Source organism: Hemicordylus capensis, chromosome 5 (assembly GCF_027244095.1).
Source record: "Hemicordylus capensis ecotype Gifberg chromosome 5, rHemCap1.1.pri, whole genome shotgun sequence".
NCBI lineage: Eukaryota > Metazoa > Chordata > Lepidosauria > Squamata > Cordylidae > Hemicordylus > Hemicordylus capensis.
In genome coordinates this window covers 35,309,542-35,453,720 of record NC_069661.1, presented here as the reverse complement: position 1 = coordinate 35,453,720, position 144,179 = coordinate 35,309,542, and the positions used below count along the sequence as shown (strand labels likewise).

Here is a 144,179-nt window from a genome sequence, read left to right as displayed (position 1 = left end):
ATTAAAATGCATATGCATTTGCTCCAATTCCTGCTTCTAAACGACTGTCTCAAAACATGCATTTTCAAATTGTTTAAACTTTTAAAATAATTGTTTTAATTATTATTTGATAGATTGACTATTTTTATTGGTTTTTAAATGGCTAGTGTTATTGGGCTTGCACAGGAACAAGCATTTGAACATACTCTTTAAATCATCATTGGGCTGTACTACAGACAGCTGTGATGAATCCACATAATGAGAAGAGGTTTCCATCTTGTCCAAAAAAGGCCCTCCAACATGGCTGCAAATCCACAGAACTAATTCAACTCCTTATTCTTGCAAGAGTGATGGAGAAGAGGCAGCATCAGGCTACATGAGGTGACAGGTTTGCAGAGAACAATAAAACCAAATTAATCAGAAAATAAAATGTGCCTGCTTATATGGGAGTTGCATGGAAGCAAATAGAGGGTTTTTTCCAGTTTGTTTGTTTGTTTGTTTGTTTGTTTGTCTGTCTGTCTGCTGGAAAAATAAAATAGGCAATATAGTTTCCTAAACCACAAGGGTTGTGGTAATATTTGTTTTGTTTTGTTTTGCCATAGGCTCACTCATCTCTCTGTTTTGTTCTTCAACCAAACAGGCTGGACATATCTTCCTTCATCTCTCTGGGTGGTAAATTCTTGTATAGTTCATGGAAAACCAGAAGGACACCACGGAGGGCCTTGATTTCTACTGGTTGGAAGCGGCAGTCAATCTCCACACCGTGGTTCCCTAGCCCTCAAATTTGAAGGAGATATAAGAAAGGCTGTAGTTTTCAATGATTACGTTTGGTATTGTGGTTAACACATATCAGCACTTGGCCTGGAAAGCAGTCAGGTTGGTGACTTGATCTACAGCATGAGACTTGTCCACTTTCTGAGATTTCTAATTGAACCCAGCTTTGTGGCTGGACACTTTTCATCAAATGTGTTGGCCACCTGTGCATGAGGCAAAAGAAATCCAAAGCATCCCAAAATTTATCCCTCACAACAGAATTGTTTGTCAGACACCATGCATGTCTGGGGAGAAAATGAGTTTGACGGCACACAGCTAGATTCCATGGTATTCTTTCAGCCGAACATCACAGAGAAATAATACCACAAGAATACATAATGTATAAAACATGAAAAGGAGCAGAAGGAATAAACATGTCTTAAAATGCACTTAATCAAGCCATCCAGTTACTAAAACCAGTAATTATTCTGGATTCTAAAAACTCTCCTTCAGAGAGAAGAGAGAAATGAAAACATTATAATGTTCAGAGCATGTAGAATCGCAACACTTGGAGAATACAGTTCAGAGGCCTGAGGATAGGTTCTTATTTATTCCATCTTATTTATTTATGTTTTATTGTTCCATCTTATTTATTTATTATTTCTCTATGTAAACCACTTAGGAAGTTGAAAAGCAGCATATAAATATTTGTTGTCATTGTCATTATTTATTTACTATATGAATATTCCACCATTACTCCAAGATACTCAAGGTGGAATATACGGGAATCATCCCATTTTATCTTTACAACAATCATATAGGTAGATTAGGCCAAGAGAGAGAAAGAGACTTGTCCATGGTACCCAGTGAGTACCCCCTGGGAGCCTCTCAATTACCCCTAGGTGTGGTAGTACTCCCGGTTGGGAATCTCTGCCCTAGATCAACAGCTTCTGTTAAAAAATGAAATATCTTTAGTGTGCTACAGGGACTCTGCAGCAAACTAGTCCCAGTTCTGATCACATCTAGATGCTGCAGAAACATGTATGGTGTGCATAGCTGCACAAAAAAGCGAATTGTGTCATACCCTACAGGTCAAGCTGACAATTCCAAAAGTCTCTAGCCAACAAAACCTATGGAAAAACCCTTTTAAAATTCCAGATATGGCAATCCATTAAATCAGGTGTATATAAAAATCAAATCGAATAAATAATAAATAATATATAATAATATAATATAAGTCTTCTTCTATGGCAGAAGAAGACCAGAATAATCCCAGTAGTAATTGGTGCCCTGCGTGCAATTCCAAAACACCTTGAAGAGCACCTCAGCACCATAGGGGCCACCATCAGCCAATTACAAAAATCACCATCAGCCAATTACAAAAAGCAACTTTACTGGGAACAGCCTATATTCTGCGACGATATCTATAACAACTGACAATAACATTCAGCCATCCCAGGTCCTTGGGAAGGACTCAATGTCTGGATAAAACAAACCAGTCAATAACACCTGTCTGACTGTGTAAACAAGAAAAAATAATAATAATATAAGCAAGAAGTCACCTTAAGAGGCACAGTGAGGAAATGCTTGACTAACAAGCAGAAGGTTGTCAGTTCGAATCACCGCTGGTATGTTTCCCAGACTATGGGAAACATCTATATTGGGCAGCAGCAATATAGGAAGATGCTGAAAGGCATCATCTCATACTGTGTGGGAGGAGGCAATGGTAAACCTCTCCTGTATTCTACCAAAGAAAACCACAGGGCTCTGTGGGCTCCAGGAGTCGAAATTGACTTGATGGCACATTTTACCTTTATATAAGCAAGAGCCATTGGTTTAGAATCCAGAGACAAGCACTTCTAGCACTTTCCCACCTGTCAACATTTTCAGTATCATTCTATTAGTGACCAACCCAAATGAAAGGAAAGATGGTGTTGGGAACTTTTACTGCCTCTACTAGGTACCTGTTGAATCCTCAAATAAAGTCACTTAACTGTGAAGTCATTCACATAACCAAAAAGTATCTTCATTCACATAATAAAAATGCATGTTCTACCCAGGTTTGGGAGCTGTGTGTGCTCCCAATTTTTGGTTGTGTAGAAGCAAGGTAAGAGGAAAACCTGAGTAGAAGTGATTGCGTGGAGGCAAGGTAGGAAGAAAATCTAGGTAGCTTTTCCTCCTACCTTGCCTCCACACAATCACTTCTACCCAGGTTTTCCTCTTACCTTGCTTCCACACAACCAAATATTGGGAGTACACACCGCTCCCAAATCTGGGTAGAACATGCATTTTTATTATGTGAATGACCTCTATACTGTATGCGTGGGTCATTGTAGTTGCTTAGATATTTCTGTTCAGACTACCAAATTTTTGGATTGCATGCTGAAATTCAGTGTAGGTTCTGGATACTTTGCCTACATTGCTGGAATTACTACAGTCTAGGAGATTCCAGAGTTTTGTTGATGACATAGTTGTCACCACATGTACACAGAAGCCTTCTGCACAGACATGCCACAGTCCTGTTATTGTGCCACTTTACTGTCTCATTCATGGTAGAGACTACTGTGATGGTTATGCTTCCAGAACCTGTGGGACCCCACAGGCCAATGGCCAAGGGGTTGAGCAGTAGTCCTAGGAACATAGGAACATAGGAAGCTGCCATATACTGAGTCAGACCATTGATCTATCTAGCTCAGTATTGTCTTCACAGACTGGCAGCGGCTTCTCCAAGCTTGCAGGCAGGAATCTCTTTCAGCCCTATCTTGGAGAAGCCAGGGAGGGAACTTGGAGCCTAGATGCTCTTCCAAGAGCAGCTCCACCCCCTGAGGGGAATATCTTACAGTGCTCACACTTCTAGTCTCCCTTTCAAATGCAACCTGCTTAGCTAAGGGGACAAGTTATGCTTGCTACCACAAGACCAGCTCTCCTCTCCTAAGGAGAGCTAAGTCCCTCAGTACTACCTTCTGGATCCTCCCCCTGAGAAGGGACCGAAGCTAAAGCAGTGCCTCCAAACTCTATATTCAAGAGGAGGTCCAGAAGGATACCATGGTTGATGATACTGAATGCTGCTGAGAGGTCCAGCAGAACAAACAGGAATGCACTCCCCCTGTCAAGCTCCCGCAGTAAGCCATCCACTAGAGTGACCAAAGCAGTTTCAGTCCCATATCCAGAGCAGAAGTCAGATTGAAAGGGGTCTAGATAATTTGTATCATCCAAGACCATCTGCAGCTGGGATGCCACCACACGCTCTGTCACCTTGCCCCAAAAGGGGAGGTTAGAAACAGGTCTATAATTGTCCAGGTTGGAGGGATCAAGGGAGGGCTTTTTAAATAGTGGTCTCACCACCACCTCCTTGGTAGTATCTTGCCCTCCCTTAATGAAGCATTGATTATAGCCTCCAACCATCTTTTTGTACCCTCCCTGGCAGATTTTATTAGCCATGAAGGGCAAGGGCCAAGAGTGCACGATGTTGCCTATACACTGCCCAGGATCTTGTCCACATGCTCAGGCTGCATTAACTGAAAAGAATTCAACATAATAGAACTAGATGGTACCCAAGGCACATCTGCTGGAACTGCCAAAACCCTGGAGTCCAAATCAGCACGGATGCGAGCAACTTTATCTGCAAAGTGACATGCAAACTGATCACAGCAGGCTGTAGATGGTCCCTCCCCTATTACCTGGGGGATGTGTGTAGTAATGCCTTTTTGCTACATGGAACAGCTCTACTGGTCTGCACTGAGCAGATACAATGGAGAAGGAGAAAAGGCATTTCTTTGCCGCCACCCCCCCCAATCTCAGAGTAGTCTTAAAATGGACTCTAGCCCATGTTCGGTCAGATTCATCCCGTGTCATTCCAGCAGTCATCTGAGTTGTTTAATTGCCCGAAGCTCTGAGGAAAACCAAGGAGCAGAACAGGCTCTACTAAGCTGGAGAGGGCATTTAGGAACTGCTGTGTCAATAGCCCAGGCTGTCTCCACATTCCAGAGATTCAACAGGGCCTCGACCGAGTTGCCAGTTCTGGACACTGGAAACTCCCCAAGGGCTATCTGGAAACTGAGTGGATCCATAAGCCTCTGGGAGTGGGCCATTCCAATTGGTCCACCACCGCTGCAGAGGGTATTGGACGCAGTCAAACTAAATCTCCCGCCAGACAATGATCTGTCCATGACAAGGGAGTTATCTCAAACCCTCCCCAGCTCCAGATCATTTATTCACTGGTCAGCAAAAACCAGATCCAGATTATGTTCTGCCACATGGGTAGGGCCCAATACCAACTGAGATAGGCCCATAGTTGCCATAGAGGCCATGAAATCCTGAGCCGCTCCTACAAGGGGGTCTTCAGCATGGATGATGAAGTCCCCCAAGACAATAAGCTTGGGGGATCCCAAAGCCACCTCCAAGATCGCCCCTGCCAGATCAGGAAGGGAGAATGAAGTGCAGTGGGTTGGTCAGTACACCAAAAGAATCCCCAGCCTATTTCAGGGGCTCACCCTCAAGGACAAACACTCAAAATTCTGAGATTGCCTAACTGGGCACATGGAAAGGGGAAAGGTCTCATGACTGCAATGCCCCCTCCCTGAACCTCAAGGCAGGGCTGCTGCAGGATCAGAAAACCTGGAGAACAAGGCTGAGAGAGACCAACCCTACCCAGCTCATCCAACCAGGGGTCCATCACACATACCAGGTCAGCACACATACCAGGTCTCATCCACAATTAAATCATGGATGAGAGATGTTTTATTGTTTACTGACCTGGCATTTAATAGTAGCACCCTAATCATAGAGGGAGTGTTTCCAGAGCTCCCTGGGGCTGCAGGGTTGGGAGAAGAGTCAGAAAAAGGGACAGGCCTCAATTGCCTGGACTGTTTCCCCCTGTAACAGCCTGCCCAACTCCCACCGCTATATCTCCCTCTGCCCGCTACCTATGAAATCACTGCCCACAGACCATCCATACTCTTCTGTTCTCCCAGACCCATCTCCTCAGCCCAATTGCCCCCAGCTCCTCTGTTTCATTCACACCAGGCCCACAATTTCCTCAGTCATGCAGAAGAGCTCTGTGTTGCTAACTTTTTGTTGAATGCAAAAGATGTTCCATTTGTTTTCCCTCTGCTTCTGAGGCCCCAGTCTGCTCACCTCTAGTCTGAGAGTTGAAAGGACAACAGCCCTTGTGCTCCCACCCTTCGATTCCTGCCAAGAGGCTTGCATCCCTGGCACAGTCTGTTCTGATATAGCAGTCACCTGGAGTGGGTGGAGCAGAGGCAAACAGTCCAGCCCTTTGTTTTAGTTAATTACAACTAAGCACCACTGAAACCTATGAGACATGCTAGTTCTGAATCCCATCTTGAATCTTGAATCCCATTATCTTGAATCCTATCTTGAATCCCATTAATTTCAATGGGACTTAGTCATGACAAACTTAGTCTGGATGTTGACCACTGGATTCTGGTGAGCCCATCTGTCTGTTCCAGAGCAGTTCCCAAGAGGCCGAACCACACTGCTAAATTATTATTTTTATTTCAGATCCAGCAGAATCACTATTCTTGGACTGAATTGTTTTCCATAATTAAGTCACTTGAACTAATAATGTATAATTGGAGGCAGCGCTGTGGCCTTGACGAGTATTTGGAAAACGGCTAGCAATGAGCAGCACATGCCATCCTTAAAGGTTTATAAATATTACCAAGATAATTTGCCTAAACATTCGTGTAAGAAGTCTTTAATATCATCAGCCTCTGTTTAAAATATGCCAATCACTCTTTAAAAGAGCAGAAACAATACCATTTGAGAAAACAGAAATAACAAGGAGCAAATGGGCTGAAGTAAACTTTTCCACACACAAAAAACAGTTATTCTGAAAATTAATTTCACTGTCTATTTGACTAATGAACACAAATGATTAACACATTCAAAGAAACAAAGGATGGTTTCCATAAATATATAAAAAGGAAAAGACTTAATGAAGCTTAAGAATGATTGATTGTTTAACCATAGGAAGATGCCATATGGTCAGACCATTGGTCTATCTAGCTCATTATTATCTACCCAGACTGGCAGCGGCTTCGACAAGGTTGCAGGCAGGAATCTCTCTCAGCCCTATCTTGGAGAAGCCAGGGAGGGAACTTGGAACCTTCTGCTCTTCCCAGAGCGGCTCCATCCCCTGAGGGGAATATCTTACAGTGCTCACATGTGGTCTCCCATTCAAATGCAACCAGGGTGGACCCTGCTTGGCTAAGGGGACAAGTCATGCTTGCTACCACAAGACCAGCTCTCCTCTCCTGAAGTACTACTACTTTCTATTATTACATTTCATTTTTACATGTAAACTCTCAGAAAGAGTACAGAGGTAGCTAACACTTGTAAATATAAGACAAAGAGGATGTTCTCACAAGCAGCAAAGACCAGGCTAAGGAAGCCTGGAGGCAAGTGGCTTCCGGCGGTACCTTGGGAGCAAACCTAGGGAGCCTGTCTGGTAAACGAGGTTAAGGGAGTGAGTGCTCCCTTCACCATGTCTCCCTGATCGTGTGATAGTGCCAGCTGCTTACAGCCAGCGCTGAAGAACAGATGAGCACCCGCCTGTCACTGGGGTGATCCCCACTCGCACAGTGCATTGTGGGATTTCTGAGGGTTGGGATGACACATCCCGGCCCCTGTACCTCCATGTTCCCTGGTCCTCCTCAGAGATTGTCTACGGGGAAGGTGGGCTTCTGCAGCCTTCCCTGCTACCTCCCCACCACCCCACCTGCCCAGTCATGAGAACGACCTCAAAGCTTATTAGATTTCCATATCTAGTTACCACTTCAAGACACTTATAGTGCAAAAGAAAATTAATATATGTGTCTGTTCTTTGTTACAGTTCCCTCTTTCTATGTTTTAACTTATGCAATTGAAAAAGGTCTGGAGAGAAGTACATGGATAGATATAAACTGGTTAGCTGTTAATAGCACTGAGGAGAAGCTAATTATCTCCTTTCATGTTCTTTTTTGGGAGTGTCAAAACTATTTTTCGGCCATTTTTTAGCACTTATAAGCACAATTTCTGGTTTGAGGGGGGGGGGCGGCTATTCTTCTAGGCACCATTTTCTTTGTTCTTCTTTATCCTTGCAGTCATTTGCCCACACTGCCACTTAACCCTACTGGCTGTGAGGCCCAACACGATTTGGTCAATGGTATCATAATACTATGTTTGGTATGATAGTGTCAAGGACATGCACATCCTAAATCACATGGCCACTGGGATACAATGGCAGTGAGGGCAAATGAGGCTGATAAATTTTAAAGACCAAGCAAAGGAGAGAAAATATGTAGTTAAAAAGTGGCAGCTGCTGGAAGAAAAGACCAAGTGGCATTTAAATAATTCACTTGTTTGGTGAGTAAATTAAATAGGTTGGGGGAGTAGTGGGCTTGGCAAGGTCAAATCAAGCCAAATTTGACCCAGTTTGATCTGCACTGGATGAGAGTTGAGGTCAGGGCAAATCAGGTTATATCAAGCCAAACTGACCTGCTTTAATTCGACCCCAATTTGGGGTCATCAGTTCATCACTCAGTCAGAGAAAGAAGAAATACATTTAAATTCTGATGAAGATGTGTAAAGTATTTGAATTAAATGGGGATGGTAATTCCTTGGTAATTACTTTCAGAGCTGAGTTTTTAACATAAGTAGTAGTTTAACATAACCAAACACTGTGGCTAGAAATGACTGGAAATAAAATAATTCAAATAGGTCAAAGGAAGAATGGATTTGCAGTTAAAAGTGGTAGTTTTAATTAAGAACATAAGAACAGCCCTGGCTGGATCAGGCCCAAGGCCCATCTAGTCCAGCATCCTGTTTCGCACAGTGGCCTACCAGATGCCGCTGGAAGCCACAGTCAGGAGTTGAGGGCGTGCCCTTTCTCCTGCCATTACTCCCCTGCAACTGGTACTCAGAGGCATCCTGCCTTTGAGGCTGGAGGTGGCCCACAGCCCTCCGACTAGTAGCCATTGATAGACCTCTCCTCCATGAAGTCATCCAAACCCCTCTTAAAGCCATCCAGGTTGTTGGCTGTCACCACATCCTGTGGCAGAGAGTTCCACAAGTGGATCACACGTTGTGTGAAAAAATACTTCCGTTTTTTGGTCCTAGACCTCCTGGCAATCAATTTCATGGAGTGACCCCTGGTTCTAGTGTTGTGGGAGAGGGAAAAGAATTTCTCTCTCTCCACTTTCTCCACACCATGCATGATTTTATAGACCTCTATCATGTCACGCGCAGTCGTCCTTTTTCTAAACTAAAAAGCCCCAGGTGTTGTAGTCTTGCCTCATAAGAAAGGTGCTCTAGGCCCCTGATCATCTTGGTTGCCCTCTTCTGTACCTTCTCCAGTTCAACAATGTCCTTTTTAAGATGTGGTGACCAGAGTTGTACGCAGTACTCCAAGTGTGGTCGCACCATAGTTTTGTATAAGGGCATTATAATGGTAGCCGTTTTATTTTCAATCCCCTTTCTAATGATCCCTAGCATGGAATTTGCCTTTTTCACAGCTGCCGCACATTGAGTCGACACTTTCAACGAGCTGTCCACCACAACCCCAGGATCCCTCTCCTGGTCCATCACGGACAGCTCGGATCCCATCAGCATATATTTGATTTGGGGTTTTTCGTCCCAATGTGCATCACTTTAATTAACTGAGGAAGGTCCAAATCCATCGATAATTCATTGGAATGGATAATTCATTGGACTGATACTGAAGCTTCACAACAGATGCTTTGGCTTCATGAGCCAAGTAGTATTCAAAGATTTTTCCAGTGCCTCTAAGCTATAACCCATGTGAAACACAATTTTTATGTAAATAATTTCCCATCAGCAAAGGGGGAAAATAACTGGAAGTACTGTGTGTAACAAACTTGATCTCTAGTGACAGAAATGACCTCTCATGTTTGACATGCTGCAGAGATCTTTGAAAAGATTAGACTCAACCTCGACCTCACAGCCAATGTACCTGGATAGTTTCATGGAGTGTTATGGTGGAAACAGTGAGTATCACTGACCATATGATTGTGGCATGCAATCCTAACTTGACTGCATGCAGCCAAGTGTAAATGAAACCAAAGAAAATATATTGTGTTCCTTTCCATCATTTAAACATCCATTTCCTGCCAAGTTGTGAGTAAGATGGGCATTGTCATTGCTCTGGGGAAGAGTTCTGCTGTCGCTCTCTGCTGCTCAGACATGTCAACAATCAAGAGTTACTAGAAAGGATTCCAGTCCATTAGCACTTAATTTAAGGTTAACAACTCCAGTTTCTGTGAGGTCATCCCTCACTTTTGCTTATTCTGAGAAAGCCAGATGGATTCCACAGAAACCAACATTTGATGACACTTCCACAACCTGTACAAGCTCAGCTCTGGCTCTGGATGAAATGCCACCTGTGCTAATTCCCCTGCCTTTCCTAATCAGTTCACATGCATAGAACAGTGGGCAGCATCCAGACTAACACTATCCTCAAGTTAGAACTTTTGTGCATGCAACAATTTTTGTAGATCTCCCCTTTTCTTGGCTGCCCCAGATGTCCCCTGAAAATATTATCTTGAGGGCTGAGGGATCCTCAGAGGTAGGGGTACACCAGGGGTAGCAAATAAACACATTGCACACAGATGGATCAATCTGCTGAACAACTTGTTAAGTTTCTACTTTCTGATGAGGATGTTTCAAATTTTAACTCCACAGCTAAATTTTGTTAGATTGCTTTTAAGATGTATAATGAGAATTCATAGAGTTTCTTATAAATTTGTTTTGCTTTTTGTGTGTTTGGTCTAGGACCGTAAATAAAACTTGACTTGATATGACTTGCACATGCATACAAATATATTGTGCCTGAATTGTTTACAAAAGACCTTCTGTGATACTTCCTCTAATTGTCTGAGAGGCAGTGTGATGTAGTGGATAGCAGAACTGGATTTGGTTTGGTAAGGAGGGCGATACCCCCTCCCCCCACCCCAAGCTATGAAACTCACGAGGCGACTCTGGGGCAGTCAGTGGACCGGGTCTCACGATCAGTGAGATCTGGTTTTTCCGAGTGCGCAGGGAGAGCAGGCTAAGCCCGCTCTCCCCGCACACGAGCAGGGAGGGAGCCCTGGGCAGCTGGATCAGCCGCCCACACAATTGCCAGCTCTGTGACGGAGCCGGTGGGGGCTGGGGAGCACCACCTGGAAGCTCCAGTATGCCCTGTGTGAGTGCGCAGGGCATACTGGGGAGACCCCTGGAGCCGGGATGCGGTTTTTCACCTCCCCTCTGGGGGTCTACTTGCGAGTAGCCATGGTGCAGAGCCGTGCCTACTCACAATCAGATAGCCTGGGTTTGTGGAGCGCTCATTCCAAAAACCCAGGCTAAGGGGAGGGGTACTTGAGCAGGTTACCCGCTCTAGAACTACCGGGCTTGCAGCCGAGCCCGGTGGTTATCATGATCAGCAAAAATCGGGCTAGCGGAGGCTAGCCCGATTTTTGCTGATTGTGAGAATAGCCCCTCTGTCTCTCAGCCTTTCACAGGATTGTTGAGAGGGTTCCATGGGATAAGCCATATACTTGGACTCTTTTGAAGTAGAAGAGGTACAGAGGGGAACATCAGTACTTCTGTTTGTCTAGCAAAACCATTCTGCTTTTGTTGAAGGTGCATTCCAATCCATAGATGGCAGCGGAGTCCCGTACTAAACTTGCAGTTTTGCAAGCACAAAAGGTGAAGGAAGAGGAGCAAATGGTGGAGGAGGAAGAGAAAGACAGGAAGGAGAGAACAAGAAAGACAAAGATGTGGTTAAAAAAACAGATGAAGAGGAGTGCTGGTTACAGAACCTAATGGTCAAAGTTGGGCAGTGGGGCAGACATATCTCTAGCAAAGGAAGCAGATGGATGGGGATAGGTAAGGAGGGAGCCCTGAAGTAGACTGAAAGTTCATTGGTTGTCTGAGCAGCACTGTAGTGGCAGTTCCAGAGGTAGGGATAGACGCTCTTTCCCAGTTCCACCCCAAGGTGCCATTTTTGGGCAAATGCAAGAAGAGTTCTCTGTAGCAGTATTTCTCCTTCCCCTGGTCACGATGAGCACATTTTGGGCTCCAAGGCAATAGGGGGAAGCGGCTACTCTTCCATCACAGGCTGTGTGACAGAGGGTACGAGAAAGCTCCGGGGGTGTTGTACAGTCAAACACATATAGTTGGGGATCAAGGCCTCTCTTCTGTTTCTTCCCACCCACCCCCTCACACTCAGAGTGGAGCAGGAACAGGTGGCAGTGGCAGCCCAGCAGCAAGATGCAATTTGTTGGAGTGCTCTATGCTTGTTTGTTTGGCCTCTTGCTCCTGGATTGGTTTCAAGAGTTTCTGGGACATAAATGCAAATTCAAGGGATCTCCGGGACAATCTGGAAGGGCTGACAGTCTTACACACAATAAGGGCTGGCAATCAATTGCAGGGTTTTTTTTAGTCAGTTAATGGTCTAGTTTTTGAATTCATTTTATTATTGATCAAATAAATTGGCATTTGTTAGCATATTATTAAAAAAATGGCATCCTTGCTTTTCATAGCAAACATAATAATACAAAACAAGTCATACTAGAGTTCATTTCAATTTCTGACAGAATTCCTGTGGTTTGAATTAGGTATTAGCCATTATTCTGCAATGCAGTACACACACAAAATAATATTTTCATTCTTGTGCCGTTAACCGTTTGTTGCTAATTGCTGTCAATGGTCTGGCTGAGATATCATGCAGAACCTCAATTAAAGCCTGGCTCTGTGTGATGTCACTGGATCTGAAGAGCATGCTCACCTCGCCCATGTTCATGCAAGGGTTTACTTACAATCTAGGATAAAGCACACTAAGATTGGTCATGACATCCAAACCAACCAATCTTGGTTTATTCCAACCCCCTTACTTGAAATAAACTGTGATCTGAAACCAAGGTTTGAAATGAACTACATATTGCAGTTTATTTCAAGAAAGTAGATTAGAATAAACCAAGAACAGTTGAGTCAGCCATCATGATTGATCCTGGTTTATTCTAACCTAAATTGGAAGTAGATACTTGCATGGACATGGGAGGAGAAAGTGCTCAATCCTGAGGTTCAGGGACATCGTGCAGAGCCAGGCTTTAACTGAGGTTCTGTGTAACATCTGAACCAGCCCAGGATGTAGGCAGTTTTGAAGTGTTTTTCCAGAAGTATGGATAGGAATGGCCCAGATTGTAGCAACAAAGAAGTTGGAAGAAATAGTGTAGGCTAGTATTTTTGTATTCATATTTAAATGAAGAGAGGTCCCAGATCCTGAAACGTATGCAGTTCAATAAAAACTGTATTAAAATTGTATTGTCAAATAAGACTGGGGAAAGGCTTAAATAGAGTAAATATAGTTAAGTCGGGTCCAGAAATATGTACAGATAGCAAAGCTGGGAATATTTGCATAAGCACACAGATCTACTTGCCTGCAGTGTTTCAGTGCTGGTCACCTGGGGATGGCTAGCTGCCAAGTCATTTCCAACAACTCCCCTATGAGGATAGAGGTGAACTTTCTCCGGTTCTGCAGAACCTTTCAACCCCTGAGGTTAAGCATATGATTGCAGCTGCAGCCAAGCGAGATATGTGTGTGTTTGGGGTGTGTGTGTTGGTGGCTAGGATGCATATGTGCTGCATGAGATTTTCATTTGCTTTCCATTTGCTTTGTCATATTGGTGTCCATCAAAAAGTGTGGGATGGGGAGAAAGACCCCTTGCATCATAGAATATTCAGCCTGAAAAGGACCTGAAGATAACTGCTCTTAATTCCTATACTGAAGAAAAATGAACCCACATTATCTTGATTTATACTTTGTCAAAAGCGGGTTTGGGCAGGGGGGAGGAAGGTGCACCAAGCCATATGTGTACCTTCTTCAAATGAGTAGGCCATCTCAATAATGCACATTTGCCTGATACCACCCAGAGCAAGCAAAAATACTGGATGGTTCCCTAGGCCATTTCTTGCTACGAAGGGAGAGCAAATGAATAGGCTATATGACCCAATACAGAGGAAATAAACCCCGCCGCCACCACACCCACACACCCCAATCATCACATAGGAGAAAGCTTGCATTTCAGACGCAAATCTGGATGGCCTGAGCACACAAGCAACATTGCACCATCAACCCTTGTTCACCCACCCCCGGGAAGAAATATTTTAAATTATCCAGCACCTTTCCACTTTGTCTGATATCCCATTCTTGAAATAAATGTGTTTTTCTGGAAACTTGCATGCTGTTTCAGTCAGTGTTCAGGCATTCTAAAACAATTTCTCTCAAGCTGTAGACCACCTGGCACCATCCAAACATCTCCAACTAGAGATGCAACCAGAAAGGAATGTACTGTAACCTTCTGTCTGGGTGAAGATTTTGGGGAGGATGTCTTCCTCTGAGCTTGTCTTCACCTCCCCCTGCTTTATGCCCTCATACCTTTCCCACATGCTCACGATAATATCCAAAATTGTATTCAAATTGACATTCATATCTTTTCTAAATTCTCCTGTGTTCATGTTGGCTGAGGCTGCCATTGCTTCGATCTCAGTATCATGGCGTTGGTAATGTATTGTGTAGGAAAATGCACATGCAGTTGGGAAGGAGAAAGAAAACAGGGAAACTGGAAAAGCAGTGCTGGGAATCTCCACCAGTAGCAGGAGCATGAGACTGGTAGATATTAGCCTATGGGATAGCAAGCCCAGGGAGGTAGAATGGACGAACACTGCTCTAATCTGAGTAATACTGTTCTAAAGCCAAATTTGAGCAACACTGTTCTAAAACCAATTTTTGTGGGAATGCTTTTCAGCATGATGAGTTATCCATCTACCCTCAGTTTCTTCCACTTGATGAGTGAGAGCACTGCTCTTCATCCTGGGCTGGTTCAGATGTCATGTAGAACCATGGTTAAAACTTGGTTTCACACAGTGTCCCTTAATCTTGGGAGTTTGAGCTGAGCTGGGGACTCTGCTGAAGGAAGGCTCCAGGACCTCCACTGACCTTGGACAGCTCCAACAGTCAGGACTCAAAGCCACGGTTAGCACTGAGCAGGAAAGCAGGAACTGGATACAGTATGGCAAAATTAACACAATGTTGCTCCAGGTGATTCTTAGAGCAAACATCTGGCTTTTAAGGCTGCTGCCCAACCAGAGTGACTTGGCCCTACCCCTTCACTTGGGAAGGATTTGTTTCTGAAGGAGGCCTTGCCTGGTTTTTTGAGTGCTGGCTCCAGCAGTGCTGGGCGGGCCTCTGCTAATACTGGTAAGTCTTCAGGGAACTGAGGGTAGATGGATAACTCATCATGCTGAAAAGCATTCCCACAAAAATTGGTTTTAGAACAGTGTTGCTTCAGGGAACTTCTCCGAGTCAGAGGAGGAAAGCAGGGCTGTATCCTCAGGTGCTGGTAGAGGTGCTGGTTTGCGTTCCCCTGCTTCTCCTGGTATGAAGGGTCCCAGTGACACTAGCTCGCCTAAGTCAGTGTAAGTTCTTCCCACCCTAACCCTGTACAGTTGTAATGAGTGCCACAGGCACTCATGCTACCAAGGGTGTCTGGATGCCACATTACCTGGTTGCTTGGGTGGCCCTGTAGAGTCTGGAGAAGGGCGTGGCATCCCTCCTGTGGGGCTCTCGTTCCCTTCAGGGGGCAGTAGGGATGAGAAGGGTCCAGGCTGGTCGGATCCCAGTGGGGTTGAGAGGGCAAGGCAGGGAGAGCTGCAGGAAACAGCTCCAGGGAGACATCTAGGTTGGGTGTGACAGGAAACAGGAAGCAAGTTCAGGAAGGGGGTGGGGCTGGAAGTCAACTTTAAGCCCTGTCAGATGTGCACTGAGGCCTTTAAGACAAGGCAGCTGATGGGGAGGAGTATGGGAGCCAGAAGTTCTCCAGGAGAGGGAATTGGCTGAATGCAACAAGCCAGGAGGAGGACTCAGGTGACAAACTAACCTCCTCTCCTGGCTGTTCCTGAGGCTGACCTTTTTTTGGTGCTGATGCAGTCATTCTGGAATCCAAGAAGGGCTAGGAGCCCACCCTGTCTCCTGGGTGACAAAGGGCAAAAGTGACAAAGGGCAAAAGTCCCACCGCCCTACTTTCACTCACTCCTGCTGGACAAATATGCTTAACGCGCTGTTTGCCCGAAGGGGTAGGCACTGTAAGTTTGATCCAGATTGCAGCTCGCGGAATCCCATTAAACACACTTACAGCACCATCCCCTTCAGGCAAATGGCACCGTAAGTGATGCTGGTTGAACGCGAGGGGGTGAGTGACAGTGACAGGGAAGGGCCTTCTTCCATGCTTTTGCCCTCGTAAGCCTAAGCACCCGTGGCGCTCATAAAATCTGTACAGGGCTCCTGTCTCATCCCTTGAACTGTCCACCTCATCCCCAAAGTGGGCAAGTCCTGAATCCAGGGTTGTGACAGTGAGCCTCCAAATAATTCAGCTTCCCATCTAGGCTAGAAGGGACCAGGCAAGAGAGTTTAATACTTTCTGTCATGGATGAGTAGCTCAGACTGGGGAGCCAAGCAGTGTCTCTTCTAACAGGATTCCCTGATGCTGTTGACTACAACTCCCATAATCCCCAAGCAAAGGCTATTGCAGCTGGGGATGCTGGGAGTTGAAGTCAACATCTGGGAATCCCTGTTAGAGGGAACCCTGGAGCCAAGCTATGAGAATTCTTACATAGGGCCAGCAAAGATTTTATCCCAAGTCACCTAACTTTGGTGGGGAGTGGGGGATAGTTGGGTTGCAATTCCCCTTCCTGCCACTATCAGAGTCATTATGAAGCAGCAAGGCTCAGGTCAGCCAGTCCTTGTCCCTGTAAGTAGTACAGATGTCAAGGCACCTGGGCCATGCTGTCAGGTCCCACAATGTGAGTCTGCTGTCTCAAGCTAAGACTGTCAGTCAAGAGCATTTCTACAGTAGGAAGCCAATGGTTAGGAAATGCAATCTTAAGCTGTCCCCCCACCCCCGCCAAAACAAAAACAAACAAACAAAACTTTGGAGGAACAAAAATCCATCATGTATAATAAACATAAATTAATGTCTCTGGAATCCACATTGAAATTTATCCATGAGGAAGGAAGAGTAAGCTTTAAAAGTAGTAAATACATACAAAACAAGGATCAAACCATATGTTTCATTGAAATCAATGGAGCTTAAAAGTGCCCTACTGACTGGTTCAAGGCTCAGATGTTTGATCTTTCATTCATTTCACCCCATGCATTTCCATGTACTAACGATTTCAAAATATGAGTTATTCAGATTCACAGAAAACATTTTCAACCATAAATAACTAAATCAATTATTTGAGTTAATATTTGAGTCAATTATTGTTATAATTATAACAATTATTGAGAATAATAACTAATTTAAACGCCGCCTAGAGATATGCATATCAGGTGATATAAAATATGATTGACAAATAAATAAATAAATAAATAAATAAATAATTTTGCTTTGCTAACTTTTAAAAATTGATTACACATATGACTAGTGCATAATTGCTTTGGGCAGAACAACCAGATGGACAATGTCCAGGAAGCACTAAGACATCCTCTATAATATCAAAAGTTATCATTATACTTTCATCAGGTGTCCCAGCTCATTCAAGGCTAGTCAAAAGACATTTAAAAAGAGAATCTCATACACATCCAATTATTCCTGACAAAATGCTTAATAATGTTGTACGGGCCTCATTATCTTTGATTTGCTTCATGGAATCATAGACCTTTCAGGAGAGTAATATATAGTTTAATATTGAAGAATGCTGTATACTGGATTTCATTATATCTCTGAATCCCACCATTCTAACTAAGTACACACACACACACACACACAACCTGATCACTGTTTCCCCACCCCCAGGAAAAGTCTCTTAAATAAGGCACTGTATGGATCAGAAAAAAGGCAGGAAAAGAGATGCCTAATCTTTTCCTTGATGTTGCTTCTACACACCAAATTGTCTCTCCCAAACAACACAGCACATGCTTGAGAGGCCAAATATGTTTGGAATCTCATGGGAGAGAAGAATGGCTGTGAGGGATAATTTGAAGTTGAGAGGAGATGGACAAGAAAACACAGCACATGCTTGAGAGTTGGAATGGTGGGAGACCCATTCCAACTGCTTAAGGGACAACAAAGAATCCTCCAGTCCAATTCTGCAGGTAGGAACAGCACACAACTTTCCCTTTAGGGTTACAAAAAGAAATGAGGACCCAGCCACTGGCATGTCTTGCCTTCTGCATTGGTGACCAATGCTTGAGAAAATGAAAAGGACTTCTAGGAAGATTTCAACACAGAGAAGTATTTCAAGTGTAGTGGTTAGAGTGTTGGACTATGACTGGGAAAACCCAAGTTTAAATCCCCATTCAACCATGAAACTCACGGGATGACTCTGGGTCAGCCATGTATCTCTCAGCATAATCTACCTCACAGAGTTGTTGTGAGGATAAAAATAACCATGTACATTGCTCTGAGCTCCTCAGAGGAGTGGGACATAAATGTGATAGATAGACAGATAGATAGATAGACAGATAGATAGATAGAGTGAGAGGAAGCTCCCATATACTGAGTCAGACCACTGGTCCATCTTGCTCAGTATTGTCTACACAGACTGGCAGTGGCTTCTCCAAGGTCAGCCCTATCTTGGAGATGCCAGGGAGGCAACTTGGAGCCTTCTGCTCTTCCCAAAGCAGCTCCATCCCCTAAGGGAAATATCTTACAGTGCCCACACATCAAGTCTCCCATTCATATGCAACCAGGGCAGATCCTGCTTAGCTATGGGGACAAGTCATGCTTGCTACCACAAGACCAGCTCCCCTTTCTAAAGATAGGTAGGTAGGTAGGTAGGTAGCATTCAGAAGGCCTCATTGGGTTTTCACCACAAATATTCTTGGGAATAAATATAGGAGCCATAGAAATTGGAGAACAGGGTGGAGATAAAACATACCAAGAGAATGCAGACTCTCAATAAACACATACTGGCCCCAATAAGCCTAAAGTTAGTCATAACTAATTGAAAGCAATGGGATTTGGCCTGCCTGAAGTTAGCCATGGGTTCCATGGAAAGTAGAGTGGAAGTAACAGTTAACATGAATACAAGGGGGAATTTGCAGAGGGGAAGAAGTATGTGGGAAGGTTGTGTGCAATTATCTTTTGCAAATCCCTCCCCCAGACACCTTCCCCCACAACCATGCCTTTTCCTGTTCCCAGAGCCCACCTGGTGAAAACTTGTTCAGAGCCAAGTTCATGGGTTCATTTTCAGTGGAGAATCAGTGGGTGAGAGAGAATGATTCCACACAACCTCCAAGCCTGCTGTTTCTCCCATGCAAATGCACTCCTCATCCTCCATTATGGGCTCTAGATCCCAGATCTGACAGTGCACTCCCTTAGTTCTGTTTATACCCCTACAGGAGTGTTTGGCATGGTTGACATGTGTCTGCAAGGAAATAGACCAGGAATAAGGCAGAGTTTTAGCACTGGAGTCTGGAATAGCCTAGGAAGCCCTAAACAGGGGAAAGCATGGCAAATGCATTTTACCCCCAGGAAAGTCTGATACAGGCTCTCTTGTCTATTAAAATTAGACTGGTTCATTCCCAACAGCCTGGGACTTCCCCACAGATGCAGTCTCCGTCACTCAGATCCTTCCAGAACACATCAGCATCATTCCCAACATTCCTGTTCTCAAACTTCTAAATGGCCCAGTTCCTTTTTGAATCCAGCCTGGTGCCTTTGGGGTATACATACTGCTGGAGACTTCCTCTAGGAGGTTCCAGGCATTTAAGTTAAGTTCATCTCCTAATTAGCTTTTTCTGTACCTTGTAGATTTTTGTTGTTATTATGCTTATTGGTCACCCGCTCGACTGCCTTGGCATTAAGAGTATGAGCAAATGACATGGTGGGGAAAACCTATATTTCCCCTTGTAATTTCTAGTTCTGTAACAGGTGCTTACCAAAGTTAGGGCAGCCCCGGCAAGCTGTCTCATGCAGCAATGCTCTGCCAGGAATCCCCTGCAGGGCAGTGGCATGGTCCTGGCCACTGTGCATGTGCGGGCACACAGAGGCCAGGGCCATGCCACCACCCCACATGGGATCCCTGGGGGAGTGCTGCTGCTTGAGGCAGGTGCTGCCCTAATGTTGGTAAGCACCTGTTAGTTTATTTTTAAAGGCGCCTCACTGGCCGCTACCACCTTGACCCAAAGCCCTTTCGCCGAATCATTTGGGGGGGTCATTGGGGGAGGGAGGAAATGGATCCTACCCTTGCAGACAAGCAAAACTTTCATTTTTTATTCTGCAAGCCCAGCACCCAGACAATTACAGCAGGCGTGGCAGTGATGTAGTTGCAAATTCAGAAGTGCAGGCACTCTCCATGTCAGCCCCCATGGCCATGCCCAACCCAACAGCCAGAGAAGCTGAGAAGTACTGGAGTTCCATCCTCTGCACTGCCCCACTCCACTACACCCCTGAGCCATGGACTCCATGGAATAAACTAGAAGCCGGGTACTCCAAGGATGGACTCAGGCCTTCCAGCATACTTTGGGCTGTGAGGAGAAGGGGAAACCTTATTATCTCTTTAGGCATCCTCTGATTGGCCACAAGGGCCCAGGAGGCAGACCCAGCCCTATTCAATGCAGTCTAAGAAACAGAGCATAGAGTGTGCTATGCAGAGCAGCACATTCAGATACAATGTAGCTGCAACTCTCTATCACAATGATGGCCACACACTACCAGAGACTACTTGAAATGGCAAATGCTCACACAGGACCAATCCTCTGAGTTAGGATGGCACCTATTTTTTGTCGTACCTCATTTAAGAGAAGGGTGCAGAATCAGGATTTCCCTGGTTTTCAGGATCTGGGCTGAAGAGATTCTAGTGGGTTTTTACTGCCTCCTACCTTATTTCATAACTATGTGAAACAGCCTAATAGCTATTCAGTAACCTGAAGCTCAGCCTATTGCATATCCAGTCTCTGCTCCACATCCTGAAATGGTCACAAAGATAAGATCCATGTATGATGTTACAATTGTGTTTGCTTTATTTCCTTTCAAGAAACATGAGCTACATTTCCTAACAAAATGTAGATGTTGAACTGCCAGTCCAGTTCTGATCCCAGGAGGCCCCTGGGCATTTGGGCTTAGACGTTAGTAGGAGTGGGGCCCTTTTGTAATCCAAAAATATATGGAGCTCCTTGATTATTATAGCAGAAAGAGTGATTTTATCCAGAGCGGAAGCTACGCTCTAGGAGGCCCTTCCATTTCTTTAATCTGATGTCAAGTTGGGTACTGCGTGGCTGCCAAAGAGAGGCAAGATACCATATTATCCAGCTTCAGTAAAGACATTAAGAGGCCATTTAAATCCTCACAGCAGAAATGATTTGTGAGTTTGCAGAAACATATATGTAAAGGAAATGGAATAGCTTAACAGCAGCTGTCCGGACAGCTCTGTCTGCTTCGTTTTTCAAATCCAAAGCAACAAATAATCAACTCTTCCTGCTTCTGATATTTTTCTTACTGCTCTGAAGGTGAAATACTAGATCTGCTCAGAGGCAAATAAGAAAAATGATGCACATTTATACTAAGAATTGTAACACACTTGATTGCAAAACCTCTTGCAGGTATACATGCTGGAAGCACAAAATGTAACTCCACTAGCAAAATCCCCAAACTTCACTGTTGTATCATTCCTCTTTAGATCCTCAACAAATCTCTGATTTGAACCATTATCCAGATAGACATCAGGGGTGAAGCTATAATTCAGCAAGGAGGAGGGGGGCAAATGTCCCTGGGCTCCTGAGGGAGGGGGTGACAGCTGGCTCTTTGCTCTTCACTTTTGAGGTTCTTTGAATATATGAGGTAATTGTAGTAGGTATATATGTTGAAATGTTTTTAAGGCAGGGGAATGCATGTGTGTGTGTTCGTATGCGCATGCGCTCACCGTGGGGGCTGTGTGGTGTTATTTGCATTGGAGTAAAAGAAAAGGCATGCCAAGAATGTTTTGTTTTTCAGCTTACCTTTACATTTTTCTGCAGCAAAGATGGGTGGTGGGAGAAGTTGGGGGGTCTGGGGCAGGGGACATCTTTGTTTCTTGTCTCAGGACCCACTCCTACATTGCTATGCCCCTGATAGACACAACTCTTTATCAATATCTTCTGCACTGGAAATGTAGACAGGCACCGTTCTTTCTCCTTAAGGCAGTGGCCCAGAAAAGTAAAATGTGGAATAACCCTTTAACAATGAAATACAAGTTGTTCTAGTAAGAACTAATCTGCTTACTTTCCTTTCACTATCCCTACAACTGGACTAAATTTGGTCTAAATTGGTTAGGCTGTTCACAAGGTAGCCCACTTGCACCTCAAATGTTCATGCATCTGCCATCTTGAATCGGAGTGGATGACATCATCACCAACTATGCCATTGAGGTGTCCCTACAGCTGTAGCAAATTTGGTTCAAATTGGTTAGGCGGTCCACAAGTTAGCCCACTTGCACCTCAAAAGTTTATGTGTCCACCATCTTAAATTGAGGTGGATGAGATCATCATAAACTGAACCACTGACTGGTGAGACCCCACAGTGGGGTCAAGTGGCTTGGCATTGGGCATGCCCCCTGTGTCTGACATTGATGCAGGGGGCGTGGCCACTACTGGGGTCCTTTTGGACTCTCTCCTGATCCTCAGTCAGCTTGAAATGCTTGAGGATTGAAATGCTGACTGGCTGCAGGTTTGTTCCCTTTGCCTCACTGGGAGCGAGGCAGGGGCGAAAGCCCTGAGCCAGCCACTTTTAAATGCTTGCAACAGCGTGGGCAGTGCAGAAACTGCCCATGGGACACGTTGTGGCATGTGGACATTTCTTGCTATTTTTCATTTAAAATAAACAAGTAAATCAATGTAGTAGTAGTAGTAGTAGTAATAAATAATAGCAGCTCTAGGTTGCTCTCTTCCAGTTCCTTTCTGTCTGTCTTACTAGTTGATAGATCTGCACTGCTCTTTCCATGCGGTTCCTTTAAAGTTGTTGTACACCGCCCAAAGCCTCTAGATGTAATAAATAAATAAATAAGCAAGCAAGCCCTACGTACACAGGGTATCTGTTGGACAGCATTCTCCCATAAGAAGCTTCCAGGGCCCTCTACATCTCAGAACCTGCTTGCGGCCTCATCATTGACTGACTGGTAGGGACTAGAGACAAGGTCCTTTCGGTTGTGGCCCCTCAGCTTTGGTATGCCCTCCCAGATGAGCTTCGCCATGCTCCCTCTCCTCTGGGTTCTTAAGCAACAACTGAAAACCCATATTTTAAGATAGACCTTTTAGTGTTTACTCTTTGTCTGCTCCAATAAGTTTTTCATCTGTAAATCTGATTTTAAATGGGGGTCTAGTTTTTAACTGAATTTTATTAATTCTGTATTGTTTTATCTGTTTTATTGTCTTTGCGTGCTGCCTTGAGCAATATCATAGTGGAGGGGTAGGATATAAATAGAAGGAAGTAAGGAAGGAAATTAGTTAGTTAGTTCTTGGTGTATGTTTCTGTCTCTTTCCATCAAACTAGATGGTTTCTTAGTGGCCTTGGGGAGTTGGGAGAGGCAAGAACCACCACAGTTGGAACAACTGAGAGCTGGATGATCACTGGGCTGTTCTGTCTTTCTCTGTCCAAACTGTTGGGATTTCCAGAAATCTTGGATCAAATTCTCCTAAGTTTATAATAGGCATCGTTTTCCTTGGCTATTTAATTTGAAAGATCTGGTGGATACATGTCATTCCTCTTGTTTGAACAGCTGCGACCTTGTTAATGCACAATACCTGTCACTGATTACTATTTTCAACATGGAGCGGGGCTTGTTCCTGGGACTTGTTCCTGGGAGAGGAGAACTGGTCTTGTGGTAGCAAGCATGACTTGTCCCCATAGCTAAGCAGGGCCTGCCCTGGTTGCATCTGAATGGGAGACTTGATGTGTGAGCACTGCAAGATATTCCCCTCAGGGGATAGAGCCGCTCTGGGAAGAGCAGAAGGTTTCAAGTTCCCTCCCTGGCTTCTCTAAGATAGGGCTGAGATAGATTCCTGCCTGCAAGCTTGGAGAAGCCGCTGCCGGTCTGTGAAGACAATACTGAGCTAGATCGACCAATGGTCTGACTCAGTATATGGCAGTTTCCTATGTTCCTATGTTCCCTATGTTCCTATGACTGGAACCTCTCCCATGCTGGGGAATGGTGGGAATGGTATTAGAATATAAAGTATAAGTGTGTGTGTGTGTGTGTGTGTGTGTGTGTGTGTGTGTGTGTGAGAGAGAGAGAGAGAGAGAGAGAGAGAGAGAGAGAGAGAGAGAGAGAGAGAGAGAGAGGTCATTGTGGAAAAGTAGGAAACTCACTACATATCCATTGTGAAAGCATCCTCAGTGGTAAACTAGGAACCCATTTTGATATTCAGTTCATATTGTGGGATATGAGACACTACATGTTGAGTTAGACAATTAATAGCAGTAAAACTGTGATCAATTTATATATTAATGGCCATGATAGTATTTGGTTATAGTTCCCTTGCAAGTATGGTTGTCACTTCTATAACTATTAACATGCCATAGTAACAAAAATTAGGGGGGATCAATAGAAATAATATGTACTAGCAATCAAAACCAGAACCAAAGAAAATATAAAAGTAACAAAACTAAAATGATCAGAAATCTAAAACTAAATCAATCAGCAGAACAAAGAAAGAGGAGAAAAGTCCTTGTTAAAGTATTAAAGAAAGGGAAAATGAGGAAGCTTGTAATAAATAGAGTGATTGACTAGAGGTCACAGCAAAGGCTCCTATGCCTAATAAGATGACTGTGCCTTAGAACAGTTAGTCACAGAACCAACTAGAGAGATGGTGACTTTGCATTTGATCCTGTGTGGTGCTCAGGACTTGGTGTGAGATGTCAGAGTTGCAGAACCATTGGGTAGCAGTGGCCATAGTGTGATCCAATTCAGCTTATATGCAAGTGGAGAATTGTCAAGGAAGTACAACACAGATGGGTTGGACTTTAGAAGAGGAAACTTCTCAAAAATGAGGGGACTGGTAAGAAAGAAGTTGAAAGAGAAAGTCAGGAGGGTTAAATCACTCCAGAAAGCATGGAACTTATTTAAAATCACAGTACTAGAAGCACAGTTGGAATGTATACTAAGAAGGAGGAAAGGTACCATCAAGTTCAGGAGGATGCCAGCGTGGCTAACAAGTAGAGTCAGGGAAGCTATAAGAGGGAAGAAGACTTCCTTCAGAAAATGGAAGTCCTGCCCAAATGAAGAGAACAGGAAGGAACATAAACCTGGCAAAAGAAATGCAAGGACACAATAAGGGATGCAAAGAGAGAGTTTGAGGAGCTTATAGCTAGAAGTGTCAAGGGGAATAACAAAAACTTCTTTCAGAAGTAGAAAACCTGCCAGGGAGGTGGTTGGACCCTTAGATGATGAGGGTGTGAAAGGGATTATTAAGGAAGATAAGGAGATTGCAGAGAAGCTGAATGAGTTATTTGCATCTGTCTTCACGGCAGAGGATAATGACCATATACCCTCTCCAGAATTGAGTTTTTCAGGTTTAGCGGCTGAGGAACTGGATGAATTTGAGGTGACAAGGGAAGACGTTCTAAACTGTTTTAAAAAGCTAAAAATTAACAAATCACCAGGGCCAGATGGCATCCACCCACGTGTTCTGAAGGAACTCAAATGTGAAATTGCCAATCTCCTAGCAAAAATATATAACTTGTCCGTACAAACAGGCTCTGTACCAGAGGACTGGAAAGTAGTCAATGTGACTCCAATTTTCAAGGAGGGATCCAGGGGGGATCCGGGAAATTACAGGCCAGTCAGCTTAACTTTGGTGCCGGGTAAATTGATTGAAAGCATACTTAAGGACAATATTGTTAAGCATACAGAAGAACAGGCCTTGTTGAAGAAGAACCAGCATGGCTTCTGCAAGGGAAAGTCTTGCCTCACTAACCTTTTGGAGTTCTTTGAGAGTGTCAACAGGCATGTGAATAAAGATGATCCAGTTGACATAGTATACTTGGACTTCCAAAAAGCATTCGACAAAGTTCCCCACCAAAGGCTCATGAGTAAACTTAGCAGTCATGGGATAAGGGCACAGGTTCACGTGTGGATCAGTAACTGGTTGAAGGACAGGTAACAGAGGGTAGGAATAAATTGACAGTTTTCACAATGGAAGGAGATAGGAAGTGGGGTCCCCCAGAGATCAGTACTGGGAACAGTGCTCTTTAACTTGTTCATAAATGATCTAGAAGTTGGGGTGACCAGTGAAGTGGCCAAATTTGCAGATGATACTAAACTATTTAAGGCAATGAAATCCACAACGGATTGTGAGGAACTCCAAAAAGATCTCTCTGAACTGGGGGAGTGGGTGACAAAATGGCAAATATGGTTCAATGTAAGCAAGTGTAAACTGATTGGGGCAAAAAAACACCAACTTCACATATACGCTGATGAGACCTGAGCTGTCGGTGACTGACCAGGAGAGAGATCTTGGGGTCGTGGTGGACAGCTCATTGAGAGTGTCGTCTAAGTGCACGGCAGCTGTGAAAAAAGCTAATTCCATGCTAGGAATCATTAGGAGGGGATTGAAAATAAAAATGCTAATATTATAATGCCCTTATACAAATCTATGGTTCAGTTACATCTGGAGTACTGCGTACAGCTTTGGTCACCGTATCTTAAGAAGGATATTGTAGAACTGGGAAAGGTGCAGAAGAGGGCAACCAAAATGATCAGGGGCCTGAAGCACCTTTCTTATGAGGCAAGGCTACAACACCTGGGACTCTTTACCTTGGAAAAGAGGTGACTAAGGGGAGACATGATCAAAGTGTATACAATTATGCATGCAGTGGAGAGGTTAGACAGAGAGAAATTTTTCTGACACTCTGTCTCACAACACTAGAACCAGGGGGTCACCCCATGAAACTGACGGTTGGGAAATTTAGGACCAACAAGCAGAAGTACTTTTTCACACAGTGCATAATTAATCTACGAAATTCTTGCCATGGGATATGGTGATGGCCACCAGCTTCGATGGCTTTAAAAGTGGCTTAGACAGATTCATGGAGGGCAGGTCTATCAGTGGCTACTAGTCTGATGGCTGTGGGCCACCTCCAGCCTCAGAGGCACAATGCCTCTCAATAACAGTTGCAGGGGAGCAACAGCAGGAGAGAGGGCATGCTCATACCTCTTGCCTGTGGGCTCCCCAGAGGCATCTGGTGGGCCACTGTGTGAAGCAGGAAACTGGACTAGATGGGCCTTGTGCCTGATCCAGCAGAGCTGTTCTTATGTTCTTATGTAAGATAATTCCTTTATCAATGCCTTTTGTTGGGTCAGATTGTAGCCCAGTGGGAAAGTATGTGCATTGAATGCAGGAGGTCCCAGTTTCAGTCCCTAGGGTCTTCAAGTATGGCTGGGGAAGACCACTGTCTGAAACTCTGGAGAGCCGCTGTCAGACAGTGTAGACAATTCTGTGCTAGGTTGACCAATGGTCTGACACAATAGAAGGCACCTTCAGATGTTCAAGAAAGAATTTTGAGGGCTGTTTGATATTGCATTTGCTGGAGCCTGTAAAAATGGTGGACCTTTTCTATGGGTCTTGAACAATGGGAAGAAGGTTCTGCCATGCTACGTTGAGAGATGCTCAGTGCCACAACAGCACTTTCTTCATGTTGTATAGTTGAGACAATGCTTAAAATTTCATTGGATTACTGAAATCAACAAGCCCTACCCCTCAACAATTTTAACCAAATCATGACATCCTGTAATCTTTTAAAAACAGCAGCCAAAGTGTCTATCATAAAAGGTAGGGAACTGGGATCCCACTCCACTCCTGATTCCCCCACCAACAATAATTCAAGCACTGAATTTGGGTCATTCCCAGAGGCGTAACTATAGGGGGGGCAGGGGGGGGGCACGTGCCCCGGGCGCCATCTTTTCAGGTCACATGGGGGGCGCCGCCATGACCAATTTTAAAAAAAAATTTAATACAAATTTCTCCTGCTCAGTGCAGCAGCGCTGCAGCAGTCAAGGGAGCGCGTCGGAGCCCCCTCCCCCACGAGCGGTCCCTTCCACGCCGCCCGCGCCCCCCCCATTGCTTTGCTGGCGGCCAGTCAGTGGCCTGGCTTGGCGGCGGCGGGCGCCGCGGCGGGCGCCTCTCATGCTGCTCACTGCGCCTGCCCGCCCGCGCCCCCCCATTGCTTTGCTTGCGGCCAGTCAGTGGCCTGGCTTGGCGGCGGGCGCCTTTCATGCTGCTCACTGCGCCTGCCCTTGGCTGAGGCTCGCTCGCTCCGTTGCTCGCTTAGTCTGGAACAGCCAGAAAGAGGCCCTCTAGTGGCTTGCCAGCCAGAGGGTCTCTAGTCAGTGACGCACGCATGCGCGACTCGGCCGGCGTGCCGAGTCGCGCTGCGCATGCGTGCGGTGCGTCCGTCCTCTGTTTGCCTGCACGTGGTGGCGTGGTCGCCGTTGCGGAGGTTGCTGGGGCTGGGGCTGGGGCTGGTGGCTGGGGCTGGGGCTGCACTGCAGCAGGCGCAGGCAGGATGACGAGGACACACACGGACACCCGCACGGAAGAAAGGATTCGGCGGTGGGTGGGTGGAAGCAGCAGACCAAGTGTCAGGGTGAGAAATTGAATGAGTTGCAAAAACTACAGAAGCCACATTGGGAGGGGGGGACATATTAAAGAATCAGGCTTTTATTTAGCTGCCCAACTATGGTTCTCATGTGCCTAACAGGTATTAATGTTTGCATTATACGCTCCTTTCTCCGCCCCAAAAGAAAGAAAAACAATCATAAAGATTCTTTGGCACTCAATCTTAAATGCATGCATGTATATGGAACTGAGAGTCAATTCCCACAGCCTGGGTAGTACAGCAGTGTGAGTTGACTCAAGCAGTGTAACAAAGCTGACTGTGCATTGTTACAAGGTGTTTCAAGAGAGTTTTACCATGAGTTCTGCTTGCTGGCATGCTCGTTTTTGCACTGTGAAAGCTTGCCTTGTGATCTCAGTTTACGCTGAAGTGCTCCTATAACAGCTCCATCTCAGAAAAACCTGCAGTGCTAGCTTTAACAAGTGCCTGTGGTATCCTGCTAAAGACACAAAGTTTGGCAAGAAAAATGGGGGAGGGGGTTATATGCCAGGACCTTTGGAGATTGTCTCTTGCTTGTGAGGAAAAACCAAAGTATAATGTGGTGTGTATCATCAATCATTGCATCATAATTCTGTTGTTTGAGATACAAGCCAACTCCACAGGGTTGTTGCTTGTGAGGAAAAACCTAAGTATAATAGCAATAGCAATAGCACTTACATTTATATACTGCTGTATAGCCGAAGCTCTCTAAGAGGTTTACAATGATTAGCATATTGCCCCCAACATTCTGGGTACTCATTTTACCGACCTCGGAAGGATGGAAGGCTGAGTCAACCTTGATGTAGTGTGTATCATCATTGCATCATAATTCTGTTGTTTGAGATTCAAGCCAACTTCACAGGGTTGTTGTGAGGAAAAAACACATGTGTGTCAGTCAGATGTATGCTGGGGGGGCGGCGGCGGGGGAGGCACGGCGGGGGCGCAATTTCAGTGCTTGCCCCGGGCACCGTTTTCCCTAGTTATGCCTCTGGTCATTCCACTAGAAAAGCCTACAGCCAAAGAATTGGTTGGCTGGTCAAAATCAAAGCTTCAAGTACCCCATTCCCACCACACTGCCACTCAGTCTCCACTGTCCTTGTAGGATAGCCTGGTCACAATGTTGAAGTGATGGTGGTGGAAGCCAGATCTGGCAGGATTCATGCTGCTTTAAAAGATGCAAGAAACTTACCAGTGTCTAAATCCAGCAAACATAGTTCATCTTGGCTCCCTAGTCTACAATCCTCAAGTCTTTTTCTCACTTGAAATTCTGTCATCTGCCCTTCCTTCAGGCTCCTGAATAAGCCCATTCACATGACCGGGCAGGTGGTCGGCAAGCAGGTGGCTGGGGTCGGGGGAAGGCAGAGCCCAACTTACCCCCACCCCCTACAAAGAAAGAAATGCGCCAGGGAGTGCAACTCATGGTCCCAGATGATCCACACTGCTCCAAGCAGCATGGAACTCGGCATTGTCCTGGCCACCTGATATCCCAGAATGCAGTGCACTATGAATGTGATGCATTGGGGGATACCCTCTAGGCACCCATCTCTGTGTGTGCTTGGGCTGCAAGAACTATCCCAGCACTGGGATCCCAGCACCCAGCACTCATGCCCTTAACCTTGACTGAAGGCCAGCCTTAAAAGTGGGGTTAAGCAGATGGGCAGCGCTGGGAACTGTGCAGATCCTGGTGCTGTAAACAAGCAACCTAACACAGGCTGGGCTGTCCTAGCTTGAGGTAGGCTGCTCATGAGAACAGCCTTTATATCTATCCTGTTTATTGATATCTTTTCCTTTTCACAGAGGCTGAAATGTTAAAATATATTTACTGTTCCTTGAACATTGGTATGTTCCCTGAACAGTTGTAATGTTTGTGAACATTCTATGCCATCACACCAGCTCAGCCAGTGTTGGAAGCCACACTGCTATGAGTCAATAGAGGCTTCACCTCAGTGCATTGATGCAGAACTCATTGTAAAGGCATGGCAAATTGAGCATACTGTTTTAACGTCAGGAAACAGGTTTCAACATCAGACTTCCAGGGGCTGATTAGACACAGCAAGAGAGCTTAGAAATGGGGAAGATTTTTAAACATTGTGAAAACTACCTTGATAGTGCCCTTTTAAGTTTGATGAAGTCCTGCAGCATAACATGGAAATATTTATATACTGAGGAATTAGGCAATGTCCTCTTTTTTTCCTTTCTCTCCTTGTCCTTTTGAATTTCTAATTGTTTTTGAATTCGTGACACAGTTAATTAGATACTAAAAAAATACAAAAGGAATTCTTACTGGCATTTGGCAATCTGTATATTGTGTGTACATGGGTCATGTTTTGTTAACAATCTACAAAGCCCTGTTCTCAATTTTCTTCATTCTTTCATGCAATAATAGTTTTGGTTAGGCCTCCAGATACATGGCAAATTGGATAAAGTTGAGGCTTTGACTCTTAATGGCTTTTCGTGTGTGTGTGTGTGTGTGTGTGTGTGTGTGTGTATAGATAGATAGATAGATAGATAGATAGATAGATAGATAGATAGGGGCTGAATTTGGATTGGGGCCATGACCTGGCCCCTGCAAAAAAAAAAAAAACAACAACTACAGGAGATATGGAACTGATGTTTTGATGCCACCTCTGTATATTTTGTGATATCTAGATCTGCCCTCAGAGATTCTTGAGTGATGTGCTATTGAATAAGGTCTGTGCATGTGAAAGTTAGTCCCTTAAAAATATGAGGGAGGTGTATAATTCAAAGTAGAGAAGTGTCTTATCTTAAAGTAAAACATACACATATTAAGTCGATGTGTGCATAAAATATTAGCAGCCCATGGAATGATTTAAGCAAAGCGATACCATGACATTGGAACAGGAGAGAAAAATAAGGCTAATGGGGTCATGCTGAAATAGTTGGAGGAGGTTTGTGGCAACATAAAAATAAAAAGGGTCACTGTAGTATACTCATGCAGTATAGAAAAGGGGAAAGGGGGGAAAGCATTGGAGTTTGATCAAGAAGACCTAGGTTCAAATCTCAGCTCTGTGATGGTTAGTTGGATGATTTTCGGCCAGTCACTACTATATAGCATATTGTCCCAAATATGATGCACAGAAATGAAACAATTTCCACCTAAGTACTTTAATATATCCCCACTCAAAGTTGTTGTTAAGATAGAATAAGATGGTTCCATGTACATCACTCTGAGATCCTTGAATCAGAATGTTGACAATTGCTAGTCTTTAGTATTGTTTAACTATTTAGTAGACTTTGCTGAGTATTGAATCTGTATGATATCATGTAGAACAGGGAGGGCAGACTTAAGGCTACCAGGAGCTAGTGGGGTTTCCCCCCCAGAGCCTTGGAAGCTGCCAGCACAAAATAGCAGCTTGGACAGGCAGAGTCTGTCACAAAATGTCAGCATGGGAAGATGGAGCCATTTGCAAGATATGTTTAAAAATGTTTTATATTTTATATTTTTAAATTCTGTACACCGCCTGGAGATTTTGATATTGGGCGGTATCTAAATGCAATCAATCAATCAATCAAGATAGAAGCTCATACAAAAATTCACATTGACAGAATAAGGGTTTCTAACATCAAGCCCCTTGCATTCCAGGGGAATTTTGCTGAAGGACAAGAGAGAAGCAAGAGAGGTTGCTTTGTGGGGGAGGTAACTAGAGATCACTTAATGAGAGGGAAAGTAAACGCTTTCCCTGATCATTCCAAGAGAAACAGATTTTAAATGGTGCAGCCATGGCCTCACCCAGCTAGCCAATCAGATCCGAATTTGTTATAAGGGAAGGGAGGAAGAAGCAAATCCAAATGAATGGAAAGCTACTTCAGATAAGCACGGGAACTACCTGTAGCTTCCAAGCTACCTGATGCCTACCCCTGATGTTGAGGATGCTTTCTGTCCTAGTGATAAGGTAGAGAAAGGAACTGGGCTGTTAAATGGGCCATGAAACGCTTGAGTTTCCCCTGTTTGTTGCAAACCTATGTCTACCTCAAGAAGTTTACCATCTGAGAATAATAAAAACAAGATCAATTTTTATATCAAAACAGCCTGGGATCTGCCAAATCCTTAATTATGACTGTTCCCCCCCACCAGCTTACCATGAAGATGAAGCCAAGGCCCCCTTTCTGACCACCATGAGAGGAGTTCACATTCTTGAGAGAATGGCTTGCACAAGTAATGCCATAGACTTCAAAGCAAGAATGCCTGTGGGAAAGAGTATGTGGGACCTTTGCTCGTCAAGCAGCGCCTGCCTGCTCAAACCTCTCAAGCATTGCTAGAAGAACAATGGCCTATTGTGTTTGGAAGGATCATTTGACTTTCTCCTTGGCTAGATATTAAATGAGGAAGACAGGCACCTTTTTAGAAGTCAAAAATAATGCAAGCCTTAGAGCAAGGACAGGCTGAGAAAGTCCACATCAGCTGAAGTCACTTAAAACCCTAATCCTGCTCTGTCCAAGTGGATGACTTCCAGAACTCCACTGATTTCCAGCTTCAGTCCATGAGTGGGTAGAACTAGCACAGCTCGAGCAGAACCAGAAAAGCTGATGATGCAGAACTTAGGCTAGGGTTCCTCCAGTAAACACTGAGGTCGTTCACACAAATTTTTTTAAAGTGTTCTACCCAGGTTTGGGAGCTGTGTTTACTCCCAATTTTTGATTGTGTGGAAGCAAGGTAGGAAGAAAATCTACCCAGGTTTTCCTCCTACCTTGTTTCCACACAAACACTTCTACTCAGTTTTTCCTCTTACCTTGCTTCCACACAACTGAAAATTAGGAGCACACACAGCTCCCAGTGCCAGGTAGAACACAGTTTTTGATTGTGTGAATGACCTCATTATCTACTTTCTCTATACATTCTTCCTTCTCTCCATTGAGTATTTGTTTTAACCTTGCAATTGCACCCTTGTCACTATATACACAAGATTGATTTCTCTTTCTCTCTTTTTTTCAGTCTTAAAAATAATAATTAGGAACTAGGTTAGGAGGCCATCATCAAGTCCTACTTTTTCTCCCTTCAGCAACTCTGCTCCTTCCATTAACTGTGCCCTATGTAGTTCTGGGCTATCAGAAAGAGGAAGGATGGTGCCCAAGGAAAATTGACTAATCATTTCCTAATAATTATTAGGAAACTCAATTATTATCAAACACAGAATTTTCTTCAATTGAGGTTTTGAAGATGAGGCGGGAAAGACACCTGCCAGTGATACTTAATGAGACTGTTCTCACGCACAGCCTAATCCAGTCTAGCGAAGCCCAGCCTGGGTGAGGCTGAGCATGAGAACTGCTGGGATCAGACCCAATCCCAGCATGTGCGCCTTTTAGCTGAGTTTAAGGCAGTGAGTGCTCCCTTAGCCAAGGCTTCCTGCTCAGGTGCAAACTCAGACTGCTTCCAGCCCAGCCGCACACAGAGATGGGAACCTAGAACGCCTATCTCCTGGGGTAATCCCCCAATGTACTGTGCTTAGCGTGCAGTGCATTATGGGATACCCAGAGGCTGGGATGCGTTGTCTCAGCTCTCCGACAATGGATTGTGTGGGAGCACAGACGGCAGAGGGAGATGTTAATGTTCCCACCAACATTTTGCCAATCATCTGGGGGGAAGGTGAGTGAAGCCAAGCCTTCTGCTCGCCCAGTTGTGTGAACAACCTCAGTGTATAAAGAGATCCCTCCTGAGGAAAAGATCAAAGAGGAAACAAAGCAGCCGGTCTCCTGCTCTCACCCAATTACAGGTAAAATAGGAGAAGGAGGAGAGGTGGTGGTGTGAGACTGATGGAATGTTAGAGTTCTGCAGCAAGAGGATTCAACACTACAGTTGTGTAAGATTTTAGCTTTATATGGCCCCTTCCAACAGTGCTATGTCATATCATGTTGTGTCTTATCAAAAACCGACATTTCCAGGCACGCACAGGCTTACTAATCAGCTTGCATCTTAGTTCCATCCAGAGTAGATTCTGATGACTGAACTGTACCTCAAAATCTCTTTGAATTGCCTGGATGCAACAATTGTTTTGATTTTGTTGCACTGGCTAGAAGTTCTTAAGAGAAGAGAGGTACCAATTTGGTTGTGTTTTGGAATTGGCCAAGAATTCTGGCTGAAGAGAAGCAAAACAGACACTTCTCAATGGTTCCCTCGCAAAATTAGACTGACTTCTTTGATGTATCTGTAGTTAATTATTTTTTAAATAGTTGCCAGCCTGTACCTGCAGAACATTAACATCAGGCCTGCTTAAATGATGCCCAGACTAGGTGATATGTTCAGCAACGATGCTTGCAAGTGGATGAAAAAGAATGTATGAAGACTTTTCTCAATGATGTTTTAATCACTGACAACCAGAAAGAGTAAAGCATTTTACCTTTTTCAGAACAACGAAGAATTGAAACCAAAGGTTTAATGCACGAACCACAATTCCAAATCCACTCAGTGTTCTGGCTCAGATTAAAAGGTGCACTTCTGCATGTGGAAGGCATCTTCTGCTGTTTTTACATTCTGCTGTAAAGCACTGCATGAGAAAAGTGAAACTAAATTCAAGGATGTTCTCCCAGTGGTGCAAGGGCTTGTGTGACTCTTGTACAAGCATAAACATGAGAACACCTAAAGAAATTATTGGTTACTAGCTGATCTGGCGCAGAACATCTATGCCCTTAGTTCTCCCTGTCTCTCCCCCCGCAACATCATTTCATCTTCAGCCCCAGTCTGTTCTCCATCCCCCTTCAGCACCAGTTCATTCTCTCCCTCTCCTTTCAGCCCCAGTCCTCCTCCCCTCCCTTCAACCCCAGTCCGTAATCCCTCTTCCCTCCCTTCAGGCTGGCCTGGCCTGCCTCTTTCTCTCCTTGCATGCTGGCTGGCCTGGCCACCATCCATCCATCCCCACCGCTATCCAGCAGCTGCTCACAAACTCTCACGAGAGCTGCCACGCATGGGATTAGGGACAGGTACATTTAAGAGAAATATAGATATAGATAACACTGTGTAAACTTTTGTGCAAATGTACAGAATGTCACCATTAGCGACTCTCTTCCCATTCATACTTCATTGAATGGCTGGTGTCCAGACTAACAATTGCTTGTACAAACATGTTGCACAGAGATGTTGTATTAGTGAGCTCCACTACATCCGGAGTTTGAATTCCAGGCCAGTGTTGTGCTAGCACCAATATCCTTATGCTTGCACAAGATAGTATACAACCTATGGTGTCCTTTCTGCTGGGAAAACTCTTCCTCAGTCCATAGGAACATTGGAAACTGCCTTATACCAAGTCAGAACATTGGTCCATCTAGCTTATTATTGTCTACACAGACTGGCAGCGGCTTCTCCAAGGTTACAGGTAGGAGGAATCTCTCTCAGTCATATCTGTAGATGCCAGGTGGGAAACGTGGAACCTTCTGCATGTAAGAATGCAGATGTTCTTCCCAGAGTGGCCCCCTCCCCTAAGGGGAATATCTTACAGTGCTCACATGTAGAGCTCTTGTGTAGTCCATTCAAATGCAAACCAGGGTGGACCCTTGTTAGCAAAGAGGACAATTCATGCTTGTTAGCACAAGACTAGCTCTCCTCCATAGTCCATAGATGCTGCTGGAAACGTTTGTGTAAAAGCACAATTCACAATTGCACAAGAATGCAACTTTGAGTTTTTGTACAGCTGTTCAATCATCTTGCAGGTGCACAGCTTTGTTGTGCAAGCACAGTGTTAGGATGGATTTCCACCAATAATTACATTTATTTGATAACATTTGAGAACTGGTGTACTGCAGGAGCTAAGGATGTGAAACTAGAAATCCTGTGATTGTTTCAGCGGACTAGTTAGGTTCATGTTCAAATGAACATTAAGAAAAATGCATTATACACACACACACACACAATGTTACTTACTTACAAGGATTATTTATATTACAATTTTTATTGTGATTATTGATATACTGCTTTTCAACAAAGAGTCCTCAAAGTGGTTTACATAGAAAAAGAACAATAATACGAAGACGGTCCCTGGTCACTGCATAGGGCTCACATAATAAAAATTAGACACCAGAAACAGCCACCAGATGTATGCTGTGCTGGAGCTGAGGGTCCTGTTGCTTTCCCCCTGCTAATTATAAGAGAATCACCACTTTAAGAACATAGCATAAGAACAGCCCTGATGGACCTGTCTAGTAAGATATTCCCCTCAGGGGACGGAGCTGCTCTGGGAAGAGCAGAAGGTTCCAAGTTCCCTCCCTGGCTTCTCCAAAATAGGGCTGAGAGAGATTCCTGCCTGCAACCTTGGAAAAGCCACTGCCAGTCTGTGAAGACAATACTGAGCTAGATAGACCAATGGTCTGACTCAATATATAGCAGCTTCCTATGTTTCTACTCCAGCATCCTGTTGCAGATGCCTCTGAGAAGCCCACAGGCAAGAGGTGAGGGCATGACCTCTCTCTTGCTGTTGCTCCCCTGCATTTGGTATTTAGAGGCATCTTGACTGTGAAGCTGGAGGTGGCCTATAGCCACCAGACTAGTAGCCATTGATAGGCCTCTCCATGAATTTGACTAAGCCCCTTTTAAAGCCATCCAAGCTAGTGGCCATCCCCACATTCTATAGCAGAGAATTCCATAGATTAATTATGCATGGAAAAACTACATTCTTTTGTCATTCCTAAATTTCCTGGCCTTCAGTTTCATGGGATGACCCCTGTTTACAGTGTTGTGAGATAGGGAGAAAATTATCTCTGTTCACCACGACTCCAAAATATCTCTCCAGGTCAGTCACTGACAGCTCAGACCCCCATCAGAATATATGTGAAGTTGGGGTTTTCTGACCCAATATGCATCACTTTACACTTGTTTACATTGAACCGCATTTGCCATTTGGTCACCCACTCACCCAGTTTGGAGATAACCTTTTGGAGCTCCTCACAATCTGTTTTGGATTCCACTATGCTAAATAATTTAGTGTCTTGTGCAAATCTGGTCACTTTGCTGCTTACCCTAACTTCTAGATCATTCATAAATAAGTTAAGGAGCAATGGTCCCCGTACTGATCCCTGAGGGACCTCACTTCTAACTTACTTCCATTGTGAAAACTGTCCATTTATTCCTACTCTCTGTTTTCTGTCCAGCCACTTACCAATCCACACATGAACCTGCTCCCTTATCCCATTACTGTTAAGTTTACTCAAGAGCCTTTGGTGGAGAACTCTGTCAAAAGCTTTTTAGAATTCCAAGTAAACTATGTCAACCAGATCACTTTTATCCACATGCCTGTTGACATTCTCAAATAACTCCAAAAGGTTAAATGTCCAAAAGGCTTTAACCTAACCACATCATAAACACTATCAGTACTCTGAAAGATCCTCAGCTCTTCCTTAGTAGCATGTTGAGTACCATCCCACCTGAGGGGACCATCATCTGGCACTACATTGACAATCATTTTATCTTGTCTATCCATGTGGTTTTCCTGGTAGAATACAGGAGTGGTTTGCCATTGCCTTCTCCTGTACAATATGAAATTATGTCTTTGTCATTGTCACTAAAGTGACCATCTGCCTCCAGTAACTTCCTGTATTGCTGCTGCCCAATATAAGTGTCTGCTTGCTTTACCTGGGCAGCTGGGATGACTTTCACCCCTTGGGTGAGAATTGGTTGTTACAAGTGTCTGTCTATTTCCACCTGCAAAATGTTGGTGGGTGTGGGCTTGGCTTATCTGTTCTGGTAATCTGGAGCAATGTGGAACATTAGGAAGCTGCCATATACCGAGCAATGCCATTGGTTCATCTAGCTCAGTATTGTCTGCATAGACTGACAGCAGCTTCTCCAAGGTTACAGACAAGAGTCCCTCTGATCCCTATCTTGGAGATGCTAGGGAGGGAACCTGGAACTTTCTGCATGCAAACATGCAGGTGCTCTTCCCAGAGCTGCCCCATCCCCTAAGGGGAATATCTTACAGTGGTCACATGTAGTCTCTCACTCAAATGCAAACCAGGGTGGACCCTGATAAGCAAAGGGGACAATTCATACTTGCTGCCACAAGACCAACTCTGTGCACTGCATGCACTTTGTCACTTGCTTTCCATTTGTGATATACTTTTGATCATAACTGTACATCATATCTCCCTGGTTACTTGACCACACCCCTTACACATTCTCAGGTGTCCCTGTTTCATCACTGAAATGTTGGAGGATATGTGGTAGTACTCTCATCACCTCATGGTACAGGAGTGTAGCAAGGTTGTAGTCAGAGGCGTAACTAGGGAAAACGGCGCCCGGGGCAAGCACTGAAATGGCGCCCCCCGCGCCCCCCCACCCCCCCCAACATACTACATTATACTTAGGTTTTTCCTCACAAGCGCCCGCCGCCAAGCAAAGCAATGGGGGGGGGCGTGGGTGGAGCGGAAGGGACCGCTCATGGGGGAGGGGGCACTGATGCGCTCCCTTGACTGCTGCAGCGCTTCTGCACTGAGCAGGAAACATTTGTATTAACAAAAAATTAAAAAAAATTAAAAAAAAAAATTTTTGTCATGGCGGCGCGCCCCACGTGACCAGAAAAGATGGAGCCCGGGGCACATGCCCCCCCTGCCCCCCCTATAGTTACGCCTCTGGTTGTAGTGGGCCCAGAGACAAGATTTTAAAATGCGCCCCCCTCACTGAAGCTCAGCTCATAAAGTAAAGAAATCTTAAATGAGGCTGAATAGTGGTAACAAAAAGCATAGTAATATATATAACACCTATGTGCCACAATAGAACATCATCCGAAATTATTTTTTAAAGGGTTTTGTAAATTGTGGACGATGCAAGTCATTTAATGGTACTAGAGAAAGACATGCTGTTCTGGTAGCTCCAGGTCTTAACACTCACACCAATTTCGGAGGATGAATACAGCTGAAGGAAGCCCAGGTGGGTGCACGGCTGGGGGAGTCAGTCATGTGACCTGCCTCTGGGGGCCCCCCAAGGTAGTGGGCCCCCAGACAACTGTCTCCCCCCCTTGCCCTTTTAAAGTTACGCCCCTTTCATGGTAAGATTGGTTTTATTGCTACTTGTAGTGATAGTCAGGCTTGAGGGAGGACTACCTCAACTAGAGTAACTGCTGGGAGGGTGGGCTTCTCCAAATAAGGAAGAAAGCCAGGGAGAATCAGATCCCTATCACCCAATCCAGAGTGAGGGGCAGGGTTTGATGGACAATACCCTATAGAGGAGTAGGGGAGGGGTGTATCATAATTTGGTTCTTCCCTTGGAAGTCTCTGAAGGAGGTCTGATCAGCTGCTACTGTAGGGAAAGAGGAGACTAACAGCCTTTGACTGGGAATCAACTGGAAGGCTTACCTGAAAGTAAGTAAGAAGGATAGGGACCAGTTTATCTAGATGCATCAGAGAATTTATACTTAAGTGCTTGGATCTGACTTCATGGTTCTTGTAATTCCTGGGGAAGGATTTTACTTGAATGGAAGCAGCAATTGTTGATGCCTCTATAGTTTTCCTCATCATCAAATTATTAATAAATCCTTGTTGTTATAGCGGGTCACTCCTTATTGGGTCCTGCCCTAGTCACACGCTCTTGAAGGACTAAGACTGCTCAAGCTTTTTCTTGTAGGGAGGGGTTTTCCACTTTACTCTCCCGGATAATTCCCTTGGAAGGGTGAATCTGCTCATATTAAAAAGCCTACCTGGGACTCCTCACAGCTAGAGGAGAGATTTTGCATTCCCACCCCCCACCCCACACATACACTGTTGATCATTACACTGCTGGTTTTAAAATATGATGTTGCAGTTTGATGTTTAGGTTCAGTATGGTTGAGAACTCAAAGGAAGGCAGGTGTAGTGAAATGTGACCCAGAACCGGAATAAATTAGGTGAATTCAGATTCCTTATGCCATGAAAAGCATGGTTTTGGTACCAGTATGGTTTACTAAAATACTGTTCTGAATTCCTAGAGGAATAGAGGAGTTACTTCTTAACTTACTTGAGTCTCACTGAACGTTAAGGCATTCGAGTGGAGAGGATTTCAGCCACCCAAAGCACAGCAAAAGTTTGCTTTCTCTGCATGTTTTGTCTACATATATTACAAAGAGCTGAGCAAACTAATGGAGTGAAACAGAAAGGCAATCCCAGGTGGCCAGGGTTAGAGAGGAGAGAAACTGGATAGTGTCTGTGAAAATTACTATGGTGAAATTAAGATGTATACACTAATGGAATATTATGGATGAAGTAAAGAACCCAGGCTATTAACTAGCCAATCATCCAGCAGCATCTGAAAATGTGCTGCCTGCAGAATCCCAAAGAATGGCCTTTTCACCCAGTCTGTGACACCACAGCAGTTTATTTAGGCAATGTTGAGATACCTCAGGGAAAGAAATGCATCCTGCAAACCTAAAAAAGTGGCTCAGGGTCATGAAAAAATGCAGAAAATTGTTCCTGATGTATATAGCACACTAAATAATAAAGGCATTAAAATTTTATGACACTCTCAGGATGAAGGGAAGTCTGTTTTGATAGCAGAATTAATTCTCTGCAGTTATAAAACAACAAGATTTACACAAAATTAGGGAGTGTGGTGAACCAGTGATGTATGCCAGAAATGTCACATCCTAGTGCACTATTAATTAATATATTATTAAAATGTCCTAAGACTCAGAACATTGTGGGCAGAAGTATTAATGGCCATAGACGATATTCTTGGACAGGAGACCTATGTGACTTCAGAAATTATGTATTCTAATCTTCAAATGAGACTACCACATGTAAACAATAAAAATGAAAAATAAGATGTCACTTTGCATTAGCCTGGCAAGGCAAGTGCATGCATTGCTGATATGGGGAGGGGGCTGAGGTGGGGGGCCGAGAGATTTAGCTCCTATTACACATGGTTGGGTTTTTTACATTTATATCCTGCTCTTCCTTCAAGGAGCCCAGAGCAGTGTACTACATACTTAAGTTTCTCCTCACAACAACAACCCTGTGAAGTAGGTTAGAGTGAGAGAGAAGTGACTGGCCCAGAGTCACCCAGCAGGTATCATGGCTGAATGGGGATCTGAACTCGAGTCTCCCCACTCCTAGTCCAGCACTCTAACCACTACACCACGCTGGCTCTCTACCATTATACCGCTGATACCGTTACAGGTATCAGAGAAGTGACAGAGAGCAGCTCAGGGAGATACACTATTCTTGTACCAGGTTGTAAAGTTGTTTCAGATAAAAAAACAAAGATGGTGTTTACCGCAGACTTTAGTCTGTCCGGCTGCCTGTTCCTGACAAGCTTTTTCTTGAAGGCCAAGCAGACTCCTCTTGGTCAGTCAGTTTCTAAGGCAGCAGAGTAATTTTCCAGATTTCAGCTGCTCTGTCATTTATATTGAGATGATCCATGCAGCTGTCTCAGATGGGAGCAAAAGAGGAACATCTGCTGGTGCTTGTTCAGGCCAGAGCGATTTTATTGGACACGGTGAACCACAAAAGCATAGGGCCTTGAGGAAATCAACCACACTCTAACCAATAACTGTGCCCATAACAGCACTGAGGAAAAGAGAAAGCCTCTTAATACGAACATAGGAAACTGCTTCCTACTGAGTCACACCAGTGGTCCCGCTAGCTCAGGATTGTCTACACTGACTGACAGCAGCTCTTCAGAGTTTCTGATAAGGGTCTTTCTCAGCCCTGCCTGGAAAAGACCCTTATAGGATCTTTGTAGGAGTAAAATACCCTGCAAAGTGGCAGCTCAAAGGGCCAGGCAGAACCACAGTTAAATTTGGTCCTGTGACATGTCATGTTCCGTAACCTGAGGAATATGCACTCCCCAGCCTGTGTGTAATAAAAATTCTTTTCCCATTGTGGCTAGAAACAAACCATAGCATAGTGGTTAGAGTGTTGGATTAGGACCAGGATGAACCACATTCAGATCCCCATTCAACCATGAAACTCACTGTGCAACTCTGGGCCAGTCATTTGACACTCTCAGCCTAACCTAATATGGTTGTTGTGAGGATAAAAATAACCATGTGCACTGCTCTGAGCTCCTTGGAGGAAGAGCGGGATATAAATGTAATAAATAAATAAATAAATAAACATCGGATTCAACCAATCCTGTTTTTTTCCTAGCCAACATGCTTGTAATAAACCAGGAGCTGAGCCCACGGTTTGAAAATATACAGTTGAGTAACCTTTCCACCTGCTCTGTGTGTGTGTGTGTGTGTGTGTGTGTGATGAACCCTCTTCAGGTAAAGTGTGTTGTCAAGTCGATTTCGACTCCTGGCACCCACAGAGCCCTGTGGTTTTCTTTGGTAGAATACAGGAGGGGGTTACCATTGCCTCCTCCCACGCAGTCTGAGATGATGCCTTTCAGCATCTTCCTATATCGCTGCTGCCCGATACAATACCAGCGGGGATTCAAACCGGCAACCTTCTGCTTGTTAGTCAAGCATTTCCCCAGTGCGCCACTTAAGGTGTGCAGACAATCCCTCTTCAGACAATCCCCAAAAGGTATGCGGTATTTGAATATAGCATCCCAAGGATGCATGGGCAATCCCTTACCCCACCGCACTCTCCACACTTACAGCATTTGTCTGAAGAGGCAAGCACCATAACCATGATGGTGCTTGCTTTAGTGACTGGAAGACTGGGGTGCCCCAAGGTCTAGTGTTCTGCAATCAAATGCTGAAGCCGTTTCCAGACTATTTCATTCTGGTCAATTTGTTATAAGCTGCCTTATAAAATATTAGCAATTTCATTGGCTCGGATGCACAAAATCATATTAAAATTGTTCAGTAATCTATTATCGCAAAACTGGTATCCATAAATCAATCAATCTATCTATCTATCTGGAGCCCCTGGTGGCGTAGTGGTAAAACTGCCGCCCTGTAACCAGAAGGTTACAAGTTCGATCCTGACAAGGGGCTCAAGGTTGACTCAGCCTTCCATCCTTCAGAGGTCGGTAAAATGAGTACCCAGAATGTTGGGGGCAATATGCTAAATCATTGTAAACCGCTTAGAGAGCTTCGGCTATAGAGTGGTATATAAATGTAAGTGCTATTGCTATTGCTATTGCTATCTATCTATCTATCTATCTATCTATTGTTTAATTTCTATACCACCTTTCATAAAAACTCATCCCAAGGCAGTTGACATAAGTTAAAGTATAATAACATCCATAAAAGTCATATTAAAACATAAGGAAAATGTTGGGATTTTGCCATGGACATTGATTATCTCAGTTCTTTGTGTGGGTCATGCTTGTTTATATTTGAATGTGTCTGTGTACAGGCTTTGGGGTGGAGTCACTGTGTTTGTTTATCTCCTCCTCACTTGCTGTCCTAAATTCAGTCTGAGGGGGTCTCCTCCTCTCTGCATAAGTGTCTGTTTATTTCCTTAGCCTATAGTTAATGAGTTATAAATATCAAATTCTTGTTTCTCACTTAAAGTTGGCTTCCTGTTCAGTTACTTATAAAGGGTAAGTAATTTCTCTGCAACAAAAACACAAGAAAGCAGCAGCCAGAATGAATGAATGAATGAATGAAATCAAGACAGAGCAGCAAGAGAAGTGTGTGTGTGTGTGTAGGGGGGTGGTATTAACAATTTTTATAGCTGGTTGATTAAAAAAAAATCCAAAGAGATCAGAGAATGTATACCCACAGCAAGAGCATTCCAAAGCCTGGGGGCAGCAACAAAGAAGTCGAGCCTCACTCAGCGGTGACACACAGAACCAACCTCCCTCCAATGACCTTGTTGAGTGGGTGCAGTAACCTTCAGAAGCAAGTGATCCTTCAAATATTGTTACCAGCTACGCTTATTCTGGCCAGGTCCCAGGAGCCTCCCTGTTTTCAGTTGCCTCTCCAAGCTTGGAGATTGCACTTTGGATATGCTCAGGAGCTTCACAGTAACATGATCTCTCAGTTTATGTTGAACAGTATACTCAACACATGTCCAGCAGTACACTTCATATCGGTGCCCTGCATTTCAAGGTGCCTGTACCCAGGTTCACTTTTTAAATGGACATATGTACACACATTCATACAAAAACCTGTAAATGTAAGCAGATGCTCTACAATGAGTTATGGCCCTATCTCATAAAGGGAGTATCTTGCTGCCTGCACAGAGCCACCTATCCAAATGCAAACCCAGGTGAGCCCTGCTTAGCAAAAAGGACAGGCAATTCATTCCTGCCTTGCTACCACAAGACCAGCTCTCCACCCAAAAGGCAAGGTCAGAAGTGGTTTTCCAACACAAAAGCTGGAGGAACTGAAAGTTCATACTACTCCCCAGCCAGCTGTGCAAATTGACCTGCTCTGAAGAAGTTAAAAGATTTGGAGTGAGGAGACTTTTGCCTGTCCAGTTTAACCAAAGAACAAGCATCTGCAGCCTTCAGAGATTTGTGTAGGTCAGAAGGGCCATGGATGCAATTTTTCAGGAGAAGCCTAAAGCATCGATTGCTGTTTTTAGCACTGTTGAGTCCACTGAATTGCTCAACCTTTCACCTGTACACCTGTTAGCACATTTTAAGGAAGTGCTAATGTTACCTAGCATATATCCAACGAACCAATGCATCACCTAAGTGCATCCTGGCAAGAATAAATTAAGTGAGTTAGAACAAATGAGCTGTTGCACTTCATGATACTGGAAAGTAACCAAATAATTAATAGTGCCTGAAAAATTATCCTCATCTGATATTTCTATGCTTGTGAGGAATCCATCCCAGCTGCAATGGGATGAAGAGATCACATCTGTGCAAGCTTTAAATGTACATGCTTCATCTCCTTGACTTCAGTCATCTTCAAGTCAAGTAAGCCAATTGCTGAGATTTCCTCCACCAGCTGAAGCCAGATCCCCAGGGACTCACCCTGATATGATGTCTTGAGGCATGCTCCTTTGTTGACTCCCAGAGAACCAAGGACAACAACCTGGCTGGACCAGAAGTGATGTCAGAGCCACAACACGCACCTAGCACAGTGCTGGGCAGTCCAAGCTGCTCAGCATGCTACAGGAGGAACTGATAGGGATGTCCAAACAGGTTCAAGTTCAAACTGGTTTAAATTTGTAACAGTTTGACTTGAAGGTTTGAACTCGGACCAAATGGGGTATTGCATTGGCAATGCTGGTCTGAGTTCAAACCAATTGAGCCTGGTTTGGTTTGAAGGCTCAAGCCTCCATTTTAGGTGCTATCCTCCATTTTGTGTCACTTGTGTTGCTTGAATTCATTTGCTGAGCTCATGCTTCCCTGATTGGCTGGATGAGTCTGGCTCTCTGATAGGCTCTGCAGTGATGCCACTCCTTGAGAACTGGCACCCTATTGGCCAGAACTGGCACCCTATTGGCTCAAAAAGGAGGGAGTTTCAAGTTCTATTTAAAGGCAAGCCTTGCTGCAGGCTTTGGCTTGCTGAGTGCTGGCTACTGCTTCTGCTGGTGAGAGTCTGCCTGCACAGATTTATGCTGTATTTCCTCCAGTCTCCATCTGTCTGTTTTTGTACTCACCCCACACGCTCTGCTTTAAATCATTTTTTTCTGATGTGACTGTGTGTGTGTTTCTACTGCTGTTTTTCTTTTTCAGAGTGAGTGACTGTCTGTATCTCTCTTCTCTCTCCTGTTCTGGGCTGGGCAGGCCCTGAGGCCTCTCTGACCCATTTTCCTAACCCCCAGTACCCCATTGTCCCCCCTGAGTTCCTTAGCTCAGCAGGTGCCAGTTGCTTTGTTTTACTGGGGAGAGGGTTGGGGGTGGGGGGAGTCTTGTTTTCTCTGGAGCAGAGAAAATCTGCTTATCTTTTTCAACCCTTTTCTTGCTGTGCTTAGCACACTGCCAGCTCCAAAGTCCAGACTAGAGAGTTCTCCAGCAGTGCCTCTCTTCTGTCCTGTGTCCACCTCTTTTCCTCCTTTCTTTCCCCCCTCACCTGTTCCCTACAGCTCATTTTTCCCCCACCAGCTTTTAATTTTATTTTTATAACTTGCTTAGGTGGGTAGCTGGAAGACTGCCCCTCTACCCTCCCCCCTGCCCCAGCTGTGCCCACCTGCTGCCAGCCTACCACTAGTCAGGAAAGCTTTTCCTTTTTTCCTGACTGGTCTGGGGGGCAGAAGATTATCTGGACAATGAGGGGGTAATTGGTTTCTTTTTGGTGCCCCTCTTTGTCCCCTTGAGTTTTCCTCAAATAGGGCCTCCTTTCTTAGTTGGGTTTGGGGAGGCATGTTTTCTTTGTTTTTTTCTTTACAGGTAGTCTCTTGTTTTCACAGGTTTCCCTTCTTTGGTTGTCCTGCATTGTATGGTATTGGTATGGGTGGAGTGGGTGGGTAGGTTCTTTAAAACTAGGGTGGGTTTTTTTTTTTTTTTTTTTTTTTTTTGCATAGCTGTTTTTTTTTTTTTTTTACATTCTGCCCCCCACTTCCATTTTTAATATATTTTTCTTATTTTTTTAAAAAGCGCCCAGGGTTTGGGAACGTCTGAGCACTGTGTGGCAAGCAGAGCTTGCAGCAGGGTGGCAGGCAGAGGTGGGAGAGGTCCCCAAGCTGGTGCACACTGGGAAGGCCGGGGGGGGGGCAGAGAAGTCTGCATGGAGTCCCACAGCCCCTCATAGCCAAACTCTTTGTCCCAGGTGAGGTGGTGGCTCAAAGGCTCTCCTTCCTGTAGGAGCCTACTGTCACTGAGCCAGTGGGCCCATTGGATGCACTGCCAGTGCTGCTGGCACCCTGACATGCACCACAGTCTGCCGGTGAGGGGGGCCCTCCTGACAGGAAAGCTGCTTCCATGGTGGAGGTGGAGGACAGGGGCTTGATGGCTGGCAGTACAGCCAGGTTTTCCCTTCCTCTTGCAGCGCATCCAACACTCCTCTTGCCACTCAGTGGGGCCCCCCCTGATGATGCCCAGGTCATGGCAGAGTCCAGTTCTGGGTCCTCCCAATCTGGCTTCGAGGAGGAAGGGAGTGGAGCAGAGATGGAGGTGTCCCCTCTAACAAAGCCGGGCCCCTCTTCTACCATGCAGGGTGGAAGCGGGGTGGGTGATGGCAGCGGGTCTGCTTTCACCCAAAAGGCCCAAGATGGCATCCAGAACATCAAAGGCCACCCAGAACAGCGATGTTTGGCAGCATTTTGAGATCCCTCAAGATGCCCTGACTGCTGCTCGCTGTGTCCCCTGCAGGGCACAGGTCAATCAGGGCAAGCATGCTAAGCATTGGGGACGACACATGCACCAACATCACCCGAATCACCTTGACTCCACTGGTAGCCCTACTAAGCATAGTGTGCCCATGACTAGCGCTGACAAGGGCCGTGCAAAGGCTTCCATGAAGCAAGGCACGCTACCGGTCAAGTGGCGGACACAGTTGTTGGGCAAGAAGCATCCCGGTCATGTGGACCCTCATCTCCTCACCTGCCTCATAGAGGAGATGATGGCCACTGATGACCAATCTTTTCAGTTGGTCAAGAATGCTGGATACTCCGCCGGACACTCCAGATGCTAACATCCATCTGCACCATCCCCTCAAGGATCACGTTCAGCCAGAACATAGTCCCCTAAACATGCATGCATGTTGATGAGGACTATGTGGTCTGGTGCAACCACGCATCTGGGGCCTGTGTGACCTCCAGCAAAGATGTGGTGGACCTGCCACTCTGAGGCTCTTTCCCCACAGGCAAAACACATGCATGAAGAGAAGAGCAGAAAACCAAGGTGTGTTACTTTAAGTTCCCCTTCAATGTGGTGTGTTTTTGCCTAGCCCTCTTTCTTTGCAGTTTGTGTGCTGGGTTGGTTTTTACTGCTTTGTGCTGTCTTGTTTGTTTGTGGCTGATGTAGTCTCTTGTTTTGATTTTCTTGGTTTCACAGTTGTGCAGGCACAGCAGCAGGTCTGTCTCTGTGGTTATTTTTTGGATTGGAGCTCGGTGTATTTTTAGTTGCATCAGTTCCTGTTGGATTGTGGCCTGCTAGGGACACAAAAACCAGGGGTGCCAACTACCACCCAAACCCCAAAGCAATCAGGCACTCCTGTGATTTTTAATGATTTTTGAAAAAGATGTTTCCATTTTTTACATTTCTCCCATAGGGAACAATGGGCATTTGAGGCAACCCAGCTGTCCCTCCCCCCCGGGAGGTGTCTGGGCAACACAGAGTGGGTCTGGGGGCACAGCAGCTTTTGCCACAGCTCCCCCGGGAGCCCTAAGAATCCACTCAGACTGTGAAAGAGGCAAGAAGCTAAAATATTTCTGGGGTGGGGAGGAAACCATAAATCCCACCGGCTTCGGGCTCCAAGGAGAGTTGTGGTGCAACCTGCTGTGCTGCCAAACCCACTTTGGGGTGCCCAGACACCTCCCAAGGGGGGATGGGGCTGCCTCAAATCCCCATTATTCCCTATGGGAGAAATGCAAAAATTGGAAAAAATCTTCCCCCCCAAAAATAATTAAAAATCACAGGTGTGTCTGATTGCTTTGGGGTTTGGGTGTTAGTTGGCATCTCTGGGTACCTACCACCCAACCTGGCTTTGTACCCATAGGTGCTCTGCATAGGGAATAATGGGCCGGGTTGAGTCCCCATTATACCCTATGTAGAACCTTTTAGAACCATTTCAAATTAGGTTCAAATTCGAACCAAACTGTGTGTGGTGGGGGAGGGTGTTTCCGAGCAAAACCACCCTCCCTGGTTAGAACTGGGTTTGAATTTGAACCAAACAGGTGAAGCTGGTTTTGTGCACCTGGGCGAGGTTTCCTGGGAGAGAGCAAAGGGGAAACTTTCACAGGGATGCAGGGATGGGGGAGGGATATTTAAGCAGAGAAGGGGAGAGGCTGAGGAGAAAAAAGGGCAAGGAATGATTGGCTCCTAGACCAGAGAAGCATACCTGTTTGGAAGAGGAGGACTAAGGTGATGGAAATCCCCTTTCTTCCATGAGTGAGGCTTCAGGGGAACGTAGGAAGACCAAAGAGAGGGTCCCTCAATTGCCACTGGAACTACCCTTTCCAACACCAATGATATCAATAAGAGTTCAATGGAATATTTGTTTGAACTCTCAAACCAAAATATTGATAAGGTGGTAGAAGCTCCTTATGCAAGCTTTGCATGCAGATGCTCCCAGGTTCAATCTCTATATCTCCAGGTGAAAAGGCTCTTGCCTGAAACCTTGAAGAGCTGCTGCCAGTCAGTGCAGACAATACTGAGCTAGATAGACCAGTTTCCTATCTTCCTGATTATTTGAACAGCCCAAGCCCAGAAATAAAGTTCTCGTTGAGTCCATGAGCTATATAGGCTATGATACTGTGTTCCTGGTCAAAGCAAATCACAGCCCACTGCATATGTTTGTCATTACGATTTATTATTTCTCTGTGTAAACTGCCCTGAGCCATTTTTGGAAAGGTGGTATAGAAATTGAATGAATAAATAATAAAATAAATGTACGCAGGACATGGCCGTCTCAGGGGCTGCCCCTAGGCTGTGAAATGCCCTTCCTGGTTTTAACCAGGTTTAAAATGGGACTATTTGCATTTGTGTTTGTTTTCTAACTTATTGAGCCCTTTCTCTCATGGTCCCGTGAACGGGCTTGAGGGTGGGCAGCAGGGAAGGCTGAAGCAGCTTACCTTCCCCACAGATGATGCAGAACATAGGAAGCTGCCATATACTGAGTCAGACCATTAGTCTATCTAGCTCAGTATTGTCTACACAGATTGGCAGTGGCTTCTCCAAGCTTGCAGGCAGGAATCTCTCTCAGCCCTATCTTGGAGAAGCCAGAGAGGGAACTTAAAACCTTCTGCTCTTCCCAGAGCAGCTCCATCCCTTGAGGGGAATATCTTACAGTGCTCAAACGTTTTGTCTCCCATTCATATGCAACCAGAGTGGTCCTTGCTTAACTAAGGGGACAAGTCATGCTTGCTACCACAAGACCAGCTCTCCTCTCCAGAACAGTTGCTTGGTACGTGGACTGCATGCCCAGACAAGCTGCTGTTGTTCCAGGCAGCATGGAGGTTTAGGGGCCAGGATACGCGTGCACAGTAAATTGTGGGGATAGCCAGTGGCAGCCAGGAGCCTGCTCCTGTGTCAAGCATCCAGCACTGACATACAAGCAGTTAGCACTTCCACCCTTAACCTCGGCTAACTGGCGGGATTCTTAGGTGGGTTTGCCACCGAGCCACACAGCTCCCAGTGGTTCTCATGTGCAGCCAAGCCCAGGCTTAGCTGCCTTAGCCTGGTCTTGGCTGCTCATGAGAACAGCCTCATCATAAAGCTCATCTCTACAAAACCACACTTCTCCAAATCTCAGTAGTAAAAATCAGAGTGCTCTGGGGTGGCAGAGTGGAATTGATGGTCTAGAAAATTCCCCACCCCACGAAGGATAGAGTTGGAAATCTGCTCCACAATCAAAGAAAAGTAAACTCATAATAACACTGTCCTTGTTGCCAGTTCTCCAACAGCCTGATCCTGCCCATTTTTTGTTGTTGAAGCTCTAGGTGACTTTCTGCAAGTCTGTGAAGTCTTGAACACAATGGGTCTTACTAAGAAATAGACATGCACAGGATCTGGTGGTTACAGACCTTTTTAGGTAGGTAGGGATTCCTTAAGACCCATTGTGTCCAGGGGTACTTACCCCCAGATAAAAGCCATTGGCTGACATAAGGAAACCTACTGAGAGTAGTCCTATTGAAATTAAAGGGACAAGTTAGACAACATATTGAAATCAGTAGTCCCATTGGGATGACTGAATAATTTACAAAATACAAGGTGTTGGTTTATATAACCTATAAAGTCCTAAACAGCTTAGGCCCTGGGTATGTCTTCTTCGCCATGAGCCCCACCACCCATTGAGATCATCTGGAGAGGTTCACCTGCAGTTGCCACTGGTGGATACACAAGGATGGACCTTCTCTTTTGGCACCCCAAGACTCTGGAATGCACTCTCCGAGAGCCTCCCCATCTCTGACAACATTTTAAAAGTCTCTGAAGACTTATTTTCACACCCAAGCTTTTTAACTGGACTGTGATTTTAATTTCTTTCTTTCTTTTTCAGTCTGCTTGATGTTGTTGTAAACCACCCAGAAATGGAAGTTTGGGGTGATCTACACATTTGATTGATTGTTAGATTCCCTCATTATGTCAGCCATTGTGTTCAATAGAAACTTCAAACTGTACTGAGTTGACTAGAAGAGACTTAAAATTAAGTTCAAAGTCATTCTATCAAAGGGCATTAATCAAAGAACATTCTATGACCACTCTAGAGCAGAGTTCTTCATTGTAAGGCCCAGGGGCCAGTGACAGCCCCCATCAACCCTATGTATGACTTCCTGACTAATTGTTCATTAGGCCTGTCCGAAGCTTTGGCCAAAGCTGAATACCCTGCACAATCCCCCTGGCACCTTGTGGAGACAATTATTCTCATCACACGGTGCTGTATCCTGCCCAGCTCTGGGGGACAGCTCCTTTAAGGGAAACTGAGCTCCTGAAGAATTTTGGAAGGTGTGCATGATGTGCTGGAAATTGTAGCCCTTCCAAACACTTTCTACATTTCAGGTCCCTAATACCAACCACTATACCACACTTACCGTGAAGCCAGAAGGGCAGACCCATCATGACCTAAATACAACTCTACTCATATTTTTAAATGAATACTAAATCCTGGTCAGAAGGCTAAGATTGAATTACGTAGGGAAAGTGAATGTGAAGAGACAGCCCCAACGCAGCATCCCTCTGGTGGCTGTTTCTCATGTCTACTTTGTGTTTCTTTTTAGACTGTGAGCCCTTTGGAGACAGGGTGTAATCGTCTTACTCTTTTACTCTGTAAACCAAGTTGTAAGAACTCTTCTGTTGAAAAGCACTATATAAATAATAATGCAAAATGTAGGTATAAATGTCAGTGAGTATTGTGGATTGAAACAGTACATAAACTGGGCAACTATGGATGACATGTTTCACTCTTTATTTTTGTGCCCATCTACAGCATTGTTGGATAAAGAATAAAGTATCCCCCCCACAACCGGTGCTTTCAAATGCTGTACTTCAGAGTTGAGCTTTTCACACCCTGTTCTCAAGAGGTGGCAAGATTACTGGAATAACCATTGGCTTTTTCATTAGGCTGGATCCATTTTCCTCCTTTGCATGGAGAATGAGGAATCTGGAACCTAAGACTCCATCCACCTTTTATCTGGGCTCATTTGACACATTCCAATTTTCTTGGAAGCACACTGAATATCATCCCAGCATTTTGGGCTTGTTTTGCAATCATCTGGAATTTGAATGCAGTATTCATGGGCACCGTTACTAGGATTTCCAGGCATCCAGTAGCTGAAAAGAAGAAGTAACATTCATCAGTCCAGACTGAAGGAAATTTGCTTCAGTTCTGTGCACTGCCGAGTGCACAGTACACTTATAGCGTTACATCAATATTTGCTTCCCTTTCTCTCTTAGCATTGCCATCCATTCAGAATGTTGATGGATGTGTTCATATTTGAGGATCTCTGTCTACAAGAAGTAGGAAGCATATTTTATGGGTAGCATTTCTCCACCTTTTCTGTTGCTATGAGTTATTCTGGAGTATCAAGAATTAGTGCGCCCAAGAGTTGTCCATTTCAGGACATTTCAACCCTGCCTTCAATTTCAGGAATGTGCATTTCAGGTATTTCTGGAAATGCAAAAAAAATAAAAATCTTTCTTTTCCACATCATCAGTAGGGATGTGAGAATCAATTCAGGTACAAAATGAATTGTACCTGAGTCTGGCTGATTTGGGTAATTTGTAGACAGAACAAATCACCCTTGTGCTCAGTTGCCCAGATTCGGGTACAAAACAAATCACCCCAGATTCGAACCCAAAAAATTCAGAGATTTGGACCTCCATTTTGTGACCAAGGTGGGTTGGGTGGTAGTGCCTTATGGGCGGAAGCCACCACCCAAATTTCAAAGACATTGGGGCAAAGGGATGATTTTTAATTTTTTTTCCTGAAGTATGAGCATCTTTAAGCTTTCCCCCCACAGGGAATAATGGGGAATTTCAGCAGCCCCATAACTCCACTTGGGGGGCAACAGGGTGGCCCAGAGTGAATTGTGGTGTAGTGCACATAGGATGCCAACCACCTCCAGAACAACAAGCCCATGGGGCACTGGGGTTTTGTTGTTTTCAATGTCTGAGAGTAGATACTATGAGAATATCTTCTGAGTGTTCTTCTGAGATTAGATACTCTGGTAGGAAATGAGAGAAACCACTCTCATATGGTTCAGCCATATGCCTCAATGAAGCCCATGAACAGGGCTTGAAAGCAGCTATTACTTCTACTGTTTCCCCCCCCACTACCTCACATCCCAGACCTCCTCTGACTGTGGAGGCTAGTAGAAATGGGTAACATTTTCCTCCAGGAATTTGCCTCATCACTTTTTGAACCCTTCTAAACTATTGTGGAAAAGTTCTTAGCAGTGGTGTAGCCACATGGAGGGCTACCCTGGAGTGAGATTTGGGGGCAGCCCCTGTTGCTGTTACTCACACACTGTCTGGCCATCCATCTTGCCTCCATCTTGCAATGCAGCCGGCCAAGGGAGGCAAGGGTAGTGTGTGGGCACCTCAATGCTCGGCAGCAGCCGCAAAAGCAAGTGGGCCCCATGCCCATCATGGTGGTTGCGGCAGAAGGACATGGTAGATGATGGCAGTGGCAGGAAGGTGTGGCAGGCACTGCAGTCTCTGGGAATTGGTGGCCTGTGTACCATCACACCTCTGCCTGAACTCCCTATCCCTACATGCCTAGTTCTTACATCTGTCGTGAATTTAGAGACAATCAATTTCCTTGGTGACTAAGGAGTGAGTGTGTCTGTGTGTGTGTGTGTGTGTGTGTGTGTGTGTGTGTGTGTGTGAGAGAGAGAGAGAGAGAATTTTTCAGTCTCCCCTCTTTGCATCTTACTTTTATAAACCTTGCTCATGTCCCAATTTAGCTGTCTTTTTTCTAAACAAAATAGAATCAATGCTTTAATGTTTCCTCATAAGGAAGTTGCTCCACAAGGCACAAAGTTTACCCCCCCCCAAAAAAAACACCATGGTGGTGCCAAAAATAGTTGGGGGGTCATTTCTGCCAGACTCTTTGGAAACAGGATGCTGGACTAGGTAGGCCTTTAGCCTGATGCAGCAGCTGTTCTTATGTTCTTTCCATGAATTAAAATGCTATGGAACTATGTGTCTGCTTCAGAGGCCTGAGTTTCCACTCCTCCATCCATTTTGAACTGGAAGTTCTCAAGTGAAGTGATAACTTTCAGTTCAGTTTTATTACGAACATGAACAGCTCTCAGTAAAGGATCAAAATATATTTCTAAGAAAATTTCTGCAGCACAAGCCATAAGAAATGTCCAAAGACTCACTGTCCACTAGTGTTTCCACCATTATCAGACCACAGAAAGGGATCATCAGTCTTTTGCTTTTCCGCTGGAACCCAGATACCTTTACCTAACCTTGCAGCTTGCTTCTGTACAAAATCCTGCAAAATACACAAAAAGAAGGTATCTCCTGAGAATAAGGAGTTAGATTCTCCTCTAAAAGCCTTTCCCTCTGGACAAAAGAGCTTGGAACATGGTCTGTGTCATCAGCATCCAAGAACTGGAAGACTCTGCAGAGCGACAAGGCAACAGTTTCTGCAAATAGCATCTTCACCATTAATGTTGTGCCGTTGAGTCGGTGTCAATTCCTGGCAACCACAGAGCCCTGTGGTTGTCTTTGGTAGAATACAGGAGGGGTCTACCATTGCCATCCCCCACGCAGTATGGGATGTCACCTTTCAGCACCTTCCTATATTACTGTTGCCCAATATAGGTGTTTTCCATAGTTCCACCCCAACCTTGAGTCCCCAGATATTGTTGGGCTACAACTGCCACCATCCCCAGCCACAGTGCTCAAAGTCCAAGGGAGTGAAGGTGGGAAACAGATGCCTCCTTAAAAAAAATGTATTCAGTTCTCACCAAAAATTGTTTACAAGTCATCTGGAATTTTTTGTTCTGCTGAAATCTGCTCATATGCAGCTGAAATAAAGGCCTGGAATTCTTACTTAGCAATGCCCTTGTGGTAGTTTTGGTTAATTCATTCCTCGATCCAGGCTAGGTTTTGAATGGGGCTTTAGTTACTTGTATTCCAGTCCTGGAGTAGAGGCAGGGCTAACAAACAGCCAGCAGCAAGAGCACTGAAAAGTAATCTGCACTTGACTCTCTGTACTTAATGGACTGGGTCTCATGATCTGTGAAACCCGGTTTGGGGAAGGGAGCGGGAAGGGAGCCCTGGGCAGCCGGATCGGCCGCCCACACGATTGCGGGCTCCGAGACGGAGCTGGTGGGGGCTGGGGAGCTCGGGGGCCACACGGCCCCCGGAAGACCCAGTATGCCCTGCGTGAGCGCGAGTAGATAGCCCGAGTTTGCGGAGTGCTCACTCCGCAAACCCGGGCTAAGGGGTGGGCTACAGGAGTGGGTTAGCTGCTCGAGAACCACCGGGCTCAGCTGTGAGCCCGGTGGTTCTGACAATCCTCAAAAATTGGTTTAGGCTTTCCTAGCCTGATTTTTGTGATCGTCAGAATAGCCCCAATATCTATTTCATTAAACCATTAATATTCCTGATTCCACTCCACTGCCTTGTCCTTGCATACCACAACACTTTTCCTTGGATTCTTAAGGTTAATGTTGACATAAAGTCGGTGTTGATTCCTGGTGACCACAGAGCCCTGTGGTTTTCTTTGGTAGAATATAGGAGGGGTTTACCATTGCCATTTCCTGTGCCGTATAAGATGATGCCTTTCAGCACTTTCCTATATCGCTGCTGCCCAATATAAGAGTTTCCCATATTCTGGGAAACACACCAGTGGGGATTCGAACCAACAGCCTCCTGCTCTCTAGGCAGGTTACTTCACTGCTGTGCCATTAGGTGGCTCCCTTGGATTCTACAGCCCCACCCAAACTGGCAGCAGCCATGTTGGCTTGGTTGTGACATCCTGTGTTAATACGGAGGGAGGGTAATTGCGATAGACAGAACACCAGTCTTTTATTTTAAGACTAAGCCCAATCTATGTCAGACTTGGTGCAAGCCCAGTCCAATAGTAAATGTAAAGAGAAGGATCTGGCTATCATGAGTATACTTCAGACCCTTCCTTTTGTGGGGAGGAATGAATGTTGACATCTCAAATAGGGACCTACAAATTAATAAACTCATAGCAAGTGTTGAGATCCAGTTGGGTATCAGATCCAATCCATACTCAAGCCTCCCAGGCATGTGGGTATATGTCGCCCCCAAGTTTTTCTTTTGGCGTTACTAGTACTGAACCTATATTGTGTGTTCAGCCTCTATGCTCCTTTTCTTTTCCATAAATGGAAAGAACTGGTCTAAGCCTATATAGACCTAAAGAGTGATTACATCATTACAACAGCATTTTGTGGGGTCACCCTGACCCCTAGCACTGTAAGTGCATATCAGTACTTTCAGTTTGCTATGTAATTCAATAGGGGATGGCAATACCCCAATATCTGTATTAGTATAAACTACAATGTTATACAGTAGAAGGAGGTGTTGGTGGATAAAACATCACATGGCACTTATGATTAAGATTGAGCCTGACCTGGAACATGGAGTTGCAAAACACTGAAAACAAAGTTTTATGGGCTTCCCCCCTTATCAAATGGGGCAATCCAACCTGGCTCCTTTTGGAAAGTTAATCCCTCCCACAGTGAAATTTTCTTTACCGATGACAAGGATACTCAAGGCTCAGACAAGCTTCTATTTAAGAGAGGAGTCACTCATGCAACAGAAAACACAGACATTTTAAATCAAGGTTCCCATCTTAACTTCCCCATTGTGAGGTTAATCTCATGACCAGCAAAAATTGGGCTAGGAGAGCCTAGCCCAATTTTTGCTGGTTGTGTAAACCACCGGGCTTGCAGGTAAGCCAGTGGTTTGCAAGCGGGTAACCCATAGAATTGCCCCTGCCCTTAAACCGGGTTTGCGGAGCGAGCATTCCGCAAACTCTGTTTTAAAAACCGTGTGTTGCCACGGCACGGCTCCGTGGCATGGCAACTCACAAGTAGACTCCCCAACTGGGAGGCTAAAAAGCAGCCTCCTGGCTCGGGGAGTCTCTCCAACAAGCTCTGCGCGCTAGCGCAGGGCATGCTGGAACTCCGGGGGCCGCATGGCCCCTGAATTCCCAAGCCCCCACTGGCTCCGTGACGGAGCTGGCAGTCATGTGGGCAGCCGCTGCGGCTGCCCAGGGAGGGCTTACTGGTAATCTGTGGGGAGAGCGGGCTTAGCTTTGGCTAAGCCAAATCCAATTTGGCTCTTCTCACTGGATTGTGAGAAGAGCCTCAGAGCTAAAGCATTTGCTTACAACTTACAAATAGCAACTCTATCCACTCACACTTTCGCTTGGTCTTTCAGCCCCAACCCTCTTCCTCTGCAAGTTGGGTGCTCAGGACACTACGAGAGCAGTGGCATCCCAGCTGTCTACTGACCCCTTGCTTTTTCTAAAGGCTTCCACTTGAGTAAGACAGAATGCCATATGTTAGTTTCAAGGTTTCAGAAATGGCAAGCAAGCAGTAGCCTGCGAAAGCTGTGAGGGGTGTGTGCTCTTGCTTTGTGAGGACAGGTGCTATTTTGGGGCCACAAGCACTCCCTCTCTCAGTGCCTGCATGGCTATTCTTACCTGGTCTATCTGCCCATATTCTAACAGATATTACAGAATAAGAACAGTTTCCAGTACTCCCCCCCCCCCCGGAACAGAACACAGACTGTAAAGCTGTCACTGGGACTTGCTAATACTTAAGGAAGAGAGGAGTATCTCCAAGTGAAATGATGTGTGGGCTGCAACCAATTATTGGGAGCACCTAAAGACTCTGGCTATACAATTCCTCCTCCTTCTCCTGCTGTGAAGGGCTATTTATTTCATTATTCTACTTACCTGCAGTTCTTGAGAATTCTGCCGAAACTCAATATACTGAAGTTTCTTCCCTTGACACTCAGCTTTGTACTCAGAAAAAGTCACCTCCTTGGTAAAGTAAAAGAGGGTCTTATTAAAAATCTTCCACCCGTCCTGTATCTTCTGGACGATGTCATCTTTCAGACAAGCCAAGAATGTGTGAGGAACAGAAAGAGTGAATAAAAGGGTGGGGGGGTTGTAGGAACCAGCTTGTACAACAACTGTGCAGATCTTCTTTAAAAGAAATATAAAATTAAAATGACTTGCATATTGGTATTTCATTATACTCTAGTACAGGTGTGTACAACTCAAATGCCTCACTGGGCTGGAACCAACCATGTCTTGGTGTACAGGGGCCAAGATCAATTTTCAGCACAATTATTACACTAAAATAAATTAAATTAAAATATTAATGAATGTGAGGAGGGTTGGAGTCAGGGAAAAGATGAGGGCAAAGAGGAATGATGTCAATGGGCTCCAGCCCTGGGGAAGATCTGCTCTTAAGCCGCCAACTTGATTCAGCTGCTGTTGGCGGTCAGGAGGATAGACCAAGGACTCTTCATAGCTCTTGCTGGTGGTCAACAAGATATTCCAACTGTGGGCCAGCAAAAAAGGCCCCATGGGCCTGATCTGGCCCCTGGGCCTTATGTTGTGCAGGCCTGCTCTAGTATAACTTAATAAGCTAACAATAGCTTTCAGGGAGAAAGCAAACTGTGGCCATTATTCAACCCTCCAAAATCTTTGTTCCAATAATGAACAGATTTAGCCCATTTTAATGGAAATGTTTTCATTCCTCTGCTGTCTTTCCCTGTATCTACTTTAACAGTTTGGAGTGAGTTCCATATCCTACTTTCTCATAAATGTAGAAGGCAAGAAGAATTATGATAGGGTCATATGGAAAGTTCTATGCTATAATATTTGGAATTATCCATACAAATTGTAGCTAGTAGCTGTTTATCACACTGCAGTTGGGGAAAAGAATGGCTGACATCCTGGCTAACAAGGTGCCCATGCTTTGAGTAGCTTCACACTGCTCTGTTGCATTCCTAATTATCACACACACCCCACGTACAAGCATCCAGGATGGTATTGCTGTGGGCATGCCACCTTTTGCTGCACGTACATACTTTAGTCAGAAGGCCAGACAGTGAATTTTGACTTTAAAGTAACCTTTAAATTGTGGGGAGGGGGTGTGGTGGCTAAGGTGTCCCACCCTCACATGTCATTATGCAACAGTGAGTTGGTTTGGCAGGAAGCAAAAAGTTTGCACATATCAGTCTCATTGCACATTAACTCTGACAGTTGGGCAGTATTGACAGATCTGGCCCAGGGAATTTACTCTTGAAATTTATTGACTTTTTATAGGGTGAGATTAGGTTTTTAAAACATAAAGTGAAGCGGGGTGAGGGGGAGCATCTGGAAAAGAGAGGTTAGAGGAGGTGTGACTAAACTAAGTGCATACATTTTGTACAACAATTTTGCTCTTTGCAAGCAACGATGCTGCTTTCATTCATTCTCCTGAACTGGCAAAATGAATTAGCTGCCTGGAAGAGCTGAAACATGAGAAAGCTGCCTGGAGTCTTACTGGTTTTCTCCAATGCTGCGTCTTGAGCTTCAGTTAGAGTGGCCAGATACAGAACAGCAGGACTCCTGTACCTTTATAAACTGTGGGACTTTCCACAGGTACAGTTTCAGGGTGGGTTCTCTGCATTCACTCAGGTACTTTTGCATCATGGTCTCTGAGCAACTTACCAAAGGAGGCGTGCACTTTTTCAATTCGTTCTTCTAAGTTTGTCACAGACAGTGCCAACTCATCCGCTGCAGTGAGTATTTCAACATCTAAAATATGTGTAACAATCCAAGTCAGGGGAATCTCAAAGGGGCATCTACATCTCTCAAAAACACGATTACCCAATGTTCTGTCACATTCTAGCATGGACAAAAAGCATGGGGCTAAGCTCATAGGAACAGACATGATTCCCAGTAGCTCTGAGCTCCTGTGGAAAGGGCAGCCTTAGTATCCACTCCAGTATTTAGTGCTTCCCTTTGCTTTCTACTTCAGAATATCATGGCATTACAAGCAAAGACTGTCCTTCACCACCAATATGAGGTGCCTTGGCCCAAATGTTTAGGGTGTAGGATATGTCTCTGGGCACAAACTGCACAGAGATGCACTGCACACCCCAAAAGAGACTTGCAATATCATGTATGAGTCCACACACAGAGACACTTTGGCCGAATTTGGATGTATCATGAAACTGGAGTTAAATGGGGCAGAGGTTGGAACTCCTACGTCCAAATTTGTGCAACTGTGGCTTCAAGTCAAAAGCAACCTGAGGTTTGTCTTGCCAAACTCCAATTTGAACCTTTGGTTTGCAGTAAGGTTCACTGCCGAGACCTGATGTTGGGTTGCTGAAGCATTATGTACGAACTTGGACACCACCACAACTGCAGTTTCATGCTGGTTTTGTGACTGCAATCATAGAGAGGGCAGCCCAGACCCACTCAGGGATGTGATAGCTCTATGCATGCCACGCCTCTTGATGGCCACCCCCACTATCCTCCATTCTCTTCCCCATTCTGCCTGGCAACAGTGATGTGTGCAGAGTATTTGAAGAGAATCTACCATTTCAGCTATTCCCAGCTTTCTGTAGCTGTCAGAGGGGACCAGAGACGGGGATGATGAACAGTGGGGAGACAGTCCCACCCGCGGCTGCACATGTCTCACCATTCCTGCGAAGCTGGTCTCCATCCTTGCAGAAACACAGGTGCACACAACACAGTGCTGCTCTGCGGCCCTGAACCCCAGCAGGGCCCCCTCTAATCAACCATGGTGCTCCAAAAATTTCCATTGTACTTTTGTCCCTAACATAACCATGTCCTTGCAGGGCAACCTGTGCCAATTTCCTGCTTACACCCTGCATAGGTGGCTTGGCATAGGAAAGGTGTTGCTTACTGCACAGGTGTGGACCAACAGCAGTCACCATTGCCAGCGTCCTGGGCAGATGGAAGGTGGTGAGTGAGGGGTGTAAATGCACCCACAGCAAGGGCTCTCTTCTCCAGAAGCAGAACAAAAGACTTTGCTGCTGTTAAAAACCAGGAGCACAGGGGTTTTCTGCTGTCAAAGTGCAACCTGGCCAAAGTAAACCAGTTGAATCCCCATGGACTGCTGCCATGGGGGGTGCACAGTTGCATTCCAATATACTGCCCCTCCCGTGGGTTCACTCTACACTGCAGTGTATTTGGGCACTGATGTAAAGACTGTTATGGGGGAGGAGGCCCCCTTCACCCAGCTGCCACACCACCCATTGTCCTCCCCTAACCCTCACAATTGTTAAGAAGGTTGCTTATTAACTTAGAACCAGCGGGGATGCTTGGGTGAGGGGCCTGGTGCACAAGAGGAACCTTGTCCTATTCCAAGAATAGGGCACAGATGTTGAACCAGGGGCCCTCCAAGACCACCCTTAGCCATGTTCGTGCCCCCATCTTCTCCCTGCCTATGAGCATTCAATTAAACTTTCATCAATGCCCACCACAGTTGTCCTTGGTGGTATCTACTTCCCTACACCTAGCCCTTTGTTTTGTGTGCTCTTCTGAGCTATTGGGGAATGTCTGCAGTACTTACGCTTGATGGGGCCTTGGAAGCATGTGGGCTATGTCCCTGCACCTGGCCCGAAGCCACTATGGGGTAACTAGTTGCCTGGCTACACCCACACATGTCCAGTCCTGCATGAGCATGCACACGACAGACAGCCCCTGACTGCCAGTTGTGTCACCACAGGAGTTTGGTGGCCCATGACCTCTGGTTTCACGTGGACGCCTAGCTGCTACGAACAGCCATGAAGTCCCAACAATCTTCTGCTGCCACAACATCAATTGGTGGCACTGACAATGCCAGTGCCATGGAGAGCAGTCAAGCTGGGGATAACTCCAGAAAGGTCCGAGCAAAGCTCTGGATGGATGCAAAGACATTTTGTAGAACTGTGGAAAATGGAGGGGGTGCAGGGCCAACTCCAGAGCTAGTTCTGCAACAAGGCCAACTATGACCGGATCTCCAACCAGATGGCTCTCTGTGGGTACCAGCACACTGCCAACCAGTGCAAAGAGAGGCTGCAGCACCTCAAGAAAATATTCAAATAGGTGACCATGTGTAACAAGCTCTCCAGAGCGGAGTGCAGGACAATGGCCCACTACAGTATGTTGGCATCTGTTCTATTGGAAAGGAGGGACATCAACCCAGGTGCAGTGTTGAGGACTGGACACCTGATACCAGGGAGAAAGCTGAGGGACAGCCACATGTCCACTCAGGGGCATAGCAAATTTGGAGTGGGCCCAGAGGCGAGATTTTGAAATGCCCCCCCCCCCACTGCTTTCCTCTTCTTCTCCTGGCCTGATGTCTCTGCTAACTATCCCAACTAGTTACAAGGTGTAAATAACAGCAGAACCAACTAATACAAGGATTTAAATCTGATATTTCAAAATAAGCATGCTGCCTGGAAATACATTTCACTGAATACACACACGCACACTTCACAATATATAGTGATATACATTGAATACTATATATTTGTGCTACTTTTAATGCCTAGAACATACTAGAAACACTAGAGGTAAGAGTATTTATGCTGCTTAGCTAGATAGATGCTAAGATATTATGAGCTAGATAGATGGAGAGCCAGGATGATGATCATGTGACTTGCCTCGGGGGGCCCTCAAGGCAGCAGGCCCCAAGACAAATGTCTCCCCTTGCCCAATAGTAGTTATGCCCCTGTGTCCACTCTTACAGCAGGCCTGGTCAACAATCGGCCACCACTCGCTGCCACCTCCCCTACCCCTGTGCTAACAGAGGGCACATCCATGGTGCCCCATGCAGTCAGGACCACTTTTGCACCTCTTGCCAAGGAAGGCACCTCGACACTCCGATCCACCCACACACTCACACACATTGATGCCCTGAGCAGGCAGCAGGCATAATTCAATCTCCCACAAGGCTGTTCTCCATCACCCGACCTCCCTCCCAACAAGAGAGGAAAAGTTTTGCCATGGTGGGCACAGCATCCAGCATCACTGTCCACACCATGATGCAGATGGACCTCAGCACCATGAAGGAGGAAGCAAGACACAGAGCCCAGCATAGGGGCTGCTTGCTGCTGGTACTGGGGTGTTTGGGGCCTGCAGGTGCAGCAACTGCCCATGGGGAGGCTGCAAGGTTCTTCACGGTCCCCAGGGGATTCAAGCGGCTGATATTGCACTCCAGGACACAACAGTGGGTACTTCGGCCAGAAGCACTACTACGCCATGACCCTGCAAGGTGTGGTGGACTCGATTGGCCAGTTCATGCATGTGTACACAAAGGTGTTGGGCAGAAGCCACTAAATGGACATTTTCTGTATCTCTCCTCTCGCCTCCAAACTCCAAAGTGGTACCTGGATGAATGTTGCACCCGTGGAGAATAGTGAGCCATGGATTAAGCCAGTGATATTCGGGGACCAGGGACACAGCCTGTACAAGTGCATAGCCACCCCCTATTGTGCACCCGGAGATGCCCTGGAAAGGAACTTCAACTAGAGGCACGACAGCATGAGGATCATGGTGGAGCAGGCATTCAGGAGACTGAAGGCCCAGTGGTGTGCCATCTATACCTTGCTAGATGTGGAGGAGGATCTTGTGCTGAAAGTGATCATGGTCTGCTGCGTATTTCACAACATATTCTTGCCAAGGGGCAACATCCTGCTGGAGGAGCCCATGGACCCGCCTGCACATCCAGAGGGTGAGGGCAGTGGTGGAGGGGCACCCAGCGGAGATGGAAATGTGATGCTGGTGGACCCATGGCCCCAGTCCTTAGGGTCCCTGGCAGCAGCAGGGAGGTGCAGGTTGTGAGAACTGCCTTCACAAGACACACCTGGGAACATCTCCCTCCGGCACACCATCAAAGTGGGCACGTGTGTGGGGTTGGATATGTGTGCCGCCCTTTGAACAGTTGATGCTAGCATGGGGTCATTGCCCGCACCTGCGGCAGGGGCGGGATCAGAGAGTGCGAACAGCTAATGAAAGAGCTGCCAGGGAATGGATGCCAAATAAAGTGATAGTATTCTTTATTAAACCGTTGTGTTTCTTTCCAAAAGTGCAGTGCTCCCTCTTCATACCTGGCCAGTGGTGGGGAGGGTGATGAGCAGTTTGAAGGGTTGGATTAGGAAGGAACTGGACCAATTTGGGCCAATATGAGGTGATGAGAGAGGATGTTCTAGACTGTCTTGAAAAACTAGAAATTAACAAATCGCCAGGGCCAGATGGCATACACCCAAGACTTCTGAAGGAACTCAAATGTGAAATTGCAGAGGGAGGGAAAATTAAGTTATTTGGCAACCATGTAGGGGAAATGGCAAGCAGCCCTCCCCCAGGCCCCACCCCCACCCCAATGCCATTGACATCCAATAAAATACACGGAGCTTCAAATACTACAGTACCTCCACCTTGCACCCCCCATGAGGATGTGCCACCCTGCTAACAATTATTTAGCCCGTGATCCAATATTTTGCTTCAGTTTCTTTAAGGTAACATAGCTGGAAGTACAGTGAGGAAGGGTCTAAACTGTCATCATGCTCGAGCAAGCCTAGCGTGATTGATGCCCCCTTTTGGAATCAAGGCCAATGGCAGCCACCTTGACTACTTGCTGACACCCTGTCAGTCCTCAGTCTGGCAACCCAAGCGGCGCTAGGCTGCCTGGGATACGACCTCAGCCGCCAAGAGCAGGGAGAGTCCACCCTTCCATTAAACTGGAGGCTGCTGAACCACAGTCGGACTAAATTCTGTGATGTGATTCATGGTTTCAAATGGAAACCGTGGGTTCATCCATCTCCGGTTTCACGTTACGTGTAAAATCGAGCTTCCTGTCAGAATGATTTATATTTTGCTAGCACTGAATAAAATACTAAGCTTCCTCACTAATGGTCCCCCAGGAGGAATGCTGATTATCAGAAGCTACTGTATATATTTCTTTAGGTATTCTGCATTGTTCATGCAGTTCCACCAGTCACCATTGCCCATGGGTTAGTAGGATTTGTAGAGTCACTAACCAATTTTTCATGAGAAAATCAAGGACTTCAGTGGTTTCAAACAAACCACCTAGGATAAACAAATGAAGGATGCCTTGTGTTTTTCTGTTCTGATTGGCCAGGCTCAAATGACACATTTCTTTAGCAAAGGGTATGTTGGACTTAGTCCAACATGTTTCCTCCCCTTCTATGGGTGAAAGTCTGGGACAAAGTACACCCCCCAGGCACCCCTGTGCTTTTTACTGGCTGCCCCATGCTTGTTCCCAGCCTTCCCTGCACCATTCCCTGCATCATGCCTGCCCCTCAGGATGCTCCCGTGATTCCCTGCAGCTGTCCAGCTTTCCCTGCACAAATGCTGGGTTGGCATCTAAAGACACCACCCTCACCACTGTACTACCTGGAGAAACTGCTCCATGATTGGCTGCCTCCTCATGGTGGGGTGCTTAAGTCCTGCTCCACCTACTGCTTTTCCATGACATCCCAACCTTTCAGCCAGAGTACAAAGCCAGAAATAAGATCTGGTAAAGGGGGAAATAACCCTGGAATGGGGTTGGGGGAGGATTTTTGAGCTTTCCCACTATTAACTCCAGGGTTTTGGCCAATGAGTAGTCCTCTGACCTTATTTTAGTGGTTGTCGCTTTATTTTATTTTGAGGATTTAAAAAAATGAAATTTGACGAGTGTTGTTTTCAGTTTGTTGTTCACAAGCCTTGTGGTCTCAGGATGAAGGGCAATACAGAAATGCAAATAATAAATGAAGAATAATTAAATGACTACTCCTTACCAGACTTCCCTTCGAGAGCTGGATTGAAGATAATCATGTGTTTTCGTATCCTCTTCAATCCAATGGATATTCCTCTTTTCTTTTCATATTCAAGATAACCTAACAGGAACGTAAAGAAACAAATGGTGTTCTGATATAGTCTAATTATGCCAAGTGGGTCTATGACCCCAATAGCTCCCCCCGCAAAAAAAAAAAAAGCACCATACAAAAGCTTCATGTGGATCACAGAAAATCAAGACTTGTTCCTGGACCTTTGTTTCCAGGGCTATATCTTATAGTAAATATTAGGATGTGCACAAATCCATTTTTTAAATTCGATTTGTACCTGAATCAAATCACCCCCACTTTGTTTTGGGTCCGAATCTGGCCAGCTAGCACAGGGGTGACTTGTTTTGTCCACAAATTGCCTGAAATGGGTAGATTTGGATACAAATCATTTTGTACCTGAATCGATTCACACAGATAGCAGGCACAGGCAGTGATTTTCTCAGCAGCAGGAAGGGGGTGAAAAAACTCTATTTCCCTCAATCAGAATTCAGGAAAGCAGGAACAAAAAACAGAGAATCCACTCCAGACAGCAGGCAGGGAAAGCAAGGCAAAGCTCCTCTGGCAGCTGGTTCTCATACACTCTCTCTCTCATCTCCCATGAGGCAGAAAGGTAGAATTGTGGCTGCCTGCCTCCTTAAGTACATTTGAAAGTCCCTCCTTCAAATTCCGCCTACCCTTGTCCCTTCTTTGACCCTTCCCCTATACAATGCTAGGTCAGTCACTTCTGGCAATACAAGATTGGAATGGAAATGAGCCAATCTGGAACCAGGGGGGAATCACCAGCCAATCATTGCACTCTGTAAGTAATCAATCTGAAGCTTGGGAGGGCAGGGTTTTAAAAAAAACCTTTCCTGACACAAAATGGAGACAACAAGAGAAACACCACAAAATGAGAGTCCAAATCTATGAATTTTTTGGGTCTGAAATCTGGGCAATTTGTTCTGGACCCAAATCTGGCCAGCTAGCACAGGGGCAATTTGTTTTGTCCACAAATTGCCCAAAACAGGTAGATTTGGGTGCAAATCATTTTGTACCCGAATCATTTCGCACATCCCTAGTAAATATAACTATAGTAAATATAAATATTGTGTGTGTGTGTGTATATATATATATATATATATATATATATATATATATATATATTTATTTATTTATTTATTTATATTTTAAACCCAAACAGTGACTATACTTTCACTGTTACCCAAACTTCTATGCAGCAAAAGACTAAGCGTTAACATACAATTTCCTTGGTTTTTAGAGCATCAATGAGTTTGGAGGCACCTTAGTGGTCTTAAGCCGATGGATTTTTTTAAATCCTTGAATTTCAGTAAATTTGATTAATCTCTTTGAACCAGTTCGGAAAATAGGCCATAATGGAACAGCTGATAATGACAAAAAGTCTTAACAGTCATGAGCATAGCTCTTTTCACAGAAACAAAAGAAAACAACCCAGTGAGTGTCAAAATCTTAAGAACTCAACTCTAGAGACTAAATAATTAAGAAGGTATACTATATGCTATGGTATCCTGCAGTGTCACAAATGTGAACCTAGCAATGTCTTTGGCATATTTTCAAGGTGCAGCCTCAGCTACTGCCCAAGATGTACAGGTGAAACTCGGAAAATTAGAATATCGTGCAAAAGTCCATTAATTTCAGTAATGCAAATTAAAAGGTGAAACTGATATATGAGACAGACGCATTACATGCAAAGCGAGATAAGTCAAGCCTTAATTTGTTATCATTGTGATGATCATGGCGTACAGCTCATGAAAACCCCAAATCCACAATCTCAGAAAATTAGAATATTACATGGAACCAAGAAGACAAGGATTGAAGAATAGAACAATATCGGTCCTCTGAAAAGTATACAGTGTACTGTGCTTGATTGGCCAGCAAACTCGCCTGACCTGACCCCATAGAGAATCTATGGGGCATTGCCAAGAGAAGGATGAGAGACATGAGACCAAACAATGCAGAATTGTTGAAGGCCGCTAATGAAGCATCCTGGTCTTCCATAATGCCGCATTGAGGCAGTAATTGCTGCAAAAGGGGCCCAAACCAAGTACTGAATACATATGCATGCTTATACTTTTCAGAGGTCCGATATTGTTCTATTCTTCAATCCTTGTCTTTTTGGTTCCATGTAATATTCTAATTTTCTGAGATTGTGGATTTGGGGTTTTCATGAGCTGTATGCCATGATCATCACAATTATAACAAATTAAGGCTTGACTTATCTCGCTTTGCATGTAATGCGTCTGTCTCATATCAGTTTCACCTTTTAATTTGCATTACTGAAATTAATGGACTTTTGCACGATATTCTAATTTTCCGAGTTTCACCTGTATAGGCTGAAAGTTGTCCTCGAAGCTCCAAAGCCTGCAAGTAATTAAGAGGGCTGCTGCCTAATGAAGCAGGAACCACCACCATTGTCCCACTCCCACCGCTATACCACCTCCCTGTTTCTGTGCCTTTCTTTAAAGCAATGTCCCTCTGCTCCAAAATAGGAGTGGAGAAGGATCAAAAAATGAAGCTTGCTGGAATTAACGGTAGGTGGGTGTTAGTGAACAGTCTTTCTCTCTACTTAGTTTGGGCGGTTCTTCCTTACCCAGTCAAAGTTGGGTCAAAAGTGGGGATGCATTTCAGGGACATGTTGCCCCCTCTGGAAAATGCACTTCTACATCACCAGTGTCTGATGAGAGTGCAAACATGATTATACTCCAGTGGCCACATATTCCTATGGCCATGTGCCATCTTCAATATTCCCCACATAGCCAAGCACCCTCACTTCACTGCTCCCCTCCCCAGTACTTTTTAAAAGGTATTTGCAGCCCAAATCATCATTGGCAACGTGATATCATGGGGGTGGGGGGGCATACAAGGCTTAATGGTCAGGACCTCATTCTGACTACCTTCATTTGCCCTCCGTGATGACACGGTTTATCCAAACCTACATGAAGAAGAAAGCCAATTTAAAACACTGGGCCAAAGTAGAAGTTGTTCAGAGCTGAGGAAAGCAGCAATTCAATGCAAAGCAAATATGATTGCGGGGCATCCTCCTGGGAACTTTTCAACCCTCAGAAATATCCTTTTTGCTCTTGCTAAAATTTGGACCTGGAGAAGATTTGGCACAGCATTCAGTCTTAAATCTTTGACATAGAGGACATTCGCGCAATCAAAAACTGCATTCCACCCGGGTTTGGTATCTGTGTGTGCTCTCAATTTTCAGTTGTTTGGAAGCAAGTTAAGAGGAAAACCTGGGTAGAAGTGATTGTGTGGAAGCAAGTTAGGAGGAAAAGCTACCCAGGTTTTCCTCCTACCTTGCTTCCACACAATTACTTCTACCCCAGGAAGTGATCACACAGATCACATCACACAGAGTGTGCGGTGCATTCCTGGGGTCTACCTCCCGTCCCCCTCCCCCGCATGTGTGTCTGCCACAGCTGCAAGCAGACACACAACCAAAAAAAAATGGGGTTAAGGGAGCGCTTGCTCTGTTAACCTCGTTTAAGGAGGAGGGCATTTAGGCAGGCTTGCTGCTGGGAGCCACACAGCTCCCACTGCTGCACACAAGCAGCAAGAACCAGGCTGGGCCCCCTTAGCCCCATCTCTGCTGCTCATGTGAATCGCCTCTGTGTGTGGAAGCTGGGGTGAAGCTGAGCTCCATGTGATGTCCCTCTGCCCTGGGAGTGCAAAGCATGCCCTCCCATCCCTGCATGCGTGTCTACTTCCTGTCTAGGTTTCGATAAGCTGATTGGTTGGGATGTCCAAACCCACCAATCTCAGCTTATTCTAGCATACTTACTTCATATAACCCTAGATCTGAAACTCACTTCAACCCTTAAGTTCTCTGAAGCAAGTAGGTTAAAATAAGCTGAGACTAGTGAGTTCGAATGTCAGAACCAATCTCTGATCAACTTAACCTAGACAGGAAGCAGATGCTAGTGCAGAGCTGGGAGGCGAAGTGTGCACTTTTGGAGCTGAAGGACATCACATAGAGAGTGCAGCTTTAACTGAGGTGCCATGTGGGGTCTGAACCTGTGTATATTGAATGGCATTCATAAATCTTTCTGATGAAAGATCTGTTGTGGAGCTGTCACATTTTTCAGCAGTTAAACCTCAGTTTGAGTACTTAGTAAGATGTGATTTGCCTAGTAAGAGTTCTATTTGGAATGTGGCTTCATGCTTGTGACATTATGAGCAACCAGGAAAACAATACCTCCCTACCATGCAGATTTGCTAACCAGTTCTGGCAAAAGATCCTCATGGCTGCTGCCACCACTTGAGAGTAGTGAGTAGTAGCAAGGTAGAGAGCAGAAACCTCCTGAGACTGCAGATGTGCAACTTAAAGAGACAGATTCAGCACAAGAACATAGGAAGCTGCCTTATGTTGAACCGGACCATTGGTCCATCTGGCTCAGTATTGTCTACACTGACTGGCAGAGGTTCTTCAAGGCCTTTCGTAGCCCTACACGGAGATGCTAGGGATTGAACCTGGGACCTTCTGCAAGCAAATCACATGCTCTAGCATTGATCTACAGCCCCTCACTGTAATCCCTCCTTTATCTATAATGTTCTCAGGGGCGTAACTATAATAGGGCAAGGGGAGACAGTTGTCTGGGGGCCCACGGCCTTGGGGAGGCCCCCAGAGGCAAGTCACATGACGGACTCCCTGCACCCGGGCTTCCTTCAGTTGTATTCATCCTCCAAAATTGATGTGAGTGTTAAGACCTGGAGCTACCAGAACAGCATGTCTTTCTCTAGTACCATTACATGACTTGCATCGTCCACAATTTACAAACGCTTAAAAATAATAATTTAGAATGATGTTCTGGGGGCCCATTTTAAAATCTTGTCTCTGGGCCCACTCCAACCTTCCTATGCCTCTGAATGTTCTCTACAGCAATATGCTATAGAAAGTCTGACAGATAATTTAAGAGAATAAAGCTCTTACATAACAAATGAGCATTAGAAGATAAAGAAACAGGGAGTTGCAAATTAGGAGATAGGACTGTTTGAGTTCTATGCATTTATGTTGGCTGAAGTAGATAAAAATGTATGCAATAATATTGTGTCATTGATTTCAATGAGAGAGGTTGAATCGCACACTTAACTCACCCATAAAACCCATGGGAAATCAAAGAGCTTAAGGGAGGATAGAGTACGCCTTCGCTTTTTGAAAGAATGCTTCACACTTTTCCCCTGGAAGTGGTGAACTTACACAGAAATGCCATCACTGCTGCAGCGAAGAACAGGAGAAGGCACACGAGTTTGCCAAGACCCTTTGCCAAGTCAATATCATGTTCTAGTTTTTTAGCAGTATCATCCAGTAGTCCTTGAAGGATAAGACCACAGACAATTATACTTTAATCAGTAGTAGTCAATATCTCATGTCACCTTAGTGGCCAACCTGAGGCTCTCCAGCTGTTGTTGAACTACAACTCTCATCATTCCCAGCCATGAACTGTGGCTGGAGATGATGGGAGCTCTAATCCAACAGCAGCCAGAGAGCCTCAGGTTAGCCATCCCTGCCTTAATATGTAAGATTTACGTACTCCATGGCAATTTATCTAGATCAGCTACAATCAGCTCAATTCTCACCTGTCAACAGTTCAAGAGCTGGAACGTTACTAATCTAAGCAGAAGGAGAAGCTTAGTGGGAAAGCATGGCATGTTAGTGGCACTTATCTGCCAAAGCTTCATGTCTGGTCTCAAGAGGGCACTGACACAACAACATATACAGCTCTTGCCTGGCCTGGTAGTGCAGACTGAGTCTGGATCAGAAGAGACCCCCAACTTGAGAACTGCAATATTCCACAAGCAATATAAATTTTATGCAACCAGTAGGCTTGTTCACCTAGCCACTAAGTGAGTAGGACAAGTGTCCTACCTAGCTTTGAGAGCTGTGGAAACTCCTAAAATTCAGTTCAAATTACAAAAATTTCCAAAATTCGTGCATTTCTCTCCTGATTATAACAAATTTTGCCCATCCATATTATATTTACAGGATCTTTTTTCTTGTGCCTTTCAATATGTGCAGAAATTCAAGGCAATAGCAGAAGACTCGCCTTTGCTGATTTGGTTAAAATTTGATGTTTATTTAGTCAATGGAAGTCCATATTTTTTTTTTAGCACTCACAAGATTTGTCATTCATTCATCCATCCATTCATTCAATTTACATACTACCCTTCCTAAAGTGTCTCAGAGAAACTTACATTAAAATTAAAAAAACACATAATTAAACCATTTTTAAAAACATTTAAAGCAAATTAATGTATGCTCAGTGACTGATTTGACTCTTCTGGGCAGAACCTCTAATCGAAATAATTTTGGCCACTCCAAGACTCAATGAGAAGGGGTTTTGCAGCTGCTGAAGAAAGTAGGTTAGGAAAAGGAAATAGGCAGCAATTATGTGCTGGGGGCATGTTTATGAGAAGGAGAAGTACGTGTGTGTGTGTGTGTGTGTGTGTGTGTGTGTGTGTGTGTGTGTGTGTGAAGTCTAACGCTCTAAAATGATTTCTGCACATTTGCTTTTGGCTACAGATGCATAAGATTGTACTCTGGTGCTGAAGATAAGTTTTCCATGAAGTTGGTTGTCAGAAATAAAAGTAGTTGTACATTCTATACACCAGATTAATTTTTGTTAATAGAATTAAACAATAAACAATAGAATTGTTTATAGGATTACATTCTGCAGTTTAGGATGAGCTCTGTGTGAAATTTATTGTCAGAATTAAGAGCTTAGAATTGAAAAATCTATATTCTATTAAACATTGATATATATTTATGATTTATTTATTTAATATATTTGTATACCACCCACTACCAAAGTCTCTAGGCAGTAGAAGAGACATTCCTCTTCACAAAAACTTACTATTAGAATTACACTCGAATTACAAATTCAAATTACAAATGTACTAAATTAAATAAATAAATACTTTACAGACCCATGCAAGATCATTTACACAGGAGAACAAACAGATCCAGCAAATTCATTTTTCTTCAATGCATATCTCTAGTAAACATTTTCCATTGGTCTTTCAGTCTCAGTACTTTTCATTTTTAGACTGGGAACCATCACTTTTCACTGAAGTGAAAAAGCAAAGAAAAGCCTATCTGAAAGACAGAAAGGCTCTTCACACGATCAGTGTGAAGAGCTGAAAGGGGTTCAGCGGGGAGAGTGGGTTTGACACATTCTCCCTGCAAACAATCACTTCCCCTTCCCCTGTGTGGGTGGATCAACCATGCAGATGAGCGGAGTCTTGGCTCTGGCGCTCCCACACACAACTGCAACTTGCCCAACAGCTCCAGGGAGCGGGAGAAGGGTAGCGTCGCTGTGACACATCCCCCCCCCCGAGCCCCAGTAATACACCATGCGAGTGTGCAATGCATTCCTGGGATCTCCCCTCCCCTCCTCCCCTCCCCAAGTGTGCCAGCTGCAGTTGCGAGCAGCCATGGCTGACACATGATTGCAGGAATGAGGTCAACGGAGCACTCGCTCCATTAACCCCATTCAAGGGGGAGGATATTTAGGTGGGCTTGCCACCATGGAGCCTTCGGGCTCGCCCACGAGCCCAGTGGTTCTCACGAGCGAGCAAAACTGGGCTGGGCTCCCTTAGCCTGGTTTTGCTTGCTCGTGAGAATAGCCTCAGAGGCTCAATATTGAGATGAAATGGCAAGACAGGACTGAAGATACGTATGTAGATTTGACAGAAAGCAAAGGACCAAGCCGCACAATATATAAAACATATAATCTCCCCTCCCATTCGCAACCTGATTCAACCTAAAAGAAGGAAAAGCACACATATATGTGTTTTGTTTTTCTGAACATGCCTACCTCTATCCATTCTGTCAGTGTGATTGGCCTTTCTGTGTCTCAAGAAACATTCTGTTAAATTATTGTATACTTGAGTTTGAGACTTTATACAGTTAATGTTTCCCCTCCATTCTCTCTCACCCTTGCATAGCTGCTTCAAAGATGAGCATCAAAACCAAGGCTAAGGGAATAAAGCAGACCCAAACTCCAAAAGAGATTAATGCTCCTTCAAGACTGGTTCTAGGCCAATGGTGCTCATCTCAGAAAATGAGGTCATTTAGACAATCAAAAAGCTTGTTCTACTCAGGTTTTCATCCTACCTTGCTTCCACACAACTGAAAACTGGGAGCACACACAGAGCTCCCAAACCCAGGTAGAACACAATTTTTGATTGTGGGAATGACCTCAGTGCCAAAGAGAACTCAATGGGTCCTGCTGATTGCATTGTACTGTTCATCCTGGAAAAAAAGGACAGGATGTTCATTCTGAAATTAATGCAAGAATGCTTCATAAATATAGCCTTCTAATGTTTGCTGCTCACACCTGGCAAGTTAAGTAGGGCACCTTAACTTAGCATGTCTCTAGATCAGGGTTGCTCAACTTCAACGCTCCTGCAGATGTTGGCCTACAATTCCCATAATCCCTAACTATTGGCCACTGTGGCTGGGGATTATGAAAGTTGAAGTTCAAAAACAGCTGGGGGGCGGGGCTAAATTGAGCAGGCCTGCTCTAGATGGTGATTAATTCCAAGTTAAACACAAATTCTGACAGGAGGAGTTACAGGGTGTCTTCATGGCATTTTAACATGGTGCATGATTTCTTAGTCCATTTGCAGACCATCTGCTATCAATCCAGGAAAAAGCCAGACATTTCCCAGATTAAAGTCAAAATAAAAGTAATATTGAAAAGATATGGCTTTTCATGCATTGTCAGCAAATGACCAGAAGATGGCACTAAGAAACTTAACGATGTATTTAAACATCTTATAGACACCACATAAATTATCCCATTTGACTTTGTGTTGAAGTTGGAACAAATTATCATCTAGGCATACCCTTAACATTTCCATGATTTTTGGTGCATGTGTGAATTTGAAATTACTCACACTCTTAATGTAAAGGGCTCCCCCACCCCATTTTAGAATATCATCATCCCCTTCTTGTGCATTCCTCCTCAGTGCACTGAACCCCCTTATGGTTGTGCAGCGTACATACCTGGCTCGTCCTCTTCATTTGCTTTTTCTGTGCCATCTGTGATCTCCTGAGCCATTTTATCTGTTAAAAAAACATAAGAATAACACAAACAAATGTTATTCAACAATCAACCTCCCTAACCTCTACTGTAAGGTATTGGGTCACCACTCCGAAAGCAAAAGTATGGTTTTGCATTTTGGTTAAGCCTGGTCTTCTTTCCGGCTGGTCTTGCCCCTTTAGTGTTATCAAACAGTTTCATTTCCAAATGGAAATAAGCTCTGAAATTAAAATTGCATCACTTGGGCACGCCTCAAGAAGCTCTTATTGGGCAAGGATTAGAGCAGGCACTTTGCTTTGTGAAGCAACGGCTCTGAGATATAGATTTGCAGGAGGAGTCCGCATGGATGCCCAAGGGAATATACTTAGGTTCTCAAACTTTTAACTATAAACCAGCTGAATATTTAGATCAGATCTTGGTACCAAAATTTAGGAGATTTTTGATCCTTGCACGATTGAACGTTCTCCCTTCGGCAGTACTAGATGGTAAATTCAAACAAATTACTTATGATCAGCACTGTTGCCCCTGTGGTTCAGGGGATATAGAGTCTATCACCCATGTTATTCTTTATTGTCAATTTTATAAGGACGCTCGCACCAAATTTATTGCTCCTGTTTTAGCCATTTATCCTGGTCACACAGACCAATTTTATTTGGAAATTATGCTGACCAATTTCAAACCTGCAATTTCAGATAATGTAGCAAAGTTCTTTTTCGTGGCGTCGAAGCTCTGTAAAGACCGTATTAGGAATTTGCACAGTATGTGATTTTGTAAACTTTGAAATTTCTGAATTATCTTATTAATGTTATTAATTGTTATTAATTGTTAATCTGGTCTGTGACCACAATAAACTTACTACTACTGCTACTACTACTACTGCTACTACTACTACTACTACTGTAAGATATCTATCAGGCTTGTGGGGATAATGGGGGACAAATGTCCCTGGGCCATGGGGGTCTGGGAACTATCAAGGCTCCCACTTTCCCTTCCAGGGTACCCCTCACTCCCCTTTATTATCCCTATCCCTTCCACTCATGCTTATCCCTGCTGCTGAAGCTGGGAGCTTTATCCTACATGACCATGCCCCTCCCCAGTGCATCAGTATGTCAGTACAAGGGGGTGGCCAGTGGTGGGTATGAATGTATGGTCCCTTGCCCTTTCCAGCCAGCGAGCACTTTGTCTGCTGGCTGGGTGCGTCATGGACACGATTGCTCCTAAGCATTCTCTCCAACCCACTTCAAAACTGGCCCCTTGGTATATGGAAGAACTATGGGGTCTGAAGCAGCGAGGCAGATGACTAGAGCAGGAGATGACTAGAGCGCAAGTAGAGAAAGTTTCAACTCGAATCCGACAGATTACAACATAGAGCGCATTTGAAGATCTTTGCTCAGGCAATACATGCGGCAAAGAAGCTATTCTTTTCCTCCTGTATCGCGTCCATAAGTTCACATCCGGCAGAGTTGTTCAGGATTGTGAAGGGGCTAATGTGCGCCCCTTCCCCTTTGAACCAACAATTACAGGCAGTCTTGGAAGAAAGTGATTATCTAGAACCATTTCAAACTGGCTTTCAGGCGGGCTATGGAGTAGAGACTGCCTTGGTCGTCCTGATGGATGATCTCCAATTGGGAATTGACAGAGGAAGTGTGATTCTGTTGTCCTTTCGGATCTCTTGGCGGCTTTTGATACTATCGGCCATAGTATCCTTCTGGAACATCTGAGAGGATTGGAGGTGGGATGCACTGCTTTGCTGTGGTTCCGCTCCTACCTCACAGGCAGATTCCAGATGGCGTCTCTTGGAGACTGTTGTTCTTCAAAATCTGAACTTTCCTATGGTGTCCCTCAGGGCTCTGTATTGTCTCAGATGTTGTTTAACATCTACATAAAACTGCTGGGAAAGATCATCAGGAGATTTGATGAAGGGTTTTATCAGTATGCTGATGACACCCAAATCTATTTCTCCATGTCAACATCATCAGGAGAAAGCATAACCTCCTTAAATCCCTGCCTGGAGGCAATAATGGGCTGGATGAGAGATGAACTGTGGCTGAATCCAGATAAGATGGAAGTACTTATTGTGCAGGGTCGGAACTCGGGAGACGATTTTGATTTGCCTGTTCTGGATGGCATCACGCCCCCCGGAAGGAACAGGTATGCAGTCTGGGGGTGCTTCTGGATCCGAACCTCTCCCTCGTGTCCCAGGTTGAGGCTGTGGTCAGAGGTCCTTTTTATCAGCTTTGGCTGATACGCCAGCTACATCTGTTTCTTGAGATGAGTGACCTCAAAACAGTGGTACATATGATGGTAAGCTCTAGGCTGGATTACTGCAATGCACTCTATATGGGGATGCCTCCCCATATATGCCTCCCCGTCGGGGGTCCACTAGTGAGTCACCACGCTACGGTGACACATGACCAGGATAACAGGGTTAGCAGACCGCATGCTCTGCTAACCTCATTTAACAGAGGTGGCATTTAAGAGGGCTGGCTGCCGGGTACCACTTGGCTCCCGTTGCAGCACATGAGCAGCCAAAACTGGGCTGGGATCCCGCAGCCTGGTTTCGGCTGGCCGTAAGAATAGCCTCATTATGTAGTTGATAGATAGGATGGGTCTTTCCTATCTCAAATGTACTTCACCAATAAATCAATTTCTTTTAGACTCTACAGCGATCTCTATGTGTCTTTCTTAAATAGCTGCAACAACTATAATCTGCACTCTGTAACTGGTGTGGTAGCTTCCGTGGACTTCGCTAAAATAATCACAAAGCCCAACAATTAGGTACATTGAATGTGATCCATGGGAGGGACTGCTCCCCAATGGTAGGGGGCATGCTTTTTATGCAGAAGGTTCCTGGCTCAGTCCCTGGGATCTCCAAATAAGACCCCTTTCTGAAATCTGGGAAACCTGTTGCTAGTCAGTGCAAATAACACTGACCTAAACAAACCAATGGTCTGCATGGACCCACCTTTGAGCCAGTGTGGTGTAGTGGTTTGAGTGCTGGACTAGGACCGGGGAGACCCGAGTTGAAATCCCCTTTCAGCCATGGATGGAAAGAATCATGAGACTATATATGCAGCATGTGGTTTGAGCCTAAAACAAACATGCAGTTTACTGCCTTAAGATGACATTTTAATAAAAACAGGCTTGTGGCACCAGCTTGACTCAGTCCAGACACTCTGAGCCGGGTCTCACGATCGGTGAGACCCGGTTTTGGAAGCAGGGCGGGGAGAGCAGGCTATCCACAGACGATCCTTCTGGGAGCTCTGGGCAGCCCGGATCAGCCACCCACATGATTGCCGGCTCCATGATGGAGCCGGCAGAGGCTGGCGGGGAGTGGGGGCCGATTGGCCCCCGCAAGCTCCTGCATGCCCTGCATGCCCAGCATGCCCTCCAGCATGCCCTGCAGCTTTTCGCCTCCCCTCTGGGGGTCTCCTTGTGAGTAGGCGTGGCACGAGGCCACGGCACAGCTACTCATGATCTACAAAACAAGGTTTGCGGAGTGCTCGCTCCGCAAACCTGGTTTTAGGGCAGGGGTTCTTGCGCGCGTTACCCACTCTAGAACCACCGGGCTCGCAGCCGAGCCCGGTGGTTCTTACGATCTGCAAAAATCGGGCTAGGCTCTCCCAGCCCGATTTTTGCAGATCGTGAGAATAGCCCCTCTGTATGTCTCCCCATGGAGGGGCCCACTTGCAGCAAGCTGTCCCCAAAGGGTTGCAGGTGCACTCACAGTGTGAGAAGAGGGAGGGGCAGCAGAGAGGAAAGATGGGAAGGAGGAGGCGAAACTGAAGATTATTCCCACTGCACAGTAAAGTCATTGAGAGAAAGCTGTCTCTTGCTGTTGCCAGCTCGTCTGGCAAGGACCCAGAATCGGGTCTTCTCCGGAGCTGCTCTTGGGTTGTGGAATGTGCTCCTAATAGATATTAGAGGCTTAAGATCATTACCAGCTTTTAAAAGAGACCTAAAAAGACATATTTTAGTCTGGCCTTTAGTGATTTTTAAATGCTTTTAAACTATTTTAATAATTTTAATGGGTTTTGTTGTTGTTGTTTTATCTGTTTTATTTATGTGAACTGCCTAGATCCATCAGGGTGAGGCGGTATAAAAAAAAAACAAACCACAGCTGTGCTAAGCAGCACAATGTTATGGAATATAGGAACATAGGACGCTGCCATATACTGAGTCAGACCATCGGTCTATCTAGGTCAATATTGTCTTCACAGACTGGCAGAGGCTTCTCCAAGGTTGCAGGCAGGAATCTCTCTTAGACCTATCTTGAAGAAGCCAGAGAGGGAACTTGAAATCCCCTGCTCTTCCCAGAGCAGTTCCATCCCCTAAGGGGAATATCTTACAGTGCTCACACTTATAGTCTCCCTTTCATATGCAACCAGGGCAGACCCTGCTGAGCTAAGGGGACAAGTCATGCTCTCCTCTCCTGCAATGAAGGAAAAAAAGGAGGCGGCCAAGGGTTGGTGGAACTTACTGCCAGATGTTTCACAAACCAGAATCTGGCAAAAGGGGGAAGGAATCCAGACTGGGAGTAGAGCATCCCAGACTTGACACTTGGTTTCATCCTTCACTGTCCCATGCTCAAGACAAAGATATGGAAGGGGTGAAAGGAGGACTCCTGGCCCCTTCCCAAGAAAGAGCCAAGGGTAGACGTCCCATCTTCACACATACTTTAGAGAGAAAATGGAAGCGAAAGCAACTTACATGCTGTGAATGCTGTTTTATCTGCTCATTCTGATTGCCATGTCATTTAATCCTGTATTCTGTCTGTGGGGCTAGATAATGGAGTAAACAGTTAAAATAATATGTTAAGACAAACATAATATTTAAATAGCAGTCACCATGGATTTTTCAGCTGCCAAGTAGTTGATGCAAAACCCTTTCTAACATCATGCTCCCATCTCATATTTTAAATACAAATCCCCTCAAGGGACTCAGATGAGACCCCTCTTTCCCCTATGTAATAGATCAAGGTAAAGTGTGCCATCGAGTTGGTGTAGAGTCGGTGTTGACTCCTGGCAACCATAGAGCCCTGTGGTTGACTTTGGTAGAATATAGGAGGGGTCATCTCCCATCTTGCCATCTCCCATGGAGTATGAGATGATGCCTTTCAGCATCTTCCTATATCGCTGCTGCCCAATATAGGTGTTTCCCATAGTCATACCAGTGGGGATTTGAACCAGCAGCCTCTGGCTTGCTACTCAAGTCATTTCCCGCTGTGCCATTAGGTGGCTACCCCCCATGTAACAGAGAGGGATTTTTCAGTGGTGCCATTCCAGTTCTGCAATGTTCTCCCCAGGGATGCTTGGTTGATACTGAATCTTGTATCTTTTTCTTTTTTTTTAAATGCCCAGTGAAGACATTCCTCTTTCCCCAGGCTTTCAACTAATTTAATTTTGCTGCTTCTGGTTTTAACTATGTTTTTGCTAATGTTCATATGGCTGATTTTATCTTATAACTGAACTTCATTGTATGAGGAGGAGGAAGAGGAGGAGTAGTTTTTCAATTTGTTTCAGATGGTTTTATTGTCTCTTCTTTGAGCTGCCTTGGGAACCTTTTGCGGAAAGGCAGCCTAAAATTCCTGAACTAAATTAATAAAATTATATAAAACAAAATAAAATCACAGGCAAACTAGAGCCTTGTGAATTGTAGTTCAGTATAGTCATGTGTATTTCATGCAAAAGATCCCAAGTTCAGTCCCTGACATCTCTAATTAAAAAGATGGTCCTCTTTCTACCTGATATTCTGGTGAAACAGCCCTATCCAGTCATTGCATTGTACATGAGTACAGGTGTCTGTACACATGCAAATATTGTGTGAAGAAGTGTCACGCACGTATCTTAAAAATAAAACTGGGTATAGGCTCTTTGAATACCAGAATACAGATTAATAATAATAATAATAATAATTCTGTTTCTATACCGCCCTTCCAAAAATGGCTCAGAGCGGTTTACACAGAGAAATAATAAATAAATAAATAAGATAATATACTACTGTATGAGTGTTGATAATGTATGAGTCTGAATAACTAACTATGTGCATACCAATGCATATGCTGTTCACAGTTTGTGTGTTGAACATAATGTGCAAATAGGGCTAACTCTGAATAAGATAACCAAAGATCTGACTCAGTATAAGGCAGCTTCATATTAAAAAATATTCCCCTCCCAGCACTACTGTCTTCCCTTTAGATACCGTGCTGGTAAAGAGGCAGGTGAGATCCTCTGTGGGGAGAGGCACAGTTCTTTCCTTCAACTGCCTTTCCCTCTGATGGAACACATACCAGAATTCTTCCCACAAGGCTTATGCAGCTCCCCTGATTGGCTGCCTGCCCAGCCCAATCAGTAGGCCAGGAGTGAACCTAGTAGGCATGCAATAAGGGGGTGGATCATTTTCTTGACTGATAACTGGCTAAACAACAATAAACAGAGGCTGACAATCAGACTAAGTTACTCAGTAGTAGTAGTAGTACTAAGGAGTTATGACTACTCAGGAGTAATTTAGTCTGGATGCTAGCTAATCAGTAGGAATCAACTGACGATGTTCACAATGAAGGAAAATAGGAAGAGAGGTCTCCCAAGGATCTGCATTGGGACTGGTGGTTTACACTTTATTTTACTTAATTAGTTACTTACTTATTAAATGTGTATCCTGCCTTTCAATAAAATGTGCTCAAGGCAGTTTACAACAATCAAACTATCATAAAATACAATATAACAATAAGAATCTTAAAAACCACAACCACAGCATATATTTGCAACGTGGTATTAAAAGCTCATGAGGAGTTTTTTTTGTTTTTTTGTTTTAAAGTGGTTTTTCAATCAGCTTAAGCACAGGAAAAGAGGGAGTTAGCCTGATTCATGGAGAAATTAATGGAGCACAATGACTACCAGTTTGGTGGCCATAGGTCACCTCCAACCTCAGAGGCAAGATGAAAACATAGGAGAACATAGCTGGTCTTGAGGTAGCAAGCATGAATTGTCCCCTTTGCTAAGCAGGTCCACCCTGGTTTGCATTTGAATGGGAGACACGTGTGAGCACTAAGATATCCCCCTTAGGAGATGGGGCCACTGTAGGAAGAGCATCTGCAAGTTCCCTCCCTGGCATCTTCAAGATTGTCCTCAGAGAGTCTTCTGTCTGCAGCTGTGGAGAAGCCGCTGCCAGCCTGGGTGGACAATACTGAGCTAGATGGACCAATGGTCTGACTCAGTAAAAGGCAGCTTCCTGTGTTCCTATGCCTCTGAATAACAGTTGCAGGGGACCAACAACAGGAGAGAGGGCATGCCCTCACCTCTTGCTCCTCAGAAGCATCTGGTAGGCATAAGAATATAGGAACAGCCCTGCTGGATCAGTCCCAAGGCCCATCTAGTCCAGCATTCTATTTCACACAGCAGCCCACCAGATGCCTCTGAGAAGCACAAAACAAGAGATGAGGGCATGTCCTCTATTTTGCTGGTGCTCCCTTGCAACTAGTATTGCTCCTCTGGTATTTAGAGGCATCTTGCTTTTGAGGTTGGAGGTGGCCAATAGCCACCTCCAACAGACTAGTAGCCATTGATAGACCTGTCCTCCATGAATTTGTCTAAGCCCCTTTTAAAGCCATCCAAGCTAGTGGCCATCACCACATCTCATGGCAGAGAATTCCATAGATTAATTATGCACTGAGGATGTGTGAAAAGGTACTTCCTTTTGTCAGTCCTAAATTTCCTGACCTTCATTTTCATGGGATGACCCCTGGTTCTAGTGTTGTGAGAGAGGGAGAAAAATTTATCTCTGTCCAGTCTCTCTACTCCATGCCTAATTGTATACACCTCTATCATGTCTCCCCATAGTCACCCCTAAGGTGCTCCAGGCCCCAGTTCATCCTGGTTACCCTCTTCTGCACCTTTTCCAGTTCTAGAATGTCATTCTTAAGATATGGTGACCAGAATTGTACACACTACTCCAAATGTGGCCGCTCCATAGATTTGAAGAAGGGCATTATAATATTAACTATGAGAAATCTAAGGTCCTGGTTTTCACTAAAGATAGGAAACTTTATAAGTGGGTGGTAAATAAGGAAAATATCGAGCAGGTTTATAAATTTAAATACCTTGGTATACATTTCCAATATAATCTTAACTGGAAATCTCAAAGATTGCATTCTATCTCTATTGCTCGTAAAACTCTCAACGCTCTTTTGTGATTCTACTACTCCAAAGGAGGCCAGTATATGGCTCTCCAAGTTTTTCAAGCAAAGATTGTAGCTCAATTACTTTATGGCATCCCACTTTGGATTCAGGGAGTAACATCAGAGATGGAAACGGTTCAATCATTATTCCTTAGGGCTATCTTTGGGGTAACCAGATGTGTACCTTATTCAGCATTATGTTTGGAATCTGAATCCCTTACTTTTTTTTTTTTTTTTTTTTAAAGCATGGGAACTTACTTTCACCAGATGGATTAAACTTTGCTTGAATATTCAGGAGCCCTCCTATTTTTGGTTTCTATGGAGAGACTCCTTTCCTAGCCCTTGGCTGTCATATGTCAACAACAATATATTGTAAATGGGTCTGTCTCCTTCTGAAATTTTACTCATGGGAAATGAGAAGGTGAAAGTTATACAATGCCTTCATGACATTGAGCACCAGAATCTTGTTTCTAGGGGAAATAGGACCTGCTCTCCTCTATTTTTTGGTATCATGCCCCCTTCGGGGAATAGAGGTGCTAAATATTTAGCTTCCCTAAACTTTTTGAAGTTTAGGATAGCATTCACTAGGGCCCGTATGAATGTGCTGTCTTCAGCCCTTTTGGAAAAAAGATTTAATAAGGGATTGTCAGATTTTGACCTATGCCCTTGTGGTGCAGGCCTCCCTGAAATGGTTTCTCATGTGCTGTTATATTGCTCCCTTTATTCTGATACTAGGAAAGAACTCATATTCCCTCTGTTAGAGCAATTCCCAAGAAGAGCTGACTTCTTTTATTTGAATTTCTGTCTTGAGGAACAAGATAATGAGGTTACTAAAGTGGTGGCGAAATTCTTTTATGTCGCTATTAGACTAAGATCTTGTTTAAGGTCTAATTCTTAGGAGCTATTGTTTTGTCCTGATTATTATGTATTATATTACTGTTGACATATTTTGCTTTTAATCTTGTTTTAATCGTTGTATGTTCTCTGTATGGCCTATGGCTGTAATAAATTGATTGATTGATTTCACTACCCTAAATAGTTTCACTACCCTAATAGTTCAGTGTCATCTGCAGATAGTTTAGTGTCTGTTAGAGGTTGTTGATTTTTACCCACAGTAGGTAAAACAGCAGAGCACTAAGGAATGAGCACACACTCCAGTTACAGAGTAGGTAGCAGAGGATGGTTTGGATATTGCAGCTATTAGAGAAAACACATGGAAATCCTTGTATGACTAAACACTAAATATTTATTGGTTAAATACACTTAGATAGGAAAGACCTATATCTAATCTAAAGGACTACATAATGGATAGGTAAGGAGAGAGAGAGAGAGATGTTTCCATCTGCTCTCTAGAAAGAAAGGAAGGATTGTGACTCAGCACAGGAAGTGCTGCAGAGTCAGTTCAGGGGTAGGGACAGATCAGAGTAGGGACAGATAGAGAGACCCTTACTCACTGTCTCTACTCCCAATGCCCCTCGTGGTCATTAGGACAGTTGGTGCAAAAGGTCGAGGTACTGGAACTCCATATCCAGCAAACTGCCATGTCAAAAACCAAGCCCTAGCCAGCCAGAAATGAAACCCTAGAAAAGACCAGCCCTAACAATCTTTCCTTGTCCTTTCCCCCTTTCTGGGTTGTTGGTTGGTTGATTAATTGATTTATTTGCTTGCTTGCTTCTTTATGAAAGAAAACAAAGGTTTGCAGCGTCCTGTGGTCTGAACCTCCCCTGGTCTGAACCACTATGTGAAACAGGATTCTGGACTAGATGGGCCTGATCCAGCAGGGCTGTTCTTATCTCCCGGGGAGAGAGTTTCTGAGTCATGCTGCTACCATCCAAAAAGCCCTGTTCCTGGTAGCTACCAACTTTTACAGAAAGCACTGGATCACTGAATCAGTCTGTATGGCTGATCCCAATGCTGGACAGGTTCATAATGGGGCATGCAGGCATAGGAACACAGGAAGCTGCCTTATACTGAGTCAGATCATTAGTCAGTTAAGTATTCTCTACACTGACTAGCAGCAGCTCTCCAAGGTTTCAGGCAGGAGTCTTTCCCAACCCTACCTGGATGCCAGGAACTGAACCTGGGGCCTTCTGTGTGCAAATCAGATGCTCTACCAGTCAACCCCAGTCTTTGAGGTAACCTAGTCCCAAAGTGTTTATGGCTTTAAGCAGGGGCGTAGCAAGGTTGGAGTGGGCCCAGAGACAAGATTTTAAAATGCCCCCCCCCCAAGTCCAGGGCCTCCGCACACCCCAGGCCCCCAAGGATTTAAGTCTGATATTCCAAAATAAGTATGCTGCCTGCAAATACATTTCACTGAATACACACACACACACATCACAATATATAGTGATATACATTGAGTACTATACATTTGTATTACTTTTAATGCCTAGAACACACTAGAAAGATGAATTATTAAAATGGGCCCCTCGCTGCAGATTAGCCAAGGAGACTTTCAACCATGCAGGGTGAGCCTATGTTTTTTTTCCCAGAATTCTGAACAGATTCAGTCAAGTTTGATTGCAGGAGATTTTTCACAGGAGGCTTTTAAAGCCCTTTAACACACATCTCCTCTGGAATGGAGGTGCTGCATTCACATGTTGGCCAGATTGACCCTGAAGTCCCTGCAAGTTATTGGGGAGCAGTTCACACACAAGAAAAATAAAATAAAAGCACCACACATGCTTCACAGTTCTCACTCAGACCTTCTGGGTTGCAAAACAACTTGAACATAAGTGCATTTATAAATGAATGAATGAATAAATAAAATTAATAAAATACTGTTCCAGAAGTTTTTGCAATTTTCTGCCATGAAACAAGCCACTTATAGGACTTTTTAGATAGTTTTTTTTAAGTCAGCAAATTTTCCAAGCTGTTTCAAAATAAATATTCAGAGACTTCTCGGTCCCCCCCCCCCCCATCCAAGCCCTATGGCAAGCAGATCCCTATATATGGGGGGGGGGCGGGAAAGGTAACCACAAAAAGGAGTTCACACTCTACCTGGCAAATGCTGGTCTGGGTTAAGCAGGGCAGCAAGGTGTCTTCTGCTGCAGAGAACACTCTGGCTGCCTCCTCCTTCCCGGCTTGCTTGGGCCCTACTCAAGTTCAGGCTTCACTGCGGCCTACACGGAGGCCTCCGTGGAAGCCCCGCCCACCCGCCGATCAGCTGAGAGGCGGGAGAAAAGGAGCTCTTGGCAGCTGGGCTGCTGCTTCCATTGCGGGCCAGCGGAACAAGCAGGAGAGACCGCGAAGAGGGCAAGTGGCTGAGGGGCCTTGGGGCTGGGCAGGGGGCAATGGGGAGTCACATGAGGTGCCCCTGGGGTGCCCCTCCAGGCAGTGGGGCCCCCAGACAACTGTCTCCCCTTGCCCTATCATTGTTACGCGCCTGGCTTTAAGGCCAGTGTCAGCCCTTTGAATTGGGTGTAGAAGCAATTAGTAGCCAATACAGTCAGGCTCAGACTGCTGCAAGTCAGACAGATTAGCCCCAGTCAATAGTCTGGTTGTTGCATTCTACACCAGCTAACACTTCTAGACGGTCTTCGGAGCTGAATGAATGAATCTTTATATCAGTCACAGATCAGAGAAAGAAAGGTGGGCAGGGAAACCAAATAATACTTACATACTAAAGTAAAGTTGTGTCATTAAGTCGGTGTCGACTCCTGGTGCCCACAGAGCCATGTGGTTTTCTTTGGTAGGATACACTCTACCTAAAAAAAACAAGTATGCTTCTTGGAGGTGCTGCTGGATTTGGATTTGTCCATTGAGGCTCTTGTGAGTGCTGTGGCCAGCAATGTCTTTTACCAGCTCCAGCACCAGCTGTGGTCCTGTCTAGAAGAGGTGCTGGTTTTTGTTATCCATGCACTGGTTACATCCAAGCTCCATTATTGCAATGTGTTGTGTGTGAGGCTAACTCTGAAGACAAATTGTTGTTCAGTAGTATATAAGTAGCCACCTAATGGTGCAGTGGGGAAGTAACTTGCCTAGGGAGCAAGAGGTTGCTGGTTCGAATCCCTACTGGTATGTTTCCCAGACTATTGTGAAACACCTATATCGGGCAGCAGTGATATAGGAAGATGCTGAAACGCATCATCTCATACTGCCAAGGAAATGGCAATGGTAAACCATTGGGTTTACCATTGGTATCTGTACTGGGTCTGGTGCTTTTAAATTTATTCATAAATGATCTAGAAGTAGGGGTAAGCAGAGAGGTGGCCAAATTTGCAGATGATACCAAACTCTTTCAGGCAGTGAAATCCAAAACGGATTGTGAGGAACTCCAAAAGGATCTCTCCATACTAGGTGATTGGGCAACAAAATGGCAAATGCGGTTCAATGTTGGCAAGTGTAAAGTGATGAACATTGGGACGAAAACCCCCAACTTCAAGTATATGCTGATGGGATCTGAGCTGTCGGTGACTGACAAGGAGAGGGATCTTGGGGTCATGGTGGACAGCTCGTTGAAAGTGTTGACTCAATGTGCGGCAGCTGTGAAAAAGGTCAATTCTCATTAGGAAGGGGATTGAAAATAAAACCGCCCACTCATATTATAATGCCCTTATACAAAACTAGGGTGCGGCCACACCTGGAGTACTGCATACAATTCTGATCACCACATCTAAAAAAGGACATTGTAGAACTGGAAAAGGTGCAGAAGAGGTCAACCAAGATGATCACGGGCCTAGAGCACCTGTTGCAGGAAAAATTCCTTTGGAACCTTGCCCTCCTGTTTAATTCAGCCACTTGCATTCATCCTTCTATCACATGGATAGAGAATGGTGCATCTTGCCAGAACCAAAGAGGATTACACAGAGTATCCACAATTATACTTGTTGCCTGACTGAATGAAGTCAAATGCAGCAAGGATGCGTGCTCAAAATAAGCTTTTTATTTCATGATCATGAAAGACGAAGTACAAGCCAGAGAGTCTGGCTGATACTGCGCACTGAAGCTGAGTAGTTGACCAGTTTATATAGGTTTCAGCAAACAAGCATATCAGTAAAGCAATTATTACATGTCATTGGTAATTAAGCACACATATTCCAGAGGTGCTATTTATTGCCTGGGAAGATGAGTTACTACTTGGCCTTTCTGATCACCTTACTCCCTATCATTATCTGGTGCCAGGCATGTCTATTTTTTCTTGAGTGAGGGATTTGGCTAATGGACCAGTTGCATACTTATGTTATCTATCTCCCGACAGGTTCCGGCATTTGTTATTTCTGGCCTCCTATCTCACATTCTTGAGAGGGGTCCCACATTCCTGGTGTGAACACTTTTCCTGAATCAAACAATTTTCTTTATTTCAAGCCTAGTGGCTCTTTGTACTGTTCAGCAGCCCAAACTTTGAATCATACACTTATTTGTAGGCCTGGATTAAACAATTCCATATCACACCGTTCTTATGAGGCTACAACAGCTGGGGCTATTTAGTTTAGAAAACATATGACTGCGGGGAGACATGATAGAGGTCTATAAAATCATGCATGGTGTGGAGAAAGTGGATCGAGAGAAATTCTTCTCCCTCTCACATAACACTAGAACCAGGGGTAATCCCATGAAATTGATTGCCAGGAAATTTAGGAGCAACAAACGGAAGTACTTTTTCACACTGCACACAATCAACTTGTGGAATTCTCTGCCATAAGGTGTGGTGACAGCCAACAACCTGGATGGCTTTAAGAGGGTTTTGGATAACTTCATGGAGGAGAGGTTTATCATCAGCTACTAGTTGTTTTTAACTAATGTTTTAATGTTGTTTTTATCTTGTTGTAAACCACCCAGAGACATAATTTTTGGGCGGTATAAAAATATGTAAAATAAATAAATTAAATTAAATAATAGTCGGAGGGCTATAAGCCAACTGCAGCCTCAAAGGCAGGATGCCTCTGAGTACCAGTTGCAGGGGAGTAACAGCAGGAGGGAGGGTATGCCCTCAACTCCTGGCTGTAGGCTTCCAGAGGCATCTGGTGGGCCACTGTGTGAAACAGGATGCTGGACTAGATGGGCCTTGGGCCTGATCCAGCAGGGCTGTTCTTATGTTCTTATAAGTGTATCAAAAACCATAAGTATTTGATTTGACCCAGCAATCTATGAAAATGGGTATAATCTGGCCAAATTTCAGAAAGCCATTGAAAAGTGACTGAATTACAGTAGTTTTAAAAGTTGGCTTTTGCAACCTAATGCAAACCTGCAATTTCACATGGGAGCAGAGCTCATTTTGAACAGTTGGAAACATATTTTAGGGGGAAGTATGCTTTTCGGTTTTATCTCTAGCCACAGCCAACAGCATGCTTCGTCTTTGGGTTTTTTAATCTATGTGGGACAATCTTGTGCAGAGGAGAAAATGCAGTGAGTTGTTTGGAGACTTGAGCAACATGTGATACTGTGCATAAGTGTGGTGGGGGCGATGGGGAACTCTGGGAATGATCCTTGATTCTGGAACCTGGGTGTTACAAACATGCCTCTATCTTCATCTCCAAAATGGAGGGTTTATTAATCAAGACAAATGTGGTAGAATGCTACCAACCCTAACATTACTTCTTTCAAAATTTGGATCTGGGAATTTTACAGCAGCATAATTAACTGTAACACAATGAGAGATCTGTTTCACTCATCAATCTGAAAAGAAAATATTGCCATTTTTCCACTGGAAAAATTCCTTCCAGAAATGGGGGTGGGTGGGTGTTGTGTGTCTTATTATTTTAAACAATCTGTTTGTCTGGACATTCACTTCTAAGGCTCTGTCTGCTTCAGTATCACTGGGCTCTTCCCTGGACCTGGCTAGGGAGCTGCCACCATCCAGCTCCCATGTCTGAGCTGCAGTGGCCCCTCCCTCCCTCAACTGCCACCACAGAGCAACCAGGGACCATCTTGCTCTGAGGGGAGGAGAGGAGAAAGAGGTGAGACTAAGGCCCATGTAAACATGTGGCTTGATATATTGGTATTTCTTTAAGTTTTTTTGGTAAACTGCTTTGGGAGGTGCACCTGAAAAGCGGTATATACACGCAGAATAAAATAAAACTAGCTGAACCCGCACAGAGCATCTGTGCGCTCTTTGGGGCTGGCAGTTCCCTCCTCCCCCCCCCACCTTCTGCCCCAGTCTCTCCTGCCCTCCCTCCCACCTTCTGCCCCAGTCTCTCCTGCCCCAGTCTTCTCACATTTCCACTCCGGCCGTGCTTTCCTTTCCGGGCTACTCTCAGCGGGCTGCTCTTGGCAGAGTGGCACTACAGCCACCCACCACCTCCTGACCCCGGTGGTTGGGCTGAGACCAGAGCCGCTGCCGCCTCCTCCTCCTCCTCCTCACTGCCGCCGCCTGCCTCCTCCTCCCCCTCATGAGCCAGGCCAGGCCGGACTGCCGCTGCCTCCATTACCATGGCCGGGTAATGCCGGGAACTCTCGCAGCGTGTCACAAGAGTTCCACCGCAAAAAAGCCTGGGCATGCATGCTGGCTAAGAGAAATACTTTTATAGATAATTTAAAAAATCAGGGGTGGGGTTTTTTGGAGGGAGGTGTCTTTCAAGGATTGGTGTCCCTGCAGCATCACCAGCAACACTCTTTGACATTATGAAGGCCCCAACTCTGCAAATACATATTTTGGGATGCCTCCAACCTATTTATTATTAAATTTCTATACCACATCAAACAGCCAGTCTCTATGTGGCAAACAAATATTTTAAAAACAGTTAAAATTAAATGACGATTAAAATATCATCTGAACAGTTATAACACAGATTAGGTTAAACACCTCCAAATGCCTGAGCAAATGGCTGAGTTTTTAAGGCCCTCTTAAAGGCTGATGGAGTCAGACATGCATCTTGATGAGGAGTGTGTTCCATAGTGCAGGCGTGGCTATTGAGAAGACAACCCTGAAGTTGGTGTTTGTGTAAGCAAATATGAACAGCACTAGAACAGCCCTCAGTTGGGCAATGAGGGGCAGTTTTGAATATGTGAAAGCACACTTAGCAGCCTTCATTCAAACAGATAATTTTTCTATTCCTAGTTTTCTTTTTCTGGAAGGAAGGCCACTTTTTTTTTTAAATGCACCCTTGCAGTTCATTCTTTTTCATTGAAATCTTCTAGAGTGATCTGCCATACGCAGTTCCCTTAACATCATCTGACCAGATTCTTCTCCCCTCCCAATGATCTACCCCAGCATCTCACAACTCTTTTAGCAATGGGTCTTTGGCATATTGAGAACAACTGGAGGAAGGAAATCCTATAGACTAATATTTCATCTAATGCCTTCTCCGCAAGGCATTTCGCCAAAACGTTAATCTGAAGCGTTTCCTTCCTGCCGTTTTATTCAGACTTACCCTTGAGTGTTTGCAGTGATGGATATAGCTTTTAATGGACTCACTCTAACTATGGACAGTCTCAAAGGTAGACAACAAAAAAACACCATGTAGTCTGTACCTGAAACATCTGTACCCTGAATACTCATAGATTTCCATCCTTGACCTCAGCCAACTGCTTATCTTCCTGAACCAAATCCACAAAACAGTCACCCACCGATAAATCCTTCCTTTCCATTCTTTCAGAAGACTTTAGCAGCAGCTGGAATGACAGAATTTCCATTCATTGGGGATTGTTATAGTGATTGCTCAATGGTTTACCAGATTGAGGACATCTTTCATCATTTTCTGTTGCTTATTTTGGGAATCGCATCAGCAAGTGTGTTTCAACTCCATTGACACTCATGAGATACATGCATGGAATAGGCTACCATTAAGTTTTGGGTTTTTTAAAAAAAATAATGCAATGGATTTGAATCACAGCTCTTACTTTCTAACAAATTACCTGTCTAACTTCAGTCAGTGTGAAACTGAGCAGAGGCAACATCTGGGAACAGAGTTCTACTCACAGAAGATAGGGACATAGAAAGGTGCCTTATACCAAGTCAGACCTTGGTTCATCTAGCTCAGTACTGTCCGCACTGACTGGCAGTGGCTCTCCAAGTTTTCAGGCAGGAGTCTTTCCCAACCCTACCTGGAGATGCCATGGAGTGAACCTGGGACCTTCTGCATGTAAGCATGCAGATGCTCTACCACTGAGCTACAGCCCCATCCCCTAACATCAATATCTTAGAGCACTCAGATGTAGTCACCCATCTGAATGTAGACCAAGGCAGATCCTGTTTACTAAGCACTTAGCAAAAGGGACAATTCATGATTGCTACCACAAGATCAGCTTTCCTCCCCCAGTTTTTACAAATCCCCTTTCCTTTTGTGTCCATCTTACCCCTTTCAGCAGAGTCTCCTAACCTACAGGAGAGGATTTGGGGGCGTGCAACTGGTTTCTATGGAGAGGGACAGGGCGGGGGGGGGGGAATCTCTGGCATAAGTTTCCTTTGACTTGCACAAATCACAATAAAACCAAGTGTGCAACACCCCCCTCAAGAGCCCACAATCTACAAAGACGCAAGGTCAACACCAGCAGCATCCACTGAAAAGATGCTCAACTGGGGTAAAAGAGGCAGTTGCTTTCCCTCTGCTAAATATAAAAAGAATCACCATTTGGAAAGGTAGCTCTTAGTCCAGTTGGTAGAGGAGGTTACCCACTCCTGCCAAGGTATGCCACCTGGCTTCCACTTGCTGTCCCTCAGACAAAAAAACTGAGAGGGAAGAATGACATTTGTGGCAACCTACATGACCATTAGGTGTTTGAGAGATTCTTTCTTGTAGTCCTCCTGGAAGGTTGCAGAATAGCACCCTACCAGCAAAGTGGAAGAAGATACAGGAGCACTATTCAGAACTGGTTCTTCTATACCCCAAATATGGGGATCGGTCTCTGGATGAGGGTAGTGTTCAAAGGTAAGGCCCAGAAGGGGTCTCACCTTTTGTGCCAGCAATGTTACTTACTTTTTTTTTTAAGAAGGAATACAGTGGCTGTCATGGGCGTGACAGAGTTGAAGGGTAGATCTTTTCAGCTTCATTATGAGTCCCCTATCCTTTCTCCCCTATCCTTTCTGCCCTGAGCCATTTTTTGGAAGGGCGGTAGAGAAATCGAATGAATGAATGAATGAATGAATGAATGAAGCACTGACTATGGGCCATCAATGGAATGTTCCCAAGAGAAATCTGTTTGTGCAACTGCAGAAAAATATCTGAGCATTATGTAACTAGCTCATGTCTAACAAAGACTAAATAAGGTTTTTTGTAAGTGGTTCAAATTCATTCAGGACATTAGTTCCCCCCACCCCTCCCAGTTTGGTGGTCTTTGACTAAACTTTGAGCTGACACGGCATAGGGGATGAAGAATGAAGCTCTTTTTACATCACAGCTAAGGTAAGAGGAAGAGATGTTGTATTTTAAAGACGCTGGTCTGTTCTTTTGCTCTGTGTAACAAATTTTTCTCACCAAAAGGACAGTTCAGCATTGCAGAAAATGAAAAGGAAAGGAAAGGAAAAGAAACGAACTTTCACTGCATACACCAAACAAATAACACAAGAAAGGAAATTTTAAAAAAATGTGTGGGTTAATTCAAGTTACTCTTCTATGCAGAATGTTTTTTTTTTTTTTAACCCTATATTTGAGGTTGCTCAAATAACTCGGAAGCAATTCTTGTCACTGTTTCAGGTGCTTGGTTTTTCTCTTCAGACATGACTCAAGCGGGGATGTTCTTTTTAAATTTTGAATTAAAAATCTACAGCACTGTACATTACAATTGAGAGTGCAATGTTGGGTCCTAGATTCAGCTAGCAAATCAATACACCTTATCTGCCAGCTGTCCCCTTTCAGCCACAAGAGGGATCCATTTCTGAAATACAAAGTGATCCTCTATCCTCAAAATGAATTTGTGTATATCAGTTAATTTTTTAAAAACTCCCATCCAAAATATATGAATCTTGGTAAAATGCAACACATTTCTGTCCAAAAAACAATGAATCTTGAAAATTAAATGAAGCCAAACACCCCTATTGAGCAGCAGTCTATGAGAAGCACATGAAGTTTCCCTGTATGCTGAGAAATAAATGTCCATTAAAGCATTTTCCAGATATTTTTACTTTCCTTATTCCCACCTTTATCTAAAGGTATTGAAACACCTTCCAAATTACAGTTATGTTTCAGCACATTCCAACCAGCATGATGCTGAACAGAAACAAAATTTCTGAACAACAAAGTATCATTTTTGTGTGTTTTTCCCTTTTATTTTACAGATGTGTTCAAGCATTATCGTAACGCCAGCTAGAATTATCCAAAAACTCTTACTGTTTTATTTGTTTGTTTAAAATATTTACACGGCCTTGCAATAATAAATCTTCAAGGTGGCTTGCAAGTATGAAAATCAATACATAATTAAAGTAGTATATTAAAAACAATAAAATCCAAGAGGAAAAAGAGGAAACAGCAGCAAGTAGGTGTCATAAAACAGCACTCAAAGTATCCCAAAGGCTCACCGGAAATAGGTTGCCTTGGCTTGCCCATGAGGGTCATCAAGGATAGAGCAAAGCAAACATCCCTAGGAAGGGAATTCCATAACTTCATTCACTGCGGTGATGGCAGCCAATTTATGGACGCATTCCTTTGCACCTGCAGATCTACTTTCTCCATTGAACTGAATGGCTTAGCTGTGCACAAAAGCTCTGAGCTGTAGATCAGCGTGAGGATGCAGACTGAGACAAAAAGCAAAGCATGTTTGCATAATGATGGGACTTGGGGATGTATCTAGGAGTGGCCCAATGTATTGTGGTACCTGAAGTGAAGCACAAAATGCTGCCTTGCCCATGCCACTAGTGGGGCCAGGCCACTTCTAAAATCAACCCTCACAAGCTTTGGAAGTGCATGGGGAACAGGGATGAGAGGAGATCGCTGGCAGACACCTATTCTCTCCTTGCATTTCTCACAAGCTTTGCAAGGAGTGTGAGGAGAGGCACTCCTGGTGTGCAAGGGTCAGATTGGTCCCAAACAGCTGATCTGATGGCAACAGCAAGGGATACCTTATGCCCCTGTTGGGACCCCAATGATCCACCACCTGACAGCCTCATGTTACCTCATGAAAAGGCCAGCCCTGGCTGTCTCTCCCCTTCAACACCTTGCACCCCTTGACTAAAAAACGGAACATAGATAGAATGTTTCATGATTCCAAGGCACAAATGAAGAACATCATGGCCAATATCCAAACAAACCCATAGGCATACACAAGTGCTTCCACATGTATGTCAAGGCTCCTCTTGGGGGATGGTGGGGGGTGCTGTTCAACCACAGCTCTTTGCTCTGTGTTGGAAACTGTTCTCCAAGATCCCCCAATGTTTCAGGACTGGCCTTTCAGTTGTGGGGATTGTGGTCAGGGGCTCTCTGAAGCCCCACTGCATCTCCCCACACAGTCCTTTGGATCCAAGCCCACAACCATTTCCACCATCTGGCTGGGACATCAAGAATATTTGCTTAACTTCACTGAAGTCAATGGCAAAAGTCCCACCAACTTGAATGGAAGCAGCATCAAGTTTGAAATTCAAGTTTCAAGGAATGCTAAACTGTGAAACAATCTACTTTGTTTTTCCTTCCACCCATACAAAACAATTTTATTCCTCATAAATCATCCATGTGTATGTCACTTTCCAGCAGTAAGGGTATTCAGACAGTGGAGATGTTTATAGATGGAGGCAAAGGCTTGCAAATGTTATTAATTTTATCTAACTCTAGAGAAATTAGCTTTAACACTTGCCAGAAGGTGGCTTGCTGTGCAGCAGGATCTCACTCAAAAATGTTTCTTTGCTCCTCTTCTTCTCCGAAATATCTTGCAAAGGCAATGGCACCATGTTAAAAACAACAACGGATACTCTCCATCAAAATTTATTAGAAGCATTGCTAACTGTGCAACCCACAAAACAAACCAATCCTGGGACGCACACTGAAGAGGAGGCACAATGTTGGATTTGTGGGGTGTGATTATCCTGGACAAAGATAACTTTGTTTAAAGACCATTTAAGCATAGACAATCCAGCATGTTTGTACTGAATGTAGGGCGCAAAGCACAGTTGTCATAAAGTCATGTTGCATGGGACAATGGCTGAGGTCAGACATAATGTGAAACTATGGTTTGTTCTGCTAAACCATAGTTTTGTGTTAGGTCTGAACTCAAGCCTGCCATAAAGTCGGGCAGTTCACAGGATCGATACATGGGTAGGAGAAGCGTTCTACCCAAGTTTGGGAGCTGTGCGCACTCCCATTTTGTGATCCTCGGTGAGTGTAAAAACAAGGTAGGATGTGGGGAGCTTGATCATTTGCTAAGCTCCAGCTGAGTAGGAGTTTTTCCTCCTACCACATCCTGAAGTTGCAGATAGATTCTGAGTAAGCATCCTAGACTTAGCAAGCAATCAAGGGACTTAGCAAGCAATCAAGCTCTCCACCTCCTACCTTCTTTTACACTCAGAGATGATCACAAAACGGGAGCATCGACAGCTTCCGAACTTGAATAGGACACCTTTCCTACCCATGTATCAATTATGTCGACTGCCCTACTGTGTTTTATTTGGGGAACATGAACCAGCACCTGAAATCACCATTAGAAGTTGGTTATCAAACCATGGTTTATGCTAGCTGTTAGGCTTGCTTTGGAGCACCAGAAGCTGAATGATCCACACCACCCCTTTGGAACTGCACAGAGGCGTCTGCACTGTGTACTTCTGACATAGGGGTGGCCTCCTTTACAGAAAGTAGAGCCTTGTATTGCACCAGTGATGGCTGAGATGGCACACAGGGAACACCAGAAGGTGTGCACATGGAGGGGTAGTTCTTTCAAGTGCTTTCCCCATAGAACTCTATGGGTAAAGAATTGCCCCTCCCAGGACTCCCGATGCACACTTCTAGTCACACCCTGTAAACGGTTCTAGCCATTACTAGGAAAGTATGGGGCTCTGTTTCCAATAAGGAGTCTCTCCTGTATTGGAAGCACATAGTACTGCATGCAGATGTGCCATGGATATTGAAACAAAATCACCCCCACTTTTCCTTTTTTTATTTGATTCCATTAAGGCCTAAGAAATGATGAAATATCTGTAACCTTTTAACCTATAACTTTTGCTCCTGGAATTCAGTTGTATTTCAGGGTGTGTTTTTAGGAACTATCTAAGTTTGCTCTAGCGTATCAAACATAAGAATTAGAGAAGGAAGTTTGAGCCTACCTGCAAGAGGTTAATGATACATTTGAGTTAAAGTAACAATAGAACCATGGAAAATAGACAGATCTTGAGAGATACTGTTTTATAACTGCTGCTCTCTCAAACACAAAGAGGCTGCTCTTATGCACAGCATAACCTGGGCTAGGGATGCCTAGCCCAGGTTACACTGCATGTGAGACCCATAGGGGTTGGGGCCCAATCCTGGCAGGCTAGCACTGCCTAGCCCGGCTTTTAAGTCCGGGTGTTAGTCAAGGTTAAGGGAGCAAGCACTCCCTTACCCCCGGCTACCTGCTTGTGTGCAAGCATGGGCTGCTTCCAGCCTGGCCGCACACAGAGGGGCGATTCTCACTTGACCATAAGAACCACCGGGCTCGCAGCCGAGCACAGTAGTTCTTGAGCGGGTAACCCGCTCGAGAACCCCTGCTAAAAAGCAGGTTTGCGGAGCTAGCACTCCAGCAAACCTGCTTTTTAGGATCATGAGTAGCCGTGGTGCACCTTTGTGGCATGCCTACTCACGAGCAGACCCACTGCCAGGAGGCGAAAAGCCACCTCCCGGCTCCGGGGGTCTCCCCAGTATGCTCTCGCGCAGGGCATACTGGGGCTTGCGGGGGCCGCATGGCCCCCACTCCCCCCCCCCCGCCGCCTCGGTCATGGAGCCGGCCATCATGTGGGCGGCCGATCCAGCCGCCCAGGGCTCCCTACCCACTCGTGAGTGGGTAGAGCGGGCTTAGCCCGCTCTTCCCACTCACTGCCCCAAACCGGGTCTCACTGATCGTGAGACCCAGTCCAGAGTCTAGGTGTCTGTCTCTTGTGGGAATCACCCAATGCAATGTGCATGTTGCGCAATGCATTGTGGGCTTCACGGAGACTGGGACAATGAGTCCCAGCCTCAGATCAATCTGCCCTGCTCTGCGCTGCACGTAGAACATGTGAATGTCCCCAAATTAATCTTGTGTAGATTTAACTAAGATTTAACTATTCAGAAACAACTCGATTTTTTTCCTTTCCATTTCCCTTTTCCTCCCTTTTCATTTCTGACTCCACCTTCCACTCTCTCTACTCTACAGAATCCCGACCGGGCCAAACTTCTAAACAAAACATGAAAGATTATTGGATAGAATAAAACAGATGCCTGATAGGTGCCTGACAACAAGTTTCGTGTTAAGTGAGAATTGGAATGCTGACATGTTTCACTAAGGTATGATTAGCTTACAGCTAATCTAAATACTGGGATGCAAGAGGTCATCTATCTACATGTCTTGGAGTACATTACCCATTTCTTGGTCTTCTGACCTTTGCTTCCTGCTCAAGGAACTTGACCCTTGCCTGCCTTAGACTGTGCTCCTCACCTCTGGCTCTATCTGACTGACAACTGGCTCCTCCTTGGACCCTGACCATACCTGACCATCTTGGATCCAACCTCCTCTGACTCAAACAGCAATGGAGCTTTGTTGAATGGAGCTTTGTACTGAAACAGACCACTGTTTCAATATCAATACCCACATCAACATTTGTAGTGATATTACCCAAACAATTCAAAAACGTCAAGGAAACTGTAGTGAGACTTTGATTGTGCAAATGGTACTCTCCTGTATGTATGTAGAAAAAGTACATCTCTATGCATCCAGGGTGTGGAGATAGTGTTCCTGAGCTGGTGGGCATAACAGCATATTTGAACTTGACAGGCTTCAAGTACCAATGGAAGATGGGTCAGTGTCCAAAATACAAAGTCAAACCCCATTGGCTAGTTTGTTTCTTTCCCTTAAAACTGGGCAAATGTACTCCTCCAGACAACAAAGCAAGTGTTGGACAAAGCCTGTGTCTTTTTCAGGTCATGTTCTCATGACCAGAATGACCAGGGTTACAGAGTTAACCACAATCAGCGAGCCCCACATGCTCCTATGGAATGTGTTGTGAGAACCCAGAATGTCTGGGTAATCTCAGGTTAAATTACTGCTTCACTTTACCAGCATTTAACCGGGATCAAGAACCAGGATTGGACAAACTATATAGGAGTGTGCAGAGCTCAGTGATTGCAGTTAACTCTCTAACTGTGATCATTCTGGTTGTGAGAATGTGGCCTCAAAGAGATCCATTTGATATCTTAAATCTCATTGCAGTTGTCCCCCTCACTGTTGCATTTGTTGCTATTCAAAATGTATGAGTTATGTTGCTAAGGGCCAAGACAATGACAGCATCATGATACAATAGGCAACGCTGCCCTTGCGAGCACCATTTATCAACTATTTATCATTGTTTGATGACAGATGGATTTGTGCACAGAATCATAGCTAAATCAGTGAAAACCAAGTCCAATTGAATCCATTTGTGTGCATAAAGCCTATTCCCACTTGATACCATCAAAAGCTGTCTTGGTGGCTAGTGATGCTGCAGCTGTGCAGAGAGAGCTGTTTTTGGACAGGTGTATCATATAACAACATTTTTTGGCATTATTTGAACATGGAACACTTGGAGGAAACCAGTCTTGCCTGGATCTGACATTCTGACACTTCCTGTGTAATAGCTTCCAACCTCTAAACATATATAAATACTCACCCACCCCCCACTCCACCCTCTGCATCATTATTGATGATTGAAGCAAGCTGATAGATGGTACAGCCTCTGGGACTTCATCCAGATGGATTTTTTTCCCCTGGACTACTGCATTTGGAGTTTCAAGGAAAGATCATTCAGGGTGAGCTGCACCACTTTCAGAACCACCAGAGATTCACATCCTGGGAGTAACAACAACTTACTTGCAATATTAGGATTTGTGTGGGTGAACATATGAAGCTGCTTAGACTGAGTCAGACCATTGGCCTGTCTAGATCAGCACTGTGGACACTGACTGGGAGCTGCTTTAGGCAAGGGTTTTCCCCCAGCCTACCTGGAGATTAAATCTGGGCACTTCTGCATGCTAAGCATGTGCTCTGCCTGACTTACAGCATCGGTCTTGGATGTCAAATTAGCCCTTATTTCTTTTTTTGATTCCCACACTGTCAAAATTTAGATTGTTAGCTCTTCAGCAAAGTAACTTGTGGCTGGTTTTTGGTTTTTTGACTTATATTAGTCTGTAAAGCATGATGTATATTGGTTTATCTGTGTGTCTAAAAATTTTCTAAAATGCCCTTTAGTAAAATTAACAGATACCATCTAATAAAATGAAAATAAAATAAGTGTGTGTGTGTGTGTGTGTGTGTGTGTGTGTGTGTAAAACTACCATTAAACAAACTGTGAACCATAAAACAAAGCAATCCCATACCATTCAGCAGGCAAGATTAAAAACAATGGTAAAACCACCTTATAAGACGTGCTTGGTCTAACACATGTCTTTGCCCAAGGCCAACCAACATCAAGTTTGGAGCCAGGTGAGCCTTCTGCAGTTGGGGTGCCACCAGGGGCGGCTCGTGAGCTCACCTCCGGGGGGGGCGGTAGGCGGCTTCTTCTGTAAATGGAGCCGGTGCTCCGTGCCGCCCAGCAGCCCCCGTGGTGGGGAATCGCCTCCGCCACTCACCTGGACGCTGGCGGGGGCTCGCCTCCGTGGGAGCCAGGTGAGTGGCGGAGGTGATTCCCCACTGCGGGGGCTGCGGGGCGGCATGGAGCACCGGCTCTGTTTACAGTTAAAGAAGCCGCCTGCCGCCCGCCCCCCCGCCCCCCCCCCCCCGAGGTGAGTTCACGGGCCGTGCCTGGGTGCCACATGCAGGAACACTCTCTCCCTGGTCACGGCTTAATCAGTATCGGATGGTGGGGATCCCAGAGAAGGGCTTCCGGTGATGAACTCAGTGTTTCACATTTCAAGCTGAACAGCCATCCACCATTTGGTGGTGGCAGCAATGACAATAACAGGTGCCTGGAGTAGGGATGTGCGAACCTGCTCGAGGTTGAGCCGGTTCACAATTGAACTGGGCCGGCTCAAGGGTTCGCCCTTGAGCCAGACTGGGCCCACTTCAGCTCAACCTCTCGCCGATCCAGTGTTCAAAATGTTTTTTTAAAATATGTTATTTTATTTTATTTATCATATTTTTATACCACCTGATATGTAAATCTCTAGGCAGTGTACAAACCTCAGCATTAAAATAGCAGGTTAAAAAGACATAAAACACGATAAAAACAATATAAAAATTATTAAAATTATTAAAATTCTAATTAAAACCTTGCAAGAAAAGGAGAGCCTTGAGGGTCTTCCTGAAAACAGAGAAGGAGATGCTCTTATTTCAGCAGGGCACATATTCCAAAGCCCTGGGGCAGCCACAGAGAAAGCCCGGCCCTGAGTCGCCACCAGAGAGCTGGTGGCAACCGTAACCAGACTTCTCCAGAAGATCGTAAAAGGCAGGAGAGTTCATGACAAAGGAGGTTCTCTCTTAAATAGCCTGGTCCCAAGCCATTAAGGGCTTTATAGGTAATAACCAGCACTTTGTATTTCACCCGGAAACGTATTGGCAGCCAGTGCAGTTCTTTCAAAACCAGTGCTATATGGTCCCTTCATGTTGTCCCAGAGACCAATCTGGCTGCCACATTCTGTACCAATTGTAGTTTCCAGACTATGTACAAAGGCAGCCCTACACAGAGTGCATTACAGTAGTCAAGTCTGGAGGTTACCAGCATATGTATCACAAATTTTAAGGTCATTCACCTCTAGAAATAGATATAGCTGACATATCAGCCGAAGCTGATAAAAAGTGCTCCTGGCCACCGCCTCAACCTGAGAAACCAGGGAGATATTTGGGTCCAGGAGCACTCCCAGGCTACACACCTGATCTTTCAGAGGGAGTGTAACCCCATCCAGAACAGGCAGAGGTATATCTAAAATAGGCATATCTGAAAGAGGCAGATCTGGGTCTGGGGTTATTTTAAACTCACCACTGGGCTCAGGGTTATTCTGCTGCCTCCAGGGGATGCTGCCATGGCTGCAGGGGTGTGTGTGTCTGAAGCTTCCCCTTCGCCCTTTTTGGGCTGGTTTGGCCCGTTTTCAGGCCTTTCTAGCCCTCTCCCAGCTCATGGTGACCATTTGAAAGGCAAACTGGGGGGGGGGCATTTTCAAGCCGAATGGGGGGGGGTGTTCAGGGGTGCACAAAACTGAACATGCACAGTCCAGTTTGAGTCCGATCCAGACTCAAACCGATCCAGATAAATCGGTTTTGTGCACACCCCTAGCCTGGAGCTGAGATGCCACCACCCTCTCAATCACCTTGCCTAAGTATAGGAGGCTGGAGACAGACCTATAATTGCCTAAGTCTGAGGGTTCCAATGCAGGTTTCTTCAACAGTTGTCTATAAATTGCCTCCTTGAGACAAGGAGACATCCTGCCATCCATCAGAGAAGCATTAATGATCTTAGCAAGGCCCTCTCCAATAATCTCCCTGCTAGATCGTATAAGCCATATAGGGCAAGGATCAAGAGAACAGGTAGTAAGACAAAGTGCGCCAAGCAGCTTGTGCATATCCTTAGGAGTCGCAAACTGAGATTGATCCAATTTAACCATGGAAGAGGAGCTGCTGGACACTTCCATAGTAGGCTCTGCAACAACTATAGAGCCTAGTTCAACTCGAATGTAAATACAATTTACATTTTATCTGCAAAAAAAAACAACCCTCATTAAAACATCACAATGGGTAATTGATGGATACAAATTCTCATTCAAGGAAGGAGGGGCATTGATTCGCCCTCTCAGAACCCTAGGCAACTCTGCTGGATGTGAGCTTGCAGAAGCAATGTGGGCAGAAAAGAACTGCTTTTTTGCTGTGCACATTGCCAGATCATAGATCTTTAAACACACTCTGTGTTGTAATCTGTCGGATTCAAGCTGAGCCTTTCTCAGCAAGGTAGACTCTAGCTGTCTACCTTGCTGCTTCAGCCTCCATAGTTCTTCTGTATACCAATTTACAAGCAGGTTGGAGAGGGCCCTTAGGAGCAATCATGTCTACTGTCCTAGTAAGTTCATTATTCCAAGTCTGCACCAGGGCATTAACAGAATCACTGGCAGAACCAACCTTAATGCCTTCCAAGACTCCTTGGAATCCTATTGGATTCAATAGCCTTTTTGGGTGAACCATCCTAATAGGTCCTTCACTCCTGTGGAGGAGAGTTGTTGATGTAAGTCGGACCTCAACAAGATGGTGGTCCATCCATAACAACTGGGAAATCACAAGAGTCCCCACCTATGGAACACCATCCTTATCAGAGCAAAAACCCAAATTGAGTGTGTGAGCAGCAATGTGTGTTTGTCCTAGAACATTTGGGATAGGCCCATAATTGTCATGGCTGCTATGAACTCCTGATCTGATCCAGTCTAGTTAGTTCCAAAATGGTCCCAATCTATCCTTGGTCTCCAGGTGTAGGTACACACACTCAGTATAGGCCAATTTCCTGACAGGAACCCTGGTATGGGAGATATTAGTCTTATACACCACATAGTGGTGGAGGGAGACCAGCGGCGACCCATGTTCAGCCACCACCATGGCCCCTTCACCCTACCCCCTTCGTCTGACATCATATGCTGGACACATTTAGCCATGCCCCTCACATCTGCCGTCAGATGCGGGAACATGGTTTAGCTCCCAAACGGGGCTGTGTGGCTACATTCAAGAGATAAACCACACACCCCACATCTGCCGTCAGACGCAGGGGGTGTCAGGGCCACAAGGCACAGCCCTGAGGGGTGGTGGCCCAGGTTCCTTGAACCATGTTGTCCAGTGATGGCTCCGCCCCTGACACCACAGCCACTCCTCCTCCCCACACACAACCTCTCACCTGCTCCACAACAGAGTATCCTGCCAGGAGAAGCTCAGCCCAAGCTGGACCACTAGCCTCCCTATCCAGGTCTCTGTAACACATACTAGGTCAGCTCCATCATCCACAATCAAATCATGGATTATTTGTTTGTTTAGGACATTTGTATACCTATACAAAAAAAGGTCCTTGGGCGGTTCACGATAGAAAAACCATTAAAACATTAACATGATTACAACAATTTAAAATACAATAAAAACTCTAAAAACCAAAGCTTTATAACTATTTATGTTTTATTTTGAAGTGATCTGGCATTACAAAGAAGCAAGATGAGGTTCTCTGGGCAGTTGGTACTGCTTCTCAAAGTCAAAGGGCTGGCAGGAGGGCTGGAAGGGGTAACAGCTATTACATTTCTGATCTCCCTTCCCCTGTAACAGCCTGCAAACTTGCCAACACCACATCTACTCTGTTCCCTGCCCCACTGGAATAGCCCCAGGAACACCCACCTCCCAATCTCCAGATACACCAAAACACATACCTGTATAGACCTAGTTAATAAAGAGAGAGGTTTTTAAAACAACAGCATGGCTTGCCTCAGCCCTCAGTCCCATCCCCAGAGGCCAGCCTCCTTTGGCAGCTGGCTTTGGCGGCCGCTTACTAGGTGGCCCACCCAGCAGCCCACCATCAGCTGCACCAACAGCTGCGCCTTTGGTACAGCCCTTGCCTTTATAGCTACAACGGCGGCCATCCCCTCCTTCTAGCAACAGACATAGCTGAAAGATGTTACAATTAGCCAGAAGATAGGTAAACCACAAAGTAACAGAGAAAAGCACAGGAGAGTCTCTTTGCCGGTAGATCTTACAGTTGTCCTTGGCTGTCCTCAGAATATGAGAAACCAATAAAGATAAGCTCCCAACACTGCTGCCCGTCACTACTACTTCTTCTCCCTGTATGGGAGCAGTTAAGCTGCCCCTTGAAACTTTACAAATATTCCTCACTCATCCCACCCCACCCCCAAATCACCCTGGTCCATCTCCATCCTCGTTCAGCACCCGGCCAACAATCTATTACAAGGAATGTCAATAACAGAACTTGTGTTTTGGGCAGTATAAAAATATGTTAAATAAATATGTTGAATGAATAAAATAAATAATCTATTACAATGAATCTTTGACTCAGTACTAATCCTTTGAGGGAGCCTTTGCACCTAATGGCGCAGTGAGGAAGTAACTTGCCTAGGGAGCAAGAGGTTGCCGGTTCGAATCCCCGCTGGTATGTTTCCCAGACTATGGGAAACACCTATATCAGGCAGCAGCGATATAGGAAGATGCTGAAAGGCATCATCTCCTACTGCGCGGGAGATGGCAATGGTAAACCCCTCCTGTATTCTACCAAAAGAAAACTACTGGGCTCTGTGGTTGCCAAGAGTCAACACCGACTTGACGGCACAACTTTTGCAGAACTCTAGGTTCACTGCTGCACCACCCTGGCCAAAACAGAGCCAGCAGTCACTCAAGCACAGAGCCATGTGCCTCTCATATTACAGTTAGCAACTGACATCCAGACTAATGCAGTGCTTCAGTAAATGTGTTGTAGTAGCTAATTATGCTAAGTCTGGAGCTCATATTCCAGACTCGTGCAGACATCTTTTTTGCTAACAAGGTGCGCAGCCTAGGAACATAGGAAGTTGCCTTGTACAGAATCAGACCATTGGTCCATTTAGTTCAGAACAGTCTAAACTGACTGGCAGCAACTCTCCAAGGTTTCAGGAAGGAGTTTTTCCCAGTCCTTCTTGGAGATGCTGCCAGGATTGAACATGGGACCTTCTGCATGCAAGCGGATGCTCTACCACTGAGCTTCTAGCCCTATCCGCTAAGGGGAAGATCTTACAGTGGACAGTGTAGTCTGCTATGTAGTCACCTGTCCAAATACAAAGCAGGCATTGCTCATATGTTTTTTATTTATTTTATTTAGTTAGATTTATATGTCGCCCTACTCCCATAGTACTCAGGGTGGCTTACAAGCAATAACATACACAACAACACAATTTCATAAAAATATATCTTACATAACCTCATAAACCACAATCTCATACAATACTCATTCCACATGACATAATAACCATAGATTACAAGATCACTCTACAACCAGCTATCTCAGCGACCGAACACCCGGTAGAACATTTCAGTCTTACATGCCTTACGAAAGGCCAACAGATCATGGAGAGCTCTGATATTATCCGGGAGACCGTTCCATAGAGTTGGGGCCACCACTGAGAAGGCTCTGGCTCTCGTTGATTGCAGTTTAATATCCCTAGGGCCCGGGATCACCAAGGCATTACTTGTGGCTGATCTCAGGACCCGGCGAGGAACATATCAAACAAGGCAGTCTTGGAGGGCCCCGTACCATGTAGGGCTTTAAATGTTAAGGTTAATACCTTAAACTTAACCCAGGACTCAACCGGCAACCAGTGCCACTGAACAAGCAAAGGTGTCACATGTTCTCGCCAAGGCGCTTCAGTAAGGACCCTGGCCGCTGCATTCTGCACCAGTTGCAATCTCCGAGTTAGGCGCAGTGGCAGCCCCACATAAAGCGAGTTGCAATAATCTAACCTGGAAGTGACCGCCACATGGATCACAGTGGCCAAGTCCAGAGGGGACAGATAGGGGGCCAGCCGCTGTATTTGGCGTAACTGAAAGACTGTTTTGCAGGGAACTTTGGTGCAACAGCCCAGCTTGAAACATCCCTATGACTTTGCAAGGCTATGCAACATCTTGCATCAGTGCAGCTTTACCCATTATGCAAGCACTTAGTTACAGGCAGCATATGAGAAAGCATTTGCTCGCTTGCTTTGCACAGAACCGTGATGCAAAAGTGAAGGCCCTTTTCGTATCAGCAAAGTTATGCGGTTCTTTTGGAATGGCATCTAAATCTCGACTGGATACAGCTTTGGGCTCGAATGCCTCCCAGCAAGGTGCAAAGTACTTTCTTCCCCCACAAACTTCAGCAAGAGCCTGGGCACTCGGCACCTCGCTGGCAAAGCTCAACACCGCACAGGACTGAGTTCTTTCTGAACAGTAATCACTCAATTGCTCCAGTTAGTGTTTGATCTCAGGCAGCACACACGAGATGGGACACCTTATATGCTGTTAGGCCATGTCGTCACTCTCAGATGGCTGCATCAATGAGCACTCATGCACGACTTAAAACAAGGCAGCAATACCCCAGCAGTTTTAGCACACTGCAGCCAATGGCATTTACGGAAATTGCAAGCCATAAATCAAGGTATTTGGCAAACGGCATTTATTTAAAGAATTGTTTTTAGCAACATCATGCCTGTAATCTAGACCAGAAACAATGGGGGCGGGGTGGACTTTCAGCAGTCTAGGTTCTCTCCCCTCCTCACCCCAAGCTGTATGATTTATGGCACTGGATTTAAAAATGTGAGCTGAGACACGTGTTTGGTGACTGAAATGCGCACTCTGCTGTTCTGGATGGACACTAGGAGGGGGGAGCCCTGAAAAGTATAACACAGATGTTACGGACTACAGCAGGAAACGTCAAGGTAGGGGCTTGTCTCAGGTCCACAACATTTGTCATAGTGAACTCCTGTTCCCAATCCTTCCCCACAGTTTTCCAGCGATGTACTTAGCATGTGACCTCTACGTGGCTGCACAGTTTCCCCCAACTGTTTTCATAGCTCATAAAGCGTTTAGGAAGTGTTTATAAAAATTGCTCGAGGAACCTGTGCCACAGAGATCTTGAGCCTGGGTCTCAGTGGTCCAGCTTCGATTTAGTTCACAGAGAAGGGATTTTTTTTATTTTATAAAATTGTAAATGCCCCAGTAACATCTGTACACGAACCCTCCCGGGAGAGCACTGAGACACAGTCAGGTTTAATGTGTGTTATTTGGCCAAGTTTCTCAAACATGTGATGCTTGACTTACTTCCCCCATGAAATAACACATGCGAGTGCTTTGCTTTCCCTCTTTATTGATGGTCACTTTCAGTTATCTGACTGTGGTGGGAAGAGATATTATGTCATAAACACCACAGCAACATCTGCGAAGAATCCTCTTGGAATGCAACATATTAACTGTCAAACCCAAAGGGTACTCTTGGATCAAAAGTCCACAACGTATGGTACTTGACCCATCATCCTAAGAGTGTTCACATGCCTTTTCATGTATGATCTTGCAATCAGACGCAGCCAGAGATATGTCACAACCAAACACTAGGGTACAAATCCCTACAGAGTACTGCGAAAACATAACAGTGAAACAAAGCCATGTCAAACTGGAAAGGGATTCAAAGGCCCTCAGTTAACCAAATGCAATTAACAAAGCCAAATTTCTCACTAATGAAGAGGGAATCCCTTGCTTCCCCAAAGAAATAGCCTTAAGATTTTTTTTTTGGTGAAATTCATAATTGGTTGGTTTTTTAAATTAACCATGTACTTGGAGAGGAAAAGGAAAAAATGTGTAGGGTTAGTACTATCACTATATTATTAATTTGTATTCAACCAAGGCAAGTGTCCTGATCCAAGGCCATTAATTCCAAAGGCATCATAAGCACACACAAAGGTGAAGAGTGCATGTACTGTAGTTTTAAATTAAATGTGAGGGTTGCAGAAGGTAACAGATGGCTATAACCCTCTGTGTGGGAAATGTGGACATAATGTAGAAATCTGAAATTGAACCCATTGTTATGTTTGATCATACAGTGGTCCCTCGACTTACGAACTACTCGACATAAGTATTTTTCGAGTTACAAACGGCAGTTTTAGATCCGGTTTTAGAGGCGGTTTTTTCGACTTACAAACTTTTAGATGGGGTTTCCTCGACTTACGAATTTTACATGCGGTTTCCTTGACTTGCCTGCCTGTTTACTGCCTGTTTATTTTTGAAAAGAAATGTTCCTGTGCAGTTTGCAAGCCTTACTGGGGGGTCTGGGTCTTTTTTCTAGGCTCCGGAACGCATTAATCCGTTCCCAATGCATTCCTATGGGAAACCGCTTTTCGACTTACGAACTTTTCAACTTACAAATGTGCATTCGGAACGGATTAATTTTGTAAGTAGAGGGACCACTGTATTTACAAAAAAAAAGCTAAGAAATGTTTCATACATTATCACAGCAGTAAAGAATTTTTATGCAAAATACTGGCAATCAGGAGATGTATAAAGTGTAAAAGAATGAGAACGAGGTGTATGAATGTGACTAAATCGATGAATTATGTGCAGGTGAAGAAAGGAAGAAAAAGAATAAAGGCATTTGTGACAAAGTGGATTATCTTCATCGAGTTCTCAAATAACAAAACATTAGGCCAGATTGGACTATACTTTGCCCAATCAGCTCACCCCATATGATAAAGTCATAAGTGCACTGTGAGCATGCATGTGTCATGCATGCATGTCTCATGCATGCACTGTTCCTTAATCATGTGGTGGTATTATGGCTCATCCAATGGCCCCTCTACATGTGGTCGAAATGCTACGTGAAATTGCTGGCAAAGGCATATTGGATCTTTATATGCAACTGGGGACAGACTGGGCTTAAGGTCTGCCGTATCATGGGGGTATACTCATGAGCAGTCCTACCCAGTAGGGCTGCTCACATGGAGCACCAGAATTGGCCCGATTCCGGCACTGCCCTGCTGGGTAGCTGAAGCTTTTCCCTCAGGCTATTACTGAGGCAGAAGGGTGTGAGCATGCCTTTCCAACCCAGTCCCCGGTCGTGTGCATGCTCAGGCTGCCTGCAGTCAGGCAGGAGGAGTGCTCCTGATGTGGTGCATTGTGGGATGCTGGAGGACTTCCTCCTCCAGCTCCTGGCTCTGACACTCACTGGGATGCAGCTCATGTGCTGCGGTGAGTGGCAGAGCTTAGCAAAGGTGATGATGGTGTGCAGGGAGGCAGGGAGGAGCCTGCCTCCCTACCAACCCTCCCCAGGTCCGAGCAGGTAGGTCGTGTGAATGACCTTCATGTATCGTTTGAATCTGAGCACCTTCTCCAAAGTTTGGCTTTCACAGGTTAGCTTCTTGAAATATGCAGCTTGATGTAATCTGCTCAGACATTTCAATACCAGGCCAACATATATTGATGGCGGGTTGCGGGGGGAGGGGGAGGGGAGAAGGAATTGTACAAGGAAAATTAGTAACTTAATAGAAAGAGTTGATTTCTGCTTTGCCAAGGAAGGTGCGTATGATAAGCTCACTGCAGTGGTTAAGCAAACTGTGTATTATGAAGTATGCATTGGTCTCCAGTTGGTCCCTATCAGACCAGCTGTGGGGGTAGACAGCTGAGCAGGGTTTTAATCTAAAGCGATTGGAGACTTATGTAGCCACCTTACAAAAGAACTAGGAACCTTCATCCAAAGAACTGGCTGGTAAGTTCAAACCAATATTTGAAATTTAGCTGCCCTTGCCCAGTTCTCTTTGTCTCTCACTGCCCCGCACTGTCTCTCCTCTTGCACCAACTTTGCCTCTCACTGCCCCTCAGTTCTCTTTGTCTCCCTCACTGCCCTCTCAAGACTGACATGTCACAAGGCTGGAACATCCTCAATGCAATTCCTAAAGATCAGGGGTCCACAGTTTTGACTTGATTTCTGCCACCAACCCAAAATGGTGCTCAGCCACCAAGAAAGCACCCCTGTGCACTTGTCCAGGAACAAAAGGCCCACGTGGAGGGCTTACTCAACTTCTGCTCCAGAGCAGCTGTAAGCCAGTAACTCCCTACATGAGCCTCCCATTCCTGGGCCGAGGAGCTTGCTTGGTTCCAGAGTGCCACAAAGCAACCCCTCCACTCCCATATTCCTTTCTTCCCTGCTGCTGAGCAAGAAATAAAGGTAGGAGCTAGTTTGTTTGGCCCTGGGTGGCCAAGGTGTACTCCAGCCACCTTGGCAAGGCAGCGCCAAAGAACCTCCAGCCTTTCTCACAACATCAGAGCTGGGGAAGGGGCAGAGATCACACCACCACTGCCAGGGCAATCCCCTCCCACTTCTCCTGCTCCGGCTTTGGGAGGAAGGCTGAGGTTTGCCATGCTTGCTGGGTGTAACGAGGTGCATGTGCAGTCTTGGAAGCCTGCTAAAGATCAGCTGCCCTGTCAGGGTTTAGGCTCTGCCCTAGACCAGCTTGGCTCCCTGGCACATAGTCCCCAGCCCTTCAAACTTCCTTGACTATTCACTTCCTACCTGACTCTGGTCGGCCACGCCTCTGGTAACCGTACCTCATATAAGGATTTGCCTCAGTCTCCCTTTGGCTCCTTTTTTCTTCAACTCCATGTCACCGTTATCCATTGTTTCCTCAAGTTCATGGCTGCTAAAGCCTACATTGTCCTACTTTCTCTAGTCATCAATGGGTGCTTTTGTTGGAGATGGAGTTCCAGTGCCTCGACCTTGTGCACCAACTGTCCTAATGACCACGAGGTACGTTGGGAGCAGAGGTAGCTAGTGAGGGTATCCTTACCTGTCCCTGCCAGGGGTGGAGCCACCATTGGGTGAATAGATTCAAAGAACCCAGGCTGCCACTCCCCAGGGGTTGTGCCTCATGGCCCTAGACATGCCCCCCACATCTGACATCAGACACGGGGTGTGAGATTTTTCTCCAAAACAGAGCAGCATGGCCCTGTTTGGGAGCAAACTTGGCCAGCACTGCATGTTCGCAGCATGGCCAGAGTGACTCAGGGAGAGTCACTCCGGCCGTGCAGCGAACGCTGCGCTGGACAACTGAGCTCCTAATGGGGACACATGGCCCTGTTTGGGAGTGAAACCACACCCTTGTGTCTGATATCAGGCATGGAGGGCATGGCTAAATGTCCCCTGCGACTGATGTTAGATGCAGGGGGCGGCGCTAGGGGAGCTGCGGCGGAGGCAGCAGCCTGCCCACCTATGGCCTCCCTCCGCGACTGGTCCCTGCTTTCCTCTACTCTATGACCTCTGCTTTGACTCCTCAGGTACAGTCCTCTTCCTTTCCTCCTAGAGAGAAGATAAAAACATCTCTCTCTCTCTCTCCCTACCTATTCATTACGTAGCTGATAGATAGGATAGGCATTTCCTATCTCTAATGTATTTCACCAAAAAACTAGTTAAGTAACTTAGACTCTACAGTGATCTCCATGCCTGTTACTTAAATAGCTGCAACAACTAAACTCTGCACTCTGTAACGGGAGTAGTAGCTTCCTTGGCGCTTTGCTAAATAATCACAAACCCCAACAGCACTGGAGGAAGGGAAGCAGGCACTCCTGCTTCCCTTCCCCCCAGTGCATCCATATGACACATTTCCCTCCTGACAGTTATACTGTGAAGTTTTTTTTCCTAGAGCTGCCTTTCTCATTAACCCCTTCTCACCCCTCTTCCCTGTCTGATCTGCCCTTTCCCTCAAGCTCCTTCACCCTCCCTTTCCTTCTGTTCCTGTTCCTCAATCTATTGCCTGCTCTGCGCTGTTCCTTCATCCACCCTGCCTCTGCACTCCTTGCTGTTTAACCTCCCTAACTCTTAAGGGCTGTTGCCCAGTGTACTCCACAACACTACTTCTGCTCCTGTGCAAGATTTTATTCCCAGCCAAACTTACACCACCCCTTTCCTGCACAGAAGCAACCCTTCTAACATCCAGAATACAATCCAGAAAAGTCAGTACTGTAGCAGTGTTTTAGGAAAGAACTTTAGTCTATATTTTTATTCCTTACATTTGCCCAAGGAAATGTTTTTAACTGCAGAGTACTGAAAGACCCTCCAGGATAAGATTGGCATGAGACTGGATCTGATTCGATTTCAAAGGGCTATATACAACTCCCATGATAATGCTGCAGCTTTGGCAATGGTGAAATCCTTTCACGGGATTTCGTATTATTAAAACCAAAAAAGTTCAGGAATCAGACGTAGGAAGCAGTCCTGCAAGCGAGCAGAACAGAGCAGTTGGCTTTCCGCCCATAACAGAAGCCACTCCATAACTGTTAATGAGTGGCCACTTTTATGTTGTTATAATAGGATTTGAGGAATGCCAAGAGACATGTTGGGTGGATTATATGCACACAATTATCCTTTCTGGGACTTGGAATCTACCCCAGAATACCAGGGCCACTCTAGCAGAAGAGACGAGTGCCTACAACCTTGATTCCTGCCAATGGAACTTTGGCCTAGTAATATACCCTAATAAGCAGCTGCAAGGCACATAATAGTGTGTAGCTAGAAACCAAAAGAAATATTAATTTCAGTGGCTTGAATTATTTTCCATTTGCGCCTTGGCTCAGTGCACATGCCTTGTCTCTTTCTCTTGGGGACGAACCTCTCCCTTCTGCAAAGAAACCAGCCGGGTAAAGAGAGGCATGTGTGTTGCATTCATTTGTCACATATTCACAAATATCTATATTGCGTTGTGCTCGTGGCAGTGAAACAGAGGTTGGCTGAGCTCAGGTAATGGTAGAAACCTTCCAGCTCAGTGTTCTTCATGGTAAGGCCCGGGGGCCAGTGGCGGGCCCCATCAACCCTAAGTGTAACTCCCTAATTAATTGTTTATTGGGCCTGTGTGATGCTTCAGCCAAAGCCTAATACGTTGCATTAGCACACCGTTGGAAGGTGTGCTCAGAGTGCTTCCCAGGATGATCCTCTTACAGCTCTTAAGAGAGGGCTCCATCTCTCTTAAAGGGCCCTCCCAGCACAGAAAAAAGCCCAGGAATGTGTGGAGGACAGCACAGTGGGGAAAGGCTCTCACACTGAAGGTTTTTTGCCCAAGTGACCCCTGCTTGGAAAATAGTGACGATCACTGTTATAGAGATTGCTTCTGTGAAAGAAAGAACTATTGTCATTTTGACTGGGAATAGCATCTTAATGTTTGCTTTGATTGTCCTTGACACAAACTGAGGCGAGTCTCACAATCAGTGAGACTCGCTGAAATGAGGTCTGAAGAGTCACGGAGGCGGCGGGGACTGCAGGGATTGGAGGCATGCTGGAGAGAGACACACACACCGGGAGGCGCGGAGCCGTGCCACGACAATAGATGATCAAAATGATGGAGCGCTCGCTCCGTTAACCTCGGCTAAGGGAAGGGGTACTTTGGGGGCTTTGCTGCTGGGCTGCGCAGCTCCTGTTGCAGCACATGATCGGCCAAAATCAGGTGAGGTTCTCTTAGCCCAATTTCAGCCGATCGTGAGAATAGCCTCACTGACTTTCAACAGAAGTATGGCCACATTGACCGGCCGTCTCCCCACCATAATCCAACAGCTCTGGATTTCCTATTTCCTGAGCCACTTGTTGGAGGAGAGCACTGAAGACAACCCAAACTAGGTGTTAACATGACAAAGCAGAATCCTTCAATGCCTACTAAATAAAAAGTTCCAAGGTGCTGGTTTTGACATTTAAAGCCCTTAAGAGTTTGGGATCAGATACAGAGGGACTGCTGCTCCCAAGGGTTTTTGCCCTCTTAAGGAGTCATCGGAGGGGGCTCTGCTCCATGTACCAATAATGAGCGAATGGTAGAACAAATCCCTTGCATGTATCATTATCATTATTATTATTATTATTATTATTATTACTACTACTACTACTACTACATTTATATCCCGCTTTCCCTCCAAGGAGCCCAGAGCGGTGTACTACATACTTGCATTTTTTCCTCACAACAACCCTGTGAAGTAGTTTAGGCTGAGAGAGACATGACTGGCCCAGAGTCACCCAGCTAGTATCATGGCTGAATGGGGATTTGAACTCGGGTCTCCCTGGTCCTAGTCCAGCACTCTAACCACTACAATATGCTGGCTTTCGTGGAGAGACCCAATTCCTCACATAGGAGCATAGGAAGCTGCCTTATACTGAGTCAGGCTGTTGGTTCATCTAGCTTAGTATTATCTACAAGTCTACAGGCAGGAATCTCTCTCAGTCTTATCTTAGAGATGCCAGGGAGGGAATCTGGGACCTTCTGCATGCAAACATACAGGTGCTCTTCCCACAGCAGCCCCATCTCCTAAGATTCCAAGCATCTTACAGTGCTTGGAACATAGGAACATAGGAAACTGCCATATACTGAGTCAGACCATTGGTCTATCTAGCTCAGTATTTTCCACACAGACTGGCAGCAGCTTCTCCAAGGTTGCAGGCAGGAATCTTTCTCAGCCCTAACTTGGAGATGCCAAGGAGGGAACTTGGAACCTTCTGCTCTTCCCAAAGTGGCTCCATCCCGTGAGGGGATATCTTACAGTGCTCATACTTCTAGTCTCCCATTAACCAGGGCAGACCCTGCTTAGCTAAAGGGACAAGTCACATTTGCTACCACAAGACAATTCACAAGACAATTTATGCTTGCTACCATTTCCCCCCAAAAAGATCTCAGCTAGCATGATAGGAAAGATCCCCATCTGAGGCAACCCCTTACCCGCGAAAGAAGCCAATCGCATCTAACAAATCCAGAACCAGCAATCCAAAACACTGGCTAAATTATCAGTCTGCACAGCCCAGCAAAATAACCAGGTCTTGACTCACCACCTAAAAGACTGAAGAATGTGGCCAATTGGGCTTTTGAGGGGAAGGCCTTCTGTGGGGGTTGGTGGTGCCTGCCTGCCACAAAAGGTCCTGTTCTTCATATCTCTCTGCCATAATTCAATGGCAAAGACATCCTAAGCAGAACCTCAGATGACAGGAAAGCATGTATGAATAAAATGAGTGAAGATTCACCTGATAATCCCAACTGTAGGCACATGCAAACCTTCAATCCTATGAAGAACTCTTGACCTCCAAAAGGTATGGCCTGCTGCCACTATAGTTTTGCAGAAGCTTTGCAGCTGCTGCCAGCAACACATACCTCTCTCGCAGAATATAGGAAATGGGGGCCATAACCAAAAAGAACATGTGAAGTAAACCATAATTCCCTCAGCACAGATACCAAACTTAAATCATTCTGCAATTCAATATCAATTGTATGCTGCTGGATAATGTCCTACTTCTTATAGCCTAAAGGAAGTAAAAAATCAGGCAAAAGGCCACAAAAAGACAATTTACAAAGTATAGTCTTTGTTCAGGCAGATTGAAAACAGTTCTTCAGAATTATAGGCGTCAATCCTGTCAACGTAAGATTAAGTCTAAGTCAGAAAATAATGGTAGCCATCCAAACCCTGGCTTCCCTTGGGTTTTGGAATGCGCTCCCTGTTGAAATAAGAGCCTCCCCATCTCTGGTAACTTTTTAAAAGGCACTGGAAACATATTTATTCGCCCAGGTTTTTAATTAGATTTATAGTTTTGATACTTTTAATGTTGGGTTTTAACTGATTTCAATGTTAATCATTTTAATGTTTAAACGATTTTAATTGTTTAATTGATTTTAATGTTTGAATGATTTCAATTGTAAACTGCCCAGAGACGCAAGCTTTGGGCAGGATAGAAATGTGTTATATAAATAAATTTTAAAAAATCATACCTGACTCCATTCGCAGTGCAGCATTTGCGACGCATCTGGTTATAATAAAAAGAGCTTTTAGAAAACCTGATTGGACTCTTTCAAGTGGGCCAAAATTAGAATATGGGCCCAACTGAGCTCCATATAAAAGTTGAGCAAGTGACTTGGCAGTAAACAGTTTAATGGCCGTGGGAAGAAAACTTCCTCAAGTATGGTAAAATCTTAAAATACCCATGGCCTTTCTCTGAGCCAACGAAGAAGCATATTTCACTTGTGCAGTTTTCTTCCCATTGGCCTGAAAACCCACACCTAAATATTTAAAACAGCTTATTTGCGCAATCGATTGTCCAAAACAAAAATCATGGTTTTCTCCACCCAGCCACAAATTTATAAATGGTATATAAATGTTTGGCCTGGTGGAGAAAACCATGATTTTTGTTTTGGAATAATTAATAACTACAAGGTCTTCCTTGCAGTGTTGTGCAAGGGCCTTAAGTGCTCTCTTTGGGCCACGTCATCTGCATACAAAACTGCGTCAACAGCATACAAAAAAATAGACAAACGCCTATTTGCCAGCTTAGGGGCATACAGGTCCAAACCCTGTAGCTGGTGCAAACCGGCTGAGAAATGGTGGGTGGGTGGGAGGCAGGAGGAGGAGGAGGAGAGAGAATGGCAAGGCACTGCACAAGAAACAGATGAGACAGATTGTGTATCATCTGTTAATTTGTTGCTGTCTGTTAATGGATCCTGTGCCCATCTACACGCTCCCTTAACAGTCAGCAACAAATTAACACATGATGCACAATTTGTCTCATCTATTGATGAGTCAACATCTACTACAACTACATCACACACAAAATTTGTGCTAAGCAGAGATAAGCTCCATGAGCACTATCGTTTGTGAAGTTAATTTGTAAACTGCAATTTTTGCTCTAACTGTGGCTTCCCATTATGTCTGAATTCACAAACAATTAACAAACCACAGTTAGGACCACTGTCTTGTGACAAGCAGATGCTCCACTATGGAGACAGGTGTGAATTTGTGAATGTTGAAGCCTTACCCTGGCTCTAAACCATCTGGGGTATGTCTGGTGTGGGTTCTTAGCTGTCGTTTGAACAAATGTGGTTTCATGTTATGTCTGAACCTAGCCAATGAAGTGGAGTGCAGAGGTAATTCTGTCCACTTTCCTTGTTTTCCAAAGCCTCATTAAGGGTTAATACTTTTTAGCATAAAAATGTGTGGCCAGTTGTGATTTATTTTTATTTTTTAAAGTCACACACTGTCGTTACAACTAGATTATGCTGGGCACTCCAAGAGTTGAAAGAAATACTGAATGTTCAGAACTCATATGTAGGTCATTAATATATAAAAATATCAAACATGAGTTCTGATTAAACCAATTAAGGGGATCTGTGCAAGACTTGCAAATTTATGCAGGCCCGGAAATGTTCGTGGTGGCCCTGGTGATGAAGCTGCTGTGGGCTGTCTTCCTGCCTTTTTTTTTTAATTCCTCTGATGCCTTCAGGCTGTTCAAACATCGTAAACATTTGCAAAACATCAGCTCACTATCAAAACCATCCACTCTCCGTTCTCCCATAGCCCAATCTCGGATAGATAGCCTTTGTTTCCATTCAGCAGTGTCTTTCCTTTCACAATCCCTACTAGCTATGTTTGAAAATTTCACAATGATTTTCATAATGTTTGTTTATGGTTCATGACATCAATGCAAACCGTATGTTTCAGAGCGAGATGCTTGACAGTATAAGCATCTCCAAAAAGCCAAAAAATAAATAATAATAATAAAAAATTATAATCCAACCAATTTTCAAATCCAACACATTTCTCAAGCTAAAGTTCTGTTTAAAGCAGCATTTTTCATGCTATGATTGTTTTAAAGAAGGGGCTTGAGGGGCTTCTTGGACTATATAACCCCTTGTCAATCTATTTTAAAAGGATAATGTGTCTACCAGGGGCGTAGCAAGGTTGGAGTGGGCCCAGAGACAAGATTTTAAAATGGGCCCCCCCCCCCAAGTCCAGGGCCTCCGCACACCCCAGGCCCCCAAGGATTTAAGTCTGATATTCCAAAATAAGTATGCTGCCTGCAAATACATTTCACTGAATACACACACACACACATCACAATATATAGTGATATACATTGAGTACTATACATTTGTATTACTTTTAATGCCTAGAACACACTAGAAAGATGAATGATTAAAATGGGCCCCTCGCTGCAGATTAGCAAAGGAGACTTTCAACCATGCAGGGTGAACCTATGTTTGTTTTCCCAGAATTCTGAACAGATTCAGTCAAGTTTGATTGCAGGAGGTTTTTCACAGGAGGCTTTTAAAGCCCTTTAACACACCTCTCCTCTGGAATGGAGGTGCTGCATTCACATGTTGGCCAGATTTACCCTGAAGTCCCTGCAAGTTATTGGGGAGCAGTTCACACACAAGAAAAATAAAATAAAAGCACCACACATGCTTCACAGTTCTCACTCAGACCTTCTGGGTTGCAAAACAACTTGAACATAAGTGCATTTATAAATGAATGAATGAATAAATAAAATTAATAAAATACTGTTCCAGAAGTTTTTGCAATTTTCTGCCATGAAACAAGCCACTTATAGGACTTTTTAGATAGTTTTTTTAAGTCAGCAAATTTTCCAAGCTGTTTCAAAATAAATATTCAGAGACTTCTCAGTCCCCCCCCCCCAATCCAAGCCCTATGGCAAGCAGATCCCTATATATGGGGGGGGGCGGGAAAGGTAACCACAAAAAGGAGTTCACACTCTACCTGGCAAATGCTGGTCTGGGTTAAGCAGGGCAGCAAGGTGTCTTCTGCTGCAGAGAACACTCTGGCTGCCTCCTCCTTCCTGGCTTGCTTGGGCCCTACTCGAGTTCAGGCTTCACTGCGGCCTACACGGAGGCCTCCGTGGAAGCCCCGCCCACCCGCCGATCAGCTGAGAGGCGGGAGAAAAGGAGCTCTTGGCAGCTGGGCTGCTGCTTCCATTGCGGGCCAGCAGAACAAGCAGGAGAGACCGCGAAGAGGGCAAGTGGCTGAGGGGCTATGGGGCTGGGCAGGGGGCAATGGGGAGTCACATGAGGTGCCCCTGGGGTGCCCCTCCAGGCAGTGGGGCCCCCAGACAACTGTCTCCCCTTGCCCTATCATTGTTACGCGCCTGGTGTCTACTCACACAGCTCTGATGCACGCAATGAAATGTGAGCTTCCTTATTTCTCCTTAACATAACTCTGACCTGGGAAGATGACCATTGCTATGGGTAAGAGATTATTTAATTTCCATACATGTAGAATTCTGTTTCCTTTGGCATCAAGGCAGCAGATAAGTGTCAAGTGTCAAATTCTAAAAAATCAGGTGTTCTGGTTGGGGGGATGCACAAAACCTCCCTAATGAGGCTAGATGTAGACCACCAAGATTAATTTACTTCAGGCCCTAAGATGGGCCTAAAAACACAGACTGTATCAAAAGTGGTTTGTTTGTTTTAAAGTATATCCTTTGCTGCATAAAATTTTCCACTCCCCACTTCTACTCATGCTTTTAAGTATTTTATATTCATGAGAGCATTTGCAACCAACACTTCACAAGAGCAAAGGGCCCAGTTCAAACACTCAGAGCTACTCTTTTACAGTCTTCATTACAAAGGAAATAGTTAAAATCATTCATGTGGAACACTGAAATTGTGTAACTGGAGCCAGTTCAGAAATGCTGCTCTCTCGGCACCTCAGGAAAATCAGGTAATAAATGAGTTCTTCTTCTTCTTCTTCTTCTTCTTCTCCTCCTCCTCCTCCTCCTCCTCTGGCTCATTGAACTTTATTGCCAGGTGAATCTTTTTATGTTCGTCATAAAAAAGTAATTTCTCTCCTTCGTTTTCCCCTCCAATTCTATACAAATGGTGCAAAGGATGCTACGGTGGCTGCCAGTGTGGTGTGGACAGTGGTGGCTTCTTGAAATCAACAACTATTTATATACCACTTTTCATCAAAAGTTTCCCAAAATGGTTTACATAGAGAAATAATAGTAAATAAGATCCCTGTCCCCAAAAGTCTCACAATCTAAAGAGAAACATAAGCAAAAGACACCAGCAACAGTCACTGTACTGGAGGTATTGTGCAGGGGGTGGATAGGGGCCAGTTACTCTCCCCCTGTTAAATAAAAAGAATCACCATGTTAAAAAGGTGCCTCTTTGCCCAGTTAGCAGGGCCAATCAAATTTTGGCCTTGTGGCAGGGGTGGCCCAAGACATGATTTTGATGCCCCAGCGGAGGCACCAGATACCCCCCGTGCCTCCATACCTGCCTACCTTCTGCTGCCCCCACCTCCTGTGCTCCCACTTGCAGTGGTAGGAGCATGCAAAGAGCTTTTCCATTCCCCCTCCTTGCTCAGTGCACTTCTCTTTGTAAAGGAGGAGGACCCTCAGGGGTGGCTTTCCAGTCTAACAGCACTTTTGCAGCACCACACTCCAAAGTATTTACACTCTCTTGAGCAAGAGCACCCACACTTTGGAAGGGTGGGGATAGGGATAGCATTGTGTGCACATTGATGTCTGAAGCATGAACACAACATTAGGATGTCAGAACATTTGGTTTGGTCATAAATAAATAAATGAATTCTGATTGCTGCTATTGTAGCAATTATTTTATTAATACCAGTTGAAATTAATTAAATTGTTTGTTTATTTCTTATATTTGTATCCACCCCCCAAACTTCCATTTCTGGGTGGTCTGAAGCAACATAAAACAAATTAAAACAGAAATTAAAAACTTAAAACAATTTTAAAGCACAGGTCTATTTAAAAAGCTTGGGTGAATCAATGTGTCTTTAACAACTTTTTAGAAGTTCTTAGAGATGGTAAAGCTCTTATTTCAGCAGGGAGCACATTCCAGAATCTCGGGGTAGCAACAGAGCAGGCTGTCCCTGTCTAGCCACTAGATGAGCTGGTGGCAACTGCAGACAGACCTCTTCAGATGATCTCAGTGGGTGATGGGGCTCATAGTGAAGAGGAGGTTTGTAAATATTGGTTCTCTTAAATTTTCTAGACCAGCACCAGCATTATGCCTTACAACTCTTACTTATTCAAAATATTGTTGGGCTTTTTCCAGGTCCCATTTCAATGCCCTTCCCTCAACACTACTGAAAGGTAGATTCCATCATATATTTACTTTGCAATGCCAATATCCATGTGGTTCTGCGGAGACTGAGTCAATACCTCGTGTCCTTTGACGTTATTTTTATCATGAAGAGGTTTTTTGACCATTTTTTTTTTGAAACCAGTGAGTTAGAGTTATAAGTTTATTCGGTCACTGACCAGCAAAATTTAAACCAGTGATTAACTGGCAAATCTGATTTTACCAATATTAATGGAATTTCCAGGACATTCAGAAGACTTTTATGTTATTTTTTAAAAAAATTATAAGGATTCTTCCATGATTTATAAAGTAGCCAAATTTTGTTTTTTAGCTTCGAGGGTTTGTTGTAGTTGGGTTAGAGCTGTATGAATATTTTGTACATCATTTCCTCTCATCATTTTGTCCTGCTGGTTTCTGACCATAATAAAGATTGACTTCCTGACTGCAGGGTGGTCAGCAGCTGAAAGGGCACTCTCTTCTCTTTTTCGCTCAAGAAATGAAAGAGCCATTTTTTCCACTTTACTGCCATCTGAGCCATCTGGGAAATGGTGGCAGGCATGTGGGTGGTAGGAGGAGGAAGGGCAACAAGTGAGGGGCCCTCCATGGCCCCTCTTCTTCCCAAGAACTTCCTAAGAAGTTATTGGGGCAACCTTTGTCCTCAGTCCACTCAATTATGGTTACGCCCTGGATGGTTGACCACCTGGAACCCCAAGTGACCTGCCTTGAGTCCCACCATGGGTAAAAGGTGGGATGTAAATGGGATGAATAAATAAATAATAAGATAAAACCAGTACCTTCCTTGAAAGTAGCTGTGAGTAGCGGTGCACTGCATTTTTTCAGATTGCCACATAATCACATCCTGAGATCCCCACATCTTAACTGCTTCTAAATCAAAAAGCCCAGGTGAAAACCCTGCAAGTTACATCTCTACCATCTGCTTATAACCTTTTGGTAAGCTTGTAGGATCATGGAAGAACAGCACTGTGCACTGAACTAAAAGTGCCGGGGGCTGCACTTTGATTACAGATTGATTACAGAGCCAAAGTGTAATGACATCACTGTGAAAACTCATTTCAGTTCACTCTATGTGTCCAATTAATAATGTTGGCTTCAGCCTGGAAACCACCTGACCATTCTTTCTTACCAAGACATTTGCCAGAAAGAGAGTGATGCATACGAAAAACCCCGGCTCAAAGGTCAGCCACAGGGCAGAATGTTGGAAACATATTACAAGAAGATGCAGAAAGCCTGTTCCAGTGCCTTGTTTTCTGCTAACATGCTTGGGAGCCAAACCTTTTCTGTGTATTGTAGCCAAGGACGTGCTAGCAAGCAAGAAGAGCGCCTTTATGAACCTGACAGAGTGCAGTAGCCCACGCCGAGGGGAGCTGCATCAAGAGGGGAGCATGTGTCCCTCAGTTGCAGTATTAATAACTTTCTTCTGCCTGTTTTCTGTCCTTAAATAGTCCAGCCTTTAAAATTATACTAAAATATATTCTGTGCTGCTTGAAGGGTGTGTATGTGGGGGGGGGGGACCATCTGAATTTTAGTGTATTTCTGGAGGTACTTAAAAGGGTTAGTTTTGAGATAATTTTATATTTGTATAAGACATGTCTGTTCTAGGCACTGTGAACTTTGCCATCTCTTCTTCTTTAATAACTTGCTGGTGAATGCCATTTCAACCCAGTGAGTATTCATTTTTAATTTGCCTATTAGTTTTAAAACACCACTGATTGTCACCTGAATTATTTGCCATCATTCTACAGATTTACTTCCTGAATCAATGATTTCATTCAGGTTATCTCTCCAACATTTTCTTCACTGAAAACTGTAGGAATAATTCCAGGTTCATGCCATTTTCTTTCAAGACTCCTTTTAAACCTTCATAATCAAATAGTCATATGAAGTTGCCTCATACTGAGGCAGACCATTAGCCCATCTAGCTCAGTAAGAAACATAATTTCTAGGTCTAATAAACAATGGTTTCTTTTTCTCTTGCTGCACTCTTTCATTGGAGTTCATTGCCCCTTGACAGTCACAAATAAAGTTATTTCAGTGAATGCTATTTAGACCCAATGGCCGACATCCAGACTTACGAATCCCTGGTGCAGCTAATGCAATGCTGGTGCTATGGAGGAGGGCCAATGTTCAATTTCCCCTTCCCTCTGAAGCCAACAGTGACACCCCAAAATATGTTCCTGAGGGCTGTGTGACCCTCAAGGACATATTTTCAGGAGTCACAGTCAGTTTCAGCTTCAGAGGGAAGAGGTAGGGATGTGCACAAACCACAGTTCGAACACAGATCAGAAGCGGGACAGGGCGCTTTAAGAGAGAGGAGAACAGGTCCTTACCTGCTCTCCGTTGCCCCACACAGCTTCCTGCTGGGGTGGCACATGTCCCAAGAATCCCTGCACAGTGCCAGCATGCATATGGTGTCCATGCATGCGTGAGTGCCATTTGTGTGGTCAACAACACTATGCTGACCATGCACATGGCATCTGTGCATGTGTAGATGCCATGTGTGTACTGGCACTGCACAAAGATTATTGGGACACGCACTGCCCCAGCAGGAAGCTACATGGGGCTGCAGGAAGCAAGTAAGGGCCTGCTCTCCTGTTTCTTAGCTCCTGGTCCCCACTTCTGAATTGTGCTTGAACTGTGGTTCATGAAGATCCCTAGAAAGAGGACATTGATTAAAATTGCCATTCCCTTATAGCGCCAGTGAATCATTACTGGACCAGCACTTCATTAGTTCTAATGTCAACCAGGGATGATTAATTTTTATTAAATTTTATAAGCCTACTTTCCTTAGGGAAAGGAAGCTTATGAGATCACCCAACTCTCTCTCTCTCTCTCTCTCTCTCTCTCATTCTCTCTCTCTCAACTTTGCAATGCCTGGACTGATTTGAACAAAATTTGGTACTGTTGTAGGGACACATAGGGACACCTCAATGGCACAGTTTGTGATGATGGCATCCACAATTCAAGATGGAGGATGTGTGAATATTTGAGATGCAAGTTGGCTAACTTGTGGACCTAACTGATTTGAACCAAATTTGCTACAGTTTTGCTACAGTTGCAGTGAGTGACACATAGGAACACCTCAGTGTCATAGTTTGTGAACATTTCAAGCGCAATGGGGCTAACTTGTGGACTGCCTGATTTGAACCAAATTTGGTATAGTTGTAGTGAGTGACACATAGAGACAACTCAGTGGCATAGTTTGTGTTGATGTCATCCACCCAATCCAAGATGGCAGATGCATGAATGTCTGAGGAGCAAGTGGAAACCTATTTGGACCAAATTTAGTACAGTTATAGGGGCACATAGGGAAACATCAATGGTATCATTTGTGATGATGTCATCCAGCCCAAGTCAAGTTGGTGAAAGTGTGAATGTTTGAGGCAGAAGTTGGTAATTATCAATTAAGAGTATAGTGAAAGGAAAGTAGGCAGATTAGTTCTTACCAGAATGTCTTGTTTTGGTTGTTGAATTGTTTCTCAACCCAACTTTTATCATCAGGAAGGGGACCCAATAGCATGTAGGCAATGGCAGCCGCATACACCCCAGAAGTGCCAGCATACACCCTTGGCATTTGCCTGAGGGTGCTGTGTGCTGTCCTTGAATCCTTGAATCTAAGTGTCACCCTGAGGGTGCTGTGTGCTGTCCTTGAATCTAAGTGTAACCCCCTGATATTCACTGTTCCACCAAGTTCTTGACAGGCCTGCTAACATTCTCTCTTAGTACTAGGCACTTTCTTTTAGCGCTAGGGCATAAACATGTTGTCCCTCTTTCAATGCCTTGTTTATGTGCTGCTTTCTGTTAAATCTTTTTTGATCCCCTGCCATTTGTTTCTGAGTGCTTGTAGCAATGTGGATGTGAACTGGATGTACAAAGTTAAAATGTTTTTTTAAGTGTGGAAAATGTTACATCAGAAGTAGACGTCAGACTTGTTTATAATTGCACTCCTCCAACAACCAAAACCACAGCCATGAAACCATTTATTCTTGGGTAGATTTTTTAAAACAGCAGGGTACCTTGTAAATGGTTCTGGGACAGCAAGCTAATTTACGTGGATAATGCAACCCCCTTTATTTCCTGCCTGACCCAATTTTTAATTGTTACTTTAGACTGAAAGGCAGGTGACTATCCAAGCAGTTTAATTCATATATTGTCTGTGAAACAATCCATGACTGGAAATTGCTAACTATGCAGAAGCAACCTCATTTACATCTTTGGCCAATTTTCTCTTTTAAATTTTTTTTAAAAAACCTGTTTTACAAACCATCTAGTCCAGAGAATATAAATTGTATGACAATGAAACTGCATGATTAAGTGGAATTTTTTTTAATTTTTAGATATATCTACACAACACACACACACACACACACACACACCCCTGAATAATGTTAATATTGGCTCGCATTTTGTGCAGCAAAATGTGGATGGTTCACGACCACCCTTCCACTGCGACTTAAAATTGCACAGTCACAGTTGTGCGACACTTCATCCATTGGAAATAATGGGTGTAGCACCACACAACTGTGATTGCTTGTTTTAAGTTGCAGTGGAACAACTCTATTCTGCAATAGCATGGGCAGTGTTTGAGATGCATGCAGCAGTGCAAGTGGTGCTGAATTATCCACATTTCACTAAGCAGAATGTGAGCCACTGTTTTGACTGATAATTTTAATTGCAGCTCAAAAATTAAAACCAACTCCAAACTGAAATCTAACCAAGAAATGTTCCTGACAGACCTCTAACAAAGTGGGGTCAGTTTTTCCATCTATATAAATAAAGTTTATTTATTAACTTATTTAGTTAGTTAGTTAGTTAGTTAAAACATTTATACCCTGCCCCTCCAGTACATTACTGCTCGGGGCAGCTCACAACATTTATAGAACAGTTACAATATAAAGTCAGACTAATACAATTACCAAATTAAACAAGTCAAAAATCCAAGCTAAAACCACAATCAAAATTAGCTTTTTAAATTCCAAATTAAAATCTTAAAGCTAAAAACTAAGAATTATAAAAACTAAAAACTAAAGGACCTACCATATACACAACAGGTGAAACATTAAAAAAACCTCTTTAAAAAGATGTGTTTTTAGTTGTTTCCTAAAAACACTGAGGGGGCATGGCGAAGCTCTTCAGGGAGGGCGTTCCAAAGTTGAGGGGCCACAACCAAAATGGCCCTGTCTCTAGTCCCTGCCAGTTGGATCTCTGTTAGTGGCTGGGCCATGAGCAGGGCCTGAGGTGATGAGCTGAGGGCCCTGGCAGGTTCATATGGGCGAATGCAGTCCAACAGGTACCCCAGCCCCAAGCCATTTAGGGCTTCAAAGGTCAATACCAGCACCAGGAATCTAGCCCGGAAGTGGACTGGTAGCCAATGAAGCTGAGGTAGGATGGGTGTAATACTCATAAAGCGATATAGCCAAAAAAAGCGGGTATAGCCAAAAAACAAAGAGCAAACACCTTTGAGCTATCGGAACCAAACTTGGCACAGTGACTGCCTGGAACCCCAACAACCACTTTGCACAGATAGACAGATGAACATACAACAGATATATCCACAAAATGTATGGATGCAATAAGAAAGAGAAACTCACATCCACCTTTGCATAGTGACTTCCTATGACCTTACAAGTAACCTAGGGTACCCAGGAACCCCAACAACCACCTAGCACAGAGAGACGGCTATACAACAGGTACTGTATATCTACAAAACAGATATGGATGCATTAACAAAGAGAAACTCGCACCATAAGCCCAAGCAACTTTGGGTACTTAAAGATAGTAAGAACATAAAATTCATTCTATGGATTGACCAGAAGTCCATGCAGTTCAGCATCCTGTTTCCCCAGTGGCCAACCAGATACCTCTGGGAAATCTACAATGCAGGGCATGAAGACAATAAGGTCATTCACACATCAAAAACTCTGTTCTACCCAGGTTTGGTTGCTGTGTGTGCTCCCAATTTTTGGTTGTGCAGAAGCAAGGTAGGAGAAAAACATGGGTAGCTTTCCCTCTTACCTTGCTTGCACACAACCAAAAACTGGGAGCACACACAGCTCCCAAACCTGGGTAGAACAGGGTTTTTTTATGAATTACCTCAATAGCTCTGTCCCATGGAATTACCTCAATAGCTCTGTCCCATTCTCTCCAGCAACTGTTCTTTAGTGATACGTTGCCCAAGGTTCCATACAACTATCATGAATATCTCAGATCTCTTAATGCCATCTAAGCCAGCAGCCAACACAACATGTGGCAGCGAATTTCATAACTCCCTTATGCACTGTATGAAGTAGCACATTCTTGTGTCTGTCCTGAATATACTGTCAAGGCTTTTTGATGACCCCAAATTCTAGCTCTATGAGAGGGAGAGAAAATTCTCTCTAGCCATTTTCTCCATATTATGCATGATTTTACAAATACTGGTCATATAATATAACCCCACAATCATCTTTTCCCCCTAACTAGAGTAGAAAACCTTTGGTTTGTGGTATTCCTCCAAGATACTTAAAATTATATGTGATGCCTGAATAGATTATGATAGCTGGCTTTTTAAAAAGCCACTACTTCTTTTTAATCTGGAATGTATCCAAGAATTAGCCAACTCCAACCTTGCTGTGAATCTCCATCCCCAGTGGAAATATCTTTTCCTTCTTCCCTTATTGTTCGTTTGTAAGTATGAGCACATTTAAAAGTATGCTGTATAAAATATCCCAGTGAACACCACAGGGGCTGATATTTATTTATTTATTTATTTATTCATTCATTCATTCATTCATTCATTCATTTAAAATCACTCTAAGAGCCAATTAAAAATGAACCAAGTTGTTAGACCTGAACAGGTCTGTCAGTGTCATTGGCAAGTTGGCTGGTGGCTATAGGCCACCTCCAACCTCAGAGGCAAGATGCCTCTAAATACCAGTTGCAGGGGAGCAATAGCAAGAGAGATGGTATGCCCTCAGCTCTTGCCTTTGGGCTTCTCAGAGGCATCTGGTGGGCCACTGTGTGAAACAGGGTACTGGACTAGTTAGGCCTTGGGCCTGATCCACCAGGGCTGTTACGTTTAGATGTTCTTATGAATACTTATATTCTTAAAATACTTAGAAATGGAGTGTTTTCTTTTCTTTCTTTTTTGGTGGGGGGTTTAATTAATTGCAGCCAAGCACCTTTTGTGGGGAGGAACTCACCCCTCACGAGTATAATGCACTTTTAAGAACTCTAGGAAAAGCTATTGTACAAGAAAGTCTTTTAAAATCTAGTGCATTTCCAGATGCAATGTAAATGAATCTCAGTGAATATTAGTCCAAGTTAGACTGACAACTCTGTCTGGAAACTAAAACAAAGCACCTTTAACCAGCAACATAAGAATAATCCCATGTTCAGATATGGAGCTAGATATTGGTTTTCACACTGTCATTAAGCCAAAACATCTCCAGGGTGCATACAAGAGTCATTCAACAAGAGTCAGTAGGGCTACTTAGAGGCATTTCAGCAGTATTTGGCACCATGTGTTTGAGCACTGCAGATGTGGAAACCCTATCATAGCCAAAGACAAATAATGAGTTCTGCATTACAAGCAAGAAATGACTGGAATTTATTTCTGATCATGCATTGTGACCCTCACAGAATTCCCTAACGGAAGGGTTTATATGCTAATGTGTAATTTATAGTTTCAATAACTCCCCCCCCCCAATTTAGCTCTTGCCAAGTCAACAAAGGATACTAACAGGTAATTGTAGAAAAATTGTCTTTGCTATGAATTAATGCCATGTAAACATCATACTTTATATTATAATATTTTGTTTAACCTTTCAGAATTTGCTGAGTGTTGGTTCTACCATGCTACAAAAGGAGCCTACTAAACCACCTAACCACTTACTAAAGGAGAAGAAATAAGGGTTAATTGGAACACAGGTGGCAGTGGGGTGTGTTGTGGGTGGAAAAGGTATAAAAACAAACAGAAAAAAATTATACAGATGTGGGAAGTAAGATCTTCAAGGTATAACTTTGAATATACATCCACAATGACATATACCAGGGCTGTAGGCCCTCCTTCAGATGTTGGCCTACAATTCCCATAATCTTTGGCTATTGGCCACTGTGGCTAGGGATTATGGGATTTGTAGTTCAAAAACAGGTAGGGGCCTAAGTTGAGCAGGCCTGACATATAATCAAAGCTACAGACACACAACCCAAAGTTTCTAGCGTCCATCTCAGTGGCCCATAATGCAACAGTAGAGATCTATAGGAATGTCAAAGCATTTGTTTAGGCCTGGTTATTGCGATAATTATTGGGCTAATACAGGTGACTGAGAACCAATGTAGGTTAAGGCACTACGATTTGGCTACCTCATAACTGTTGAGGCAATGATCCATCTCAGGTGTAAACAACAACTGGTGGTTCAACAGATATATTTTCTAGGACACAAAAACAGAGTTGTCATTGGCTACCATTAGGGCTAAAATGAAATGGCCACCCCTAACTAGAGCTGAGTTTAAATGTTCCCTCCTACAACTTAACTATGAAGTTCATAAGGATACAAAGTAAGGGGACATTCTGGGATATGAGGGGTAGGGTGCAAACAGGGGCAAAGTGTGGAGCAAATTTACCAGCGATTAGAACATGACATCCTCATGAAACTAATCTGAAGTAAGAGCAATGCTTCTTGCCTTCATTCTGGCGACGTGGGGCAGAGTGGTGGGGGGTGGGGGGTGGGATGGTGGTGGAATGGAACCCACCAACAAGAAGTGTGATCATTGCCATCACCCAGATCATGAATCATGTGGTGGTGGTGGTGGTGGTGGTGGGACTAAGATTCCATGAAATCTCTTCCACCTCCCAGAACCCTAGTAAAGAAACTGAAATCTGAACAGAACTGTTGGGTTAGCCATATTTACCACTTGGTTTCCAAATGAACTGGACATTCAGCTCCCCTATTGCCTTTCCTAACAATATATCTCCTTTGCACCTTTTCCAAGTATCATTCGGTTGAATACCAAAAGCCTGATTCTCAAGATATTTAAGAAGTTGATTCTGCTTACCAAAATTCAAAACAGCCTAGCTGTGGTTGTAGATATACGAACTAGAAGGATTCAAAATAATGGATAAACTGAGCCGAGAACTAGCTATATATAACAATCTAAGGCATACCCGTGGCTAATCCCGTGTGTGGCAGCTCTCGCGAGCATTCGCAAGCAGAAGCACCTGATTGGGCAGTGAGGATTCCATATGCCAATGGGGGGAGGAGCCTGTGAAAACAGAAGCACCATGGTGATTGGGCAGTGGGGATTCTATATGCAGATAGTGAGGAGGAGCCTGTGGCACCATGGTGACTGGGCAGTGGGGATTCCTTATGCATATGAGGAGCCGATAATGGTTAAGGTCAGTTGGAATGCAACTGTTACTGGTTGGAAGATGTTCTTGATTGTAGAGGAGAGGAAGATAGATAGATAGATAGATAGATAGATAGATAGATAGATAGATAGATAGATAGATAATAGGCAGGGGTCTGCAAAGAGAGGAGTTGTGAGGGAGGAAAGAGCCCCTTCCGGAGAAGGAGGCTGCCATTGTGTGAATTAGATGAGGAAACAAGATGAACAAATCTGTTAACTGGGGAGGGGGAGAGAGAGAGAGAGACAGAGAGAGAACATGAAGGGAGGGGGGAGAAAGAGTGGGGAAGAGCAAGTGGAGGAAAGAGAGAAAGAAGGAGAGGGAAAAGAGACAGAAGGAAGGGCAAGGAACGGGCCCGAGCTTGTCAGCAGCCTGAGGGGAATGAACGGCCATGGTGGAACCAGCAGCAAGGAAGGGCCCAGTCAACCACTGCTGCTGTTTGGGGCTACCGAGGCCATTGGCGGAGGGAGGCAGGCAGGCAAGGGACAGGCCCAGGCCTGTCAGCGGCCTGAGAGGAACAAGCAGCCATGGCGGAAGCAGCAGCAAGGAAGGTCCCGATCAACCACTGCTGCTGCTGCTGTTTCTGTGGGAAGGAGCAGTAGCGGGGCTCAGGTGAGAGTGGGGTGGTCTCTGGGGATAAGAGGCTGCAGCTTGGCTAATCTGCACCAGTAACATTGCAGCCATGACCAAGAGGGGAGGGCAATGGAATAAAGGAATGGAGGAATGACCAAGAGGAGTGAGGGGGATGGAAGCAATGGGATGGAGGAGGAGGAGCAGGAGTGCAGGTCAGGTGAGGATGGGGAGATCTCTGAAGTGAGGGTGTCTGTGGCGGGGGTGAGGGGAGCAATCAAGTACTAGTGTGCAGAAGCTCTACACAGGTTAAGCTAATAAAATATAATTCAGCAGTATCAGCATCATTAAGGTTTATAAACCACATAGAAAGTCTGAATGCACACATACATAACATGGATTTCAAGCAGTACAGTAAGGATTTCTGAATGGGGTCAGGTAGTTTTAGCAAATTAAAAATGGGGCACAGCTCAGCAGCCTAAAGTAGATGTGGCAAAAGACAGAAAGTGTTCTTTGAAACTTGGCAATATTTTATTATTTTACATCTTCAATTTCATTTTAGTGTGGTGTAGTGGTTAGAGTGATGGACTAGGACTGGGAAGACTGAAATTCAAATCCCTGCCTGTCCCTGGAAATCACTGGGTGACTTTGGGCTACTCACCATCTATCAGACAAACCTATCTCATGGGGTTGTTGTGAAAATGGAGGGAGAGAACAGATGCAGAGCTTCAAGATCAAACAATACAGTATTGAAGTGGGCTTAAGAACCAGCACCTTTATTCTAGAAATTAATCACCCCCTTGTAAATCAACGTTAATCTACCCTTGATGGGATCATGTTTTTATAAACAGTTTTCTTCTGACAGAGGGTTATAACTTTTTTCTGTTCCTGTAGGAACAGGGTACCATTATCATCCATTGGATCAAACTGGGTAAGCTGCTTGTAAAATAGTAATAGTGTTTGTAAGCTTTGAAATAGTTGTTGGAAGTGAAGGACTTTGTGCTGTCTCTTGTCTCAATGACAGTGGAGGACAGACTAATGAGTCAGGGGGCTAGAGGGTCAAGAACTGGTCATCCCTTCTCTACTGCTCTGACACTATCCCTTTGGAATGTAGATTGCTACTCTCAGGGACACTTCTTTCCTGCCTGCCTTGTCACTTCCTCTTCTCTTCTCTTCCTGTTCCTTCTACCTTGCAACATGCAAGCTCCTCTCCCCTGCACCATGTGTTCAGAGATGCAGAATCCATCTGCATCCAGCTAGCTAGCTAGATTAGAGATCCTAACTCCTCACTTTCCTATCTAGAATGGAGTTCTCTAATAAATACCATTTATATTGATTTGAAACTATGAATTGGCTCCAAGTTACTTTACTCTCAGCATACACGCATGCCTAACTAAATACCACTGTGTTGTAGGGATGTGCACGAACCGGTTCGGAGGCCATGTTGGAGGCCTCCGAACCATTTCGGAACCGGACCGGTCCGGTGGTCCGGCACTGAGGGGGGTGTACCTTTAATGGCGGGGGAGTAGTAGTTACCCCTCCCGTCGCTCTTCCCCCTCCGGTGCTGCATTTAAGAATGAAGTTTTGGGGGCAGCAGCATTCCTCCCTGCCGCCCCTGCCCCCGTCGTTGCCCGGAGGTCTGGTAAACACAAGCACGCATGTGCTCGTCATGGCGTGCGCGCGCCTGTTGCTGCTGTGCGTGCATGCTCAGCGTGCGTGTGACGTATGCGGCATGCACATGGCGGCAACAGGCGTGCGCGCCACGACGAGCACATGCGTGCTTGTGTTTACCAGACCTCCGGGCAACGACGGGGGCAGGGGCGGCAGGGAGGAATGCTGCCGCCCCCAAAACTTTGTTCTTAAATGCAGCGCCAGAGGGGGAAGAGCGGCAGGAGGGGTAAGTACTACCCCCCCGCCCTTAAAGGTAGACCCCCCTCAGTGCCGGACCGCGCCGCGGCGGATCCATGCACACCACTACTGTGTTGTGCCTCTGTGCACTCTGCTATAATGAAAAAGGATTTCTCCTACCAGAGAGAATTCCCAACAATAGTAACATACATATGTCATTTCTTCCCATCCGCCACCACCATTAAAACATACCATTTTAAATCTGGTTACTAGCTAGAATGACCAGCTCTGGCATCTGTTATATGTTATTTTGCCAATAGAAAGTCATTCCAAACCTCTCACACTTTTATTAAAATAGTACACACAGATAGCTGAGGAAAATATTTTCCAGTCAACTATATGACATAGAAGATTTCCATATCACCAGGGGGACGGGAAACAAACTTGTCTAAAATTGGGAATAAAACCTGAAACTCAAACAACTGGAAAATTCCTGGCAAAAGATAAAGTATTCACATTAAAAATAACCATTTGCCTGGTCTCCTGCCTGGTCTCCTGTGACAAAGAAGAAGCCTCTGAAACCATATATGACTCCCAGAAATATATCCCTGAGGGCTGTACAATCCTCAAAGACATATTTTCAAGTGTGGGGCAAATTCTCCTGTGGCTGTTTGTTTCATGATTGTGTTGATAAAGACTTACAGTTTATATCTAGTCTCTGGGTGAACTAGAGCAATTACATTGTAAATTAGCAAAGGGTTTGTTTTATATTTAGCAGGGGGAGAGCAACTGGCCCTATCCAGCCCAGCACAGCATCCCTCTATTGACAGTTGCTGGTATCTGCATTATGTTTCTTTTTAGATTGTGAGCCTTTTGGGGACAGGGGACTATATTATTTATGTATTATTTATTCTTCTGTGTAAACTGCTTTGAGAACTTTGGTTGAAGAGCGGTATATAAATATTCATAGTAGTAGTACTTGGCAGACTGGTTCTACTTCTATCTATATACAAACAGTAGCTTCATTAGGATTGCCAGGTCCAGATGGTGAAAATAGTCAAAATCTGTCACCAAAAAAGTGGAAATATTTGCTGCTACTCACCAAACAGGTCTCCAAAAAGTCTACATTTTGCATAAAAATTTGCAAAAAAAGGGCTTTTATTTATTTATATTTTTATACTGCCTGATATATGCATCTCTAGGCAGTGTACAGATTAGAAAATATAACACATATAAAAACAATGTAGAAGAGTTAAAACTGCAAAACAAATAAAACAAGGTCACAGATAAAACATATTGAGGCTATTCCCCTGCTAACTTGGCAAAGAGGCACCTTTTAATGTGGTGATTCTCTTTATTTAGCAGCGGGGAGAGTAACTGGCCCTCTCCACCTCCAGTGAATGTTGCTGGTGTCTCTCTTATGTTTCTTTTAGATTGTGAGGCCTTTGGGGACAGGGATCCATCTTATCTTATTTATTTATTATTTCTCTGTGTAAACCGCCCTGAGCCATTTTTGGAAGGGTGGTATAGAAACTGAATGAAATAATAACAACAACAACAACTCAATGTCTGGATAAAACAAACCAGTCAATAACACCTGCCTGACTGTGTAAACAAGAAATAATAATAAATATTCACACACGCATGCAAAACGGGGCTAAGGAAGCCCAGCCTGGTTTTGCACGTGCGTGTGAACCACCGGGATTCGGCCAATCCCAGCAGCACCACAGCAGCAAACCTGCACTAAGTAGCCACCCTTGAAAATGTGTTTAAGGGAGTGAGTGCTCCCTTCATCCCATTTTTCTGATCATCTGGCAGATGTGGCTGCTTGCAACTGTGGCTGCCAGACTGTGGGGAGCCCAGGGAGGGGAGGGGGATCCCCATGATGCACCGTGCACTCGCACGCTGCATCATGGTATTGCCCTCACCGCTGCCTGGGGAGGGAAATATAATGCTGGAAAGGAGCGCGCTTAGCAATGCTGGATGGATTGTCTGCAGGGGAAGCAGGGGCAGAGCCACCGTTGGGCCAAGGGGTTCAAAGAACCTGGGCCGCACCCAATCAGGGGCCGTGCTTTGTGGCCCCGACAAGCCCCCCATGTCTGACGTCAGATGCAGGGGTGCTGGTTTACGTCCCGAACGGGAGCCACATGGTCCCCGTTCGGGAGTTAAAGGGTCACTGCGTTCACGGCACGGCCAGGAATGGCTCTTCCCTGTAGAGAAGGGCCACTCCTGGCTGCTCTGCGAATGCAGCGCCAGCAGATGTTTAACTCCTGAAGGGGCTGCACAGCCCCTTTGGGAGCTAAATGGCCAGTGCTGCATTCGCGGCACGGCACGGAGCGGCTCTTCCCTGCAGGGAAGAGCCACTCTGGGCTGCGCCACAAACGCAGCGCCAGCCCGAGTCTAGCTCCCCAAGGGGCCGCGTGGCCCCTTCGGGAGTTAAACGGCCAGCCCTGCGCCGGCCTGACTCGCTCCCTCTCGAATGGAGCTGCAAGGCTTTGTTCAGGAGCCAGGCCACGCCCCCACGTCTGACATGAGACATGGGGCGTGGCTAGCCCTGTGTCTGACATCAGACACAGGGGGGTGGGGTGAGTGGGGCTGCCACCGCGGCTGCAAGCATGCCACTGGCGGTCAGGCTCCGCCACTGGGGGGAAGTGGGTATAACCTGCCTTCCTACACCCCACTCCGGAGCCCTTCTCACTGCTCATGAGAAGAGGCTCATTAAATGATTTAAACATTTTCAGATAAAAGCCTGAAAGAACAGGTGCATCTTGCCCTGGAGCAGCCATAGAGAAGGCCTGGTCATGAGTCACCACCAAAGAAACCGGTGGCAATCGTAACTGGACCTGTGCAGATGATGATAATAGGCAACAGGGTTCATGACAAAGAAGGTGCTCTCTTACATATGCTGGACCCAAGCCTTTAAGGGCTTTATAGGTAATAACCAATACTTTGTATTTTGCCTGGAAACATATCGGCTGCCAGTGCAATTCTTTCAAAATCAGTGTTATATGGTCCCTCTGGGTTGTCCCCGAGACCAGTCTGGCTGCCGCATTCTGTACAAATTGTAGTTTCCGTACTACATACAAAGTCAGCTCCATGTAGAGTGCATTAATTTTTATAACATATGCATACTTTGCTAAAAATAGGATAATTTGATAATAAATACAACTCACCATCTTGGAGAAGCCAATGACCAGGAGAGCTGTGTGTCTGCTCATTCTGCAGTCTAGGTGCTAAGTTCTCAAGGGTTGCATTTGACACATATGCCTTGCGCTTCTCCGTCTCCAATCTCTTTCCCCCTGATGACTTATATCTATATCACACCTACAAAGGATGCAAAATGCATGGTGCTCTCCTTTTCTTCTTTTGGAGAAACATTCATACGCTCTGGACCATTCTGGCTTAAAGGATGTCTATCTTTTAGGCATGGCTGCATCTAAACCTATCATCATAAAAACAGAATGAAAACTACACTACCAACTAGATCTGAAATAACAGCAGAAATTTTTAAAAAGCAACCACATCCTGATTTTAAGCATTAGAACAGGGAACAGCAGCAATCATTGTGTAGCATTTTTTGTCTGAGCACTGCCACTTACAATTGGTTCTGTTCCACTTAGATGGTCTTGGACTGTGTCAAGGCTGCACAAAGAGTTACATGTTTATTGCCAAGTACTATGAACTTGTGCATGCAATTCTTCCCATACATTAAAATTACTAGTATACTGACCTTTGGTGAGACGACTGAAAGTGGCTATGACTTAAACCCAGAACTGTGTTCAGGCTCCAACAAGTGTCCTGAAGTTTAAAGAGGGGGCACCTATAAAAGACATAAATTATAGTTAAAAACCCTAATCCTTCATGATACATGAGGCATGATGTAGGTTTATGAAATTATGCATGATGTGAAAAGAGTGCATCGAGAGAAACATTTCTCCCTCTCTCACAACCAGGGTCATGGTCATCCCATGAAACTGATCGCCATTAATTCCAACACCACCACCCCCCATAGAGTACATAACTAATCTATGGAGTTCTTTGCCACAGGATGATGACCACCAGCTTGGATGGCTTTAAAAGAGCTTAGACGCTGATGGACTGCAGCTGGCCTGCTGCAAGAGAGAATGCAGGCAAGTGCCAACGAACCCAGTAAGGCCGCCCACTTGGCTTGCTTGTGTCAACTCACGTCACAAGCAACTCCCCTCCAGGTCTCCTCCAGCCAGCTGCCCACGCTGTGCACTTCCTCCTCCACTGTATTTTCAATGGGCCAGTCACATGACCTCAGCCCACATTGCACCATCCCTTTTACACCCCATAAGGAAGTAGGTTGGAGGCTAGTGGTGATTGTGCCCACCCCCTGCACATGCGAATCATACAACTCTGCACACGACCGCCAAGTTGAAAATAGTGGGAGGGGTTCCAAAATAGTCTGAAATCTGGATCAAAAGTCACCACATGGCAACCCTAAGCTCCATTAAAACGTAAGGTTTTAGGTAACATTCTGAACAGACCAATAGAAGAGCTCCACAAGGGAAGCTACTGGCCAATCAGTTTCAAGACTGATAACTGGACTATGATTGGCTAGCGCTGACTGAAAATTCAGAAGGGAGGAGGGCTTTGGGGGAGAACAGTGCTTCAGGGGAGTGTCTGAGGGAGCTCGGAGATCAGTCTGAAAAGAGTGGAGGGGAAAAGGCTCAGAGAGGGGAGTGTTAAGGCAGACACATTGGAACTAATCTCTGGGGAAGGCTGAGGGGTAGCAGGTTTTGTGGTTCCATTCAAGAAGCCTCCAGGAAGCCGTGTGTCAGGCTCAGGTCCCTGCCTTAGTCTTCAGCAGCTGAAAACCTGCCATGGAATCTTCAGTGCTCAACAGTCAACCACCCACTGAAAACCAACAGCTGACTGGAAGAAGGAAAAACAAAGTCACTATATTCTGGGGCTTGTGCTACAGTGACTGCAGGCAGTGGCACTCTTACCCCTGGACTTCGGGGCTGAAGTCCAGGGCCTCCACACCCCCTGCCCCCCCAATCTTCTTTAGACTGTCCCAGCTGTTGTGGTTGCTGCTGGCCTGCACTGTGCCAGGTGGCCGAGTGTGATTATAACCTGTGTCGGGTGCTTTAGAGACAGAGGGGAGAGTGGGGAAAGAAAAATGTGGGATGCAAATATGCTATAATATATCCATCTTATTTATTTATTATTTCTCTGTGTAAACCACTTTGGAAACTTTTGTTGAAAAGCGGTATATAAATATTTGTTGTTGTTAAGTTGTGTGTTGAAATGTTTCTTTTATTGCATGTTTGCATAAATATACCCCATGTGTTAAAATGTGTGTGTGTGTGTGTGTGTGTATGTGTGTGTGTGTGTGTGTGTGTGTGTGTGTGTGTGTAGGGGGATAATGCTTAACTTGCAGTGGGAGAAGGCTTCCAGCGGGGTGGAGGCCTCCAAAGGCCTTTAGGTCCAAGCTACAAAATTATCTAAGTGCACCTCTAACTTCAGGGAAGAAAGAGGATCTGGTTTGTAGGTTCAAAAGGGAATCAAACTAAGACCTGCTGTTGAACCAGTCTCTTCAATCTCTTCAGTATATTATTTATTTTCCTCCATTTTTAAACCCCTGGCTGAAAAACTGTGATGTAACTAAATAAAAGTTTCTATAACGAAAGTCCTATATCTCAACAGTGATTAAAACATGTTCATAGATATTACCAACTACTACAGGAGGGGATTTTATATTAAGAATAATAAGAGATTGGTGGCAGTGGAGATTTATTTGGTTAACATATTTGTATACTGCCCAATATGCAAGTCTCTGGGCGGTTTACAACAAAACAATAAAAACAACAAACAAAAACGTTAAAACATTACAACAATTTCAAACTTAAAACAACATTAAAAATATTAAAAATCATCAGACTATTAAAACAGTGGACCGGGTCTCACGATCCGTGAGACCCGGTTTGGGGCTGTGAGCGGAAAGAGCGGGCTAAGCCCACTCTCCCTGCTCATGAGCAGGGACGGAGCCCTGGGTGGCCAGATCAGCCGCCCACACAATTGCCGGCTCCGAGACGGAGCCAGCGGGGGCTGGGGAGCTCGGGGGCCGCACGGCCACTGGAAGCCCCAGTATGCCCTGTGCGAGCATGCAGGGCATACTGGGGAGACCCCTGGAGCCAGGAGGCAGCTTTTCGCCTCCCGGTCGGGGGTCTACTCATGAGTAGCCACGGCATGGAGCCTCACCGTGGCTACTCGTGAGCAGATAGCCCGGGTTTGCGGAGCACTCGCTCCGCAAACCCGGGCTAAAGGGCAGGCTACAGAAGCGGGTTAGCTGCTCCAGAACCACCGGGCTCAGCTGCAAGCCCGGTGGTTCTGACAATCAGCAAAAATCGAGCTAGCGGAGGCTAGCCCGATTTTTGCTGGTCATCAGAATAGCCCCCGAATCTAATTAAAAGCCTGGGTGAACAGATTTGTCTTGACTGCCTTTTAAAAAATTGTCAGAGATGAGGAGGCTCTTATTTCATCAGGGAGTGTGTTCCAAAGCCTTGGGGCAGCAATGGAGAAGGCCCATCCCCAAGTAGCCACCAGACAAGCCGGTGGCAACTGCGGACGAACCTCTCCTGATGATCTCAGTGGGTGGTGTGGTTACTAGAGAAGATATATAAAGTGAACAGAGGTGTCGAGAAGGTTTGGGGGGGGGGGAACCGGTCCCAGGAAGTCACAGTCAGCTTCAGAGGTAAGGGGAGATTACATATCACTCCTTCCCTGAAGCACCAATGCAGTGCTTCTGCACCAGCATGAATCTGGATGTCGGCCATTGCTGTGCAATATGTTATGGCTGTTTCTTTTATCTCTGGCTGTTCCTTATCATTCTGAAATTTTGTAAGAGTGAACCACTTTGGGGAATTTAATTGAAAGGCAGGATATAAATGTTTTAAGAAACACACAGAGGTGATTCTCACGACCGCCAAAAAGTGGGCTCAGGGAGCCTAGCCTCCCGGCAGCAAACCGCTCAAACCACCCCTCCCCTTAGCCAGGTTAGTGGAGCGAGCGCTCCGCTAATCAGGGTTACCGGATTGTGTGCTGCCATGGTGCGGCTCTGCACCATGGCAACTCACGAGGAGACACACACACCCCCGGTAGGCTAAAAAGCAGCCTCCCAGCTTGGGGGTTTCTCCAGCATAGTTTTCTGGAACTACCGGGGACCACGCAGCCCCAAAACTCCCAAGCTCCCACCGGCTTCCATGATGGAGCCGGAAGTTGTGTGGGCAGCCGCTGCAGATGCCCAGGGACAGCTGGCTGATTGTCTGCAGGGAGAGTGGGCTTAGCCCGCTCTGCCCACAAACCCCATCCAGGCTTTTCTCACTGATCGTGAGAAGAGCCTCACACATTTCCATAATTTTGATATTCTGGAAAAGGAATTGAATCCTGAAGAATGGCAATGCTGATTTAGATAGTTCTGTCAGTTGGGACATAGATTATTTTCCACATTCCTTGTAGCCTTTACATAGTCTGGCCACCACCTTTGTTCTCCTTAGTGTTGAACACCAACAAAAGTGTTTCCTGACATAGCCGATTGTTATAAATAGAAAGCAACAATAATGAGCAAAAGAAACTTGAGGAATTCAATGCTAAACTTCATGACAAATTGCTGTAATAAATTGCTGCAACTACTTCCCCTCCAAAAAATGTTTATGGAGTGTTTGTTTTGGATTTTTAAAAAATAAGATTTAAAATAAGTTTTGTAATGCATATGCAACATTTTTAGCAAATGGCTCATTTTAAAACTGTTACAGGGGCCAACGTTCTTTGCTATTATCTGTTTGTGTGACATTTGTGAATACCATATGAATTTATGGAGGTGACTTTCACAAAAAATGAAGGAAAAAACTTAAGGGTCCCTAAGGGTGGGAGAGATGAAATTTTCCCCAATGTAACTCAATGAATCGGAATGTTCACAAACTCAGAGGGCACTTAACAACCAATCAGATGTGTAAGCTGATGCAATTCAATGATGAGAAGAGGGGAATGAGGACTTGAACAAAAAGAGCACGATCAGTTTGAAGAATATTCTCTCAAGACAGAGACAACACCTTCTGCTTCTGAGGGAGAAAGGTGTCCTTGAAAACGCCTTAGTCTTCTCACCAGCCATTTCACACCTTTGTGTTTCTTAGGGGGAAGGGTTTGATACATTTAACCTACTGGTGTGTGGAGTTAAACCTGCCCCCCCCCCCATAACATAAGAACAACTGAATGTGTGTGAACTTCCCCGAGGAATATAGCAGGGGAAGTTGCACAGTGAATCTGTTAAGCTGCTGATTATTGTATATGCACATGGACACACACTTGCATAACATTCACAATTTATTTTCACACCAGGTACATACTGCAACATTTTGTTGGGGGCCTTACTCGCCTATAAGGAAATAATGGCCAGTAATCTACTAAACCACAATTTATGTGGAGTAACTGCATTTTAACTTGGCTTTTTAAAAATCCGTACAGTCATTGGCTCCAATGTTCTGTTGCATATGCTGCAAAAATATCCAGAGTTTAAAATGCTTACAATATTGGAAATTACTTTCCTTTTCAAACTGTGAGCCATCCACAGGCAGTCCCAGTCAGCATTTTCAAAACATAAACAATTACCACTGGGAAGGATAATTGGATGGTAAAGAGAAGAGCAAAATGTAAGCAAATACTCTTTAAGATGTCTTTCTTCTCTTCTCTTGTTTTGGCAGCTTCTTCTGAGCCGCCACAATCTTGCCATATCAGTCGCACTCACTATGGGATTTATTCATCAAGCTTTACATCTCTATGGTGGCTCCATGGGCTTTCCTGACTTATGAAGAAAGATTAAAGGAAGGAAATGTGCATAGCATGGCTAAATAATGACAAATTGTCGAGGGGTATTTGAAGTGTTTAAGAAACAAAAAGGAAGAAGAATAGTTTTTTGGTGGTCCAAGGGATGTAATTAGAACAGATAGAGATGGAACGGAGCAAAGAATTTAGGCTGGCTGCCATGAAACATAGACTTTTTTTTTTTTAAAGTAAAAAAGCGATGAGGTCTCTTTTACTGTAGAATATGCTCATAAGCAATAGAAACTCCATAGTTTGAGCAAACCATTCATAAAATTTAATCTTGTGATGAAGGACTTCAACCTTATGAACTCATTGAGCAGCCTTCTGCACAAGTTACTATCCCTTGGACTCAGTTTTCAGCTCTTACAAGGGTGATCTATCTGGGTGGGCTGCAGTCAAGGCCAACTCACCGAGAGATTGGAGAGCACTACTCAAACTCAAAAAAGTACTGTTTAAATGATCATTGCAACCGTTTTTAAAAAACTACCATTTTGCTAAGGCTGGCAATGGTCTATAGGGAGCAATTAGTTCTAGTGTGTATGAAGGACCACATCATACCTTTCTTTGCAAGAATCAACATGTGCTAAATTATAAAACTGTGGCTATCATGTGCAAAGTAATCTCTTCAAGTGACAAGCTAACTTCACCAGGGGGGTAGGAAGCTGTCGGTGGCTAGGGTGCAAACACCTGCTAGCAGCCCCTATCCTGTTTTAAATAGGTGCACACGCTAGTGCACACATACCCTAACCATGCCCCCTGCATCTGACACTAATGCAGGGGGTGTAGTCAATATAAACAATGGGGCTGCTCAGCACCATTCACAAGACTCTTCAGCCAGTACTGTGTTCCAGCTGGAACGCCTATGTTGGAAGAGGAAGCACCTCTTTTTTTCTTGCAAGACAAAGAAAAGAACTCCCAGCCAGGCTGGAATGCAGTGCTGAGTGGCCCCATTTTCTATACTAGTCACACTCCCTCTGTACTGGAGGAAGGGAAAGTAGCAAATGTAACACCGATTTTCTAAAAGGGATCCAGGGGCGATCCAGGAAATTACAGGCCAGTTAGCTTAACATTTGTTCCAGGCAAATTGATGGAAAGCATCCTCAAGAATGAAATTGTAAAGCACATAGAGGAACAGGCCCTGCTGGGGGGAAACCAGCATGGCTTCTGCAAAGGTAAATTTTGCCACACGAACCTTTTGGAGTTCTTTGAGAGTATCAACAAGTGTGTGGATAAAGGTGATAAAAACTTCTCCAAAATGAGGAGTAAGGTGAAAGGAAAGCTGAAAGGGAAAATCAGGAGAGTCACTTGGCTTCAGAATGTATGGAGTTTACTCAAAACCACAATACTAGAAGTCCAGTTAGATTGTATAGCCAAAATGAAGAAAGGCACCACTAAGTCCAGGAGGATGCCAGCATGCCTAACAAATAAAGTCAAGGAAGCTATAAAAGGGAAGAAGACTTTCTTCCAAAATTCGAAGGCCTGTCCAAATTAAGAGAACAGAAAGGAATACAAACTCTAGGGAAAGAAATGCAAGGTGACAATAAGGGAGACAAAAAGAGACTTTGAGGAGCATTTAGCTAAAAGCATCAAGGGGAATAACAAAAAGTTCTTTAAATACATCAGAAGCAGCAAACCTGCCAGGGAGGCGGTTGGACCATTAGACAATGAGGGAGTGAAAAGGATTATTAAAGAGGAAATGGAGGTTGCAGAGAAACTAAATGAGTTCTTTGCGTCTGTCTTCACGGCAGAGGATACTGAGCATATACCTGTTCCTGAAACAGGCTTTTCGGGGATGGAAGCTAAAGAACTGAGTC

General features: G+C 44.8%; 1 protein-coding gene across 7 annotated transcripts; it reads right to left on the bottom strand.

Annotated features, from left to right (window-relative positions):
- Window positions 1–52,175: 52,175 nt before the first annotated feature.
- LOC128328090 (C-type lectin domain family 4 member K-like) lies at window positions 52,176–119,483 on the bottom strand. 7 transcript variants are annotated; one of them, XM_053257696.1, is made up of 12 exons: window positions 119,347–119,479; window positions 91,735–91,875; window positions 86,942–87,029; window positions 79,857–79,927; window positions 75,110–75,169; window positions 73,027–73,236; window positions 71,300–71,413; window positions 66,031–66,129; window positions 59,945–60,031; window positions 58,175–58,329; window positions 54,612–54,727; window positions 52,176–52,557 (listed from the first exon to the last, which is right to left on the bottom strand). In XM_053257696.1, the coding sequence occupies exons 6-12, from the start codon at window positions 73,028–73,030 to the stop codon at window positions 52,395–52,397; spliced, it is 738 nt and encodes a 245-aa protein (XP_053113671.1). In that variant the 5' UTR covers window positions 73,031–73,236; window positions 75,110–75,169; window positions 79,857–79,927; window positions 86,942–87,029; window positions 91,735–91,875; window positions 119,347–119,479; the 3' UTR covers window positions 52,176–52,394. The 7 variants fall into 7 exon arrangements, with proteins under 7 accessions (XP_053113671.1, XP_053113670.1, XP_053113668.1 ...); XM_053257695.1 differs by having other exon boundaries at window positions 73,027–73,166; XM_053257693.1 differs by lacking the exon at window positions 73,027–73,236 and having other exon boundaries at window positions 119,347–119,483.
- Between the last annotated feature and the right edge of the window lie 24,696 nt (window positions 119,484–144,179).

Coding starts and splice junctions, on each gene's coding strand:
- LOC128328090 (XM_053257693.1), bottom strand. CDS start 75,164: ATGGCTCAGGAGATCACAGATGGCACAGAAAAAGCAAATGAAGAGGAC. Junction 60,032..66,030: donor AGCTCTCGAAGGGAAGTCTG/GTAAGGAGTAGT, acceptor CACATATTTTAG/ATGTTGAAATACTCACTGCA. Junction 58,330..59,944: donor AAAAGTGCACGCCTCCTTTG/GTAAGTTGCTCA, acceptor CTTGTCTGAAAG/ATGACATCGTCCAGAAGATA.